General features: G+C 47.4%; 1 protein-coding gene across 2 annotated transcripts; it reads right to left on the bottom strand.

Moving 5' to 3' along the window:
* Positions 1-49,553: 49,553 nt before the first annotated feature.
* On the bottom strand, positions 49,554-111,896 carry CARHSP1 (calcium regulated heat stable protein 1). 2 transcript variants are annotated; one of them, XM_040356978.1, is made up of 4 exons: positions 111,771-111,896; positions 71,584-71,778; positions 62,902-63,024; positions 49,554-50,001 (listed from the first exon to the last, which is right to left on the bottom strand). In XM_040356978.1, exons 2-4 carry the CDS (start codon positions 71,763-71,765, stop codon positions 49,839-49,841), a joined length of 468 nt encoding a protein of 155 aa, XP_040212912.1. In that variant the 5' UTR covers positions 71,766-71,778; positions 111,771-111,896; the 3' UTR covers positions 49,554-49,838. The 2 variants fall into 2 exon arrangements, with proteins under 2 accessions (XP_040212912.1, XP_040212911.1); XM_040356977.1 differs by lacking the exon at positions 111,771-111,896 and adding an exon at positions 89,165-89,365.
* Positions 111,897-144,179: the final 32,283 nt, after the last annotated feature.

Below are 144,179 nucleotides of genomic sequence, written 5' to 3'. Positions count from 1 at the left end.
GTGGCGTCACTAGGGTTGGTGTCACCCGGTGCGGTAAAACATGGTGTCACCCCCCCCTCTACCTAGGCTGCCCAGCATAAAGCAGGCAGCACACGGGCGCACCCCAAACCAGCCCCTGTAAATTATAGTATAGGGCAGTGTAGTGGCAGGTTAGGGTAGTATAGAGTGGTATAGTGGCAGGTTGGTGTAGTGGGGTGGTATAGGACAGGTTAAGGTAGTATAGGGCATATTGGGGTGATATAGGGTAGTTTGGGGTGGTATAGGGCAAGTTAGGGTTGCATAGGGCAAGTTAGGGTGGCACATGGCAGGTTGGGGTGGTATAGTGCAAGTTAGGGTGGCATAGGGCAAGTTAGGGTGGCATGGGAAAGGTTGGGGTGGCATAGGGCAAGTTATGGTGGCATAGGGCAGGCTGGAGTGGTACAGGGCAGGCTGGGGTGGTATAGGGCTGTTTGGGGTGGTACAGGGCAGGCTGGGATTGCACAGGGCAGGCTGGGTGGTACAGGGTAGGCTGGCATTGCACAAGGCTGGGTGGTACAGAGTACGCTGGCATTGCACAAGGCAGGCTGGGGTGGTACAGGGTAGGCTGGCATTGCACAAGGCAGGCTGGGTGGCACAGAGTACGCTGGCATTGCACAAGGCAGGCTGGGGTGGTACAGGATAGGCTGGGATTGCATAGGGCAGGCTGGGTGGTACAAGGTAGGCTGTAGTGGCACAGTGCATCTCGGAACTCTATGTAGTGACACTGCTTTTTTTTTTTTGAGCGGACATGCCCAGCAGGTGACACCCGCCAAAGGGGTGACACCGGTGCCGCTGCGCCGCTAAACACCGTACTGTATTGATTGGAGCGGTGCGAGCAGGGCATCCAGCCATGCGGGGAGGCTGCCGGTAACTTACATAGCATGAATGCAGATGAAGACCCGGGCTTGTGGGCGGGGCTGCTGTGTCCTCACCTCTAGCTGCTTGAGCTGCAGCATCATCGATGGTGAAGGAGTCTGTGCCCTGCTCGCACCGCTCCAATCAATACAGTACGGTGTTTAGCGGCGCGGCGGCACCGGTGTCACCCCTCTGGCGGGTGTCACCTGCTGGGCATGTCCGCTAAAAAAAAAAAAAAACGGAATGGTGTCACCCCTCTACCGGGTGTCACCCGGGTGCGGGCCGCACCCCCTTAGCAACGCCTCTGGGGTGAACTAATCCCATAAATCACCATTGAGAATTGATTCTGGAAGAAAAGGGCAAATCTGGCCCTTTTTCCAGAATCCAAGATGGCCGCAGTGATGTCGAGTGATATACAAAAGAAAAAAAAAACTAGCCCACCGCTGATTTCGGGGGAAACAAACAACTGCAAGCCTGTCAGAATAAGAGGCACCTGCCCCATCAAACTGACCGGACTTAAAGGGAGCATCACAAAGTAAGACAACAAGCACACTTTTTTTTTTTTTTTTTTTAAAGGAGACCTAACAGGCAAGTTAAAGGAAGGGATGGGAGAGGGGAGAGACAAAAAACAATATATGCCTAAAAATAAAATGGAAACCACCAGCCTGGAAGTATGTGAGCTGATCCTTTTACGACTGCACTGCATTCATCATGGATGCGATAGCAGACTTTGTTCCTGTGAGGATACTCTGTGAAAAGACCCCAACAGATCCACAGAGGGGTTCCCAGTCTTATCAGCGCTGTGAGCGGCCCAAGAACAGGGACTGCGCACGGGAAAGGCTAAAACCGGCGGACGCTGCCGACTGCAGAGGTATGGACATACTGCTACTCTTCACCAGCACAAGAAGGTATGAGGAAAAAAAGGAGAATGTTGGGGGAGGGACTATGCCTTTAATTTATGCTATTCACTAGTCCTGAAGGAGGAGTCGAGGCGGAGCTCTATCACAGGTATGCTGCCATGGAGGCACCAGGAAAAGGCTGTTTTAAAAGGAAAAAGACCCAACAAGAACCTGAAATGCAACCCAGCAGTCAAAAGCAAAACTTGTTCACTCTCCACTCAAGGTCTCCACTGTCTCGCCTCCAACCAACAAGACTGGCAATTTCACATGTGCTCTACAGGACTTTATATAGGCCTCAAGCACCTGTGACCAATTAACCACTCCCCTTAATTAGTAGACTGAAGGGGAAAAAAAGTCTGTTTTAAAAAGTGCCAGAAAAAAAAGGTGTTTAAAAAGCTGCAAGGAAAAAGACCCAACAAGAACCTAAAATTCAACCCAGCAATCAAAAGCAAAACTTGTTCACTCTCCACTCAAGGTCTCCACTGTCTAGCCTCCAACCAACAAGACTGGCCCTTAGGCCGGCACCAAGCTTTTTCAGCCGTGTATGCTGGGTAAAAAAGTGTTGGTGTGTATGCCCCTGTAATCTCCTCTATCGGCCTATAGAGGAGATTACAGGGGCATACACGCCATCGGCCTATAGAGGAGATTACAGGGGCATACACGCCGACACTTTTTTACTCCACATGGTGCCTTGTGCTAAGGGCACACCTAAATGTGAGTGCGATAGTCTTTTATCTTTGACATGTGTCTTTGGCACATCTGATCCATATGGTTATTGCATTATTTGTTTAGATATATTTATATGTTCACACATTTCACCTATGTCTTTCCATAAGAGTATATACTGTGGGGATCGAAAGTTTGGGCACCCCAGGTAAAAATTTGTATTAATGTGCATAACGAAGCCAAGAAAAGCTGGAAAAATCTCAAAGGCTTTTTTCAAATTACAGAAAACAAAAAAATGGCGTCTGCAAAAGTTTGGGCATGTACTGCCTGAGACCTGCCAGTGTCATGAATTGTTCTCAATCATCGTCTGGAAAGACCAGGTGATGTCAATCTCAAAGGTTTTAAATGCCCAGACTCATCTGACCTTGCCCCAACAATCGGCACCATGGGTTCTTCTAAGCAGTTGTCTAGAAAACTGAAAATAGTTGACGCTCACAAAGCTGGAGAAGGCCATAAGAAGATAGCAAAGCGTTTTCAGATGTCAATATCCTCTGTTCGGAATGTAATTAAGAAATAGCAGTCATCAGGAACAGTAGAAGTTAAAGCAAGATCTGGAAGACCAAGAAAAATATCAGACAGAACAGCTCGCAGGATTGTAAGAAAAGCAATTCAAAACCCACGTTTGACTGCACGATCCCTCCAGAAAGATCTGGCAGACACTGGAGTTGTGGTACACTATTCCACTATAAAGAGATACTTGTACAAATATGGTCTTCATGGAAGAGTCATCAGAAGAAAACCTCTTCTACGTCCTCACCACAAAAATCTGCGTTTGAACTTTGCAAATGAACATATAGACAAGCCTAATGCATTTTGGAAACAAGTTCTGTGGACCGATAAGGTTAAAATAGAACTTTTTGGCCCGGAATGAGCATAGGTACGTTTTGGAGAAGAAAGGGCACATAATTTAATAAAAAAGAACCTCTGTCCAACTGTTAAGCATGGGGTGGATCAATCATGCTTTGGGGTTGTATTGCAGCCAGTGGCACAGGGAACATTTCACGAGTAGAAGGAAAAATGGATTCAATAAAATTTCAGCAAATTTTGGATGGTAACTTGATGCCATCTGTAAAAAAGCTGAAGTTAAAGAGAGGATGGCTTCAACAAATAGATAATGATCCTAAACACACCTCAAAATCCACGGGGATTACATCAAGAGGCGTAAACTGAAGGTTTTGCCATGGCCTTCACAATCTCCTGACCTCAACATAATTGAAAATCTATGGATAGACCTTAAAAGAGCAGTGCGTGACAGACAGCCCAGAGATCTCAAAGAACTGGAAGACTTTTGTAAGGAACAATGGGCAAAGATACCTTAAACAAGAATTGAAAGACTCTTGAATGGCTACAAAAAGCGTTTACAAGCTGGGATACTTGCCAAAGGGGGCAGTACAAGATATTAACTCTGAAGGGTGCCCAAACTTTTGCAGACGCTATCTTTTTGTTTTCTGTAATTTTGAAAGTGTAAATGATGGAAATAAAATCTAACTTTTTTTGACATATAAGAATGTCTAATCTGTAATTTGATGCCTTTTGGAGATTCTTCCATCTTTCCTTGGCACATTAATACAATTTTTTTCCTGGGGTGCCCAAACTTTCGATCCCCACTGTATATATATTATTGGAGTGGACCAATCTGGGATAACAAATAATACATTTAAACACCTAATAAGGGTTGGGAGTAGTATTTATAAGGACCCCTCACTATAATATTCATTTTTCACGGTAGTGATAAAACTGGCTAGACACAAATTTATTTATTCAGAGGTTAGCGCAATCCACTTATTATTTTTAAGACGTATACAAACTCTATTCTGTGTCATCTTTTGAATGCAGCAAGATCCTGTATCCCGCTTAGATGGAAAAAGACACAACCACTTTCGGTGGGCATGTGGCTTAGGAAGGTGGAAGAGCTGAACCGATTAGAGAACCTGGTGTGGACAGGTAGGCAGAAACAAGAGAAATATAGGGAGACATGGTCTGTCTGGAAACCTCTTTATCAACTCAGAGAAGGGAGAACCCAAAGGGTTGAGGGAACTATGCCCTTTGGCTGTCAGGATCCTGGGATGGGGATTGATGCATGTAACTGTATGTGAGCCATGGGTGGGGGGGCGAGGGGGAGGAGGAGAGACATTATTATCATAATTAATAGTAGGAGAGGTATTGTACTTCCTTTTTTTTTTTTTGTGGGGAGGGGGCGTTGGTGAAGAACATTTGTATAAAGGGGTTTCCAAATACAGGCTGTATGAGGGAGCCCAATATGGGAGCAGAGTACGGGAAATATAAGACCAGACTGAAAGAGTCAAGATGACTAAGAAAAGAATAGGCGGTAAATAGTTTTATAATAACCCCCCTGGTCACCTGTGATTATTTAAAACATTTTGTCGACTGTGATATTATGGAATGTTGTTTCCTAAATAAAATACAAAATTTAAATTAAGGGGGAAAAATGTACAAGTGACATGTCTCCAGGGCCTCCACTTGTCTCTAAATTGTTCTTCCATATTATGAAGTGTAGCTGTCAGTTCCTCCATACAGAGAATGTAATTCATTTCAGAGTACCACAGGACCTTGGTTAGTGGTTGAGACTGCCACAACAACGCAGGGACACAGGCCCCCTGTTGCATTGAGGAGCTCCACCTTCCATTTGAAGATGCCCATCAATGCTCAATAGGGTTTAGGTCTGGAGACATGCTTGGCCAGTCCATCACTTTTACCCTCAGCTTCTTTAGCAGGGCAGTGGTGATCTTGGAGGTGTGTTTGGGATTGTTATCTTGTTGGAATACTGCCCAGTCTCCGAAGGGAGGGGGATCATGCTCTGCTTCAGTATATCACAGTACATGTTGACATTCATGGTTCCCTCAATTAACTGTAGCTCCCCAGTGTCAGCAGCCCTCATGCAGCCCCAGACCATGACACTCCCACCACCATGCTTGACTGTAGGCAAGACACACTTGTCTTTGTACTCCTCACCTGGTTGCCGCCACACACGCTTGACACCATCTGAACCAAATACGTGTATCAGAAGGACATTGTTCCAGTAATTCATGACCTTAGTCTGCTTGTATTCAGCAAACTGTTTGCGGGCATTCTTGTGCACCATCATTAAGAGGCTTCCTTCTGGGACACCAGCCATGCAGTACAATTTGATGCAGTATGCAATGTATGGTCTGAGCACTGACAGGCTGACTCCCCACCTCTTCAACCTCTGCAGCAATTCTGGCAGCACTCATACGTCTATTTCCCAAAGACAACCTCTGGATATGACGCTGAGAACATGCAATCAACTTCTTTAGTCGACAATGGTGAGGCCTGTTCTGAGTGGAACCTGTCCTGTTAAACTGCTGTATGGTCTTGGCCACCGTGCTGCAGCTCAGTTTCAGGGTCTTGGCAATCTTCTTAAAGCCTATGCCATCTTAATGTAGAGCAACAATTCTTTTTTTTTTTTCTTCAGATCCTTAGAGAGTTCTTTGCCATGAGGTGCCATGTTAAACGTCCAGTGAACAGTATGAGAGAGTGAGAGCGATAACACAACATTTAACACACCTGCTCCCCATTCACACTTGCGACCTTGTTACACTAACGAGTCACATAATACCAGGAAGGGAAAATGGCTAATTGGGCCCAATTTGGACATTTTCACTTAGGTGTGTAATCACTTTTGTTGCCAGCGGTTTAGACATTAATGGCTGTGTGTTGAGTTATTTTGAGGGGACAGCAAATTTAAACTGTTATACAAGCTGTACACTCACTACTTTACATTGTAGCAAAGTGTCATTTCTTCAGTGTTGTCACATTAAGGCTTCATTTCCATAGACGTTTTTACAGCCACTTTCTTTAGCCTTTTTTACAGCTTAAAAACGCCTGTCCATGTTTGTTTGTTTTTGTTTTTCTTGAGCTGGAGCTCAAAAATGCTGCAGTAGCGTTTTTGAGCGTTTTTTAACGTCTGGCGTTTTTACAGCTCTACTCTGGAGCTTCAGAACGCACTGGTCCTGTTTTTTTTTTTTTTGCAGCTTAAAAACGGCTGAGCTATCTACAGCTCAAAAACGTCATGGTGGGCATGAGGCCATAGACTAAAATGGAGAGCTGTTTTTAAGCTGCAAAAAACGCTCAGAAAGGTGTCTGTAAAAACGTCCATGGAAATGAAGCCTAAGGCTTCATTTCCACTGGTGTTTTTACAGCCACTTTTCTGAGCGTTTTTTACAGCTTAAAAACGCCTGTCCATGTTATTCTATGGCATCATGCCCACATAGGCATTTTTGAGCTGCAAATGGCATAGGCGTTTTTGAGCTGTAAAAAAAACGCGGGACCAGGGCGTTCTGTGGCTCCAGCAATAGAGCTGTAAAAATGCCAGACATTAAAAAACGTGCAAAAACGCTCAAAAACGCTGCCGCAGCGTTTTTGAGCTCCAGCTCACAAAAAAAATAAATAAACATGGACATCTAATTATTTTTACTACTATTCTAATAGAGGCAATACTCTCCCCTTTTCGAAAACATGGACAGGCGTTTTTAAGCTGTAAAAAAGGCTAACAAAAGTGGCTGTAAAAACGCCAGTGGAAATGAAGCCTTAAGTTATCATAAAATATAAAGAAAAAATCGAGATACTGTATGTATTCTGTTGCAGAATACTGGGCCACTCCCATTCTGGCTTTGGGCATAGTCTTTCAGACTGTCATTGATTGGTATCAAAAGTCTGGCAATCCACTGGTTGCTACAAATGTGGGGAACAGCCATCAGCTGAAATTGCCCCCTTCCTTTGTTTTGCAAGTCTATAGGAAGTAGTATACCCAGTGGTCTATCTACCATGCTATTTCTTCCACAGAAAATTAGGAAAACAAATATTTTATGCCCTACATTCTCTCACTACGCTTATTGCATACTGTTTGTAAACTATCCACACTTAAATCTTTACACACTCATGCAGCCCCACTTTTTAATCAGCCCACATTTACACCAGGCCTCAATTTCAAACAGTTCAGGAGGTGGGTGGATACAGGATAGAAAATGTTCTAGATCACAAAGGGATTCAAACTTCAGAATATTTTTCCCAAACACTCTTGGAAACTTGCCATATTTGAGAACAGATGCCTGCAGAACGCGGAAAGATGGAAGAAATCCCAGTGTTATACCAACGATTCTCCACAATATCTAATAAATACCCTCACAACCTTGCAGCTGAAGGCATCCGATGTGTAACTACACCAAATTAAATCAGCGATATAGCTATACAAAAAGATGGCAACTACCCCAATTTATAACTAGCCTTTGCTGTAAGGTGCACATGGAAGGACAATACACATCACCAAGAGACAAAAATGTCTCAGGACACTTGTCAGCTAGCATGCAAAAAAAAAACACATCAAGGTGTACGTTTAATAAACCATGATAAGCCGAGATCATGATGATCACAGAGCATTGCTGGTTTAATAAACGGACATAAGGAGCAGAGAACATGTTCTTCACTTCTCATCACAGCACATGGCTGTTTTGTCACAAACGACCAGTTTAATAAATGGAGATCTGAAGATTTCACAGCTCTTCCAGATTCACCAGCTCAGAGGTGGAAAATCTGGGAGAGAAGCTGGTGTGATAAGAGGAAGAGGGCTTATTTCTTCCTAATATCAGCACCAGAGGGTTAAAAATGAATATTAACAACATAAAATATTTATATATATATATATATATATATATATATACACACATACGTGTGTATATAGATACTGTATATATGTGTGTATGTGTGTATATATATATATATATATATATATATCCCACGTCACTCCAATCCCCCATGTTAGTAATCCCCAGGTCTCAGCAACAAGCTCACAGGGCGGATGGCTCTCAATTAAACAAATAATAAAGGCTCCATAGCGTAAAACTGATTGGCAAATGTTATAATTAAAAGCAAATACACTTACAGCAGACTTGTATAATGACAGCATGCAGCGTGTAATCAAGATGTCTCCGCTCTCGGCCGCCAGCGTAGATGACGTCACCACCGGCTCTCCTCCTTACGCGTTATGTGGCTGCACACGCCACTTACTCATAGGATAGGGAGCCGCTGGTGTAAAGGTGACTTTTTTCTGCCGCGCCGTCATGGCAACAAGTGTCAACACGACAGCGGGCATAACTGGTACTGAGAATTTAAAATTTCCACAATTAATTATCGCCAACGGGCAGATGACAATAATTTATGAACGAATACATTTTCAATAGTTAAATATTAACATTAAAAACAGTGTGGCCACCGAATGCCCCCTCTGGCGGTGGAATAGAATAAATATATATTGACCCAGTTAAAACTCCTTCGGGCATATACTCCCCTCTAGTGGTTAAGATTATAACAGAGAGTAATTAAAGGAATAATAAACCACGGTGGCCCAATCATGTCAAAATTCCTAACCAACTAGGTAATTGTGCATCTGATAAACCATATTACATACAATATTGGCACAATAATAATACAATTTAAAAACCTTATAAGGAGTGAGGAACATTTTGAAACCTCAAAGATCTTATCAACAGAGAGCTAACCAATTTAAAATAATTATATATAAAACGAATCTAATAGTAAATATGATGATAAGGGTATTAAAACCAGGTGGACAAGAATAAATAGATAGTAACGAGGAAGGAAAAATTTATAATCAATAAAATAGACGTAAAATGTATTTACTTCGGGACATAACTCCTGCTAATAATTTGAAATAAAGCAATTAAGATAAAATAGCTGGATTCACGTAGGGCGGCGTATGTTTCAGGCAGCGTATCGTATTTACGCTATGACGCTGTAAGTCAGAGAGGCAAGTGCTGTATTCACAAAGCATAAATGGGCCGGCATAAGCGTGCCAAATTCAAATTGTAAAGAGGTGGGCGTGTTTTATGTAAATAAACCATGACCCGACCGTGGACATATCCCAGTGTGCATTGCTCCAAAGTACGCCGCAAGGACTTACTGGTTTTGACGTGAACATAAATTACGTGCAGCCCCATTCACGGATGACTTACGCAAACAACGTAAAATTTTCAAAATTAGACGCGGGAACGACGTCCATACTTAACATTGGCTAGGCCAGCTATTTGTTCGACTAACTGTATGCCTGAAAACGCCTTACGTAAACGGCGTATCTTTACTGCGACGGGCAAGCGTACGTTTGTGAATAGGCGTAACTCGCTGATTTACGCATTCTAGGCGTAAATCAGTGTTCACGCCCCTAGCAGGCCGGCGGAACTAGACAGCTAAGATACGACGGCGCAGGCCGTCGTATCTTAGCTACATTTAAGTGTATCTCAATTTGAGAATACACTTAAATGTACGACGGCTTAGATTCAGAGTTAGGACGGCGTATCTACTGATACGCCGGCGTAAAGCTCTCTGAATCTGGCCAAAAATCTACGTTGTGCCCATGGGGTAATAAAGTACAGAGTTCATGTATCCAACGAGATTCAGGCTGGCTCATCTTTTTCACCATATTATCCCCCCTCCAATGGGGTTTATATTTCTTTATACCCCATACCTTTAAGGAAGAGGGGTCTCTGTTATGACAGTGGTCATAATGACGGGATAAACTGTGCTTTGGAAACCCATTTTTTATATTCTGTGTATGCTCACAAAGTCTTTTCCAAAGCTCCCTTTTGGTTCTCCTACATACTGAATTTTACAAGGACACTCTAACAAATAGACCACCCTTCAGTCTTGCAGGATATAAAGAGCTAGATTCACATAGATCAGCGAATCTTTAGATCCGCGTGATCTATGTGATTAAAGATCCGCTGGCGCAAGTTTGAGAGGCAAGTGGCTAATTCACTAAACACTTACCTCCAAACTTGCGGCGGCGTATCGTAAATCCCCCGGCGGAATTCAAATTCCGCGGCTAGGAGGAGTGTACTATTTAAATCAGGCACGTTCCCGCGACGATTTAAATGCGCATGCGCCGTCCGCGAATTTTCCCGGCGTGCATTGCTCCCAATGACGTCGCTAGGACGTCAGTGGTTTCGACGCTTACGTAAATGACGTCCATCCGTATTCAAGAACGACTTACGCAAACGACGTAAAAAAAACAAAAATCGACGCGGGAACGGCGGCTATACTTAACATTGGTTGCGCCTCATAGAAGCAGGGGTAAGTATACGCCGGGAAAACCGCTACGGAAACGTCGTAACAACACTGCGTCGGGGTCCGCGTACGTTCGTGAATTGCCGTATCTTGCTGATTTACATATTTCTCAGTGTAAATCAGCGAGAACTCCCCCCGCGGCCATTTTTAAATTGCAGTTTAGATCCGACGGTGTAACACAGTTACACCTGTCGGATCTTAGGCATATCTATGCGTAACTGATTCTATGAATCAGGCGCATAGATACGACCAGCCTAAGTCAGAGATACAACGGCGTATCAGGAGATACACCGTCGTATCTCTCTGTGAATCTGGCCCAACGTCTTTTAGGTAGATTCAGAAAGAGTTAGGCCGGCTTATCAGTAGATAAGCCGACCTAACTCAGAATCTACGCCGACCTATGTTTAAGCGTATGCTCAAACAGAGATACGCTTAAACATATCTGTTTGTAAAAAAAAAAACATATCTAAGATACGACGGCTTGCGCCGTCGTATCTTAGATTGCAATATTTCGGATGGCCGCTAGGTGGCGCTTCCATTGCGGTCGGTGTAGAATATGTAAATGAGTTGATACGCCGATTCACGAACGTACGCCCGGCCTGCCGCAGTAGTTTTACGCCGTTTCCGTAAGGCATTAGCAGGCCTAAAGTTATTCCATCTATTAGGTGAAATAACAATGTTAAAGTATGGCCGCCGTTCCCGCCGCGAGATTCAAATTTTTTATGTCGTTTGCGTAAGTCGTCCGCGAATCGGGATTTACGTTGTTTACGTCCACGTCAAAATCAATAGGCCCGTGCGGCGTACTTAGCCGCAATGCACACTGGGAAATGTAGGCGCCCGGCGCATGCGCAGTAACAAGAAAACGTCAAAAACGTAAGGTCAAGCCTGATTAGCATTAAACACGCCCCCCTTCCACACATTTGAATTTGGCGCCCTTACGCCCGCCCGCTTTAGGCTACGCCACCGTATATAAGCAGGCAAGTACATTGAGAATCATGTACTTGCCTAGCTAACTTACAGCGGCGTAGCCTAAACAGGCTAAGCTACGCTGCCGCAAGTTTGCACCCATGTACCTGAAGGTAGATTTAAAAGTTTATTTTTTATTTATTTTGTGTGTCTACATGTAAAGCATGTCTTACATGGATAATAACCTTTTCCATTAAAGAATGAAAAGGTTTTCTTCTCCGAGGGTCCAGAACATTTTTAGCAATCATGTCCCTTAGGGTGGGAGCCCTCCGATATGTGAACAATGTTTTTTCTGGTAGTATGGATCCTAAATGACGATCAGCTTTCACAATGTTCCAATACTTCCTACAAATTTTATCGATTTGTTTATGTTGCACACTATAGTCCATTATGAAGGGCACTCCACCAGCAAAAGTATTATTTTTTGTTGAATCTTGGATTAGAGTGTCAGGCCCAGATTCTCAAAAGAGATACGACGGCGCATCTCCAGATATGCCGTCGTATCTCTGCCTAGCGCCGTTGTATCTATGCGACTGATTCTTAGAATCAGTTACGCATAGATATCCATTAGATCCGACAGGCGTAAGTCTCTTACACCGTCGGATCGTAACTGCAATTTTTTTTCCCCGCTAGGTGGCGCTTCCATCGTTTTCCGCGTCGAGTATGCAAATTAGCTAGATATGCGAATTCCTGAACGTACGCGCGGCCGACGCAGTAAAGTTACGACGTTTACATTAGGCTTTTCCCGGCGTAAAGTTGCCCCTGGGTCTATGAGGCGCAGTCAATGTTAAGTATGGCCATCGTTCCCGCGTCGAAAATTTATAAAATGACGTCGTTTGCGTAAGATGTCCGTGAATGGTGCTGGACGTTATTTACATCCACGTCAAAACCAATGACGTCCTTGCGACGTCATTTAGAGCAATGCATTCCGGGAAATTTTAGGGACAGCGCATGCACAGTTCGTTCGGCGTGGGGACGCGCTTCATTTAAATGAAACACGCCCCCTACCCGCCGAATTTGAATTCCGCCAGGTGATTTACGCTACGCCGCCGCAACTTTACAGGCAAGTGCTTTGTGAATAAAGCACTTGCCTGAAAAACTTGCGGCGGCGTAACGTAAATGAGATACGTTACGCTCGCCCAAAATTACGCCCATCTACGTGAATCTGCCCCTCTCTTTCCAAAGCAGAAACAGCTTCTATTTTCTTCTTAATAAAGTCCTGTTTATAGCCTTTTTCCACAAACCTCTTGCCGATAAAGTTCGCCTGTTTCAGGAATACATCAGTCTTAGTGCAATTTCTTCTAAATCTTAAAAGCTGTCCTTTTGGTGTATTATCCAACCAAGGGGTGTGATGGCAACTGTCCAAAGGTAGATAGCTATTCCTATCTACTGTTTTAAAATGCGTCTGTGTTATCAAATTTTCCTCTTCTTTGATAATCTCTAGGTCAAGGAAATTGATTTTTTCATCACTTATCTCCCATGTATGTTTAATATTTTTTTAGTTCGTATTAAGATAAAAAACAAAATCAATCAAACTCTCCCTGTCTCCTGCCCAAATAATTAAAATATCATCAATAAAACGTTTGTATAAAAGTAGTTGCTGTGGTTTTCTGTTATATAAGACATCTTCTTCCCATTCTGCCATATATAATTTGGCCACACTTGGTGCATATTTTGCGCCCATTGCTATGCCACAGATCTGTTTATAATATTTGTTTTCATACCAGAAATAGTTATGGTCTAGGCTAAATTCCAGGCAATTGGCAATGAACTTTTTTTGTGCAGTTTTAAGGTCACTAAAACCATTCAGTGCCCAATTTGTTGCTTGTATGGCTTCCTTATGATTTATAATTGTATACAGTGATGATACATCAGCTGTAGCCAAATATATCGAGCTCCCATCAAATTTAATGGTGTCCAATAGTTGTATCCGATGCTTCGTATCCCTGAGATATGATTCGGTTTTTTTTTCACTAAGGGCTGAAGGAACCAGTCAATATACTCTCCTATTCTCCCCTACTGAGTTGATTCCATTCAGAATCGGGCCTCCCCGGTGGGTCTTCTCTGGATTTATGAATTTTCAGGAGGGTATAAATGACAGGGATCTTACATCCCATTGGTTGTAAGTATTTTCCTTCTTTCTTATTTAAAAGGCCTTTTTTGATTTCTCTTTTTATAAGGCTTGCCAGGTCATCCTTGTAACAAACTATGGGGTTCCCAGGTAATTTCAAATATGTGACGTGATCATTCAGTTGGCGTTCAATTTCCTTCTTATATGCCACTTTAGATTGAATGACAATAGCCCCCCCCCCTTATCTGCCTGTCTCACTACTATATCCTTCCTCTCTTTGCTATGGAGCCTTTATTATTCGTTTAATTGAGAGCCATCCACCCTGTGAGCTTGTTGCTGGGACCTGGGGATTACTAACCTGGGGGATTGGAGTGATGTGGGCCAACAGGCTGGCCGGGAGTCGTCCATCACAAGCAAAATCTACTGTGCTAATAAGCCAGCAGTATTGGAGATCTATAGGCTATTGTGGAGTCAAGCACTTTATTGGAGCACATATGCACTTTGGAAAATAATGTTGATTGAAGCACCTTGTTGTGATCTATGTTGGACACTTGATTATATTATATTTCATGCACATATTTTGGAGTGTGCACAGAGACTCACTTCTTAATTCCTTTTTTTTATTTATTAATCATATTTTTATGCATGCTTTGATACTTGCATTTTATATTTAGTGCACCTTAATTATTTATTTTGGTAGTGGTTCATGGTTGCCACTTAATGCTCTACATATCCATCATTATTTTGTAGTTGTTATCCCATTTATCATCAATTTTCACTTAATTATTTTTTAACCACTTCCTGTCCGGTCAATATACAATTGACGTCCGGGAAGTGGTTGTGAAATCCTGACTGGACGTCTATTGAAGTCCTGCAGGATTAACTGCAGGGGCACGCATCGCGGCGATCGGTGATGCGGGGTGTCAGTCTGACACCCTGCATCTCCGATTTCGATAAAGAGCCTCCGGCGGAGGCTCTTAACCACGTGATCAGCCATGTCCAATCACGGCTGATCACGATGTAAACAGGAAGAGCCTTTGATGGCTCTTCCTCTTTCGCGTCTGACAGACGCGAGTAGAGGAGAGCCGATCGGCGGCTTTCCTGACAGGGGGGGGGTTCGCGCTGATTGTTTATCAGCGCAGCCCCTCCTCGGATGCCCACACTGGACCACCAGGGAAGCCCACACTGGACCACCAGGGAAGGGGGGAAATAAAAATTAATGAGAGATGCCAATCAGGGCGTGGTCTGGAGCTGCATGTAGCAGGACGTGCAGAGTGAGAGCTCCGCCGGAGACCTATCCTTTTGACCGATCCTGGGAGAATCTCTTCCCCACTACAACTTGCCTGCACTCCCCAGACGACCTACCTGCTGGTACGCACCCATGTCCCCTCCTAAGAGATCCGGGGGCCCTGGCCAAACTTGCTCACCTCCGTCAGGACGGGCACGACACGGACGGGGAAGATGGCGCCGACTCGCCACGTGCGGAGGAGTCCCAGACCTCGGGAGACACAGCCAGAGTCCTGGAGGCAATTGCCCTGTGCCAAACGACCCTCACGTCCAGAATTGAGGAGGTGAAGATCGATGTCTCCTTGATCCGCCAGGACATCCAGAAGCTCCGTGACCAGGTGTCTGAAACGGAGCGCCGGGTCGACCAGGTGGAGGAAGGCCTACACCCCCTCCAGGTCACTACAGAACAGCTGCAATACCAGCTCAATGCCGTCTTATCCAAGCAAGACGATATGGAGAACCGTCTTAGGAGGTGTAACCTCCGCTTTGTGGGCATCCCTGAACGATCGGAGGGTGCTGACCCCCCCACATTCCTCGAGAACCTACTGGTCAAGACCTTTGGACGAGAGGCCTTCTCCTCGACATTCGTCGTGGAACGTGCCCACCGCCTTGCCGCAAAACCTCCTCCAGCCGGAGCCCCGCCGCGGACCTTCATCGCAAAATTTCTAAACTATCGCGACCGAGATGCGATCCTCCGGCTCACCCGCGAGAAGGGCAACATCCCCATTGGCAACGTGCAGGTGGCGGTGTATCCGGACTTCTCAGCCGAGGTCCAGAAAAAGAGAGCACGCTTCATCGAGGCCAAGCGACAACTCCGCGCCCGGCACCTTCCCTATGCGATGCTCTTTCCCGCGAGGCTTCGCGTGGTATGCGAGGGTAAGGTCCAGTTCTTCGAGGACCCGCAAGCATTCCTGACCTGGCTCGACCAGCATGGAGCCCCCGGCTGGGCTCCGGCCTAGCACCCGCCTCCCTTGTCGGCCTCCGCCGCGCAGCAACAGACGACCCCCGTCCCCTGGCTGTCCTGCATCCCAGGCACACCTCCGGAACCGTAAGTCACCTGCTCTGGCATCAGGGTCTCCTTTGATCCCCGCCATAGACAGTCAGAGGGGCCTTGTCCCATCCTGTACCCGCGGAATTGAGTGATGTTCATCTCTCCCTTTCTCCTCCCCTTGCTTCATTTCCCGGCTGTCCTCCCTCACCTCTACTTTGCATCATGACTCGAACCGCAGATCCCGGCCGGGATCCCCGCCATTTTGCTGACAGTGCCCGCTGATCCGTCATTTCCGTGGTCCTTTCTCCCGTGGACATCCTCCGCCCCTATGGCCCCCTGCAGAATCGTGAGTTGACCCTGGTGCAAGGTTACCCCCTTTGTTTGCACGCCCTCCGTTGTGCCCAGGTGGAGGATACACCCCAGCTCCGGGGCTGCCTGGTACTGTTGATCCCCCTCCTTGTGTTTGAATCCCCCCCCTTCTCCCCCTTTGCTTGTACTGGTCTCTGGCGGCTCACCTGTACCCACAACCAGAGTTGCTGGGTTACAACAACCCCCCCTGCTTAACTGTGCGCTTTTCAGCTTGGTCGCCCCCCCCCCGGCCCCACTTACGATATGGCTTCCCCGCCATATCGTATATGTATACACTGTTACCCACTTCAGGTTTCCCTGGCCAGTCTCTGCCCACCCATGTTTGGTGATCGGCAGTGTGATGGAGCTGCACCGCTGGTCCAGTGTTTATGCAGACTGCTCAGCTTCGGCTCCTATGTATATATGTTTTATGGTTTTTATTATTTTCTTTACTTTATTTGACTCCATTTTGACATGTCTCCTGTGCCCAGGCCTTCCACGTGCTTATTCGGCACTGGGAACAGCCTGGCTCCTCCATGATATGATACACTGTGTGCTGTATTCGTTTAGATGTTTCTACAATATTATGCTGCCCCCTGGGTGTCCGACTGCTCACCGCGCTCCCCCTTGCTTGTCATGGCTTCTCTTAAGATTTTAACGTGGAATGTTCGGGGTCTCGGAGGTAGGGTGAAGCGAACTGCTGTCCTTTCCCATCTTAAAACCCTCCGACCTGATGTGTCCATCTTGGTCGAGACCCACCTAGCAGGCCAGACACAACTATGCCTTAAGAAGCCCTGGGTTGGCTGGCTCTACCAGGCTCCATACACCTCCAACTCCCGGGGGATTGCTATCCTCGTAGCCAAGTCGGTGCAGTTTTGCCTACATTCCTTGCAGTCGGACCCCCAGGGCAGATCATTGTTTTTGCATGCAACTGTGGGGGGCCTTGAGCTTCTTCTCCTTGCCTTCTACATCCCTCCCCCATTCCAATTTACTATTCTTCAGGAGGGGGTGGCCTACATGGCCTGTCACCCCACGGTGCCGGCCATCTGGGCCGGCGATTTCAACATGGTGATCTCCCTGTCCCTTGACAGACTGAGTCCTACTGCTCCTCCCCTCCCAGCCCCTGACATTACCAGATTTGGGAAATTCCTTGCTGACTTCACCCTTACGGACACATGGCGCCACATGCACAAGACGCAAACGCACTTTTCTTGCTTCACCCCCTCGCGCTCCGCCATGTCCCGTATTGACCTCATTCTTTCTACCCCCCCCCATCCTCCCCCTTCTCCTTGAGGCAGAAATTGGCACTAGGGTCCTCTCTGACCACTCCCCATGCTGGATCAAGCTTCGGCTCCCAGCCCCCCCCCACCGCACGAATTTGGAAGTTGAACCCGTTCTGGCTTACTGTCCTGCCCGACTTGGACTCGATCCGACTCGAATGGGACCATTTTTTCCGCACAAACGCCAACTCCGCCTCCTTTGGCTCCGTTTGGGAAGCCTTCAAATCGCATGCCCGCCTGATACTATCTACGCGCATTAATAGACACAAGGCCACCTCCAAGGCGCTGCTCCGCCAGGCGGAGGAGCGCCTTGATGCCCTAGAACATGATTTCCGGAGCAACCCATCAGCGGCTAACGCCGCCCGTGTTCGGGTACAAACTAGACTTACGGATCAGCTACACTCTGAAAAAGCTAAACAAGGCATCTTTTTCTGTAAGCAGCGTGTATACGAATTTGGAGAGCGTGCTGGCAAGCTCCTTGCATACCTAGCCCACTTAGAATACAGGCCCCCGGTGGTGGTTACACTCCAGTTGGCCTCTGGTGTCAGGGTAACTGACCCTGACCAGGTGGCCACGGAGTTTCGATCCTTTTACTCCGAACTATACTCATCCACCGCCCACCGCACTCGTGATGAGCTGCTGACCTTCCTTAACAGCATTACCTTCCCTAAGCTCTCGCCCCCCCAGATAGCCCAACTCGAGGCTCCAGTTACCGAGAAATGCATCACGGAGGCCCTGTCGGCGCTACCCATGTCTAAAACGCCCGGTTCCGACGGTCTGCCCCTCGCGTTTTATAAACAATACGGTGAGACCCTCGTCCCACGGCTTTGCCAGTTGTACAAACACATATTCGACACGGGCTCCCTCCCACCGTCCATGAGCGAGGCTCTGATCGTCCTTATACCCAAACCGGGTAAGGACCCTCTATTCCCTGAATCCTATAGGCCCATCTCCCTCCTTCAGCTCGATATCAAAATTCTAGCCAAGATTCTAGCCCTGCGTCTCAACAAAGTTATCCTCAGCCTCGTGCACCCGGATCAATCCGGGTTTATGCCAGGCAAAAACACGGCCTTCAACCTCAGGCGGTTACACATGAACCTTCAGGCGCACCACTCGGACACCGGGTCCAGGGTGGTCGTCAGTTTGGACGCGGCCAAAGCTTTTGACTCCGTCGAATGGGCATACCTGTGGGAATGCCTGAATAATTTCGGGTTCGGCCCCAACTTCGTTAAGTGGCTCCAACTCCTCTACCACTCTCCCTCGGCGCGTATCCAGGTCAACGGTCGAACCTCAGCCCCCTTCTCTCTCTCCCGCGGTACGCGGCAGGGGTGCCCTATTTCTCCCCTCCTATATGCATTGGCCGTAGAACCCCTTGCTATTGCCCTAAGAGCCCACACTGACATCAAGGGCCTCCGCTGCGGTCGGCTGACCGAGGTTGTCAGCCTTTATGCAGACGACATGCTCCTATACCTTGCTGACGCGGGGCCCTCGCTTCGGACAGCCCTCCAGGTTATCACGGAGTTCGGCTTATATTCCGGACTCCGGATAAACTGGTCTAAATCTCAAATCCTTCCCCTGGATCTCGGTGCTCCCACCGCCGATCAGGCCTCCCTTCCCCTTGTTAGAGCTAGCACTATCAAATATTTAGGTGTCACGATCTCCAGGTCCCTCTCTGACTACATCACCCTTAATGTTGAACCCCTATTTTCTCTGCTTAAACTCAAAACACAAGTCTGGTCCCGTCTCCCTTTAGGGGTGACGGGCCGCATCAACCTTATTAAGATGATCCTTCTCCCCAAACTGCTCTACGTTTTCTGGCAAGCCCCACTGTATCTCCCCCCACGCATCTTTAAGGCTATGGAAACTATCCTCAACTCCTTCATTTGGGGCTCCTCCCGTCACAAGCTGTCCTGGCAGGTCCTGAAGTGCCCTACCGAACTAGGCGGAGCTGCGCTCCCAGACCTCCTTCTTTACTACCTAGCCTCCCAGCTGTCGCATTTCTTTCATTTCAATCGATCCGACAGAAACCGCTACTCCACCCTGGTCTGCTCTCATGCCCCGGGCCCCCTGTTTCACCCCTTCCAACTTTTATTCCATGCCCCACGTGCCCTTCCCCCCCGCTCAGATGCAGCCGGACATATGCTCTTCCATCACTGCAAGGTCTGGCAGCTGGCTCTGCGCATCGGTGCAGCCCCCTCCCCTCACTCCCACACACCTCTTTGGGACAATCCCCTCCTACCTGAGCTTGCCTCTATCCCTGACCGTGGCCTGTGGATCAACAGGGGAGTAATTTACCTGTCACAGGTGGTGGCTCGGGGTTCAGTCAAGTCGTTTCAGTCCCTTAAAACTAAATTTACACTGCCCAATCATATGTTTTTTCGATTCCTTCAACTTCGACACGGACTCAATACACAGTTTGAAAGCCCCATACCGGCCCTTGAGATTCCCCTCCCTGTGGATATAGTATCGGGGTCGGACGGCCAAAAACTAATCTCCCAACTATATGCATACCTGCCTTCAGACGGCTGCGGCTGCTACGGCCCACCGCCTGAAGGCACGCTGGGAACCCGACCTGGGCACGCTGACCGACGAGAACTGGGGAGAGGCCCTAACTAACTGCAGGACAGTCTCTCCCAAGCTCTCTGACCGCCTCACTCACCTATTCATTCTCCACAGATCATACCTGACCCCACACCGCCTTTTCAAGTTCCGACGAGACCATGACCCTAACTGCCCCAGCTGCGGCCACCCCGACGCGTCCTTCCATCTACTCTGGACCTGTCCACCCATACAGGGATACTGGACCCAGGTTGTCCGGTTCCTCCACGACCGCATGGGCTCCCCCGTATCGCTCTGCCCACGTCAATGTGTGCTGGGGCTCCTCTCGCTCCCCGAAAGCCGAAAATACCTTAATACATTTTTGCAGGAAACATTATTCCTCGCCAGGATGCAGATTGCTAGGAGATGGATGAGAGGGGCACCACCCACCCTGCAACAGTGGATTAGGGCTGTCAACATTACCCTCCCCTACAAAAAAGTAATGTACTCCCGTCGGGGATGCCCGAAGAAGTATAACAAAATCTGGGACAAGTGGCTGGAAGAACCTTCCACTTGGTCCTCTGGGAATTAGACGCTACCCCCACTCACTATTTGTCCTCTCCCCCCCTCTCCTCCCTAACCCCCTACCCCTCTTGGTCCCCTTCAAAATGCAACGACTTCCCTCTGTCTGTGTGCCTGGCGCTACCGCGCTCTGGCCGTGTTGTGTCTTCTTCTCCTGTTTGAAACCATCTATTCCCCATGTCCCCCTATCTCAATGTGTATCAACTATGCATGTCCTTATGAATGTCGACTGGATAAAATCTGCACCTGTAGTGCATGTTGCACTTCTCACCCAATTGTTTACCTACTTTTATTTTATGCTCAATAAAAGTCGTTTTGATAAAAAAAAAAAAAGAAAGATGCCTATCAGTGCCCACAAATGGGCACTGACTGGCAACATGGGCACTGGGATAAACAAGTGATGCCCAGCAATGCCCTCAGTGTCCATCAGTGCCACCCCTCAGTGTCCATCAGTGCCACCTCTCAGTGCCCATCCATGCCCAGTGCCCACCCATGAGTGCCCATCTGTGCCATCCATGAGTGCCCATCAGTGTCGCCTATGAATGCCCAGTGCCGCCTATGAGTGCCCATCAGTGCCGCCTGAGTGCCCATCAGTACCGCCCATGAGTGCCCATCAGTGCCACCTCGCAGTGCCCATCCATGCCCAGTGCCCACCCATGAGTGCCCATCTGTGCCACCCATGAGTGCCCATCAGTGTCGCCTATGAATGCCCAGTGCCGCCTATGAGTGCCCATCAGTGCCGCCTGAGTGCCCATCAGTACCGCCTATGAGTGCCCATCAGTGCCACCTGTGAGTGCCCATCAGTGCTGCATACCAGTGCCGCCTATCAGTGTCCATCAGTGCCGCCTCACCGGTGCCCGTAATCGAAGAAGAAAACTAACTTTTTCACAGAAAAAAAATAACAAAAAAATAAAAACTTTATTTTTTTTTTTAAATGTCAGTCTTATTTTAGTTGTTGCGCAAAAAATAAAAATCAAAGAGGTGATAAAATACCACCAAAAGAAAGCTCTATTTGTGGGAACAAAATGATAAAAAAATTGTTTGGGTACAGTGTAGCATGACTGCGCAATTGTCATTCAAAGTGCGACAGCGCTGAAAGCTGAAAATTGGGTTGGGCAGGAAGGTGCCTGGTATGGAAGTGGTTAAATATTGTTATTTTGCACTAATAAGTTGGTGGTACCCTTTATACCACCAATTGGTTCAAGTTTACAAAAACATCACTCAGTGTACCCCCCTCATCATCCCGTTGATCTATGGTGGGTGATATTGATTAGGAGTGAAACATCCTTTCTGGCTCATCAGATATAGATTTGGATTGCGATTTGAAGCACTATTTTAGATTATTTATTTATTATTTAATGTAACATTCTGTCTTTTGTTCATTAGCAAGCACAATTACCCCCCCCCCCCTTTATACTAATTCCTCACAAGGAAGGTCCACATCCTCTGACAACCCAGAACCAGGGTCCTGCGTCCTAGCCGGGTACCCCCCTTACGCCAGCATGTCGCTTCCACCCTGGCAACAAATGTTTCCAGGACTGCCAACAGTGTCCATGGGAACTGCAGGTGCACCGGTACCGGTTGCCACCTCTGGCTTGTTTGGGGGAAGAAGGACCAGACACTGACTCCATAACATAGACAGCTCTCAGGGACCTATCCAAGACCTGAAAGTCCACCCTCTTTGCGCTGACCAGGGGGTTACCCAGGGGACTCATCAACCCAGCAAGAGACTACTCAGCACTGCTGCCCGCCCTCTGTACACAGCGTAAAACTGTGAGGAACAGATCTGTGAGAATTGTGCTGCACGCCGTTCAGAAGCCAGCACTAGAGGCCAAAACCCCCACACAAAATGGCCGTCAGATGCCTCAGCGATAACAGGGCACGACCACAATAAAATGGCCGACCGCAATAGCAGCTGCGTCATAGCACGACCACAACAAAATGGCCGCCAATGGGAAATCCCATTGTAAACCGCAGACTGCAAAAAAAAGGCGCCGGCAAAATGGCGGTGAAACGTCGCAATGTGGATGATAAGGCAGAATGGAGCTTCCCTGAGGCAAAGCACACCCCCACAGATAAACACGGGCCCAGACACCCCACAGTCCCCCGTGGGAAACTGAGCCCTCCCCCAACAGGTCCACCCCGGTAGCAGTGAGTAGAGCAGCCGAGGGAAATGTGACAGAGAGCAGGGAAAGCGAGGATAGGAGAACCCACAAACCCCAGCCGTTCTGACCCGCCGAGGCAGGAAGGACTGTACTTACCCATCCATACGTGGACCCACTGGCGCATTCCTGACAGGCATACAACTGCATTGGGGTAGCTGTCTGCCCGGTACACTGTGAGTGAAACAACACAACAGTCCAGTCATGGAGTCATGGGGTATGTCGTGGCAGACCCAGCCCTTTTTTTTTTAATTTCTGTTTATTGAAAGTTTTAGACATAACAAAACATACATTTCTTGGCACAACACCAAGCTTACCTAACGGCCAACATGACCAGGTACATAAAAACCATGCCATCACAGATAGCAGATAGACCAACTGAACACCCCCCCCCCTCTACTTAGTTCCCTTCCCCCGTCAAACCATATCGTAGGTCACATTATAGAAAAGCCTCCACTTCTCCAATGCGAGTCACGAGTTGCTGTCCCCGATGCACCTGGACTGATGAATATGATAACTAAATACAGGGATCTTCAGGTTTCAGATATCATTCCCCACTACCAAACCGTCAGGTCAGATTCATACCAGACCCTCCATACTTTTTCAAATTTCCCCACACACCCCCTAGACAAGTACGTAGCCTTATAATATGGAAGCATAGCATTTACCAGTCCTTTCCAGAAAGCAACCTCTGGGGCCCCCGGACTCCTCCACTTGAGCAAAATAGCTTTCTTCCCATAAAACAGTAAGATACTGATTAACGTTCTGTGAGCCCTAGACGGGACCACCTCCTCCACCAAGCCAAGCAAACACACTTATTTCCTGCGGGACAGGTACCCCCAGAACCCCCGCTATGCAGGACGTGACCCCAGTCCAAAACTGTTGGATCTGGGGGCAGCCCCAAAACACATGATGCACGTCCGCCGGAGCAAACGTACACCTCCAACATTCAGAGGGCACTGACGGATAGATCGAAGCCAACCTGGCAGGGGTATAATACACCCTGTGTAGGAACTTGAACTGAATCAGCCGGTCCCTAGCCGCCACCAGATATTTAAATGGACGGTCCCACATGTTGTCCCACTCCTCCCCCTGTATACCTGGAACTTCTGCCTCCCACCGCTCCTTGCACTTAAGTAATGCCTTAGGACTGACTTTAAATAACTCTTTATAAGTCACTGACAATGTCTTGGGCAAATCTTCTGTCATAAGTAGGTCCTCTAATCTAGAAGGGAAGTATTCAACCGTCTGAGTCCCAAACTGCGTCTGAAATGCATGTCTCAATCTCAAATATCGGAAAAATTGCGACTTGGGAAGATCATGTTTGGCCTTTAATTGATCAAACATCAAAAGTACCCCATCTCGAGTAACGTCTTTAAGCAGTTTAACCCCCTTAGATGCCCACCCGACAGCGTCATCAAATTTATAAAATTGTAGTTTCGGGTTCATCCACAGGGGTGTTGAGGGGGAAAACCCTTTGTAACTTGGACAAGCCAACTTCTCTACCTCCTCCCATGCCTTAATAGTAGCCTTCATAGAATCCGTAAGAGGGAGATGTCTACCCGTACCCCTATGGATAGCCAGACGGAGGGACTCATAAGATCCCAAATGAGCTGCCTCCAGTATAGTAGCCGAGTCTCCTGCATCCAAGCTCAGCCATCTATGTACAAAAACCAACTGTCCAGCCAAGTGGTACTTGCGCCAGTCAGGTAGTGCCAACCTGCCCTGGCCCCATGGTTCCTGCAGGACCTTCAGCCCCACCCTGGGCATTTTAGGTGGCCAGAGAAACGAACTGGTGATACTATCTAGTTTCCGAAAGAAGGACTTCGGTATCCAGACCGGAGCATTCCTCAGAAAATATAAAATAACCGGGAGAATCTTCATCTTTAGGAGGTTAATCCTGCCAATCAAAGACAAGGGAAGCTTTTGCCAAGCCTGCGCTTTTTGTTTGAAAAATGTCAAAAGGGCCAGCAAGTTGAGAGACATGTAGTCCAGTGCGTTCGCCGTTACCTTCACCCCCAGATAAGTTATCTGCGTAACCCATTTAAGTGGCAAGTCTGAATTCGCTTTTGCCCTAGCCCCTTCATCCAAAGGTAGTATGGACGATTTGCCCCAGTTAACTTTCAACCCGGAGTAAGTAGTAAACGTGTTCATAATACCCAGAGCAGTGACTAATGACTCCCCCGGGTCCCTCAAAAACAGCAGAAGATCATCCGCATACAATGCCAAGCCCTCATCTATGCTGCCCACCCTAATTGCCTTGACATCCTCCGACGCCCTTAGTGCCACCGCCAGAGGCTCCATCATGAGGGCAAACAGAAAGGGTGATAGAGGGCACCCCTGCCTAGTGCCCCTCCCAATCGAAAAATACTCAGAGGTAGAACCCCCCCATACGGATGGCTGTTCTAGGCGTACTGTATAATAATGAAATCCACTGCCGGAATGACTGCCCAAAGCCCATGGACTCAAGAACTGTATGCATAAAATGCCAGTCCACTTAGTCAAATGCCTTTTCTATATCAATAGAAACAATTATCCTGCAGGACGAATCCAAGTTAGGAAGTTGTAAGTGTGTAAAAAGTCTTCTCAGGTTAGTATCAGTTGACTTACCCGGCATGAATCCCATCTGGTCAACATCTACCAGGGAGGAAATAACCTGTGCCAGTCTCCTCGCTAAAACTTTCGTCAGAATCTCAAGGTCCATATTTAGTAAGGCAATGGGTCTATACGATGAGCATTCTAGCGGATCCTTACCTGGCTTAAGCAATAGGATAATATAGGCATCAAGCATTGACGCTGGAAGCTCCTTATTCTGTAGGCAGCACTGAAATAAGGTCCTGAGCCTGGGGGCCAATTGGTCTACATATGACTTGTAGAAGTCCGCCGGGAATCCATCCGGACCCGTCGCTTTGTTAGGCGGGAAGGCAAAAATCGCCGACACCACCTCCTTATTTTTAATTTTGGCATCCAAGGCCACACAATCTTCCTCGGACAACTTGGGAAGGGACAAACTACCCAGCAGATCACACGTCGGGATCGGGGCGTACAGGGCCAAAAAAAGGGATTTTTATTAACAGCTTACCTGTAAAATCCTTTTCTTGTAGTACATCACGGGACACAGAGCAGCATAGCCATTACATATGGGTTATATAGTGTACCTTCAGGTGATGGACACTGGCACTCTCCGACAGGAAGTTCCCTCCCTATATAACCCCCACCCATAGTGGGAGTACCTCAGTTTTGTAGCAAGCAATATGCATCCCAAAATTCCCCATAAGAGGGGTGGGAGCTCTGTGTCCCGTGATGTACTACAAGAAAAGGATTTTACAGGTAAGCTGTTAATAAAAATCCCTTTTTCTTTATCGTACATCACGGGACACAGAGCAGCATAGCCATTACATATGGGATGTCCTCAAGCAATGCTCCATGAGGGGAGGGAGACAACCAGAAAAAAACAAACAGGAGGTGCCACCGGACAAGAGGAGATTAAACTGCGGCCTGGAGTACCGCCTGCCCAAAAGCTGAATCAGCGTTCCTCCTAACGTCCATTTGATAAAATTTTGCAAATGTTTGGACAGATGACCAGGTTGCTGCCCTGCAGACCTGAGCCATAGAGACCTGGTGATACGCTGCCCAAGAGGCACTTATAGCTCTAGTGGAATGAGCCTTAACTGACAAGGGTGGAGTCTTCCCCTTCAGGCCATAAGCCTGTATAATTATTTGCCTGATCCACTTAGAAATAGTGGCTTTAGATGCTGCCTGGCCCCTCTTAGGCCCTTCTGGCAGAATGAATAAGACGTCAGTCTTACGAATCTGAGCTGTAGCTTTCAAGTAAATCTTTACAGCTCTAACCACATCCAAGGAATGTAGTAATCTCTCTTCCTTAGAGGACGGTTTTGGAAAAAAAGATGGAAGAATCAAATCTTGATTGAGGTGGAAATTAGACACCACTTTGGGCAGAAAGGACGGAAGCGGCCGTAAAACGACCCTGTCCTTATGCAGTAACAAATAAGGTGCCTTACATGACAAGGCTGCCAACTCCGACACTCTTCTGGCCGATGCCATGGCCACCAGAAACACTAGTTTCCTAGTCAACAGGACCAAAGGGATCTCAGACAAGGGCTCAAAGGGCTGCCTTTGCAAGGCAGACAGAACCAAATTTAAATCCCAAGGATACAGGGGAGCTTTAATCGGGGGATTAACCCGAATAACCCCCTGTAAAAAAGACTTCATTAGAGAATAGGTAGCCAAAGGTCTCTGGAAAAAAACAGACAAGGCAGATGAAATGGCTACCCACTGGTAGTGAGGGGTATCGGCCGTTGGAGACGTCCTTTTTGCTGACAAGTTATGATATGCAGGTACCGCTGGTATATCCCATCGAACGCCCTTCCAAGAAACGAGACGTGTTACGTTTGAAGGGTCAAGCAGACTGACTTTATTTGGCATATTTCACCTGCTTATATCTGGTTACAACTGTTACAAGAACAATGACATCTCCTTGAATTAATCACTTGGCCAGTTTCTAGCCGCTTCGGCACCTCACCCCACTTAACATTTCCTGGCCAGGCACATAGAATTCAATTAACCTTTAAAACAATTATCACTCACACATAATCCCCATCAGCATACACCTCACAGGGGGGCTGTTTACCTGCACACAAAAGAGAGTTCATTATCTATGCGAAGGGAACATTAGCATTCAACAATGAAAAGAAACTTGTCCAATTAACCCTTTGAGCTCAGAATACACTGTGGTACATCCACTTGTGACAAGCCATGCAGTTCCTTGTAGTCCCCCTGCACGAAGATTATAACTGTCTCGGCAGCATGCATGTGTCCGTTACACTACTCCCCCTTTGTGGAACACTCCGGCAGACCCGGATTGATCTTTTTCGGATCAACTTGGGGATGTCCGGTCTGCTGTTAGGGTAAAAGTTCAGTTTGCCTGGACAGGCCGTCGGCATTCCCATTGAATCTGCCAGGGCGGTATTGGATAGAAAAATTGTAGGGTTGTAGGGCCAAGCTCCATCTTAGCAAGCGCCCATTATCTCCGGCTACTCGGTTCAGCCATACTAGTGGGTTATGGTCCGTGATCAGGGTGAATTCCTGACCATACAGGTAGGATGTGAGCTTCTTTAAGGCCCAAACCAGGGCTAAACATTCCTTTTCCACGGCCGCGTAGCTCACTTCCCTGGGTAATAGTTTTCTACTCAGGTACGCGACAGGGTGTTCTCCTCCATCCTCCCCGATCTGGCTTAGAACTGCCCCCAGTCCGTACATGGACGCATCTGTATGAACGACAAATCTTTTGTTAGGGACGGGGGCAGATAGAACAGGTGCGTTGATCAATGCTTGTTTCAAGGTTTGGAATGCTGTTTCACAGGCGGGAGACCACAGGACTACTCTAGGCAAATTCTTCTTGGTCAAATCCGTCAGGGGTTTGGCAATGGTACTATAGTCAGGGACAAATTTTCTGTAATACCCCGCTGTCCCTAGAAATGCCAGTACCTGGGTCTTAGTGTGGGGAGTTGGCCAATTGGCTACAGCCTCAACCTTAGCGGGTTCTGGTCATTGTTTCCCACACCCCACTCTGTGTCCCAAGTACTGGACTTCTGCCATCCCGAAATTACATTTTTCTGGCTTCAGGGTTAGGCCGGCGGCCCTAATCTGATCCAGTACAGCCTCAACATGCCTCAAGTGTTCCCCCCAAGTCTCACTATAGATCGCAATGTCATCCAGGTACGCGCAAGCGCTGAAATGTGGCTGGGGCGTTCTTCATCCCAAATGGCATGACCTTGAACTGGAATAAGCCAAATGGGGTGACAAATGCCGACTTAGGGATAGCCTCCTTGGACAGGGGAATCTGCCAATACCCTTTGCACAGATCGATTGTGGTCAGATAACGTCCCCTGGCAATACGATCTAATAGCTCGTCTACTCGGGGCATGGGGTAGGCATCTGTCACGGTTTTGTCATTGAGGCGTCGGTAATCGACACAGAATCGGGTTGTTCCGTCCTTTTTGGGTACTAGGACAACGGGCGAGGCCCAGGGGCTGTCAGATGGTTCTATAATCCCCAGTCTTAACATTTCTTGTATTTCCTTCCTCATCTCCTCTTTTACTGCCTCAGGGATTCTGTAGGGAGTCTGTCTGAGCGGGTTTTGTCCTGGGGTCTCTACGTAGTGAGTCGCTAAGAGAGTGTACCCGGGCTCCTGGGAAAATGTCAGTCCTTTCTCAGTTATCAATTGTCGCATCTGTCCCTTTTCTGCGGGAGGTAACCGCTCCCCTAGCTGTATCGTATTGAGCAGAGTCTTAGGTTCCGAATCTGCTAATAGATCTGGGATGGGTAAGCTGTCGGGGTCTTCAGTGGCTGGGATACATATGGCTGCTACATCCTCTGGTCTTTCCTGATACTCTTTTAATAAGTTTACATGAAAGGATTTCTGGACCCTTTCATCTTGGCTGCTGGCGATTACATATGTAGTATCGCAGACTTGCGCTACCACTTTGTAAGGGCCCTGCCATGAGGTCTGGAGCTTATTCCCTTTGACAGGCCTAAGCACCAGCACCTTCTGGCCCACTTGAAACGTTCTCTGACGGGCGCCCCGGTCGTACCAGTGTTTCTGTCGTCCCTGGGCCGCTTGGAGATGGTCCCGTGCCATCCGAGCTAAATGTTCCATGCGGTCCCGCATTTCCAGCACATATGGCACAATGGGGACACCTTCATGTTCTGTCTCGCCCTCCCAGTGCTCCCGGATGAGGTCGAGGGGGCCTCGCACTCTCCGTCCATAGAGCAGCTCGAAGGGAGAGAACCCTGTGGATTCCTGCGGTACCTCTCGATAGGCAAACAAGAGGTGCGACAAAAATCGCTCCCAGTCTCTGTATTCCGCCGTAAAGGTCCGCAGCAATTGCTTGAGGGTACCATTAAAGCGTTCACAGAGACCGTTGGTCTGAGGGTGGTACGGTGAACTAAGCAGGGTCTTAATACCGCAGACCTTCCATAACTGTTGGGTTAGATCTGCAGTAAACTGGGTCCCTCGGTCGGACAGGATTTCCTGAGGGAACCCCACTCGGGTGAATATCCCGACGAGCGCACTGGCAACAGTGTCCGCCTGAATATTCGTCAGAGCGACGGCCTCCGGGTAGCGGGTAGCATAGTCTACTACGGTAAGAATGTATTTCTTACCTGAGGGACTGGGGTTAGGTAGAGGTCCCACTAGGTCGACTGCTACCCTGCTAAACGGTTCCTCGATCACGGGCATAGGTGACAGTCGAGCCTTAGGGTGGTCCCCTCTTTTTCCTACCCGTTGACATACGTCACAGGTGCTGCAGTAACGTCGCACATCCTTCGAGATCCCTGGCCAAAAGAAAGTCTGGGTGATCCTGTAGGTGGTGCGGTTACCCCCTAGGTGCCCTGCCAACGGAATGTCGTGGCCGATTCGGAGAAGTTCCAACCGGTACTTTCTGGGTACCACTAGTTGGCGCTTTTGCGAAGGGACACCGCCTCTCTTTCTGCCTTTAGTCAATCTGTATAACCTGTCACCCTCCCATATAAAACGTTCCCGCTCATCCCCTCTACTGTCTGCTAATTCTCGATACTTTTGAAGGGTGGAGTCCTCCCTAGTTTCCTTCCCAAATTCCTCTGGGGTGTCCCAAGCTATGGGTCTCTCTACCGTAGTGGGGTTACATGTCAGTTCTTGGCTTACCTGGGTCTCCTGGCCTGTTGTAGGATCATCTGTGATACGGGTCTGTGAGCGGGTGGTCACGGGGCAAGCTGCATCAGGTGTAGGTAGATACGCCGAAGTCCGAGGGCCAATGTCGTTGCCCAGCACAACCTCGGCCGGTAGGTTGTCCATGATACCAACGGTGGTCTTTCCTGACCCGACTCCCCAGTCTAAGTGCACCCGGGCGGTGGGTAAGCGGAATACAGCGCCCCCTGCGACCCGGACGGCAATTGTACGAGTGGAGACGTTCTCTGGCTTTACCAGATGTTTTTGAACCAGAGTGATAGTGGCCCCGGTATCTCTTAAGCCTTGTGCTACTTGTCCATTCACCCGTACCTCCTGACGGTGATGCTGACGGTTATCTGGGGAGGCAGCTTGTATTGGGTCTGCCTCATACAAAATTCCCAGACATTCCTCCGGGCCCCCCTCGGTCTCCAGGCAGTGGGCCGCAGAGGGACGTGATGGAGTGACTTCTGTGTTGGGTGTTGTACGTCTCCAATTGTTATTTGTAGCTCTTAGATGGCAATAACGAGCAATATGTCCCGTGTTGCTGCAGTGATGGCACGTCACCCTAGACGAATCCCGGGGGTAGTTGTTAGGCCCCTGAGGACGTGGTGGTCCTGGTGGGACTGGAGCCCGAAACTCTGGGCGTGGGGTGACGGTTGGAGTACGCGGTACCACCTTCTGAGCCAGCCGCATAGTACCCTGGCTTACTTTCCTTGTCTCCGCGTACTCATCTGCTAGCCGCCTCGTTTAAGTTAGCGGGACGGCGATCTCGTACCCAGTCTTGTATGTCTGCGGCCAGGTCTTGGAAGAAATGTTCCATTAGGAACAGCTGTAATACTTCCTCCCCGGTGTTGGCCTTGCACCCTTGGACCCAATGGGATGCCACCCTTTGTAACTGGTTGGCCCATTCCATGTGGGAGTCCACAGCCATCTTCTTGGACTCCCGGAAGCGCCGGCGGTAGGCTTCTGGCATTACAGCATATCGGGTTAGCAGCGCCTTTTTAACTTGCTGGTATTGTAAAATATCCTCTGGGGCGAGAGCCCGAAAGGCTTCATTGACTTTGCCCGACAATTTCCCCGACAAAATAGTGACCCATTGGTCTGGTGGTACCTGGTGTAGTGAGCACTGCCTCTCAAAGTCCGCCAAATATCCATCGATTTCCTCCTCACTTTCTACAAAAGCTTTAAATGCAGTGAACGGTATTTTCTTTCCTGTAGCAGCAGGTGGGGGGGTAGGAATTGCAGGTGTAATGGGCTGTCTCGCTCTTACCAGTTCCAGTTCTTGTCCACTCTTCGTTTGTATCTCTTCCCTTGCTTCCCGGAACAGCTGGTTGATTAGTTCCACGGACGTTTCTGGATACAAGGATAATCTCCGCTGTACAATCCCAGTAATTACATCTTCCTCGCTGACCGGTGCAAGGGGCTCCGTTCCTTCCATGGATCCATCCATTTCGTCCAGCTCCAGCAGGTCAGCTATCAGCTCCCTCCGTGGTCTGTTGCTGGCGCTCCTACCACGACTCTCCAATAGATCTTTCAGTGTGGATCTTTTCAGCCTGGCGTACTGCGACTCCATTCAGAACTTGCTCTTTGGATAAAAGGACCATCCCACTGCTGCCACCAATGAAACGGCTACCCACTGGTAGTGAGGGGTATCGGCCGTTGGAGACGTCCTTTTTGCTGACAAGTTATGATATGCAGGTACCGCCGGTATATCCCATCGAACGCCCTTCCAAGAAACGAGACGTGCTACGTTTGAAGGGTCAAGCAGACTGACTTTATTTGGCATATTTCACCTGCTTATATCTGGTTACAACTGTTACAAGAACAATGACATCTCCTTGAATTAATCACTTGGCCAGTTTCTAGCCGCTTCGGCACCTCACCCCACTTAACATTTCCTGGCCAGGCACATAGAATTCAATTAACCTTTAAAACAATTATCACTCACACATAATCCCCATCAGCATACACCTCACAGGGGGGCTGTTTACCTGCACACAAAAGAGAGTTCATTATCTATGCGAAGGGAACATTAGCATTCAACAATGAAAAGAAACTTGTCCAATTAACCCTTTGAGCTCAGAATACACTGTGGTACATCCACTTGTGACAAGCCATGCAGTTCCTTGTAGTCCCCCTGCACGAAGATTATAACTGTCTCGGCAGCATGCATGTGTCCGTTACACTACTCCCCCTTTGTGGAACACTCCGGCAGACCCGGATTGATCTTTTTCGGATCAACTTGGGGATGTCCGGTCTGCTGTTAGGGTAAAAGTTCAGTTTGCCTGGACAGGCCGTCGGCATTCCCATTGAATCTGCCAGGGCGGTATTGGATAGAAAAATTGTAGGGTTGTAGGGCCAAGCTCCATCTTAGCAAGCGCCCATTATCTCCGGCTACTCGGTTCAGCCATACTAGTGGGTTATGGTCCGTGATCAGGGTGAATTCCTGACCATACAGGTAGGATGTGAGCTTCTTTAAGGCCCAAACCAGGGCTAAACATTCCTTTTCCACGGCCGCGTAGCTCACTTCCCTGGGTAATAGTTTTCTACTCAGGTACGCGACAGGGTGTTCTCCTCCATCCTCCCCGATCTGGCTTAGAACTGCCCCCAGTCCGTACATGGACGCATCTGTATGAACGACAAATCTTTTGTTAGGGACGGGGGCAGATAGAACAGGTGCGTTGATCAATGCTTGTTTCAAGGTTTGGAATGCTGTTTCACAGGCGGGAGACCACAGGACTACTCTAGGCAAATTCTTCTTGGTCAAATCCGTCAGGGGTTTGGCAATGGTACTATAGTCAGGGACAAATTTTCTGTAATACCCCGCTGTCCCTAGAAATGCCAGTACCTGGGTCTTAGTGTGGGGAGTTGGCCAATTGGCTACAGCCTCAACCTTAGCGGGTTCTGGTCATTGTTTCCCACACCCCACTCTGTGTCCCAAGTACTGGACTTCTGCCATCCCGAAATTACATTTTTCTGGCTTCAGGGTTAGGCCGGCGGCCCTAATCTGATCCAGTACAGCCTCAACATGCCTCAAGTGTTCCCCCCAAGTCTCACTATAGATCGCAATGTCATCCAGGTACGCGCAAGCGCTGAAATGTGGCTGGGGCGTTCTTCATCCCAAATGGCATGACCTTGAACTGGAATAAGCCAAATGGGGTGACAAATGCCGACTTAGGGATAGCCTCCTTGGACAGGGGAATCTGCCAATACCCTTTGCACAGATCGATTGTGGTCAGATAACGTCCCCTGGCAATACGATCTAATAGCTCGTCTACTCGGGGCATGGGGTAGGCATCTGTCACGGTTTTGTCATTGAGGCGTCGGTAATCGACACAGAATCGGGTTGTTCCGTCCTTTTTGGGTACTAGGACAACGGGCGAGGCCCAGGGGCTGTCAGATGGTTCTATAATCCCCAGTCTTAACATTTCTTGTATTTCCTTCCTCATCTCCTCTTTTACTGCCTCAGGGATTCTGTAGGGAGTCTGTCTGAGCGGGTTTTGTCCTGGGGTCTCTACGTAGTGAGTCGCTAAGAGAGTGTACCCGGGCTCCTGGGAAAATGTCAGTCCTTTCTCAGTTATCAATTGTCGCATCTGTCCCTTTTCTGCGGGAGGTAACCGCTCCCCTAGCTGTATCGTATTGAGCAGAGTCTTAGGTTCCGAATCTGCTAATAGATCTGGGATGGGTAAGCTGTCGGGGTCTTCAGTGGCTGGGATACATATGGCTGCTACATCCTCTGGTCTTTCCTGATACTCTTTTAATAAGTTTACATGAAAGGATTTCTGGACCCTTTCATCTTGGCTGCTGGCGATTACATATGTAGTATCGCAGACTTGCGCTACCACTTTGTAAGGGCCCTGCCATGAGGTCTGGAGCTTATTCCCTTTGACAGGCCTAAGCACCAGCACCTTCTGGCCCACTTGAAACGTTCTCTGACGGGCGCCCCGGTCGTACCAGTGTTTCTGTCGTCCCTGGGCCGCTTGGAGATGGTCCCGTGCCATCCGAGCTAAATGTTCCATGCGGTCCCGCATTTCCAGCACATATGGCACAATGGGGACACCTTCATGTTCTGTCTCGCCCTCCCAGTGCTCCCGGATGAGGTCGAGGGGGCCTCGCACTCTCCGTCCATAGAGCAGCTCGAAGGGAGAGAACCCTGTGGATTCCTGCGGTACCTCTCGATAGGCAAACAAGAGGTGCGACAAAAATCGCTCCCAGTCTCTGTATTCCGCCGTAAAGGTCCGCAGCAATTGCTTGAGGGTACCATTAAAGCGTTCACAGAGACCGTTGGTCTGAGGGTGGTACGGTGAACTAAGCAGGGTCTTAATACCGCAGACCTTCCATAACTGTTGGGTTAGATCTGCAGTAAACTGGGTCCCTCGGTCGGACAGGATTTCCTGAGGGAACCCCACTCGGGTGAATATCCCGACGAGCGCACTGGCAACAGTGTCCGCCTGAATATTCGTCAGAGCGACGGCCTCCGGGTAGCGGGTAGCATAGTCTACTACGGTAAGAATGTATTTCTTACCTGAGGGACTGGGGTTAGGTAGAGGTCCCACTAGGTCGACTGCTACCCTGCTAAACGGTTCCTCGATCACGGGCATAGGTGACAGTCGAGCCTTAGGGTGGTCCCCTCTTTTTCCTACCCGTTGACATACGTCACAGGTGCTGCAGTAACGTCGCACATCCTTCGAGATCCCTGGCCAAAAGAAAGTCTGGGTGATCCTGTAGGTGGTGCGGTTACCCCCTAGGTGCCCTGCCAACGGAATGTCGTGGCCGATTCGGAGAAGTTCCAACCGGTACTTTCTGGGTACCACTAGTTGGCGCTTTTGCGAAGGGACACCGCCTCTCTTTCTGCCTTTAGTCAATCTGTATAACCTGTCACCCTCCCATATAAAACGTTCCCGCTCATCCCCTCTACTGTCTGCTAATTCTCGATACTTTTGAAGGGTGGAGTCCTCCCTAGTTTCCTTCCCAAATTCCTCTGGGGTGTCCCAAGCTATGGGTCTCTCTACCGTAGTGGGGTTACATGTCAGTTCTTGGCTTACCTGGGTCTCCTGGCCTGTTGTAGGATCATCTGTGATACGGGTCTGTGAGCGGGTGGTCACGGGGCAAGCTGCATCAGGTGTAGGTAGATACGCCGAAGTCCGAGGGCCAATGTCGTTGCCCAGCACAACCTCGGCCGGTAGGTTGTCCATGATACCAACGGTGGTCTTTCCTGACCCGACTCCCCAGTCTAAGTGCACCCGGGCGGTGGGTAAGCGGAATACAGCGCCCCCTGCGACCCGGACGGCAATTGTACGAGTGGAGACGTTCTCTGGCTTTACCAGATGTTTTTGAACCAGAGTGATAGTGGCCCCGGTATCTCTTAAGCCTTGTGCTACTTGTCCATTCACCCGTACCTCCTGACGGTGATGCTGACGGTTATCTGGGGAGGCAGCTTGTATTGGGTCTGCCTCATACAAAATTCCCAGACATTCCTCCGGGCCCCCCTCGGTCTCCAGGCAGTGGGCCGCAGAGGGACGTGATGGAGTGACTTCTGTGTTGGGTGTTGTACGTCTCCAATTGTTATTTGTAGCTCTTAGATGGCAATAACGAGCAATATGTCCCGTGTTGCTGCAGTGATGGCACGTCACCCTAGACGAATCCCGGGGGTAGTTGTTAGGCCCCTGAGGACGTGGTGGTCCTGGTGGGACTGGAGCCCGAAACTCTGGGCGTGGGGTGACGGTTGGAGTACGCGGTACCACCTTCTGAGCCAGCCGCATAGTACCCTGGCTTACTTTCCTTGTCTCCGCGTACTCATCTGCTAGCCGCCTCGTTTAAGTTAGCGGGACGGCGATCTCGTACCCAGTCTTGTATGTCTGCGGCCAGGTCTTGGAAGAAATGTTCCATTAGGAACAGCTGTAATACTTCCTCCCCGGTGTTGGCCTTGCACCCTTGGACCCAATGGGATGCCACCCTTTGTAACTGGTTGGCCCATTCCATGTGGGAGTCCACAGCCATCTTCTTGGACTCCCGGAAGCGCCGGCGGTAGGCTTCTGGCATTACAGCATATCGGGTTAGCAGCGCCTTTTTAACTTGCTGGTATTGTAAAATATCCTCTGGGGCGAGAGCCCGAAAGGCTTCATTGACTTTGCCCGACAATTTCCCCGACAAAATAGTGACCCATTGGTCTGGTGGTACCTGGTGTAGTGAGCACTGCCTCTCAAAGTCCGCCAAATATCCATCGATTTCCTCCTCACTTTCTACAAAAGCTTTAAATGCAGTGAACGGTATTTTCTTTCCTGTAGCAGCAGGTGGGGGGGTAGGAATTGCAGGTGTAATGGGCTGTCTCGCTCTTACCAGTTCCAGTTCTTGTCCACTCTTCGTTTGTATCTCTTCCCTTGCTTCCCGGAACAGCTGGTTGATTAGTTCCACGGACGTTTCTGGATACAAGGATAATCTCCGCTGTACAATCCCAGTAATTACATCTTCCTCGCTGACCGGTGCAAGGGGCTCCGTTCCTTCCATGGATCCATCCATTTCGTCCAGCTCCAGCAGGTCAGCTATCAGCTCCCTCCGTGGTCTGTTGCTGGCGCTCCTACCACGACTCTCCAATAGATCTTTCAGTGTGGATCTTTTCAGCCTGGCGTACTGCGACTCCATTCAGAACTTGCTCTTTGGATAAAAGGACCATCCCACTGCTGCCACCAATGAAACGGCTACCCACTGGTAGTGAGGGGTATCGGCCGTTGGAGACGTCCTTTTTGCTGACAAGTTATGATATGCAGGTACCGCCGGTATATCCCATCGAACGCCCTTCCAAGAAACGAGACGTGCTACGTTTGAAGGGTCAAGCAGACTGACTTTATTTGGCATATTTCACCTGCTTATATCTGGTTACAACTGTTACAAGAACAATGACATCTCCTTGAATTAATCACTTGGCCAGTTTCTAGCCGCTTCGGCACCTCACCCCACTTAACATTTCCTGGCCAGGCACATAGAATTCAATTAACCTTTAAAACAATTATCACTCACACATAATCCCCATCAGCATACACCTCACAGGGGGGCTGTTTACCTGCACACAAAAGAGAGTTCATTATCTATGCGAAGGGAACATTAGCATTCAACAATGAAAAGAAACTTGTCCAATTAACCCTTTGAGCTCAGAATACACTGTGGTACATCCACTTGTGACAAGCCATGCAGTTCCTTGTAGTCCCCCTGCACGAAGATTATAACTGTCTCGGCAGCATGCATGTGTCCGTTACAGCAGACACTTGCCCTTTGATTGTGCTAACTGCCAAACCTTTTTCCACGCCCAACTGTAAAAACTCCAGGATTCTACCAATGGCATATTTGCGGGGGTGCCATTTCTTGGTCTCACACCAGGCAATATATGCCTTCCACACCCTATAGTATATTAACCTGGAAACTGGCTTTCTTGCGTTTATAAGAGTGGAAATGACCTGACCTGAAAGGCCTCTGTTTCTGAGAATCAGGGATTCAGCCGCCAAGCCGTTAAATTTAAGGCCTGTAAGGCAGGATGGGAGAACGGTCCTTGTGAGAGGAGGTCCGGACGTAGAGGAAGAACCCAGGGCTCCTCTACCGCCATCCTTTTTATCAAGGAGTACCAGGGCCTCCGGGGCCACGCCGGGGCCACTAGAATTGTTGGCTTGCGCTTCCTTTGAATTCTGTGAAGAAGACGGCATAGATTAGCGCAAACTGATGCCAAGGGCATACCAAGGCATCCGTCCCGTAGGCCAATGGATCCCTTGTTCGAGAGACAAACCTTGGTACCTTTGCATTGAACCTGGAGGCCATCACATCCACCTCCGGAGTTCCCCACCTCTGGCAGATGTTCTGGAACACCTCGGGATGGAGGGACCATTCCCCTGGGGACATCTGTTGGCGGCTGAGGAAATCCGCCTGCCAATTGTCCACCCCGGGGATAAAGATCGCTGAGATGCAGGGGACATGGGTCTCTGCCCAAGAAAAAATCCGATCTACCTCCCTTTGGGCTGCCCGACTCCTGGTGCCGCCCTGATGATTTATATAAGCCACGGCAGTGGCATTGTCGGATTGCACCCTTACTGGGGAGCCCTGCAAAATCTCCGTCCAGCCCAAAAGAGCCAACCGAGCCGCCCGGATCTCCAAGACATTTATGGATAGGGCTGATTCTGCCCTTGACCACTTCCCCTGTTGGGTTAACCCGTCTAGGACTGCACCCCAGCCCGATAGGCTGGCATCCGTGGTTAGTACCCTCCATGAGGGGGGACAGAACGACCTTCCCTTCAGAAGATTTTTTGGGACCAACCACCAGCACAGACTCTGCCTTACCGCATAGGAAAGAGAAATGGGAAGATCCAAGGCCTGGAGCCTTTTGTCCCAGGCCGTGAGAATCGCTCTCTGTAATACTCGAGAATGGATCTGGGCATAGGGCACTGCTTCGAAGGTGGCCACTAGTTTTCCCAATAGCCGCATGCAGAGGCGTATGGACGGCCTTGTGCTGCTTAGAATTATTTGGATCAACTCCTTTATCGAATCTACCCTGGATTGGGGCAGGAAGACCCTTTGTTGGCTCGTATCCAAAATTAAACCTAGATATTCCAACCTTCTTGTGGGCTGGAAGGCTGATTTGTCCCGGTTTAGGATCCAACCCAGGGACTCTAGGCAGTTACTACTAGTAATACCGCCTGACTTAAGTCGGCCGCTGAGTGGTCGACTACCAACAGGTCGTCTAAGTAAGCCATGACCAGAATGCCCTGTTCCCTTAGGAGGGCTAATACCGGAGCCAGGATCTTCGTGAAAACCCGAGGGGCCGTGGCTAGCCCGAACGGAAGGGCCACGAATTGATAATGCCGATGGTTTAGGGCAAACCGCAGGAACCTGTAATGACCGGGGAAAATCGGAATGTGCAGGTACGCATCCTTGATATCGATGGAGGCCAAGAACTCCCTTCCTTGAAGGGCGGACACCACCGAGCGAATAGACTCCATTCGAAAGGAACGGACTCTTAAAAAGCGGTTTAATAACTTTAGGTCCAGTATAGGCCTGACGTCGCCGTTTGGCTTCGGGACAACGAAGAGGTTTGAGTAAAACCCTTGTCCCTGTTCCCCTGCTGGTACCTCCATAATCACTCCTTGAGATAGGAGATGATCTAGGGCGGATAGAAGCGATGCTTGCTTTTGAGGATCGCCTGGGAGTCTTGACACCTGAAAGTGAGGAGGGGGGAACTCCCGAAACTCTAGTTTGTATCCCTGAGCCACTGAGGACAGCACCCACTGGTCGGAGATTCTGGTCCCCCACAACTCCGAGAAGTACCGGAGCCTTCCCCCCACCCGAGAGAGTGGGGGCGCCCCTTCACAAGGCCGACTTAGGGGCAGCCTTAACCGGCTTGCGATTCCATGGTCTTTTGTTCCCTGCCGCTTGCCCCTGTTGCCTGTTTGCAGGTGCGCGTCCAGGGGGCCGTCGATACTGCCTAGAGGATGAAGGCCCTGGGACTGGAGAGGTTGGGCGCTTAAAAGAGGGACCCCGGAACCTTTTCTTAACCGGCAAGAGGGTGCTCTTACCACTAGAGATCTTTTGAATATATTTGTCAAGATCTTCTCCAAACAATCTCTCTCCCTGAAAGGAGAATCCTGTAAGGAGCTTCTTGCAGGGGGTTTCTGCAGACCAGTTTTTTAACCAAAGTAATCTCATGTGAACCAGAAACAGGGATAGGCGGGACGCCTGTTGGATTGAATCCTTGATAGCGTCTACCGCGAAACATAAAGCTCTGGGTAGGTCAGCCAAGTCCTGAGCCTGTTGAGCCGGGAGGTCCTTTAGGGCCTGCTTTGCCTGGTCCTTTAAAGCCTGGCAGACGCCAATGGCAGCTACGGCTGGCTGGACCACTGCCCCCGCTGTGGCAAAGGATGCCTTCAGTAAGGTCTCAAGTCTTTTATCCACAGGATCTTTGAACATGTGAATATTGTCCACTGGACACGTTAAAGCTTTATTGACACATGATATGGCTGCGTCAACAGTGGGGACAGCCCATTTTTTCGAAAACTCCTCCTCTAAGGGGTACATAACTGCAAACCTTTTAGGAGGCAAAAAAATCCTGTCTGGCCTAACCCAGTCCTGAAATATCAGGTCCTTTAACAAAGGATGAACCGGGAACACCAAGTTGGCTTGGGGCGCCTTTGAAAAAGGTTCTACTATAGTAGAATCCTCAGAACCTAAATGGTCCAGGTGATCCTCGGCCTGGTCTCCTGTATCTTCCAATTCCTCAGTGGAAAGGACATCTTCCTCAGGAGATTCAAACCTGGGAGACGGGGACCTAGCCCGCTTCTTCCCGGATAAAGAGGCCGTAATAAAAGCGGCCATCCTTTTTTCAAATCCACCCAAGGTGGAGGCTAACATCTCTTCCGTGACATAGGAAGGAGTTGGTTGAATAGGGCCAGCCGTAGCACCTAGCAACCCCGATGGCTCACCCAGGGCAGCAACCTCCGGATCCTCTGGGGAGGTAGGGGCAGCTGGATTTTGGGGAATATCCTCAGAGCCCGATGGGGAACCCTTTGGCTTTTTAACACCTTTAGCATTTTTAGCGTTCCCTGCACCCTTAGGAGCCATAATAAACAAATCTGAGATACTCCGCTAATATACAACCAACTGTAATAGCTGGAGAAAAACACACATTTAAATAAATGAGGAAAAAATTAGGCTAGGGTAATGTTAGACAGAAACTAAACTTCCCAAAACCTAACAAGAGATAACAATATTGTGCCCCAAGGGCTTAATCACATCCTAATATTGCTTCCCTTAATGCTGGGCTAGGAGAGCACCTAATAATAAAAGTACTCTGACTGCTACTTAGTACACCGGCTTTCTAGAGAAAATATGAGCTTAAACAGCTCTTTAGTAAGGTGTGTACAAAAAAACGGCCACTAGGTGTCACTGTGTCAGCATAACATAGGCAAACCTATCCTGCTCAGCTCAGCATCGCTGCTCCGTGTCCCTTCACAGCCTACAGCAGACTGACAGGCTAAATAGAGTTTTCCCCTCTGATGTACAGAGGGGAGGGGACTCCCCGGGCGTCCCCCACCCCCTCCACGCAGCGTCGGCGCGCCCCGCCGTCTATAACAGTGCGCGTGCGCGCTCCCGACGCCGCTCTGAGGAAGCAGGAAGCCATGTGGGGAGAGGAGCCCAGGAGCTGCTGGAAGACACACACAGACAACCAGGAAGTAAGTTTTTTAATCCTGACATGCCCCTTTACAATCTCATGGAGCAAAACCACCTTGTAGCAGCAGCAGCAGTCTACTAGCCCAGCCAGAGGAACAGTATACCTGGGTGTCTGAGCCATCCAGTCATGCAGACTTTGTGGTTTCTCTTTTAGCCCATGCACAGAGGCATAAAAAAGGCTTACCCCAGAGTCCCCTGTGGGGGGCCTACTGACAAACCAAGTTCCGTAGGCCCCCCGCTTACCTTTTCCATGACGCAGGGTATTGCTCATGCAAGAGGCCCAATCTTCCCCCTTCACCGTGGGTATGGTCATAGACCTTCAGGGACCGGGGTCCAAGTCAGGAACACCACACACCTGGACCTATACAGCACTACTGGCAGCAGGTATCCATAGGTTAAAAACCCAGTCCTGGAACCCAGAGTCCAGCCCTCCAAGGAGAGGCATTATAGGCAAAACCCCATCCACGAATTGGGGCCCGGGTACCGTCCACTTTGACTATGAAGCACCTTGGACGGGTCCGGTCGGCTGGCCCTGGTCCCAAGGACCAACTGCAGGCACAACCTTCAACGTGCACCAACACCTAAGACACTGGCGAAAAAACTGAGGTACTCCCACTATGGGTGGGGGTTATATAGGGAGGGAACTTCCTGTCGGAGAGTGCCAGTGTCCATCACCTGAAGGTACACTATATAACCCATATGTAATGGCTATGCTGCTCTGTGTCCTGTGATGTACGATAAAGAAAATATGACTGGAACTCAGCTAAAACTGCTGTCGGGTCCCCAACCAGGTCACCACTTAGCCCCCTAACAACTGAAATATGTTCAATGTGGTTCTGGTCCGCCACCAACCTAGCCAGCAATTTTCCATTCTTGTCCCCCTCAGAAAACAATGAATTTGCTCTATGTTTAGCTTCCGTATGTGCCAGGTCATTACAATGCATAGAAAGTCTACGTCTAGCCTCCAACAAGGCAGCATAAGAGGCGTCGGTTCTATCAGCAGCATGCACAGTCGCACACTCCCTCTCCTTATCCTGCAGCCCCCGAATGTCAGCATTTTGATCTACTCTCACCCTCTTAATAGCCGTGATAGATTCCCCCCGAATCACTGCCTTAAAAGCATCCCATACAACCGTCGGGTCTGCCGAATCCACGTTCAAGGCCCAATAGTTATTAACTGCCTCAAGCAGATGTGTAGAGACCTGTTCCTCCTGTAACCAACCGGGGACAGTCTCCAACTTCTCGCCCCCCCAACTGCCGGGAAGAGCAAGGAGACGGAGAGCGGATTATGATCTTATAGACCTCCTGCCAAGTAATCCGCCCCTCACATAGGACAGTATGGCCTGATTCCCAAATGCCAGGTCTATCCTAGCCGAGGAACGATGTGTCTGAGAAAGGTGAGAATAGCATGTGGTGGTAGGATCCTTAGCACGCCATATTTCAGTTAAACCAGCCATAGATGCCCAGGACAACAGGTCCTGTGACCCCCCTCTTCCAGGATTGGACGAATCCAGCCCCCCTAACGTGGCATTGAAATCCCCCATCATCAGAAGCGGCAGGTGTGCATGCGGTGTCAACTTTACAAAAAATCATACAATAATTGTACAGTAAAAGGAGGTGGCACATATACATTTACCAGCAATATTTTACGGTTTCCTATATCCAGAACCACCGCCACATATCGCCCCCTGGGGTCAGTTATCACCTGATGGATCGTGCAGGGAAGCGTCTTACTAATAAGTATAGACACACCCCTGGCAAATGTGGAATAAGTGGCATGAAATGCCTTTTGAATCCAATGTTTACGTAAGGCCAGCATTCTACTACCATCCAGGTGAGTCTCCTGCAAGAGAACCACATGCGGCTTAACCACCTTCAGATACTGGAACATTGAGGGCCTTTTAAATTTACTATTCAGACCCCCAACATTCCAAGATACAAATGTAATCACATTAGCCATATTCCCCCGTAAAAAAACATTTCCCAGGTGCATCTTAAATAAACCCAGAAGTCAAAATCAGAACACATTGTCAAGAACTGAAGCGAGGCCCACGCTAATCGAGGACCGGGAACTGAGTAGCAAGTGTGCAAAACTAAAACAAATCCCCCTCCCCCAACCACAACAACCCACCCCCCCCCCTGCCGTTATACCAGAACCAAAAAATAAAAATAAAAAAAAATAGCAAAAAGGCTTCAATAAACCCCATTGTCTGGTATGCAGCTTCAAAACCTATGCAAAACACCCAAAAAATCAGATGTTTCTGGAAGTTCCTCCGAACGATCACTTGTCCAACAGTGGAAACCAATAGTCTTCCTTGGCCCCAGGGAGCTCCACATAAACAGATTCCAACTTGGAGCCACAAAATCAGGACCCGATATAAAATAAAGGAAAGTACAGTATACTACTGCCATCTAGTGGCGTCAGGGCTAATAGTTCAAATAGGGCACTTATAATATCTGAAATGTAAAAATATTCAAACTGTCTTGCCACCCAGCCCATCGGAGCAATTCAGTGAAAAAGCCCAAAAAACAAAATACAAAAGGGGGCAAAAGATGTGTCATTGAAGCTTCAGCCAACAGGAAAACTTACTGTGTTGCAAAAAACATAATAAAACAAAGCAGAAAGGACCCTTAGCTCTGCCACCGAACTCAGAGTGCCAACTCAAAGTGCTGCCATCTAGGACTTCAGAAAATTGGGAAATAGAAACCAATACTCAACTTGTGACGGAGCCTCTTCAGGGATTCCTGTCCAACCAGTCGCAGGCATCACGCGGGTTGTCAAAAATTCTTCACAGTACCCTGATGTTGAACTCGCAGTTTGCTGGGATAAAGCATGCTGTACTGTATGTTTTTCTCATGCAATCTTCTCCTGACATCATTAAAAGAGCGCCGTCTTCTCTGTTTCCGCCGAGAAGTCAGGAAAAAGCATTACCTTGGCATTTTCGTATTTCAGCTCTTGGGCCCTTCTGGATGCAGTTAGGATCATGTCCCTATCCCTGTAGTTCAGGAACCTCACCAGGAAGGGACGTGGGTAGTCACCCGGGGGTCTCCTGCCCATGGGCACCCTGTGTGCCTGTTCCACCACATACGTCAGGGGTCGCTCACCCAAGTTCAGCAGCTGTTTGAAAAAGGCCTCAGCAAAGGTGGTGGACTGTGGGCAGTCTCCACCCCTCCGGCAGTCCCACCACACGGACATTATTTCTCCTTTGCCTGTCCTCAGCATCATCTGCACGGTCCTGCAGTAGTTTCACCACGGCCTGCAACTCGGATAACTGATTGCCCTGCGCCCGAGTCTCATCCTCCACATTGGAGATCCTCTCCTCTGCCTCCGTTAGCCTCCCCCTAATCTTGTCAAGATCATGTCTAATCAGGGTGCATTCAGTAGCCAGGTGATCTATGCTCACCATAACCGCGGCCTTGCTGGCGTTGATCGCCTCCAGGATTGGGCGGGTGATCGCCTCCTGCGCTGCATCCTGGACCGGAGGGACAGGCGGGGGATCCTCCGCAAGGATGTCCTGTGCGACTCCCTCTACATGGGCCATCTTCCTAGCTAGTTTCCTAGCGCTTTTGGAGGAAGGAGGCAAGATGGCGGCTAGGCCCGCGTCAGAGCCTCGTGTGGAGCGGGTCTGGCGCTGGTACTTCGGGGTCTGGTGGCCGTGTTTAGTCGCCCCCTTCGCATGTCCAGATGTTCCCCCACCAGAATCAGGGCTGCAATCTCCAAAATCCGGCATATACGCTCCTAAAAACGGATGTTAAGACAGGAGTGTTGCGGAGCTCCCTTAGAGAACGTCCTGCCTCGATCACATCCGGACACGCCCCCGTCAGACCCAGCCCTTAGCATAGGTGTGCTCACGCTCGCTGGCCGGACTGAGGAGACTACAAGGACCTATATATCCAGCCTGTCACCCAGTCCGCAGTTGATAGAAGAAACTCAAATAAAATTTAAAATTTCTTCAGGGCACTGGGCCCAAAAGGGAGCCACGTCCTTCTCTGCTAGGTAGAAAAAAAACTGAGGCTGCATGCTGCAGGGAGGAGGGTTATGTCCGGACTCTGTTCAACTCTGTTAAAGTAACATGTATTTAAATATCCAACATGTTCTGCCTAGTACTCTCCTATGAACCGGAACATAACCCATATGTCAAAACTTGTGAAGGCCGTGTCTGTCCATGGGCGAAAAGAGAAAACTCTTTGGTTGCTTTCACAGTATGTTTCGGGTCATGGTCCCTCTGCACTGTGAAGTGCCGTCCAATGAGTTCTGAAGCACTTGGCTGAATTTGAGCAGATAATATTGCCCTAAACACTTCAGAATTCATCCTGCTGCTTGAGTCAGCAGTCACATCATCAATAAATACAAGAGAACCAGTTCCATTGGCAGCCATACATGCCCATGCCATGACACTACCACCACCATGCTTCACTGATGAGGTGGTATGCTTTGGATCATGAGCAGTTCCTTTCCTTCTCCATTCTCTTCTCATCACTCTGGTACAAGTTAATTTTGGTCTCATCTGTCCATAGGATGTTGTTCCAGAACTATGAATGCTTTTTTAGATGTTTGGCAAACTCTAATCTGACCTTCCTGTTTTTTGAGGCTCATCAATGGCTTGCACCTTTTGTATTCACTCTGGTAAAAGTCTTGTCTTGATTGTTGACTTTGACACACATACACCTACCTCCAGGAGAGTGTTCTTGATCTGGCCAACTGTTGTGAAGGGTGTTTTCTTCAGGGAAAGATTTCTTCAGTCATCCACCACAGTTGGATCTGTGGTCTTCTGGTGTTGCTGAGCTCATCGGTGCGTTTTCTTTTTAAGGATGTTCCAAACAGTTGATGTAATGGAACTATGCATGCTGCCTGGACATCGATAATCTTCATGCTGGGAGGACTACAAGGAACTGCATGGCTTGTCACAATTGGATGTACCACATTGTATTCTGAGCTCAAAGGGTTAATTGGACAAGGGTCTCTTTCACTGCTGAATGCTAATGTTCCCTTTGCAAAGCTAATGAACGCTCTTTTGTGTAGGTAACAGCCTCCTGTGAGGTGTATGCTGATGGGGATTATGTGTGAGTGATAATTGTTTTAAAGGTTAATTGAATTCTATTGTCTGATCAAGCTAAGTTTAGGAGCCAAAATGTCTAGCGACTGATTGGCTCAAGGGAATGTCATTATTTCAAAGTATGTGTATTGAAGCCCCCCCTGGGTGGGGGGGGGAGTGTCATTTGTTTCTGTACAGTTTGTAACCAGATATAAGGAGGTAAAATGTGGCATTAAAAGTCAGTCCTGCTTGACTCTGCAAACGTAGCCCGTCTTGTTTCTTGGAAGGGCGTTCAATGGGATATACCGGCGGTACCTGCATATCGCAGCTTGCCAGGGAAAAGGACTTCTCCAACGGCTGAGACCCTCTCACTATCTGGGTAGCCGTTACAGTTGATTTGGCCACACCTAATGTTTTTGCCATCTCTCTGATGGGTTTGTTTTTTCAGCCTAATGATGGCTTGCTTCACTGATAGCGACAGCTCTTTGGATTTCATATTGAGAGTTGACAGAAACAGATTCCAAATGCAAATAGCACACTTGAAATTAACTCTGGACCCTTTATCTGCTCCTTGTAAATGGAATAATGAGGGAATAACATACACACCTGGCCATGGAACAGCTGAGCAGCCAATTGCTTTTGGTCCCTTAAAAAGTGGGAGGCACATATACAAACTGTTGTAATTCCTACACCGTTCACCTCATTTGGATGTAAACACTAGGGTTGTCCAGATACCGATACCAGTATCGGTATCGATACCGAGTATTTGCGGGAGTACTCGTACTCGTGCAAATACCCCCGATACCTAAATAGAATACTTCCCCCCCCGCCGCATCGAGGGACATGGCTAGAGGGACATTGCTGCATATGTGAGGGACATGGCTAGAGGGACATTGCTGCATATGTGAGGGACATTGCTGCATATGTGAGGGACATGGCTAGAGGGACATGGCTGCATATGTGGGGGACATGGCTGCATATGGGGGGGATATGGCTGCATTTGGGGACACATTTAAAAAAAAGTATCGGTATTCGGTATCGGCGACTACTTGAAAAAAAGTATCGGTACTTGTACTCGGTCCTAAAAAAGTGGTATCGGGACAACCCTAGTAAACACCCTCAAATTACAGCTGAAAGTCTGCAGTTAAAGCACATCTTGTTCATTGTGGTGGTGTATAGAGCCAAAAAGATTAGAATTATGTCGATGTCCCAATAATTATGGACCTGACTGTATGTTGCTGGACCTGCTTAAAGAGTTGGCTTCACTGGCAGGAGCTCAAACTAACCAAATCATAATACAATGCAGAATCAGAAAATCTACAGTGTTATAGGACTGTAAAAGATGGATTTTTAAAAAATCATGCTTTGGAGCCATTTTTCTTCAGCTGGAAAAGGGTCCTTAGTCAGTCAAGGTAGAGAGAATTATAAACCGTTCCAACTACCAATCAATCTTGGCACAAATCTTCAGGCTTCTGTTAGAAAGCTGAACATGAAGAGCAACGTCCCCCTCCCGCCGGTGCTTCTACCGGCTCACTGCTGCACTCGGAGACAGGATCCACCAGCCCCGGGTGTTTACCACAGAGCTGTCTGGCGGACCAGATGGTCGCTGGAGTCTCTGATCGTTCAGAGGCCAGGGGCGATGTTATGCCGTCACGCCTGGCCTCTGCATTTAAACAAGTGGCGCTGTAAAGTGTGTGTGTGTGTGTATATATATATATATATATATATATAAAAAATCATGCAACGAAAAAATTTAAAGCATCGTCTATGGAAATTTTGACAGTACCGACGTTTGGCGCCATGTTAGGTATCTATTTACTCGGCATGACTTCATCTTTCACATTATGCAAAAGAATTTGACTAACTTCACCGTATTTATTTTAAGCATAAAACCTTTTTTCCCCCCAAAAAACAAAACACGTTTGAATAATTGCTGCATGATTACCATGACAAGATAAAGACCGCCATTGTAGTCTCTAGGGTCTCCTCTTCTTCTTCAAAAAAAAAACAACAACAACGTTTGGGGTTTCTATGTAATTGTCTAGCAAAATTATGATTACATGTAGGAGAGAAATGCCAGAATTGGCATTTTAGGGGGGGGTGCACACTTGTGCAACCACATTATTTTTGCTTCCCTTCTTCATTTGTTGTTCAATTGAGTAGTACAGTTTATAGGTCACATTAAAAAAGGTGGAAAAAGTTCTTAAAATTGTTATCGTTGTTTCATTTTTGGTAGATCACAGATACCCGACATTTTAACAGGGGTGTTAGACTTTTTATATCCACTGTAGGTGTTGCCCCCAGGTACTGGCATATAAGAGTTGGGCAAAATCAATGTAGAATAAGGCACAGAAGTGCAGAGAAAGAGGAAGAAAAAAATATCCCCACAGCCAGTTGATGAGAGGTCACCGCAATACTGAACTGATAACTACTGTGTATGCAGGATTTTTAAACTCAGCTTTTGTTTACTGCTTGGTGAGCAAAGTCTTCTCTAGGGTTTTGCCGTCTTTGAAGACACATGAAGTAAAGTGTAATAAATTTGTACTTTTTCATCAGCCAACAAAAGCCAATTTTTATATACATTTAATTTAAACATAACCATTATGTTTTTATTGAAGACAAACATGGTTGATAGATATTTCTAGAACATTCACTGAAAACAAGTCCACAGTACTAAAATATATTTTAGTCCCCTGCAAAGATGCCAGTACATATCAAGTAAAGAAGAGGTATGTAACCAAATATGGTGCCCAGATAAAAATATTTAATTAGATAAGCCCCTGGCAAACAACAAGCAATAAGGTTCATTGTAACCAAGGCAAAATTCAGTAGTAGTTCCTTATGTGGTTTTACAAATCAGATATAAAAGGAATGACATTAAAGATATTGTTTAAGACCAATAGAAAGCTCCACTATATCCCTTTTATTTACCAGTGGCCACTTTATGCAGTAACCTATGATGTTAAACAATAGTAACACAATAAAAAATACAAGGCATGTCAATAGCAGTTGATGTTGGTGAAATATTTAGGAATCGATGATATGTCCAGACCACGTCTCATGCTTTGTTCCTGGAGCTAAATGGATGATTACAACTTCTACAGCTTGATGTTTCTCATTTTTTGGTGGAATGGAGCAAATCTTGAATGTGACTTCATCGCCTTCTACAGGAACATATTCTCCTTCAATACTATTGAGGGGAAAAAAAAAAACACACACATTAGAATAACCCTAGATCTTTAGATTTGTTCAGCATCAGTACCAAGCAAAGAAAAGGGATTTGGAGTGGTTGAAAAGATGGTCTACGTAGTACAGGAATGAGAAACCTGAAACTCATTTCAGGAACATGTACAAGTTTGATCAGCCCCGCAGTCAGCATATACTGGAACATGGGTTAATTGTTAGAGATAATTAATTATATGCAATGCATTTTTGTTTTTATATCAATGTAACCTGGTAAAAATATCCAAATAAACCTGTAAACTTTAGGAAAAAAAAAAAAATACTGACCTCAAACTAGTAAAGGTGTTTCTTGATCACAAGGACACTTTCAAACTGGTTTGCTTCAAAACTGGCAGTAAAAACACCTATGCATTAATGGAGAGTTTTTGCTGTGCTGCGGTTTTTGCCATTGTGCTGTGCTGCCATTGTGCCGACATATATTGTCGTGCGCTGGTTGGCAAGGGGCCAACCAGCGCACGACGATATATGTCGGCACAACTGGGCAAATGGACTTACCTGTACGTCCCCTTTAATCACTTCAATACAGGGCTTTTATACACCCTTCCTTACCAGACCAATTTTTAGCTTTCAGCACTCTCACACTTTGAATGACAATTACTCAGTCATGCTACACTGTACCCAAACACAATTTTTATCATTTTTTTCCCCTCACAAACAGAGCTTTCTTTCGGTATTTAATCATTGCTGGGTTTTCTATTTTTTGCAATATAAGCGAAAAGGAGAAATAAAAAAAATAAAAAAATAAAAAAAACTTTAGTTTGTATTGTAACATTTTGCAAATAAGTCATTTTTCTTCATAAAATTGGGCCAAAATGTATACTGCTACTTATCTTTAGTAAAAACAACCAAAAAAAAAGTATATATTATTTGGTCTCTGAAAGTTAGAGATTACAAGCTATGGTGCAAATTAACCACTTAAGGACCGCCTCATGTACATATACGTCAGCAGAATGGCACAGGCAGGCACATCCACGTATATATACATGCCCTGCTTGACGTGGGTCGGGGGTCCGATCGGGACCCCCCCCGTACATGCGGCGGTCCCCGTGGCTTCAGGAGCGATCCGGGACGACGGCGCGGCTATTTGTTTATAGCCGCTCCGTCGCGATCGCTCCCCGGAGCTGAAGAACGGGGAGAGCCGTGTGTAAACACGGCTTCCCCGTGCTTCACTGTGTCGGCGCATCGATCGCGTCATCCTATTTATAGGGAAGACACGATCGATGACGTCATTCCTACAGCCACACCCCCCTACACTAGTAAACACATACACAGTGAACCCTAACTCCTACAGCGCCCCCTGTGTTTAACTCCCAAACTGCAACTGTCATTTTCACAATAAACAATGCAATTTAAATGCATTTTTTGCTGTGAAAATGACAATTGTCCCAAAAATGTGTAAAAATTGTCCGAAGTGTCCGCCATAATGTCGGTCACGAAAAAAAATCGCTGATCGCCGCCATTAGTAGTAAAAAAAAAATAAAATAAATAAAAATGCAAAAAAACTATCCCCTATTTTGTAAACACTATAAATTTTGCGCAAACCAACCGATAAACGATTATTGCGATTTTTTTTACCAAACATAGGTAGAAGAATACGTATCGGCCTAAACTGAGGAAAAAAATTATTTTATATATGTTTTTGGGGGATATTTATTATAGCAAAAAGTAAAAAATATTGCATTTTTTTCAAAATTGTCGCTCTATTTTTGTTTATAGCGCAAAAAATAAAAACCGCAGAGGTGATCAAATACCACCAAAAGAAAGCTCTATTTGTGGGGAAAAAAAGACGCCAATTTTGTTTGGGAGCCACGTCGCACGACCGCGCAATTGTCTGTTAAAGCGACGCAGTCCCGAACTGTAAAAACCCCTTGGGTCTTTAGGCAGCATTTTGGTCCGGGGCATAAGTAGTTATTGAAAAAATGATCACATCTGATCACGCCTGATGTACTGACATCCTCTCTCATTTCTTGAGACCCTAACAAGCCAGAAAAATACAATTACCCCCCCAAATTACCCCTTTTGGCAAGCAGACATTCCAGTAAGAGGCATGGTGAGTTTTTTTGAAGTTGTATTTTTTCCCATAATTTTTGGGGGAAAACAATTGTTTTTGTACAAAATTGTCATAACAAGTTATTTCTCTCACACAGCACATGCATACTTGCAAGGACACCCCAAAATACATTCTGCTACTCCTCCTGAGTATAGTGTTACCACATGTGTGAGACTTTTACACAGCCTGGCCACATAGAGGCCCAACATTGAAGTAGCACCATCAGGCGTTCTACAAGCCTAAATGATTGGACACAGCCGGTCATTGGCTCTTTACCCTGATCGGGGCTGGGCTGTATCCAGGTGAACAGCCTCAGCCCAGATGGCAACACTGAGCACCCCCAGGGGAGCAGGCTGATGCTGCTGCGCTGCATATCCGTTAAGTTGCACCGGAAACTCCGCCGCCCACCGCTACATTACCCCCATCGGGGGATCGGCTGTGTTCCGAGGGACACACCGGATGCCAGCGCTGGTGCTGTCCACGCCGCTGCTGCAGATCTGCATTAGAAATCCAGTATGCTACACTGGAAGCTCCGTCGCCACTCTATTACCCCCATCGCAGAACGGCTGTGTCCCGAGGGACACACCGGATCCTTGATCGCCACTCTGCAGGCCCCTGGGGGCCCGCAGTAGCGGCGGAAAGTAGAGGACGTCATATGACGTCCACCCAGGATGGGAGATCCCATCTGTGGACGTCATTTGAATATGGCTGGGTAATGAAGTGGTTAAAATCGCAGCATAGTGGGAGAGCACCCGCTGGGGGCCCATGATCGTGTCATGGAGCGGCAGAACGGGGAGATGCCCATGTAAACAAGCCATTTCCCTATTCTGCCTAGCAACATGACAGGGATACGTCCCCTTTAAACACTTTCGCGTGCGGGGCGGCTTGCGGAACCCAAAAGGTACCAGCATCTGATGTCTCCGCCGAATCCTCATGTTTTTGAGTATCCCGCACCGCAGTGATAAGAGCTCCAACAAACGCCTTATCATGCACTGACCCTGAGGCAGAGTCATCCTCACTGTCCGTGTGGGCTAGGCCTGCATCTTCTGACATAACGGAACCAGGGCCAGACGCAGTAGCAGGGCCTGATTCCGTGTCAGAGACATCCCCAGAAGGCGGCGTAGGGAGGGGGTGCTTTTTACCCCCCTTCTGGCCACTCGCCGCTTCAATCCTGGCAACAAACGCCTCAAGGACTGCCGTTATTGCATCCACTGAGGCCGCAGGGGCACTAAGGGTTAACTCTGGCATGCTTGGGGTAGAAACCTCCGGTTTGGATGCCATGCTGACCCACCGTAAATGCCACCCTTGTACTGCAAGGCAAGACCCACAGGCCACCCTCCCGGCAGCAACAGAGAGCAGGGGACCCCCCAGAGTACTCACCACCCGACCAGGCTGTAGTGCTGCTGAGAGGCTAGAAACGCTGCCCGTGCTGTGCCGTCCCTCAGGAAGTGTGCTGGGAGCTTTCGCACCGTTATTCTGGTCACTAGAGGCCGAAAAACCTTCCAAGATGGCCGCCGACATGCAAACAACAGCATGCGGGCTACAAGAAAATGGGCGCCGATCGTCAATAAGAGCGCCCGTCACCGGCAAAATGGCGGCCAAACACCGTGACATAAAGCAGCAAAAACACGGCAAACGTACCAGACCCTGCAGGCCCCCCCCCCCCCCCCCGCGCACACACACGGCATCACAAAAAAAATTGGATTTTTGTACTCACCGTAAAATCCATTTCTCTGAGTTCATAGATGGACACAGCCTTCATTGACATTAGGGTTATGCTTCTTCCTACCAGGAGAGTTTAGGCAGAATTTAACAGCACTTAAAGTGTTAAAACCTTTCCTTCGTGCCGCTCCTCCCAGGGGGCGTGGCTCCCCCAGGCATAACCCACACCCTGCTCTAGGAGCCTCAGTCCGTAACAAGCAGTACAAACCAAGGAGGGGTGGGTGCTGTGTCCGTCTATGAACTCAGAGAAACGGTGAGTACAAAAATCCTATTTTCTCTTCCGTTCATGGACGGACACAGCCTTCATTGACATTAGGGACGTCCCCAAGCAGTGTCAAAAAATCGAGGGGTGGGAAAGTAACACAGCAAACCAGGTTACACCCCAAACAAAAACCGGAGTTGCTCAACGGAGAAACTCCAAACATAAACTGCCGCCCGTAACACCTGCGGCTGAGGAAGGCATCAAAAGATGCACACACATCCACCTCGTAAAACTTTGAAACAGGGTGGATTTTCGACCAGGATGCATCCTAACACCGCTGTAACAGAGGCATGATGCCGGAAAGCCCAAGAGGCCCCGATCGTCCTGGTCAAATGCGCCATTAACCCGAAAGGGGGCGCACGCCCCTTCAGGGCATAGGCCTGAAGCACAATCCGTCGGAACTACCCAGGAACGGTGGCCGACGAGACTGCCAGGCCCTCTCGTAGGGCCAGCCACCGTCACGAACAGTGAGCCCGACTTCCGGAACGGAACCGTAACATACAAGTACACTCGTAGGGCCCGAACCACATCCAGAGGATGCAAAGTCGCCTCCTCTTGGCATTTCGGCCGAGGAAATAAGGATGGAAGAACAATGTCCACATCCAAGTGAAAATCCGAAACGACCTTAGGGAGAAAAAAAACCGTCTGCGGCCGCAGCACCACCTCATCCTTACGGATGACCAAGCAGGGAGCCTTGCAAGACAAGGCCGCCAGAACAGACAGACACCCGTCTGATCGAGGTAATTGCTACCAGAAATAAAATCACCTTTTGTGTCAAACAAAAAACCTCCCGAATGTCCTCAAAGGGAGCATCCCGAAGCACTGAAAGGACTAAATTCAAGTCCCATGGGGGTAATGGAGGGCGCACCGGAGGGGCCACCTGCCAGACCCCCTGACCCAACGTACGCACCCAGGAGTGCGTTTGCCAAGGGTCGCTGCAAGTAAAAACAGCCAGAGCAGAAATCTGGCTCCTAACCGTACATAAGGCGAGAGCCTGAACCACTCCCTGCTGCAAAGACAGCAGAATCCTGTACACAACGCATGTACGAGAGTGCCAGTTCATCTCCCCACACACAGAGAAGTAGGCCTTCCATGTATGAGGATAAAACCTACCAGCACGGTAGAGACCACCGAGCCCAATAGGCCTCGGTCCTTAAGCCCCTGGCTCTCAACAGCCACGCCGCTAAGGCCGGTGGCTGTGAAACAGGGTGGAAGATCGGACCCTGTAACAGAAAATCAATTCCCAGGGGAAGACGCTAGGAGGCGTCTGCCACCAGACGCATCACGTCCGCGTACCAGAAGCGATGCGGCCAATCTGGGGTAATCAGGACTGATAGAATCCCTACAGCTTCCACCCTGCGCAGCAGGCGAGGAAGAAGCTTCTGAGGAGGGAAGGTGTAAAGTAGGCGACAGTGACCCCAAGGAGCCACCAATGCGCCTGACGCGTCCGCCCACGGGTCCTTAAACCTGGCCACGAACCGCGGCACCTATAGATAGAGACGGGATGCTAGAAGGTCCACGTCCGGAGTGCCCCACTTTCGGCACAGACCCCGAAACACCTGCGGGTGGAGAGACCACTCTCCTTGGCCCAGTGCAGTGCGACTTAGGTAGTCGGCTAGCCAATTCCCTATTCCCGGAATGTACCCGGCCGATAGAGCCGGAAAGGACCCTTCGGCCCACCGAAAGGATGTGCGTGACACCCGTCGCTGCAACAGAACTCCGTGTGCCTCCCTGATGATCAACCTACGCCACGGCCGTGGTGTTATCGGACCACGGCCTCCACTCTATCAGCGGAACCTGAAATGCAGGAGCACCTTCCACAGGCAACGTGGTGGTCCTGCACAGTCTGGACATAGGGGGTCTACTGGCGGAGGAGATATCTACTTTTTTTTTTTTTTTTTTTAAATCCCCCTCAAGGGGGTAACGGGTTGCAAAGCTATTTGACAAACTTTTTTCGGTGCATCCCATTCCTTGCACAACATATTGTCCAATAAGGAACACAAGGAACACTTCAGCGGTGCGTGGCATCCTGCGGATACTAACACGGAGGTGTCTCCGCCACATCCTCAATTTTTAGAGTCTCACGCACCGCAGAAAAAAACAAGAGCTCCAACAATTCTTGCTGACACTGCAGCAGACATCCTCACTATCCATGTGGGACAAGCCCTCTGACATACCAGAACCAGATTCCATGACAGAGACATCCCCAGAAGCAGGCTCAGGGAGGGGGCGCTTTTTTACCCCCCATCCGGGCACTAGCTGCTTCAAACCTGGCAAGAAAAAACAGGATAGCCAACATAAACAGATGTGGCAGGGGAAGGGGCGCTAAGGGTTAACTCAGGCCTAGTGTAGAGGGAGACCTGGCTCAGGTTCTATAGCGCCAGCGCTGAGACACCCACCCTGCAAGGCAGGACAAAAAAATCCCCACTAGTCACCTCCCTGCAGCTAATGGAGAGCATGGGGGCCTCTGGTACTCACCACCCCACCCGGTTGCAGCGCGGTCCGAGAAGGACAAGGTGTGCCGAGAGCCTGCAGCGCTGTGTCTGTTTTCTCCTCAGACACATCCACGGTGTTTGCAGCGCCAAAAGCCGCCACACGAGGCAGACGAAAAAAGCAAAATGGCCGCCGAATGCTGAAAAAACAGCATAGGACCACAAGAAAATGGCCGCCGGGTTATATAAGGCTAGGCTCTGGCAAAATGGCCGCCAATGATGCAGATTTAAAAAGACAGTGACACAGCAACTGTCACACAGAAAAAAACACCTCACAGCACACTGCAAAGGCCCAGAAGTGAACACCACAGCCCCCTGCAGTGACACACACACAGCCCCTGCAACACCCGGGCCCAGTGACATGAGCCCCAGAAAAAAAAACCCTCACAGCCGTCACCCAAAAGGGAAGGAGGGAGAGGAATAAGGGAGAGAGGAAAGCAGGGAAAAAACCCTCAGTCGACCTCCCAAGGGAAACATTCCAGCCAGACCACTTACCTGAGTAAGAGGCCACTACTTACCCGTCCTGCGACTACCCGGCTGGAGGTATCCCAGACAGAACCAACGTCCGTGAACGGCATGGCTGTCGGCCAGACACACTGTGACAAAGCCATAGAGACCGGTCAAATGTGTGCCCTAGAACCGAAGTTCCCCGGCCGCCCCTGGAGCAACGGGGCCCGTCGAGGACGTCCCAAAGCGGAGCTAAGGGCCGGCACACGCTCGAAGGCCGAACCTGGGGGGACTACAAGGGTCGAGGACCCAGCCTGTCACCCAGTCGGCTGTTGTTAGAAGAATCACAGGATTAAAAAAATGCAGGAACAAAAATAAAAGCGAGAAAAATCCCAAGAAAAAAACTCCAGAGTACAGGAACTCCAGAGAGAGCCTGACTCTCCTGTCGCTAGGCAGAAAAAGACCGAGGCTGAGGCTCCTAGAGCAGGGTGTGGGTTATGCCTGGGGGAGCCACGCCCCCTGGGAGGAGTGGCACAAAGGAAAGGTTTTAACACTTTAAGTGCTGTTAAATTCTGCCTAAACTCTCCTGGTAGGAAGAAGCATAACCCCAATGTCAATGAAGGCTGTGTCCGTCTATGAACGGAAGAGAAAAACATACAGCACTCCACAGCAGCCGCAGCCCCAGGTAGGACGGAGCCCCCCAGGCGGACCCCCCACCTCACGGCCACCCCCCAGAATGCGGGGAAGGAGGGAGAGGAAGGGAGAGAGGAAAGCAGGGCGGACCCTCGATCGACCTCCCCGGGAATGCACCAGCCGAACCACCATGCCAAGGCAAGGGGAAACTACTTACCCATCCTGCGACCACCGACTGGAAGCATTCCAGACAGATCCAACGTCCGCAGTAGTTACGGCATGACTGTCGGCCCGGCACACTGCGACTCGGCCATAGAGACCGGTCATATGTGTGCCTTGGAGCATATAGCTCACCGGCCACCCCTGGAGCAACAGGGAATGTCGTGGACGGCCCAGCGCGTAGCTAAAGGCCGGCACACGCTCGATGGCCGAACATGGGGGGGGGGGACTACAAGGATCGAGGATCCGGCCTGTCAACCAGTCGGCAGTTGATTGAAGATCCTAGGATCCAAAAAAAAGTGAAAGAAAAAAAAAAAAAAAAAAAAAAAAAAAAAAAAAAAATCGCAGAAAAACTCTAGAGCACATGGGCCCAGAGGAGCCATGTCTTCTCCTCGTGCTAGGCAGAAAAAAAAACTGGGGCTGCATGATGCAGAGAGGGATGTACCCGGGGGACCCGCCCCCTGGGAGGTGCTATACCGAGAGAAGTGTTTTAACACTTGAAGTGCTGTTTTTTCTGCCTAGTTATCTCCTAAAAGGAAGGTAGATAACCCCAAGGTCAATTGCTGCTGTGTCCGTCCATGAACGGAAGAGAAAATGGAACAGTCTGCATTACATAGAATTTTCCATGGAGAGTATCGCACCAAAAATGCAATTTTGGTTGTAGGGGGCATGCCAAAAATCGGACTTGTATCTTTGTGCAGAAAATCAGTAAGCCAATTACACAAGCAGGAAATTCCATTTCTGAGGGGGAGTTCTGTACACCAGTGTTTCTCAACCTTTTATGGCGAAGTAACCCTGCTAGTCTAAAAAAAACAAACAAAAATAAATAAATCCTAAAGTAACCATCTCGAGAACGTGATGGGCACTAATAGGAGCCTCATCTGATGGGAGGCACTGATGGCTGGGCATGCTGACATGTGGAGTTCCTGAGCAGGCAGAACTCACTTTTTTCTGGTCTGCAATAGCTGGCTATATATGCAGGATTGCAGAGTGGAGTATAGATCAGGGAGCCGCAGTAGGCATCTTCACACATGGCAGGCAGGAGATCCGAGGTTGCACTGAGAAGGGGAGTCGTCAAGAATCCCTAATCACCTCTATTCACTCTGTCGTTCTAAAAGCCCCGGCATCCTTCAGTGGCACTGTGCTCACAGAGCGAGGCGAGAACAGGGAACAGTAAATGTATCCAGGAGAGGGGCTTTAAAAACAAGCCTCTACTATACAATGACTTAAAGAGTGTTTACACATTTTTGTTTTTATTGGAATAGACTTACAACAGTATAGATTTGTGTCGATCAGTGTTTAGAAAAAAAAAAAATTCGTTAATGTTCTGAGTAACATGTTTCAACTAGGATGTGGGGCGTGACCAGATGAGGACGCGAGTGCAGCGTCCTCTCACCTCCTATCCATCCTGCAGAGCTGTATTGCTGTGCACTAGCCGAGGAGACCAAGGGAGCGACAGGCTGAGCTGCAGGCTGTTAGTGAGAGCAACGATAGCAGGCAGACACAGACAAGCGGATCAGTGGCGGTGGTGTGCGAGACTACCGCGACCCGACTCCCCTGGAAGGAGACACAGCCGGCCGGCAGAGCAGTGGTGAAGGGGGTAGGAGAGGCTACCCCCCTCTGATAACGGCGGTGGCCTGAGAGGCTTCCACTGCATTTTCCCCCTGGAGAGATCTCTGGGAGGTGTTGAACCTGGGACGGCGGGGGGGAGAAGGAGGAACATCTGTTTAAAATAAGGGAGACAGCGGCGGTGTGAGTGGCTATTGCCCCCCCCCCCCCCCTTAGATGGCAGACAGCTTCTTAACATTTGTGGAGACGCTGGGGGGACGATTGTATTGCTGCCCAGAAGCCTCCCCTCCTACCTCTCTACACCTAAATTATTGGACGACAGGAGCCAAACATCTCTATCCCCAAGAGCTGCTGGATAGCCATATCGTGGATGGGTGAGAATGGATCGTGGATGGGTGTATTTTTTTTTTTTTTTTTTAAATAAGGTCCTTAACCACTGGGAGACAGAGTAAAGGGCTAGGGTTTTGGACTGTGTCTGAAAAAAAAAAAATTTGGGACTTTATTTGCCCTGTTTTCCCTTTTCTTTTTCTCCCACCTCCCCCTGGGAGTCAGAATAGATCCAGTTCCTCCGTATATTCCTATCCAGAGGGATAGAATAGATAAGCAGTGGTACAGAATAGTTACATCTCTCGGTATTAATCCCCCTGCTCACAACATCATGCCTTCGCAGCGTCTCACAAAGGCAAGTCAAGAAGCCGCAAAAATCGAAAAATATGCCAGACCAGACCCCCCCCCCCCCCCAAAAGATACCCTACAGAGTCAACAGGTACAACCCAAACCACAGGCTGGGGCTTCTGGGGTAAGAAAAAGCCAAGGACATAACCAAGTACCCATGCCAACTGGGGTGAGCAGCTTAGGGGGGAGACCTTAGGGGCAGGAGGCTAAAGAGACCCCAGGGTTACCATCTGGGGGTAGGAGTCTTAGGGGAACCAGAGCCGTCACTGAAAGAGGTCTTGTGGGCAATTAATTCTTGTAAGACCTGCCTGAATGAAAATGTCTGACCAACTCCAAACTATTCAGGAAGAGCTTTCTTTTGTTAGACATGACCTGCAAAAAGTTTGAAAGATGACTACTGCCCTGGAGGGGAGAGTGGGCCTAGTGGAGGATGATCTAACCCCCTCCCCCCCTCAAACAGGGGAGATGAGAGCTAGAAGAGCAAATGATCAATCAGGAGATAAAAATGGATGAAATGGAAAACAGGATGAGAAGAACGGATGTACGGATTGTTGGGCTTCCTGAGCATAGTGAGGGTGCAGACCCTGTTGCTTTCTTGGAAAAATGGTTTAGAGGCACACTTGAACAGGAGTCCTTCACACTATTCTTTGCAATAGAGAGCACACAGGGTCCCCACTAGCCCCCCCCCCTCAACCTGGAGATCCCCTGAAGTCTCTGTCCTTTATAATAGAACAGTTTTACCAACAAAGTGACTATAATGTGCAGAGCCAGAGAAATGGGCAATATTCTCTATAATGGTACTAGGGCGTCTATATACGCAGATTTTTTACCTGACCTCCAAAAGCGGAGAGCCAAGTTTGGGGAAATAAAACATAAATTACATCAACTGAAAGTAATATACACAACTGGTACCCCCCTTGAGTGTTCTCTTATACTGTATGTTGCATTTGTTCCCCCCCCCCCATTTGTTTAAGGAGTCGGGGGTTTAGGGAAGGAGGCGGGTTAAAATAAAAAATAACGACAATGACAATATTTAAAATGATGGGCGTATGGGTAGGTCACAATAGAATGTCCCAATCTAGTAAGGTGGTGAGAGAGGAATGTGGGGGGAAGTAGATGGTATGATTGGAAGGATGGTTAGGGGTGGGTAGTGGGGTCCCCCAGGGTTCTGTGCTGGGACCAATCCTGCTTAATTTGTTCATAAACGACCTGGAGGATGGGGTATACAGTGCAATCTCTGCATTTGTGGACGATACCAAGCTAAGCAGGGCAATAACCTCTCCGCAGGATGTGGAAACCTTGCAAAAAGATCTGAACAAATTAATGGGGTGGGCAACTACATGGCAAATGAGGTTCAATATAGAAAAATGTTAAATAATGCATTTGGGTGGCAAAAATACGAATGCAATTTATACACTGCAGGGGAGGGGGATAGAACCTCTGGGGGAATCTAGGATGAAAAAGGTCCTGGGTGTCCTAGTGGATGATAGGCTAAGCAATGGCATGCAATGCCAAGCTGCTGCTAACAAAGCAAACAGAATATTGGCATGCATTAAAAAGGGGATTAACTCCAGAGACAAAAACAAATTCTTCTGCTCTACAATACTCTAGTCTGGCCGCACCTAGAGTATGCTGTCCAGTTCTGGGCACCAGTCCTCAGGAAGTATGTACTGAAAATGGAGAAAGTACAAAGAAGGGCAACAAAGCTAATAAAGGGTGTGGAGGATATTAGTTATGAGGAAAGGTTGTGAGCACTGAACTACTACCCTCTAGAGAAGAGACGCTTGAGAGGGGATATGATTTAAAATTTTACAAATACTGTACTGGTGACCCCACAATAGGGATAAAACTTTTTTGCGGAAGGGAATTTAACAAGACATGTGGCCACTCATTAAAATAGAATAAAAAAGGAGGTTTAACCTTAAAACTACATAGGACGGGCAAGGATGTGGAATTTCCTTCCACAGGCAGTTGTCTCGGGGGGAGGGACATCGATGGTTTCAAGAAATTATTAGATAAGCACCTGAACGACCACAACATAGAGGGATATACAAGGCAATACTGACATAATCACACGCATATAGGTTGGACTTGATGGACTGGTGTCACCTGCTATGTAACTATGCAGCTATGTATATAGAATAATATATAGTATTAATAGTCTTTACTGAACCAAGCCAACATCCAGTTTTTCATTGTAAACATGGGATATCGTGTTTCTCCGAAAATAAGCCCGGGTCTTATATATATTTTGGCAACAAAAGACACAGTAGGGCTTATTTTCGGGGTAGGTCTTACTATTTAAAGTGCCGTCTTCTCTCCCCCTCTCTCTCCAGTGTGAACCAAGTTAAAATACTTGTAAAATCCCATAATCCACTTTATTACAGTATTATATAATGTACAATGTGTGTGTTTCTGTAATATAATTGTGCCAAATACCTTTGTTATAGCAACGCTCTGCGCTTCTGTGACCCCCCCGGAGCTCTCCTCCCCGCATTTATATTACAGAAACACACAGATTGTACATTATATACTACTGTAATAGAGTGGATTATAGGATTTTACAAGAATTTTAAACTAGGGCTTATTTTTGGGGTAGGGCTTATATTGCAGCCGTCCTGGAAAGCAACACTAGGTCTTATTTTTGGGGTAGGGCTTACTTTCGGGGGAAACACGGTAGTAAATAGGGGCCATAATATTGCCAGATTGAGATCACCACATTTCATTATTGTGCATACAGATTAACATTACACAAGTATATCATGTCATAGCACTTACTCTGAGATATGTAAAAATACATCAGGCCCTCCATCTTCAGGTATAATAAAACCATGTCCCTTAGAGCGGGAGAAGCATTTGCAAACTCCTTTGTAGACTTGTCCTTCAGATGCTCTTGCCGCGCTGTGACACACAAAGTAATCATGCATATTAAAATTTAGCTGCAAAGAAAAATCACACTTATATTCACAGGTTATGAAAAACATGATGCAGGTAATGGACCTGGCCCCTTTACGGCACTGTGTCGCTTTAACTGACAATTGCGCGGTCGTGCGACATGGCTTTCCCACAAATAGAGCTTTCTTTTGGTGGTATTTGATCACCTCTGCATTTTTTCCCCTCAGTTTAGGCCAATACGTATTCTACATATTTTTGGTTTAAAAAAAAAAATCAAAATAAAATCGCAATAAGCGTTTATTGATTGGAGGTTATAGCATTCACAAAATAGGGGATAGTTTTATGGCATTTTTTTTAATATATATTTTTTTGTTACTAGTAATGGCAGCGATCAGCATTTTTTCCCGTGACTGCGACATTATGGCGGACTAATCAGACACTTTTGACACATTTTTGGGACCATTGTCATTTTCACAGTGAAAAGTGCTATAAAAATGCACTGATTACTGTGAAAATGGCAGTGAAGGGGTTAACCACTAGGGGGCTCTAAAGAGGTTAAGTGTGTCCTATTGTGTGTTTCAGTAGGGGGGGCGTGGCTGGACGTGTGGCGTCACTGATCGTCGTTCCCTATGACAGGGAACAGACGATCAGTGACAAGCCAGAGAAGAACGGGGAAGGTTTGTTTACACTCACCTCCCCCAGTTGTTCAGCTGGTGTGAACCGAGTGACGGAGTGTCGGACCGGGTCGCTAGCGCGGCGCGTAACCCACGGCTGGGCACTTAAAGGGCAACGTACCTGTACGTGCTTGCGCCCAGCCGTGCCATTCTGCCGACGTATATCGGCATTAGGCGGTCCTCAAGTGGTAAAAAAAAAAAAAAAAAGGGTGTGTTCATCTATGGTTTCCCCAGGGCTGGCCCAAGACATTGTGCTGCATGGGCCCAGGAATGAAATGCTGCTCCCCACATCCATTACTTTATATCATGATAATTAAAACTAAAAAATGTTTTTATAATACATACATACATATATATATATATATTTTAGTCAGTCAGATTTTCATGCAACACCTTGTCTATATGCAAGATTATAGCACATACTATTATGTTTAATTTCAAGAGGCAGGCAGGAGCAGTACAGGGACAGGAGGCTAGGGGTATCTATTTCACGCCCCCCAGTACCTAACCGAATCCCATCTCGATTCAGTGATGTGCACAAGATCACTCTCTCTCCCTCTCCTAGACCAACTTTACCAAATTGGCACACAGCAGTGGTGCAGGAGCAAACCTGCGTGGGTGCCCATATAGCAAGCTGTTGGCTGTGCAGGCACTTGGCAGAAGGGAGGGGCCAGGGGCACCCGAGAAGACATAGGATTTTACGTACTCACCGTTAAATCCTTTTCTCTGAAGTCCATGGACAGACACAGCACCCACCCCTCCTTTCGTCCATGGACAGACACAGCTTTCTTATACTCTTGACTATAGGGACGTCCCCAAGCAGTGTCAGAAAACGAGGGGTGGGAACAGCAATCAAAACCCAAACTTCAACATACAAGAGCTCCTCAATGGATGAGAGCTCCTCAATGGATGAGATTTAACTTTAAACCACCGCCTGCAAAACTTTGCGGCCAAAGCAAGCATTCGAAGATGCACTTACATCAACCTTATAAAATGTATTGAAAGTGTGAACGGATGACCAATTTGCCGCCTTACACACCTGTGAGACAGATGCTTGATGTCGGAAAGCCCATTACGGAAGCACCAATTGCCCTGGTCAAATGCGCTGTGAAAGGAAAGGGAGGTGCCCGCCCTTTCAGGGCATAAGCCTGAATCACGATCTGTCTGATCCACTGGGACATGGTGGACGACGAGACTGCCAGGCCTTTCTTTGGACCAGACACCAATACAAACAGTGAGTCTGACCAAAAGGATGGAAGTAAAATGTCCTCATTCAGATGAAAAGCTGAAACCACTTTCGGAAGAAAAGAAGGCTGTGGGCGTAGCACCACTTTATCCCTATGTAGGACCAAGTAGGGGGACTTACGAGACAAGGCCGCCAACTCAGAAGCCCATCTAACAGACGTAATGGCCACCAAAAGGCCACTTTCTGAGAGTGTCAGCAGAGGAATTTCTGATGTTCTCAAAGGGAAGCACCGAAAGCAACAGGTTCAAATCCCACGGAGGTGGCAGTGGTTGAACTGAAAGGCTGAAATCTGTCCCTTAATGGTGCCCAAGGCAAGCTTCTGATCCACACCACGCTGCAGAAACCGCAGGATCCTAGAAACCGAACGCGTACGAGGATTACACTTCATCTCTTCACACAGAGATGTAGGCCTTCAATGTGCGATGTTAAATCTTCCTAGAAGAAGATTTCCGTGCTCTCAACATGGTGGAAATGACCGAATCCGACAGGCCTCGGTCTCTCAGTACCTGGCTTTCAAACAGCCATGCCGATAAAGCCATCGACTGTAAAGCAGGAAGAAGAATGGGACCTTGTGACAAAAGGACCTCCCGCAACGGCAGTTGCCAGGGAGCATCCGCCACCAGTTTCACCAGATCGGCAAACCAGAGACGCCAAGGCCAATCTGGGGCAATTAGGATCTTCGGGATCCCCTCGGACTCCGCTCTGTGGAGCATTTTCAGTGGGGGAAAAGCATAAATCAGCCGATACTGTCCTCATGGGGCCACCAACGCGTCTGTTGTGTGCGCCCAAGGATCCTTGGACCCGGCCACAGATTTTGACACCTTTCAATTGAGTCGAGAGGCCAGGAGATCCATGTCTGGCTCGCCCCACCTTAGGCAAAGTTGGTCAAAAATGTCCGGGTGAAGCGACCATTCTCCTTGGTCCAGCGTCTGATGACTTAGATAGTCCGCTTGCCAGTTGTCTACGCCCGGAATGTATATGGCTGAGAGCCGGAACGCTCCTCTCTTCCCACCTCAAGATGCGAGCAACTTCCGATGCTGTCCACACGCTTCATGTTCCTCCTTGATGATTGACATACGCCACCGCCGATCCTGACTGGACGCCCCTGTAGGCTCTGACCATGTGGAGAAGCACAGCATGATTGCCTGTAGTTACAGTACATTGATCGGCAGGCCAGATTTTTCCTGTGTTCAATGACCTTGTGTCAACTGAACACCCCAGTCCCCCCCCCCCCCAACCGGTCAGGCTGGCGTCTGTCGTGATCACTGTCCAGTGGAGGGGGAAGGAACAACTTTCTGGCATGGAGTGCTGGAGATCTCAGCCACCAAACCAGGGAAGTCCTGACTAGTTGGCTTACCCAATTTGACAATCCAGAGACAACTGAGACTTGTCCCATTTGGACAGGATCTCCTTCTGCAAGACTCAAGTGTGAAATTGAGCGTACGGTACTGCCTCGAAGGAGACTACATGAGACCCAGGACTCGCATGCAAAAGCGCAGCGACTACCACCTGCGGGAGACCAACAGCTTCATCGCCGTCTGCAATTTTTCCAAGGGAAGAAAAACCTTTGCCTCTGAGGAGTCTAGAATCAGATCCAGATGCTCGAGGCGGTACCAACACCGACTTCTGGAAATTCAGCACCCAACCAAATTTTCGGAGGGTTTGGCTGGCTATAGCCACATCCTCCTCAAATTCTGAGCTTGAAGCAGCTCTCAGAAGCAGATCATTCAAGTAGCCCACGATAGCGATTCCTGTCTCAGCAGGGCCAAGATTGGAGCAAGCACCTTGGTAGCACTTTTGGAGCACGAATTGGTAGTGGTCTTCCGACCGCAAAAGTGCAAGAACCTCTGATGTAAATGGGGACATACAAGTATGCGTCCTTGATGTCCAGAGACACCAGACAATCCCCCCGGATGGAGTGCGACCACAGAGCGAACTGATTTCATCCTGAACTTCCGAACCTTTACAAAAGCATTGAGAGCCTTGAGGTCCAGGATCGGACGGACCCTGTCCTCCTTTGGGACCACAAACAGGTTCGAGTAGAAACCCAAATACCTCTCCCTCAGTGGCACGGGTATGATTACCCCGCACCTTAACAAGTCCTGCACTGCCCCAAATAGGGCGTCCAGACGAGCTGGAAGGAGGGGAACGTTTGAGGGAAAAAGAATCTGTTTTGTGAACGAGAGAGAAACTCTTGTACCCTGATGAAACCACTTCGCAGACCCACTGGTCGGAAAATCAGGGAGGTCCACCGGGCCGCAAACTCGCACAGACGTTTCCCCCCCCCCCCCCCCCCCCGAGAGTTGGGGGGGCAAACCTTCATGCAGGTCGACGGTTTGTCCGCAGGCTTGTTAAGCTTGCGAACCCAGGGACGCTTCTGACCCCCAGCAGGCCCTTTGTCGGTCTGAGGGCACCTTCCTGTGGGACCCGACTGACGAAAATACCGCTTTTGCACAGAAAAAGATCCAGGGGGAAAAAAAAAAGTCTCCCGCCCTGAAAAGGCAAATCCGCCAGAGCTTTCTTGGAAGGCCTGGTCTGCAGACCAGACTTTAAGCCAAATCAGGTGCCGCAGAACCACCGCAGATACTAAAGCTCTCGAGATCAAGGGAGCTGCATTCGGTGCAGCATCGCAGACATACTTGAGTCCATGCACCAACTGGTCAGCCAGTTCCACGCAGCCTGGAGGAGCATGATGCTCCATCAGCTCCTGGTGCAATAATTTTGCCCATTCAGTAAGTTTCCGAGACACCAATGTCGTAGCCAAAATAGGCCGCAATACTGAATGCAGCATAGAGAACAGGGACCGACCCACCGCTTCGGACCTCCTGTCAGCAGGGTCCTTAAATGCAGAGGTTCCCTCAAACGGAATCATGGTTGATTTGTTCAATCTAGACACCGGGGGGGGGGGGGGGGGGGGGGGGTCTACAGCCGGAGAAGCCTACTTTTTCAAAAGGCTCTCCTCAAAAGGGTAACGGACCGCCAAGCGCTTAGGGACCGCAAAAGGTCCTCTGCGGTCGTTCCCATTCCTTGCGAGTAACTTATATAGTGCTAACAAATGCAAACTAAATCGCCTCAAGCCGCTTGTATACGAGTCGTCCTTGTCCTTCAGAAGAGGCGGGTCTTCAGTTTTTTCCTGAAGGCGCAATAGTTATCTTCCATGCGGATGATGGTTGGTAGCGCGTTCCATAGCCGTGGCCCCTGGACTGCAAATCTTCGTTCTCCTTTCGATTTTGTAGCGGGTCTTGGGGATGCATAGCAGCTTTTGATTTGTCGACCGTAGGGCCCGTCCAGGGTTGTAGTGTTGCATTTTCTCGCATAGGTATTGTGGGGCTTTATCTTGTGTGCATTTGTGAGCGAGGCAGAGTGTCTTGAATGTCACCCGATCCTTTACGGTTAGCCACTGGAGGGACTTCAGGGATGGGGTGATGGAATTCTGGATGTGTTCTGGATGACTTGTAGACGCGAGATCTGGTATTTGTGTAGTCCTAGGTATAGGGAGTTGGCGTAATCCAGTCAAGCATTGATTGTTCTGACTACTACCGCTTTGTCCTTATCCGGGGTGAAGGGGATGAGTCTACATAGTAAGCGTAGGAGATGGTGGGCTCCGCTGACTACTGATTCTATTTGTGCGTCCATGGTCATGTCTGAATCAAAGATGACTCCAAAGGTTTTGATGCTTGGGTGATGGTTTGTCCAAGGATGGTGGGAGATGTGCCTGTTGTCCTGAAGTTTTTCCTTTTGATTTGCGTGGAGAAAGAAGTTCTGTCTATGAACTTATCAAAAAAGGTCACATAAGGAAATACTTTAGCAGTGCGGCCTTGCTTGTGGGACCCAAAAGCAACCAACCCATCAGCAGAAGTACCAGCAGTATCCTCTAATTTAAGAGTATCCCGTACTGCAGTGATAAGAGCTCCAACTAGTGCCTTGTCTTGCGCTGACCCGGAGTCTTCCTCACTGTCCGAAAGGTCTCGGTCCGCATCCGCCGATGCCTCAGAACATCCCCTGTACAAATCATTAGTAAGACCTCATCTGGAATATGCAGTCCAATTTTGGGCACCAGTTCTCAAAAAGGATATTGAGGTACTGGAGAAAGTGTAGAGAAGGGCAACCAAACTGATAAGAGGCATGGAGGAGCTCAGCTATGAGAAAAGATTAGAAGAACTACATTTATTCACTCTTGAGAAGAGGAGAATTAGGGGGGGATATGATCCACATGTACAAATATATAATGGGTCCATATAGTGAACTTGGTGTTGAGTTATTCACTTTACGGTCAACACTGAGGACAAGGGGGCACTCTTTACGTCTAGAGGAAAAGAGATTTCATCTCCAAATACGGAAAGGTTTCTTGGAACAGACTCCCTCCAGAGGCAGTTCTGGCCAGCTCAGTAGATTGCTTTAAGAAAGGTCTGGATACTTTCCTAAATGTACAGAATAAAACTGAGTACTAAGATTTGTAGGTAAAGTTGATCCAGGGTAAATCCGATTGCCTCTCGGGGGGGGGGATCAGGAAGGATTTTTTCCCCTGCTGTAGCAAATTGGATCATTCTCTGCTGGGTTTTTTGCCTTCCTCTGGATCAACTGTGGGTATGGAGTTGGGTGTATGGGATTGTACTGTGTTTATTTGGTTTGTTTATTTATTTTTTGTGGATGGACTTGTGTCTTTTTTCAACCTGACTAACTATGTAACTAGGGCCCAAGTCAGAGCTATCCCCTGGAAATGGAGGTGGGTGGGGGCATTTTTTACCCCCCTTGCGCCCACACACCGCTTCCACCCTGGCAACAAAAGATTCCAGGACTGCCGACCAAGTGTCCACAGGGACCGCAGGAGCAGGGGCACCGTTTGTTACCACTGGAATGTCTGGAGAAGAAGCGCCAGCTTCCGATTCCATGCTGACCCGCTCACCTGACCACCCTAGGGACTATAGTCAAGGTACACAAATAAGAGAGGCCCACCCTCCTAGCTGTACTGACCAAGAGGGGTATCCCAGGGAACTCACCACCCTGCCCAAGAGAGCTGCACAGTGCCGCAGTCCGCCATCCAGTAGTATACAGTGAGAGTCAGTCTGTGAGGTAAACTGCGCCGTTCTTAAAGGGGTTGTAAAGGTTCATCTTTTATTTTCTAAATAGGTTCCTTAAAGCTAGTGCATTGTTGGTTCACTTACCTTTTCCTTTGATTTCCCTTCTAAATTTCTTCTTTGTTTGAATTTCTCACTTCCTGTTTCTCCTCAGTAAGCTTTCCCCCCATCATCCGAGCGGTGGAAAGTCATTTATAACAGCTTACCGAACACCTTACTGAGGAGGAACAGGAAGTGAGAAATTCAGACAAAGAAAACAAAGAAAAAAAACATTTAGAAGGGAAATTGAAGGAAAGGGTAAGTGAACCAACAATGCACTAGCTTAAAGTAACCTATTTAGAAAATAAAAAACAAACCTTTACAACCCCTTTAAGGGCACTGTAGCACTAGAGGCCAAGGTCTGTAGAACAAAACCACTCCAAAATGGCCGCCTCAGACAAAAAGAGCGTGAGCTCCTGGAAAATGGCCGCCCCGCAGTAGCTGCCTGGGTCACGGCAACAAGAAAATGGCCGCCAGCCGCTTCTAGAGAAGCAGCGCGGCCACAAGAAAATGGCGCAGAATTATGAAAAAAAAAAATAGCGCAGAGGAACCCCGGGGAGGACAAGAAGGTATGAAAACCTAGTGGCCCAGCGCGGAGAATCCCCCCCCACGACAGCGGACCCAGAACACCCGACAGGATAGTGAAAACAACTCCCAGGTCAGTCACAGCAGGCCCATGCAAGGGAAGGAGGGGAGGCACAGGAAGGGAAGAACCAGAAACCCCCAGATCGACCCCACTCAGAAGGGCCAGCTGTTCCATCCTGCCAAGACATGAGGAAAGGTCCTCTCCCTGCGAGGACTGCTAGCGCTTTCCTGACAGACCTACACCTGAGCAGTACGGAGTAGCTGCCGGCCACGGCTCACTGTGACGCAGACAGCAAGCAGCCTGGTCATATGTGAGCCCCGGAGCAAAAAACGCACACCGGCCACCCATGGAGCAATGGGGTATGTCGTGGCCAACCCAGCGTGTAGCTAAGGCCTGCTCGCGCTCAATGGCCGGACTGGGGGGACTACAAGGATCTATATTATCCAGCCTGTCGCCAAGCCAGCAGTTGATAGAAGATCTCAGGATCAAAAATAAATAAAAGGTAAATAAAAAATAAAAGGTTTAAAATAAAAAATTTCTGTAGGACCACGGGCCCAAAAGGGAACCAGAAAAAAAAAACTGAGCTGCTTAGTGCAAGGTGAGGGGCCATTTCAGCTGTGTTAAAGATTACATGTTTTAACCATTAACATGTCTGCCTAGTCCTCTCCTAGTAGAGGAAACATAACCCTACAGTCAAGAGTATAAAGGAAGCTGTGTCCGTCCATGGACGAAAGAGAAAAAAAGCCTTTACAATCACTTTAAACTCCATAACACAAAATCACTAATCAAATCTAACCTGTACTGTTTTAATTTCACCATCGTGACTTCCAATTCATATCTATAGGTTGAATATAAGAATTAGAAGCCACCTGTAAATGCTGTAAACACGCATTGTTACTTTGCTATTCTAAGCCAAGTACAAAACAAATGACTATTACTTACGCAGAATATGTTCTTGTACGTCTAGTTGGAAGTGGACTGGGAATGAAGTGGCCTCTCATTGGAGATGAAGAGCGATCTTTAGTATGGCGAGAATCTGGTAAATTGAGGGTCCTTGGAGACTGAGGAGATACCAGTGAATCATTGGATGGGGCACCAACAGGTGAGTTAGATGGAGAGGACATTTCTGTTGCTTATCTGAAACAGAAAACAAAACAGATCATTTGATATAACATTTGTCAGATGCCATACTGAGAGGTTACATGCATATTAGAGTTGAACACCATGCATAGACAGAAATGAAGTCATAATAAACTAATTGACACTTAAAATGGAATTATACGGGGGGGGGGGGGGGTTGTAAGCCAAGGAGGAAACATTTGCAAGGAGCGCTGAATGGATGCTGAACACCCTGGTGAGCCTGTACATCTGCCCTACCTAATCTCTGGGATCCCCTGCTTCAGATCCAGTTATTATTTCTGTAGGTAAACTGATATAAATGCCCGGAGGTATGCGACAGAAAATGAATGGTGTGTGATACCAATAGATACCACCAGGGTGCTCACAATCAAGTGATAGTAGATTAAACCCACTAGGTGAATAAATATAAATACCTAGAAGGTATGTGACAAAACTACTAATAAAAGCAATATCAATAAATGTCACAAAAGAAATACAAATAATAAAAAAAAAAAAAGAGTCCAGTAATAATACAAAAAGGAACTAATCATGTTGCAGAAAATCCAAGTACAAAACGAGAGGACCAGCATTGAGGTAGACCAAGTTAAAAAAAAAAAAACGTGTGAGGAGAGTCTTCTCAAGGCAGGAATCAAATATATGATCCGTAGTATACTCCAATATTCAGGCAGAAGATAAAGGCCACATCAAGATATCAATCTCGTGAGAGAGTTGCCGCTCCAGGTGAGCTCACTAGGGTAATTGATGTCCACTCAGAAGTAGATGGGTGCTGGCAATGCACAGGATGTGCAAAAACAATAAGGATATGGACAGCCGCACTCCAGTAACTTGAAAAAGACGTGCCCTTTATTAGGTACAGGACAAAATGCACTACAGGTATCAGCACACAGTGGGATAAACACCTGACGCGTTTCGCATTGAGTGTCAATGCTTAATCATAGCTTCTACGCCGGATCCTTCTCTCGTAGGGAGATTGCAGGCCCTGCTGGCTGAACTAGCTATGGAGTCTGAGACTTCCCCAGGTGTGGCTCTACCTGCCCCCTCCTACCAGGATAGCACTGCAGTGATCCTGGCCACCATTGAACAGAGCAAAACCTCCATGCTGGTGAGAATCGATTGCCTTGCAGAAGAATGTAATCTCATTAGAAATGACCTAGATAAGATCAGAGGTAGGCTGACTGAATCGGAATCCAGAATTTCTGCCACTGAAGACCTTATGGCTACTCATACTAACACTATAGCGGACTTGCAACCCACAGTACAACTGCTTGTCGCCAAATCCAATGACGCAGAAAACAGGGCAAGACGCAACAATGTCCGAGTCCTGGGTCTCCCGGAGGGAGATCACCCGGCCGAGTTCGCGGAAGAGTTCAAGGAAACTGCACTATCCCTGGTGCGAAACCCGGGCCCTTCTTTAACTTCAGGGACCGGGACAGGATCCTTTCCGAAGCCCGCAAACATCCCTCACTTCCATACGTCAACTCCTCGGTCCTACTGTTCCTCTTACGCTGCAGCTCAGCTGAGAAATCCGGGAAGTCCTTTAATGAGGTCCGTAGGCGTCTACGTGAAAAAGACATTAAATACAGCCTGTTGTACCCCAGACGTCTCCGGGTCCCTCACAATGGCTTGGTCAGGTTCTTCGACTCCCCGGCCGATGCGGATAACTGGCTGGACACCCTGCGTTAGGCACAGTAAGCTGTTCCTCACTACAAGTTTCTTTAAGAAAGTTGCCTTAAAGATGCCATTTTTCCTCCAGATACACGCATTAAGGAGTTGTTTATTCAGTCATCAGTCTTTGGTTGTCTAGCCCTCTGGTCTCACAACCTACTTTGCTGCAGGTTGACTCCTAAGTTTCTCACACAAGCCATACCTGCCTTTTCGGATGGGCTACTGGATGTATGTTTTCTTCTAGATCAGGGATATGCAATTAGCGGACCTCCAGCTGTTGCAAAACTACAAGTCCCATCATGCTTCTGCCTCTGGGTGTTATGCTTGTGGCTGTCAGAGTCTTGCTATGGCTCATCTGGAGGTCCGCTATTTGCATATCCCCGTTCTAAATCCTTCTACTCCGGAGCTACCTTGTTGGACTCACTGAAGTATCTAACCCCCCCCCCCCCTCAGTTTTTTCGGCCTTTTGAAGAGGCGTCAGCAGTGCTGAATTGCCGCATTCTAGAACTCTTCAAAGAAGTCTGAATATCCATCTGTTAAGGGTTTTAAACTGACTGGCATTGTTGTTGGGGTTGCTGGTCAGTAGGGAGTTCAACAGGTTTTGTGTATTAAACTGGCCATAGTTTGTGTTTTTTTTTTTAATGGTACCTTATGGTCAGTAGGGAATTCATAGGTTACCGTTTTACCTTTTCTTTTTTTGTACGCTCTATATCCACTGAATGATGCTTTTATATCACGTATTTTGTCAATACTCATCATGCTCAGAACCAATTTTTTTTGCATTCCCCCCTGGGTCCCAGGGGGCTGAGTCTCCCCGCACAGGTATTATTACGATGTATCATACTATGTCAATGCCTTCATGGTGTTAAAACTGGTGTCATGGAACATACGGGGTCTCAATGACAAGGTAAAAAGGGCTTTGATGTTTAAATACTTGAATGGTCATAGACCCCATATCTTGTTCCTACAGGAGACCCATCTTCTGGGGAATAGGATTCTAGTGCTGCGTAGACCCTGGGTATAGCATTCTTTTCATGCAACGTACTGCAGTTATGCAGGGGATGTGGCCATCTTATTGAACAAATCCCTTGCATCTAAGGTTCTACATCTAAACACTCATCAGGAGGGCCTATTCATAATCCTCCTACTTGAGATCAGAGAGGTAGTATATGCTCTAGTGAATGTATATGTTTCTCCTCCCTTTAACCAGCGGATCCTCTACACGATATACGAACATTTAGCTACATTGAAATTCTCCAGACTATACATAGCTGGAGACTTTAATTCTACGTTGGATCCGTCTCTTGAATCGTCCAATCCAAATAGGGTGTATTCACCAGAATTGCTTCAATGGGCACAAGCCTTTAATTACAGAGATCTGGAGATGGAAGCACCAAACCTCTAGGGCTTATACCTTTCACTCCACTACTCACAAATCAGGCTCCAGGATCGATCGTGTCTTTTGGAACACCTGTGCCCTGGCAGCGGTGAGGGGGGTCTCGTACTTGCCTGCGGGCCTCTCTGACCATGCCCCTCTAGAGGTCACCTTGGGGTTGTCGGACACCAGAGGTCGAGACTGTTGGCGCTTAGCAGCCAAATGGTTGCAGGACCCTAGGGTGGGGGAGGCGGTCTCATAAACTACAACAATACTGGGAGACGAATGAGGATTCAGCCTCAGCGCAGGTAGTCTGGGAAGCCTTTAAGGCCAACACCAGGGTAGAATACATTTCGGCTATCAAAGCAGTTTGTTTCCTGGATGACCCATCAGGTCCAGTTACTTGAGGGCGAGGCTAAGGCCGGAGGCTTTTTCTGGCTCCCCGTCTTTAGATCACTTCAGCCAGCTAGCTGAGGCAAGAAGAGCATTGTCTCTACACCTTGCCTCGGCCACACATTTAGATCTAAATTCACTGGCAGGGAGGATCTTTGAGTCTGGGGACAAAAACAGCAAACGCCTGGCAAATCTAGTTGCGGACTCTAAAATGCAGACAATAGTGTCAGAAATCTGTGGTTTGGATGGTCAGGTAATCTCTGCTCCTGAGCCAATTCTAAACTAATTCAGATCCTTCTATGAAAATGTATACAGGGCAACCCCTGGCTGGCCTGAAGACCGGCATAGTGAATTTTTTACAGTCCTTGCATCTACCCACCCACTCTTTCGCAGGAGGATCTTGAGTTTTTGGACAAAGATTTTACCGCAGAGGAGGCGATCTGCTCATTTCTCAGCGGTAAAACACCGGGACCAGACGACCTACCTGGTGAATGGTACAGAATGTATGCCTCAATTGCACCAAAACTGTTGAAGGTCTTTTCTGAATGTAAAGGAAAAATGTCCCTGTGTCCTATGTATCAGGCACGTATAGTCCTCATCCGTAAGCCCGTCTCTGGTTAATATAGACCAGACTGGTTTCATGCCAGGGAAATCAACAGATATAAATTTACGTAGGAGTGTTTACACATATTCAGCTTCCTTCCACTGAGTCCTCCACTAGAGTAATGGTTACACAACATTGAAAAGGTGTTTGATTCAGTGGCGTGGCCTTTTAGGTCTTCGGTTCTAGAGGTCATGGGTTTCGGAGATGGATTTCGTAGGTGGATTGACACTTTATACAAAGACCCGACAGCACAGATAAAACTTAATGGTACTCTATCAGCACCCTTTCGTGTTGGAAGAGGTACAAGGCAAGGTTGCCCTCCGTCGCCAGCTCTTTGCTCTGGTGATGGAGCCACTTGCCTCGGCCCTCAGACAAGCAGACAGGGTAAGGGGCATACAAGTGGGTTCCATACACGAGAAAGTTGCCTTATACGCAGATGACCTTATTCTTTTCTTAAATGACCCTGCCCAGTCCCTTCAGGAGATGCTGGACATTCTATCCAATTTCACTAGCTGCTCAGGACTCAAGATAAACTGGGACAAATCCCAAATTTTACTGAAAGATAATGCCACGAAGGATGTAGCAGATCCCAACCTCCCTTTACTATGGACAGACAAGATCTCCACATCTACCTCTGACTACCATACCCTTAACTTAGAGCCACTAATACAACTGACGAGAGCAAGACTGAAGGCGTGGGCACATCTCCCCCTCTCTCTAATCGGGAGAATTTATCTATTCAAGATATAGCTTCTACCTGCTTTTCTCTATGTTCTCAGACAAGCCCCGCCTGGATCCCCAAAAAAGTATTTCGCCTGATAAACACCATTTTACTGTCTTTTCTTTGGGGCACCGATCACCCCAAGATTTAGGCTGACAGTGCTACAGAGACCTTGGGGAGAGGGAGGTCTGGCTTGTTCTGACCTCCATTCCTATTTTGTTGCTGCCCTGTTATCCCATGCCCACAACTGGATGACTCCAACGCAGCGGTGGTCCTGGAAGCAGCAAGTCTGGGGTCTTATGAGGCACTATGGAACCTACTTTACCGGGGTCCTAGAGCTCCCTTCCCCCTTACAACGGCAATGAGAGCGGTCCTGAAGGCATGGTTGGTGGAAAATTCTATGCGCCCCATGCCTGGACATATCTCCCCACATAACCCCCTTTGGTTTAACCCGCAACTGTCAGAATTTGGGTCCATACCGATTCCAGTGTGTGGGCATGCAAGGGCATCAAATATGTGAGTCAGATCTGTACTGAGGGCGGACTACAGACATTTGATAGATTGAAACAATATAACCTACCTAATTCACATTTGTTTAGGTTTTTACAGCTTAGAAACGCCTTTAACACTCAGTTTGAAAATGCACAGGTGGCCTTTTACATCTCAAACCTGGAGACTCTGCTCAGGGATGAAGCTCTACTTTAAATCTTTATCCACCATATATAAAACATCACTTCCTTACATTCACACGGGCCTTGAAAACCTTAAGGCAAAGTGGGTGGTCGATTTCCCTACACTAGATACAGAAGATTGGGAGGAAATGTGGGACTGTCCCTTTTCACAGCTAATATCGGCTAGAGCAGGGTTTGACAAATTTGCTTGGAATCTAGGAGCCAGCCAAAAAAGTTAGAAGCCAGAAAAGGTGCCCCGTCGAGCTCACGCGCAGAAGCATACGCGAGTAGCGCCCGCATATGTAAACGGTATTTAAACCACACATGTGCGATATCGCTGCGATCGTTAAGAGCGAGAGCAATAATTCTAGCCCTATACCTCCTGTAACTCAAAACATGCAACCTGTAGATTTTTTTTAAACATCGCCTATGGAGAATTTAAAGGGTAAAAGTTTGTCGGCATTCCACGAGCGGACGCAATTTTGAAGCGTGACATGTTGGGTATCAATTTACTAGGCGTAACATTGTCTTTCACAATATTAAAAAAAATTGGGATAACTTTACTGTTGTCTTGTTTTTTTTTTTTTTATTAAAAAAAAAAAGTGTAATTTTTTCCCCAAAGAAGTGCGCTTGCAAGACCACTGCGCAAATACGGCGTAACAGAAAGTATCGCAACGATCGCCATTTTATTCTCTATATATATATATATATATATATATATATATATATATATATATATATAAATATATTGTTTGGGGGTTCTAATTAGAGGGAAGAGCTTGGGACTTTACAAGGCCCGCCGCGAGGTGGGGGCGCACGGAGACACAGGATCCTGTGCCTTGTAGGCCGCAAAGCCGCAGCCTCAATTACCGGCGGGGGTCAGGTCACAATTTGTCGCAATTGTGACCTGGCGCCCGGATAGTGTCAACCCCTGGGCTAGAGATTGATTAGTGCAATTCAAAATACTACATCAAGCGTATTACACGCCCATGCGCCTACACAAAATATATCCATCAATCCCAGCTTCTTGTTGGAGATGCGACTCGCCCTCAGTGGATTTCATTCATATTTTTTGGAACTGTCCTCAGATTAAAGTCTTTTGGGCGGAGGTTACCACTTTTATTTTGACTGTCACCACCATTCCTGTGCCATTGTCAGTGGAGGTATGTCTGTTGGGACTTGTAGAACTGCTGGCCTCTCGCCGGGCAAGCAGAACCCTACTAGGATTATTACTTTATTTTGCACATAAGTCTGTAGTACTCCGATGGAAGGCTTCGTCCGCACCCTCAACAAATTTTTGAAAGAGGTTAGTGAACTCGGCTTTGCCACTATACAAGGCTACTTACCGGTCACGTGGCTGTGCTAAGAAATTCCATAAAATACGGGACATCTGGACAGAATCCCTGTCTACTAATGCAGACTCTATGGACGATTAGTAATGCTCTATTAATTACCTGTAACGGCTCAAGTGGCATCTCTGAACTTATAGGCTTCCTTGGTCAATAGTTATGGGGAGAGGGGGGGGAAATGTGTATATGTGATGTGTATTTCATTTCGTAAATAATTACAATAAACGATGTGGAGTGAGTATCTGTGGACATAGAATACTCTAGATAATCTTCACAGGTGGTTGAGTGTACAGTAGTTTAGTTTATTATTTTAGTTGTGTGTGACTGAGCCTGGGTATGCCCAATAGGCTCTGTATTGTATTGTTTTGTTTTACCTTGAAAACTTAAAAAAAATAAAATGGAATTATACTTGCCTCCCTCCAGTGATAGGACATCCCTAAGCAACATCTTCACCTGGTCTTTCACTAAGTTCCAGACATTCAGGTGTAATGCCCATGCACACATAGGAGTGCATTCATCCTGGCAGATGTTAAAAGTGTACACTGAGCTGTGCAGCTCTATGTACACTATGAAGAGGATTGTGGAAAAGAACGTGAAAAGCCTTCATTTCAGAAGAGGTTAACCTCTTGACCACCGCCCCATGTCAAAAAGACGTCCTCTTTTTAAAGTTGAATATCTCGATAACGGCAGCAGCTGCTGCCACAACCGAGATATTCATCTTTTCAGGGGGCGGTGGTGTACACGATAACGGCGGTCTCCGCGGTGGATTTGCCGCGAGATCGCCGTTATCGGTGGCGGGAGAGGGGGGCCCCCCCCTCCCGCCGCTCTCCCGCGCCCTCCGCCGCTTACCGGAGCCATCGGTATTACAAGGGATGTTTACATTCCTTGTAATAGGAATAAAAGTGATCAATTTTTTTTTTTTTTTTTTTTATTTCAGTGTAAAAAAATTATAAAACGAAATAAAAATAAATAAGAAAACCCCCAAAAAAATTTTTAAAGCGCCTCGTCCCGACGAGCTCGCGCGCAGAAGCATACGCGAGTAGCGCCCGCATATGAAAACGGTATTCAAACCACACAAGTGAGGTATCGCCGCGATCGTTAGAGTGAGAGCAATAATTCTAGCCCTAGACCTACTCTGCAACTCAAAAAATGCAACCTGTAGAATTTTTTAAACGTCGCCTATCGAGATTTTTAAGGCTAAAAGTTTGACGCCATGCCACGAGCGGGCGCAATTTTTAAGCGTGACATGTTGGGTATCATTTTACTCGGCGTAACATTATCTTTCACAATATATAAAAAAATTGGGCAAAATGTATTGTTGTCTTATTTAATTAAAAAAACAGATTTTTATCCAAAAAAAGTGCGCTTGTAAGACCGCTGCGCAAATACGGTGTGACAAAAAGTATTGCAATGACTGCCATTTTATTCCCTAGGATGTCTGCTAAAAAAAAAAATATATAATGTTTGGGGGTTCTGATTAATTTTCTAGCAACAAAAATTGTGATTTTCACATGAAGGAGAGAAGTGCCAGAATTAACCCGGTGGGCAAGTGGTTAAAAAAAAAAAAAAAAAAAAAAAAACATTTTCTATTGCATTTACTTCCTTGCATCCTGCGATACGTATTCACTGCCGTGTCACAGATTACCAGAGCCTGCCTTCTAAATTACATAGTTGCTGGGGGAGGGAGGTGGGGGGTGTTTAAGGAGGCATGGTCATTACAGGAATAATTGCTTGCCAGCTTCCTCCTGGTAATAAGTACATGTATCCAGGGTGTTCACACATATAGAAATGATAACTTGGTTCAATCTGGTAAGAAACGTGTTAAATGTTAGCACAGAAGTAAACTTTTTTTTGCAATACAGATGAGAATTGTGAAATGTATAAATGCATTGTGGGACGTTTGGCGGGCCAAACAAACGGTCGAATGCCCCGATAATTCAGGTCTTTACTGAACACCCAATGTGAGGGTCGAATTTAGGCATGGCCAAAACTGTTTGCCCAACCCTAGCTATAATGTTCAAGCCCTTCTTCAGGTAGGAACAAGCATACGTCTTTTACATTTATATAGAAAACACTGTACTTAAATATATGGCAAAACAAGTCCTAAATAAAATGGTAGAGCACAGAACATTTCATAAATTGAACACAAAAAATAATAAAAGTGTGTGGTGAAAACAGACGATCCACTACAAATGATAGCTTAATAATCCCCTTTCCTACTGCAGCCCAATCCAAAAAAAAAAAAAAGCCACGGGAAACAAATGCCGACTGGCAAATTCCATAAAAATGCCCATGAACTCTGGTCAACTAATGACTGGATTACACAACAAAAAGTTAAAATGCAGATTCATGGGATTACATTGTATCAGCTAGAATGTGCTATTGTAGGAAAACTACATCAACACAAACAGACTTGTCCAAAAAATAACCCTCTTTGTTCTGCATAATGTTTGCCAATAATAATGCTACTAATATTTATAGCAGCCAATTTTTTTTTTTAAATCAAATAAAAAAATAAAATAAAAAAATATAATAATAATAATAAAAAAAAGTGTTTTTTCAAGCATTTTTAACCACTTTAATACCACCTTCCTGCCCAAGCCAATTTTTAGCTTTGAGCGCTGTCACAATTTGAATTTTGTTCCCACAAATGAGCTTTTTTTGGTGGCATTCAATTATCTCTGCGTTTTTTTTTTTTTTTGCACAAAAAATAAATAAAAAAAAAAAAAAAGCGAAAATTTGGAAAAAAAAACCCCCCGAAGTTTCTTTATTTCTTTTAATTTTTTTTTTGTAAATAAGTACCTTTTCTTCTGCACTGACGGGCACCGATGACACTGGTGGGTGGCATTGCTTGGCATCACAAATTTTGTTTGTGCCATGATGGAGCCAGTCAGTGCCCAGATTGGCATATGTTATCCATACATTTGTACAGGTGGATGGCCATGGGGGACTTACCTGGCCATCCGCATGTTAGGTGCTTCCCTGGTGGTCCTGGGTGGCATCCTGGTGGTCCAGTGTGGGCATCCAAGGGGGGCTGTGCTGATATAGTCAGCGCAACCCCCCCCCCCCCCCCCATCAGGAGAGCCGCTAATCAGCTCTCCTCGCGTCTGTCAGACGCGAGTGAGGAAAAGCTGATCAACGACTCTTCCTGTTTACATCATGATTGGACACGGCTGATCACTGGGTAAAGAGCCGGAGGATCTTTACCGAGATCGGTGGTGAGGGGTGTCAGACTAACATACCGCACCACTGCGATGCGCGCCCCCACGGGGGCGCGGCAGCTGTTATCCTGCTGGACGTCCAGTCAGAATAACTGAACCACTTCCCGGACGTCAATCTGCTATTGACTATACACTTATTGCAATTTTTTTTTTACCAAAGAGATGTAGAAAAATACATATTGGCCTAATCTGAGGAACATTTTTTTTTATTGGGATATTTACTATAGCAAAAGATAGTCTTTTCAAAATTGTTGCTTGTCATGGATCTTGAGATATTAAAGTGTTTCTACTTGACATCTGTTACACAGGAGAGGGACATTCAATGCAAGGACACCGGTTATTGAAATGCTAAGTGGAACCAGCTAGAGAAATACCTTTTATTGTGTTCTGCAGGTTAAGAGCGGGTGTCGGAGACGCTCCGTCTGGCTAAAAACTATGGATTGAAGGTTAATTGAATCTAGATGTATGTGTTTATTGTTCTAAAGGTCAGAAGCCTCCTGTCAGCTGTATTGAATTAGCATTCTATTGTCTAAAGCAATGTAACCTCTCAGAGGTAGTAATTAAGTAGACCGGGTTATTGTGTACATTGATTACCCCCTGGGGCTTCTGTCTCAATACACAAGTGTTTCTATCCAAGCTATTGGACCAATCCCTGTTGACAATTTCAAGTCCTCATTTGCATGGTCAAGGAGGACTTGAGTGAAGACTGGATATACTTTACAATTGACCAATAGGAAAGCGGTTGTTGGGAGTGGGATGTTCCAAATTCTGTATAAAAGTGTGCTGTGTACTTGAAAATAAAGAGTCCTGCTTGAACTTACATACAGCCTGCCTGGTGTTTGTTCTTAATGGGTCTGAATGGCACATAGCTGTAGTTCGGACCCCGGAACCTTGGATGACTGGACCATCAGACGCTGCAATCTGCAAGCTGACTCACTGGTAGCAGAGGAGTGTCGGGAGAGCAGGACCTGGGCGAGGAAGGATCTCGTCACATTGGTTGGCAGCGGTGGGATTTGCTCTCCAGTTACTGGGACAACTCCAAACCACCACCATGAATGACCAGCTATGCAGCCTGGAGGAGAACCATGCTAAAAGACTTGCTTGAGAGCCGTGGAGGGACCGGTGGGAAGAACAAGGCCACCCTGATCAGTGCGCTAGCCGAGATGGATCAGAGGGATGGTGATGCAGGACCCCGGTCAGTTGAAGACTTGTTCCAGCAGCGAGTTCAACAGCGGTTGGCATTATATGGTGCGAACCCATCAGAGACCGCCATACAGAATACCATTAGAGACCTCCAGCGGCAGGATGAGAGAGAACGAGAGCGACAACAGAGAGAACGAGAGCGGCAACAGGAGCTGAGAATTGCAGAAATACGGCGATCGGTGACAACACCTAAAGAAGCAGCACCAAATGAAAGAAGAGGAGAGGTACAGATATCAGTAACCATTGAAGAGGAATTCAGAAGGAGGTTGCGAGAGAAGCAGATACAGCGCAGAGGACCAGTATCAGAGGAGGTCCTGCTTGGATGGTCTGATTCGATCCGCTGCGAACTCTGGAAAGAAGCGCTAGCCCGCGAGCAGCGACACCAGGGAAAAGCTCTCCCCTCCATCCATGTAAGGTACTGGTCACAGTATGAAGTACGGATGCTGTTATTGGGGGAACAACCAAAGCAGGAGTGGACAGCAGAGTTAAGCAGGCTGATCCGGGAAGAGATGCGGTTGGACGAGAGCTACAGAGCCCTCCGGTGGTATGTAGTCCAAGAGTGCCCGTGGTCAGCGGATGACAGCCCCACGGAAGGCTTTGACTATGATGGCCTGGGATTGTTGTATTGGAGGATGTCCAGGGATCCCAACTTTGGGAGCGATCGGGAGTGGCGTTGGGAGGAAATAATGGAGCACAGAGAGCGAAGACTGAATGTCCCGGAAGTGCACTGGTTACAGGAAGATTTGGAATTCCTGGCCGCTCAGGAATGGGAACTGGAAATCGCCTACAAACAGCTGCTAGACTCCGCTCAGCAGCAGGGTGAGGTTCCCTTTACCTGGGACTATGAGGAAATATCAGCTGACAGTGATGAAATCCTGGCTGATGAATCAGCAGTGGAAAATCGGGAGCTTGCCATTCCCAAAGCTGAAGTGCTGACCGCAGGGCCGAGCTCTGCTAACCTCTGCTCAGTACCCATAGCATCTTCTGGGTTCCATGGACAGGAGATGGTGAACCTCTATCCCCAGACACCAGTTGTAGAGACAGGGGATTTGATAGACTTTTCTGCTGAGGAAGAACAACCTGGGGAGCCTCCAACAGAAGAGCTGGTATCAGGGCCAAACTTCACTGTGCTCTGCCCAGCACCAAGGACAGTATTTGTGGAGTTACAAGGAACTTCCCCAGCTGAAGCGCTGGTCACAGGACAGAGGGATCAAGACCTCTGCCCCACCCCCGTGGCAGTTCCGGAGGCTCAGGGTGAGAAGATGGTAATCACTCCCCAGCCACAGATTACAGAGTGTATGGACTGTTCAGAGGATGTTATGGATTATGCACCCCCAGCAGAAGTGCTGGCAACAGGGCAGAATGCTAGCCATCTCTGCCCAGCACTGGGACCAACTGTGGAGTTCCAGGGAGCCGGGGCGGTTGGCCCCCCTCCCCAGCAACAAGCTGAGGTGGTAAAGCTCGTACTCCCAGCTGAATCACTGGCAGCAGGACAGGATGCTACTGGCGGCTGCACCCCACTACAGCTTGAGCGGATATCGGTGGATGGGACTGTGGTCTCCACTCACAGCAACCCAGCGGAAGAGCTGGCAACAGAGCAGAGTGCCCCAGGCCTCTGCTCTCAACTAACAGGAGAGGGGGTTCCTGTGGTAGTGGATGGGACTCCGATCTCCACGGACACAACCCCAGAACATGGTGCGGCACTGAGACAGGAGGATGTCGGCTTTGCTTTGCAAGCACCGGGGGATTTTTACCTAGCATCAGTGGATGGGACTGCAGTCTCCACTGGTATACCCCAGGAATGGTGGCCAGTTGGCCCAGATTCCCAACGGCATGATGAACTGAGCCCAGCCACCCTGTCTTCTCTCCAGCGGCTGAAAGGACTCCAGGGAGAAGGGCCAGTCCAGGCCTCTCCCCAGCGGCAGGCGTGTTCTCTGAGAGAGGCAGAGATTGGCTGGGTGAGTAATCCTCTGTTTGGGACAAGTTATCTGGGGTACTGGGTGGGTACCGGAATTGGGGTCTCTCCCAGTGTTCGTCTCCTGCCAAAGGGGGAGATGTGTGACAGACCTAGCCGGGACAGGGGCTTTTGGAGAGGACTGAATGCAAGCCTCTTGCCGTCCGATTATGGGCCAGGACCTCAAAACAGGAAGGCAGATGGGTCATCCCAGCAGACAGTCCTGGAACTTTAAGACTATTTTTCCAACATCCTCGAGTTGACCCGTTTGGGTCCCACTGCGGCTGTTGGACTGTTTCCCAGGGGAAGTAATGTCATGGATCTTGAGATATTAAAGTGTTTCTACTTGACATCTGTTACACAGGAGAGGGACATTCAATGCAAGGACACCGGTTATTGAAATGCTAAGTGGAACCAGCTAGAGAAATACCTTTTATTGTGTTCTGCAGGTTAAGAGCGGGTGTCGGAGACGCTCCGTCTGGCTAAAAACTATGGATTGAAGGTTAATTGAATCTAGATGTATGTGTTTATTGTTCTAAAGGTCAGAAGCCTCCTGTCAGCTGTATTGAATTAGCATTCTATTGTCTAAAGCAATGTAACCTCTCAGAGGTAGTAATTAAGTAGACCGGGTTATTGTGTACATTGATTACCCCCTGGGGCTTCTGTCTCAATACACAAGTGTTTCTATCCAAGCTATTGGACCAATCCCTGTTGACAATTTCAAGTCCTCATTTGCATGGTCAAGGAGGACTTGAGTGAAGACTGGATATACTTTACAATTGACCAATAGGAAAGCGGTTGTTGGGAGTGGGATGTTCCAAATTCTGTATAAAAGTGTGCTGTGCATTTGAAAATAAAGAGTCCTGTTGGAACTTACATACAGCCTGCCTGGTGTTTGTTCTCAATGGGTCCGAATGGCACATAGCTGTAATTCGGATCCCGGAACCTTGGATGACTGGACCATCAGACGTTGCAATCTGCAAGCTGACTCACTGGTAGCAGAGGAGTGTCGGGAGAGCAGGACCTGGGCGAGAAAGGATCTCGTCACATTGCTCTTTATGTTTATAGCACAAAAAAAAAAAAAACGCAGAGGTGATCAAATACCACCAAAAGAAAGCTTCATTTGTGGGGGTGGGAGGGGGGCTAAAAAGTAAAAAGAAAGGATGTCAATTTTGTTTGGGTACATCGCATGACAATGTGCAATTGTCAGTTAAAGCGACGCAGTGCCGTATCGCAAAAAATGGCCCAGTCATTGAACAGCCAAATCTTCTGGTTAAATCAATATGCACCAGAGTTTATATTCCAGATTACCAATTCTTAGATGTGATGGCTGTACAAGTTTACTTTAAGGTTTTTCTTCCATTTTCATCTCACTTCCACTTCCTATGGGGGCATTAGTGAGGGTTCGCTCCTGAGCTGGGCGGTTTGCACCTATTCAGACACACGGCCCGGTCTGTGAAAATCGGGAGAGGAGCTGCTGCAAATGAGCACAGCGCAAAAACCTTTTACATTTACGCAGATAAAAGACAGGCAAAGGAGGGCACACCCATCTAAATGTAGGCTGTTTAATAAAGGAAATAAAAACAATGCACTCACTGCCTGTAGTAAAAAAAAAAAAAAAAAAACACAAGCATGTCTAATGTAGAAAAAAGTCTCCAGGTTGCAGACACCCCTTTGCAGAGTTCGACAGGCAAGTGACCAGACTGGTGTGCAGAGGTCAGCAGGTAACTGCAGAGTTTGGCCAACAAACCGCTGGAGAGCTATACCAGAAGACTATCAGGCTGCAGCATGGAACACAAGCCATGGTAGGGAGGCTTCCAGAATCACTCCCTAGCCTCTGTGACCTTGTTCACTGACATCCCAGCTGTTACTGCACAGATAAGGAAAAAATCATTGGAGTAACGCATCGTTTTCCTTATAGATTGGTTCTCCTCCCCCCACTAAGTTACTTGTCAGCAAAAAAGGATCTCACTTTGTTGCATAAAAACGGGAATGGAAATAAATGCTATATAAATGGTGGAGTATGGTGACCATGAATAACCTCCCCTCACAACTACATCTTGCCAATGACTGGTCATGACATAAACTCATCGGCCACTTTATTAGGTACACCTGTTCAATTGCTTGGTAATACAAATTGCTAATCAGTCAATCATATGGCAACAACTAAAAGGCATTTAGGCATCTAGGAGTGGTGAAGACGACATGCTGAAGTTCAAACCGAGCATCAGAATGGGGAATAAAGAGTATTTAACCACTTCCCGACGGCCGTACGACTATATACGGCCACAGGGTGGCTCTACTTCTCTGGGACGCCGTCTTTTTACGGCCACCCCTTTCCTCGTTCCCTGCGCGCACTCCCGAGCGAGCAGCGTGGAACTTCTGTGCTGGCCATGTCCATTGGACACAGCCAATCACAGATCGCCGTGAACGGCCAATCGGAGTGGCCGTTTGGTAGGCGATCTGTGCGGCCAATGAGAGATGATCTCATATGTAAACATATATAAAACAAAGTTTTATTAATTTTTTTTTATTAATCAAATCAAGTGGCTGGATAGTAGCAGCAGGCATAAACATCAGGAACAGGATCTTTACCAGTTCAAAAATACAAACCACATTATTTGGTTGTTTTAGAACAAAAACAAAGCTTATCTATAATGAACCAAAAACTGCTTTCTCCTTTGTGTGCTTATCTGCTGCTGAAGATAGGGCAGTGGGAGGATCCAGGAAGGGGCATTTATTCTAAAACATGATTTTCCTAGGAGAATCCCATAGTCAAGTTTAAGCTAACAATCGGAGTTTACAAGTTTTTATAGCCTTAGCTAAATGACAGCAGTTTTTCCAATGGTTTACAGCTTCAGTCTTGAACTATTGGCCCTCCATTCCCTTCACTTATACAAGTGTCTCACTCTCTAGTCCTGCAAAAAACATATTTATTTAATCCCTTATCAGTGAGAGGCTAGGTTACCCATGGGTGCTGCGTTCCCTGTAAAAGCAGAACACAACACTATGGAAAGTATAAGTATTGCAGCTCCTAATTGTGCGTTGCGTGCCATATAGTGAAGCACATGAAAAGCATGCTTCTTCACGGTCACTTAACGTGTTCGTTTTGCGGTTACGTGAGGCACTGCATGCATTGGTCTTTATTCTTACAGTAGAGAAGTCATTAATTATAACTTTTTGTGAATTGGGACATTTAAACTTGCTTTTTTTTTTTTTTTATTCCAATCTAAATTTAGTAGGAGTCGGTGCATTGTTTGCCGACTCCAGGTACCCAAAATTTCCCTTGACTACGACTCCACAGCCCTGGTTCACATCCATGATTTTTTCAGCTGCTGCGTACTTGTAAAGGGCGAGGACTTTTTTTAACGCAAAACGGTGCTATTTTTTTTTTTTTTTTTGTTCAATATACTTCAATGGAAAAGCTGCAGAAAAGCATGTAATGTGTTTTTGCGGCAAAATTGTGTTTTGTAATCTGCCCAACAAATTAAAAAAAAAAAAAAAAGCATTTTTTTGGGCCAAAGGCCATTATCCGATTAATCGAAACAATAATCGGCCAACTAATAGATTATGAAAATAATCGTTAGTTGCAGCCCTATAAGCAACCCAATTTGTGGAATGGTTGTTGGTGCCAGACAGGCTGGTCCGAGTATTTAAAAAAACTGCTGATCTACTGTGATACACACACACACACACACCTCGGGTTTACAGAGAATTTTCTGAAAGAGAGAAAATATCCAATGAGTGGCAGTTGTGTGGACGAAAATGCCTTGTTGATGTCAGTGGAAAATAGGCAGACTGGTTGGAGATGAGAGAAAGGCAAACAGGAACTCAAATAACCACTAGTTACAACCAAGGTATGCAGAATACCATCTCTGAAGGCACAACAGTTTGAATTTGAAGCAGATGGGCTACAGCAGCAGAAGACCACATTGGGTGCCACCCCTACTCGCTTAGAATAGAAAACTGAGGCTACAATTGGCACAGGCTCCCCAAAATTGGACAATAGAAGGATTGGAAAAGGGTTGCCTGGTCTGAGGAGTCTTGATTTCAGCTGCGACATTCAGATGTTAGGGTCAGGATTTGGTGTAAACATGAAAGCATGGATTCATCCTGCCTTGTATCAACGGTTCAGGCGGGTGGTGTAATGGAGCGGGGGGGATATTTTCTTGACACACTTTGGGCTCCTTCGTTCCAATTGAGCATCATTTAAACACTACGACCTACCTGAGTATTGTTGCTGACCATATCCATCCCTTTACGACTACAGTGTACCCATCTTCGGAACATGGGTAGTTCATTGAATCTTCCTGTCAACAAGTATCAGCTTGGCCCTACGGGGTGCAAGGGTAAGCCGGTACCCCCAACCATGTGCAGGAGACCTGCATGGCATCGCCGATCGCTGGTGCAATACTTTACAGGCTCCTACTACAATTTTTTTTTATAAATGCCCATTTTTTTACCTGCAAAAAGATGTGCATTTATTATTGTTTTTGTAAAAAGGCAGTTCTGAAGGTAAAACAGGGGTCAACCCGGTACTAGCAAGATGTACCTAATAAAGTGGCCGGTGAGTATTTGTGTATACAGGGAGTGCAGAATTATTAGGCAAGTTGTATTTTTGAGGATTAATTGTATTATTGAACAACCACCATGTTCTCAATGAACCCAAAAAACTCATTAATATCAAAGCTGAATATTTTTGGAAGTAGTTTTTAGTTTGTTTTTAGTTTTAGCTATTTTAGGGGGATATCTGTGTGTGCAGGTGACTATTACTGTGCATAATTATTAGGCAACTTAACAAAAAAAAAATATATACCCATTTCAATTATTTATTTTTACCAGTGAAACCAATATAACATCTCAACATTCACAAATATACATTTCTGACATTCAAAAACAAAACAAAAACAAATAAGTGACCAATATAACCACCTTTCTTTGCAAGGACACTCAAAAGCCTGCCATCCATGGATTCTGTCAGTGTTTTGATCTGTTCACCATCAACATTGCGTGCAGCAGCAACCACAGCCTCCCAGACACTGTTCAGAGAGGTGTACTGTTTTCCCTCCTTGTAAATCTCACATTTGATGATGGACCACAGGTTCTCAATGGGGTTCAGATCAGGTGAACAAGGAGGCCATGTCATTAGTTTTTCTTCTTTTATACCCTTTCTTGCCAGCCACACTGTGGAGTACTTGGACGCGTGTGATGGAGCATTGTCCTGCATGAAAAATCATGTTTTTCTTGAAGGATGCAGACTTCTTCCTGTACCACTGCTTGAAGAAGGTGTCTTCCAGAAACTGGCAGTAGGACTGGGAGTTGAGCTTGACTCCATCCTCAACCCGAAAAGGCCCCACAAGCTCATCTTTGATGATACCAGCCCAAACCAGTACTCCACCTCCACCTTGCTGGCGTCTGAGTCGGACTGGAGCTCTCTGCCCTTTACCAATCCAGCCACGGGCCCATCCATCTGGCCCATCAAGACTCACTCTCATTTCAGCAGTCCATAAAACCTTAGAAAAATCAGTCTTGAGATATTTCTTGGCCCAGTCTTGACGTTTCAGCTTGTGTGTCTTGTTCAGTGGTGGTCGTCTTTCAGCCTTTCTTACCTTGGCCATGTCTCTGAGTATTGCACACCTTGTGCTTTTGGGCACTCCAGTGATGTTGCAGCTCTGAAATATGGCCAAACTGGTGGCAAGTGGCATCTTGGCAGCTGCACGCTTGACTTTTCTCAGTTCATGGGCAGTTATTTTGCGCCTTGGTTTTTCCACACGCTTCTTGCGACCCTGTTGACTATTTTGAATGAAACGCTTGATTGTTCGATGATCACGCTTCAGAAGCTTTGCAATTTTAAGAGTGCTGCATCCCTCTGCAAGATATCTCACTATTTTTGACTTTTCTGAGCCTGTCAAGTCCTTCTTTTGACCCATTTTGCCAAAGGAAAGGAAGTTGACTAATAATTATGCACACCTGATATAGGGTGTTGATGTCATTAGACCACACACCTTCTCATTACAGAGATGCACATCACCTAATATGCCTAATTGGTAGTAGGCTTTCAAGCCTATACAGCTTGGAGTAAGACAACATGCATAAATAGGATGATGTGGTCAAAATACTAATTTGCCTAATAATTCTGCACTCCCTGTATACACATCGCGTAAAATAAGTATTGAACACATCAGCATTTTTCTAGGTAAATATATTTCTACAGGTGCTTTTGACATGAAAATTTCACCACACCCATGCAATCTATACATACAAAGAAACCAAAGCAAATAAAGTTCAGAAATGAAGTGATGTGTAATAAAATGGAATGACATAGGGAAAAAGTATTGGACCCATGCAAAAAGAGGTGGGGGGGGTTCAAAAAGGCATTGAAAGCCAAGACACCAGCTAAAATCCATTGGTAATTGGAAAGAAAACCTGCCCCTTGTCAGTGCAAATTAATATCAGCTTGTTCCATCTAAACTGATTGTATACATCTCATTATCAAGGTGTCACACAAGAGACATCTCATGATGGGTAAAGGAAATAAGCTCCCTCAAGACCGTTGCAACCCTATTGTTGCAAAACATACTGATGGCATTGGTTACAGAAGGATTTCTAAACTGGAAAGAATATCATTTCACCATAAACCGGCCACAACCAGGTGCTCCTCACAAGATTTCTGACAGAGGAGTGAAAAGAATCAAAAGAGTTTTCCGAGAGCTACAGAAAGACCCATCATTAGCAGGTACAATTGTTTAAAACAAAACAAGCAATGCACTCAACTGCCATGGCCTGTATGTACGGTCACCATGCAAGACTCAATTGCTGAAGGAAAAGCATGTTGAAGCTCAATTAAAGTTTGCAGCAAAACATTTAGGCTGGGTTCACACCGTCCCCACATGCAGCTCACAGCGGGGGTCCGGTGCCGCTTCACCAGTTCAGGTCAGATTTCAGCCCCAATTTTGAGCTGGAATCAAACCTGAAACACACCAAAAAAAAAAAAAAAAGGCACACGTTTTTTCCGAGATATGTGAACCAACTCAATAGAGAGTCAGTCACATTCTTCTGCTATGCGAACTGAATGTGGGGAAACGCGCATTCATTTCGCATGGGTGTGAACCCGGCCTTAGACAAGCCTGTGAAATACTGGAATATAGTCTGGTCCATGGGTCTTCAAACTACGGCCCTTCAGTTGTTCAGGAACTACAATTCCCATCATGCCTAGTCATGTCTGTGAATGTCAGTGTGTTACAATGTCTCATGGGATGTGTAGTTCTACAACAGCTGGAGGGCTTTAGTTTGAGGATCCCTGGTCTGGTCATATGAGACCAAAATTTAACTCTTTGGATGCCATAATACACACCATGTTTGAAGGTCAAATGACACTGCACATCACCTCAAAAACACCAACAGTGAAGTCATGGTGTTCATCATGGTGTTCTGGCAAACTTCAGGTCATTGAAAGAGGGTTGAATATAAAAATGTACCAAGATGTTCTTGATAATAAACTGCTGCCATCTACCAGGATGATGAAGATGAAATAAGGGTGGACATTTCAGCAACACAATAATCCCCAAAGCCAAGGAAACTCTCAATTGGTTTCAAAGAAAGAAAATAAAAGCTGGCTGACTTGAATTCAATAGAAAATCTATAGAAAGAACTAAAGATCAGAGTTCATAAAAGAGGCCCATGGAACCTTCAAGATTTGAAGACAATGTGTGGACGAATGGGCCAAAATCACACCTGAGCAATGCATGCGACTAGTTTCTCCATACAGGAGGCATCTTGAAGAGGTCCTTACCGACAAAGGATTTTTTACAAAGTATTAAATACATTTCAGTTAGAGTGTTCAATACTTTTTCCCTGTGTCATTCCATTTTATTATACAACTTCATTTCTGAACTTATTTGTATGTATGCATTGCATGGGTTACCCTCATGTGGTGAAAAGTTCATGTCAATAGCACCTTTAGGCTGGGTTCACAGTGGCTCAGAGAGGGTCCAGTGCGTTTTCCATTCACTGTTTGTCAGATTTTTGGGCTAAATTTGGACTCGAAACAGTCCAAAAGACACACAGGACTCCAGGTGCAATTTGCATCGAGTCGCTGCGGAGGTGTGAATTTTTTATCCCCCCCACCCCCCCCCCCCCCGCTGTCAGCCGGGAATGCTTTGCCGACAGCAGGGTTGAGTCACTGGTTGTTAGGATGCCAGTGGCTGACGGTTTCTAACAACCAGTGACCAGACATGAAAACACTTGTAAAACCACATAAAAAAATTACATAAGTGTTAAGTTTAACGCAACGCAACACATTTAAAATTGCATATTGTGTTTTTGTGCGCACCCGTTTGACAGGGCCCCAAGTATGCCCATGCTGCGTATGCGAGAAGTATATTGTCAACTTTGTGTGGCAAAAAGGCTTCCAAACACTCACCATGCCTCTTAAAAAATACATTTGGGTGTTTTTACCATCCTGGCACTCCAAATAAAAAAAGGTAGTTAAGAAATTAGATGTGTAATTTTTGGGTGCATAATTGAGTGCAGCAAAATGCTATTTATCCTTTAATTAAATACATTTTTTCCCCTACCTTCAAGAAAGTATTTTAACATTCTAAAAGCATTTCCCACCCAGCTCTTCCTCCTCCACCCTACACTTCCTGTCTGTCCAATCAGTACTTTGTGACATTTTAAGGCCGTGTCCCAAAAAAGACTGCTGCCTTTTCTGAAGGAAAAAATTAAATAAAAATCTAGCTTTACGATCTGTCTTGCCGACACCTCTGGGAACAAATGGTACCAGTTTACAAAACAGGAACAAGATTTATACCAGTCAGCAAAACACTAAGGGCTTTGAGGAAATGGTAATGGACTCAGAAATTTGTCTCCAATAAAAAAATAAATTAAAAAAGTATCATAAGTGACAACCAGCATTGATTTATGAAAAACCGTTCTAGTCAGACCAACCCATTATGTTTCTATGAGGAAGTAAGCAATAAATTGGATGGTGGAAAGTGCAGTGGATGTAGTCCATCTAGATTTTGCTAAGGCATGATATTTTACCTCAAACTTCATAAATGACTCATCTTTTATAAAGCTTACCTTTATGAAACACCTGGGTAAAGTGGTTCTAAACCCTGATGGTACTGCAACATCTAAATAGGGCACGACAGCAGCCAGGGTCACATGGGTTTTACTTTAATCTTTTTCCTGCAGCAGGGCCCACGTGGTGGACGGGCCAAGCTGGATTGGGTCTTATGTCCTATGACGTTGCCTCAGCTTTTCCAGGCCTTACAAAGTAAAACTGAGCTGTCAGTCAAGGATATGATCCACCCACCAATGCCTTCATGCAGATTAGATCCTTGACCGACGGCTCCAATCCATTTTGCCCAGCCTGGGGACCCTTAAAAAAGCTGAGCCGACGCCAGAGGTCAAGTGACCCGCTCCCACTTAGTCCCGCTCCATACCCAGGCCTTAGTGACAACCACTTACTGGATTTCCTCCACATTAAGCCGTGTATAGAAATGGCTTAATTAACCACTTCCTGACAGCCGTACGACTATATACGGCCGCGGGGGGCTTCAAATTCAGTATAAGTCTGAATTTCCCAGAGGGTTTGCGGACCACAAAGATGTGGGAGTAGAAGCCCCTGCCTGTCTCCTCTGTTGGGACTCGAACCACCACCTCTTGTTCCTCCAACTCCTGAAGGGAGGAAAGAAGAGCCGAAGATCTTTCTTTGCATTTTGGCAACTCGGTGACCAGAAGTCTGAATGGGGGGGGGGGGGATTTGAGAATTCCAACCTGTATCCTCGCCTTATGATCCCCAGCACAAACTGATTGCTGGTGATCATTTCCCATTGTGGAAGAAAGGCCCTTCCTCCCACTTTGACCCCCTTCCCTGAGGCTTTTGGGGCTGCTCAGGAGCACGAAAAAGCGCTCCTCCACAACATTTGCCCTTCTGCCCCCCAAATTTTCTTTCCTCACTTCTGGTTTTGTGGCTTCCCCTTTCTTTTGAAAGCGAGATTTCCTTTTGGTCTGCTCCCCAAACTTTCTTTATGGGGGGGGGGGGGGGAAGGCCTTTTTCTTGTCGGCTGTTCGATCTAGAACAGCCTCCAACCCTGGCGCCCAAACAGCAGATCTCCTGTAAGGGGGATTCTGCACAACTTAACTTGTCCCCTTGCCACGTCTTGAGCCATAAGGCCCTTGTAACGGTCAACACCGTTTACGACCTTCCATCAACCCACGACAGCTTATCTGACACTCCAACCAACAGGACCCGATCCATCCCATTTCCCAGAATAACCGAGACACACAGGTCTGGGTTCTGGTTTCAAATGAATGACATCTTTAATGGTATGCTCTCAGGGTTTTATACAGTTCAAGCATGAAAGGAACAAAGACTCTCCACCCCCCTCATCACACACTGGGGCTTCAATACACCTGAGAAGTCAAATTCCACATCTTAGACAGACGTTCTGTCTCCGCATACAGCTTGACAAGTTCCATTCCACATCTTATGTCAATAGAATTCACACAAAGCAGCATCACACAATGAGAGGTCTTTCAGAAGCAGACTCAATTAGCATGTCAACAGTCTACACAGAGAAATGAGTCACTATTGACCGGTTGGGTCAACATTAACCAACAACTTGCAATATCTCAAGATCCTGTAATATGAACTATCAGTAATGTCCCATCTCATGTAATTTCTAATTAATATTTCTCAGTCACCCTATGCCCAAAAGGGACACAGGGTGACCCTAGACACAAGAGTTATTAGTGACGCTGGCACAGGAGTACCCCTCATCCTTCCAAAGTCTGTTTGTCACGGGTCATTCCGTTACAGCCCTCCTTGCCGAATTGGCCAAGGCTGCGGAACGTGCTGACATACATACAGACTCTGCATCCGCTAAATACGCCACCCCATTTAGTTGCGTTGGAAAAGAAGCCAAAATAGTTTCTTTGGGTGCCCCGGCTCAATGTGTGCTTTAAATTTGTGTGAGCCAATGCTCCATGTTGCGAGCTACCACTGTAGCTGCCATGGCAGGCTTTAGGTTCCCTTGTGAAGAATCCCAAGACTTCTTCAGAAGTGAATCCATCCTTCTGTCCATGGGGTCTGAAAGTACCCCCATGTCCTCAAACGCCAAGTCAGTGTGTCTGGACACCTGAGAGAAGGCAGCATCCAGCTTGGGAGTTTTATTCCAAACCAGAGTTTCCTCCTCAGAAAAAGGAAACCTTTGCTTCAACGCATTTGAAAAGAAGGGTTTCCTTTCTGGATCTTGCCATTCCTTTTTGATGGCACTGATCAATACCTTATGGACCGGGAACACTCTTCTCTTTTATTCCCCTAAGCCCATGTATATTCGATCATGGAGCGACAGTGCCTTTTTCTCTTCAGATATCCCCAAAGTAGTGTGGATTGCACCCAAAAGATCCTCCACCTCTTCAAGGGAAAGTTTATAGCGGGAGGTTCTGGAAGGTCCCCCCTCCATCCCTTCGCCCTCTGACTCCCCCTGGGAGTCAGAAGCGGCACTGTCTGTTCCTTCCTCAGCGTCCTCTCCAAAGTCCCCTGGATTCTCTCTGCTTACCGAGGGAATTACCACTGGACTAGGTGGAACCGTCAGTTGCGCTGGAGAAGGGCTGCTCTGTGGCAAATGAAAGGTAGTAAAGATGTCTTTGAATGACTGAAAGGTGCTAGAAAGCTCTTTCATAGATGCTGCCAAATCAGGCCCCTGCTCTGTTTCCCTCTCTTTAATTAGGCCATCTATGCACCGTTTACAGAGAGCCTTATTCCAATGTTCCCCTAAGGAAGTTCTACAGCAGTGAAACTACCAAATAATAGTAAAGAACACCCCCCTAGGGTTCCTTACCTTAGAGTGACTGGTGCTGACGTCTTCCGGAGGTGCACGTGAAGTCTCTACTTCAGACATCCCCGCTGAGGAAACGTGGTCACAACGCCCAGTACCGTCGTCCGTACGACTAAATCAGAGGGCCGCACCAGCCCTGCGTCTGGTCCTATTTCTAATGCTGCGTCTGGGACCGAGAGACGGGCATCCAGCGGAAGTGCCCGCCCCTACCGGAACCGACGTCATCCGGTCCAGCTCCTAGCCGACTGTACTATACAGAGGGCCCGACACGCCGCCTGCAGTGCCACCCCTGGGCAAACAAATAAATGGACCTCCTCGGCTGTACTCTTTCCCCAAGAGACGCCGAGGAACGCACAAACGCAGCCTACCTCGGTATTCAGCTCCCTAGCTGACCGAACTGCTCCTACTGACCTGAGATCCAGAAATGACCAGTTACACTTACCGGTAGCTGGATTTCTACGATGTCTTACAGGACGGCACGCTGAGAGTAGACTGGCCACCTGACAGGAAACACAATCAAAAAAGAGGTTAAAAGGCCCCACCCTTCCCATGTGCCTCAGTTTGTAGATAAGTAACCGCTATTAGAACACGGTCCTAGGACCTAATAAAAAAATAACTCCGAATAGCAGTAAATAACAGGGAGGGAAGTAGGCCTGCCGTCCTGTAAGACATCGTAGAAATCCAGCTACCGGTAAGTGTAACTGGTCATTTCTCCCTCGTCTTCCAGGACGGCACGCTGAGAGAAAAGCAAGCAATCTTTGGGCCTACCTTAGGGCGGGACCACCGTCTGTAGGACCTTCCTACCAAACATCAGATCTTGCGGTGACAGCAGTTCGACTCTGTAATGTCTGACGAACGTATTCTGGCTTGACCAGGTCGCCGCTTTACATATTTGTTCTATGGAAGCTCCTGCTCTTTCTGCCCAGGAGGCTGCCAGTGATCGGGTGGAATGGGCCTTGATAACAGGAACTGGTCTACCCGCTAAGGTGTAGGATAAAGAAATAGCCTGCCTGATCCATCTGGATATAGAAGCTTTTGTTGCCTGCTGACCCTTTTTCTGACCAGAAAAATTAACCAAAAGATGAGGGGAATTCCTAAACTCACTTACCCTCTCTAAATAAATCAAAAGACAACGTCTTACGTCCAAGCAATGAAAAGTAGCCTCCTTCTCATTCTTGGGATCTGCGCAAAACGAAGGGAGGACTACCTCCTGGGATCTGTGGAACTTAGTTGCCACTTTGGGCAGGTACAGAGGATCCTGACTCAGTACCACCCTGTCTTCAAAAACCCGAAGAAAGGGTTCCTTAATGGAAAAAGCATGCATGTCTCCAACTCTTTTGGCAGACGTGATAGCCAACAAAAAAGTAAATTTAAAGGAAAGTAATTTAATTGGAATACTATCTATAGGTTCGAATGGTGCCTTAGATAGCTGATTCAAGACTAGGGAGAGGTCCCAAGGGGGAACTCTAGAGACTTTTATAGGGGAAAGTCTGTCCCTGGCTGTCAGAAACCTCCTAATAAGAGGATCCCCAGAAAGGCTTCTGTCCAAAAAATAGGACAAGGCCGTAACTTGGACTCTCAAGGTCTTAGTGGCTAAGCCTAGTTCCACCCCATCCTGGAGGAAATCCAGGATGACGGGGATGTCAGGGTAGGAGATCCGTTTCGCGGAGCACCAGCGCGAAAAGACCCCCCAGATTCTTGCATAGATGAGTCTGGTGACTTTCTTGCGACTAGCCAACAGGGTTCCTATCACCTTTTCCGAACAGCCTCTCTGCTGCAGGTTCCACCTCTCAAGAGCCATGCCGTCAGGCTGAAGAATTCTGGGTTCGGATGAGAGACCGGCCCCTGCCGCAGAAGACCCGCCCGGGGAGGGAGAGGAAGCGGGGGAGCTAGAGCCCAATGTTTCAGGGTGGGGAACCAGGACCTCTTGGGCCACCAAGGAGCGATTAAAATCAGGTTGGTGTCTGAGGCGTTCCAATTTTTGCAGAACCCTTGGGATGAGATTCAAGGGAGGAAAGGCGTAGGCCAACCGGAATCTCCAGGGTTGAGCCAACGCATCCACCCCCAGTGAACCCTGCTCTCGGGAGAGGGAAAAGAACCTGCTCACCTTTTTGTTCCCCTTGCACGCAAAGAGGTCTACTTCTGGGCGACCGAGCTGTTGGCAAATCCAGCTGAAGGTCTCCGGGCATAATTCCCATTCCCCCTGAAGGATGGGCTGGCGGCTCAGAAAATCGGCCTCCAGATTGAGGGTCCCTCTTATATGGACCGCTAGAAGAGAGGGCACCCTCTGTTCTACCCAACTTAGGATCCTCAGGGAGAGGGCTAGGAGAGAGTGTGACCTGGTGCCCCCCTGCCGGTTGAGAAAGGCGATCGTAGTCGCGTTGTCGGAGAGGACTAGGACCTCTCGGCCCTGAATTCTCTCCTCGAAGGCTTCCAGAGCCTCCCCAACCGCCAATAACTCCCGGTAGTTGGAAGAAGCCCGCCTTTGCTGAGGATTCCAAGAACCCTGGGCTCGAAGTTCCTCCGTATGGGCTCCCCACCCCCAGCTGCTGGCATCTGTAGTGACTTTGATCGGGTTGACCTGACTCCACAGACGACCCTTTAAAAGGTTCTGGGGCCATAGCCACCATTGTAAGGTGTCTTTTACTGGAACCGGGATACTGACCCTGGTATCCAACGTCTCTTCCGTTCCCCCCCAAGATGAGAGAAGGAAGGCCTGCAGGGGCCTTGAGTGGAGTTGTGCCCAAGGAACTGCCGGGATGCACGAAGTCATCCGTCCCAACAACCTCATGATTTCTCTGAAAGAGGAATCTACAGCCGCCACTAGGGACCTGACCGCTGTCATAAGACCCTGTGCTTTGTCTTGGGATAAGACAAGCTTCCTTTCTAGGGAGTCTATAAGAAAACCTAGGTACATCTTCCTTTGTTCTGGAAGGAGAGAAGACTTCTCCCTGTTCACGATCCAACCAAGGGATTCCAGGGTGGTTATGACAGTGGCCAGGTCCAGAAGGAGCTGATCCCGACTCAGGTTGAAGAGCAAAAGGTCGTCCAAGTAAGGGACGAGGGAGATCCCCTTTAAATGTAGAAAAGCCATCACCTCTGCCAGGACCTTCGTAAACACCCTCGGACTGGAAGCCAGTCCGAAGGGGAGGGCCGAGAACTGCCAGTGCTGAACTCCTTGGGCAGAGGTGAGGGCGAATCTGAGGAATCTCTGGTGATCCGGACAAATAGGAACATGAAGGTAAGCATCCCTCAAGTCTATTGTCACCATGAACACGCCTTCTAACAAGAGGCCCCTGAGACTGTACACATTCTCCATACGAAATTTTTTGTATTGAAGATGAACATTTAGGGGTCTGAGATTGATGATCAATCTGAATTTCCCGAGTGGTTTGGGAACGACAAAAATATGGGAGTATACTCCCTGGCCCTCTTGATTTGGAGGGACTGGGACTATGACTCCCTGTTCGGCCAGGCTGGCAACGTTCTGGGAAAGTCCAGCGGCTTTGCGAGGATCGCTTGGTAGGTGTGTGAGGAGAAAAATGGGGGGAGGAAACTGGCGGAATTCTAGCCTGTAACCTTCCCTGATGATCTGAAGGACGTGAGGACTCCTGGTTATCTCCTCCCAAGCGGGAAGGAACCTGGAGAGCCTGCCCCCTACCCTCTCGTCACTTGGGATCCTTTTCACCAGGCTTGGGGCTGGAAAAAAGGATCCCACTCTTTGGCTTATCCTTTCCAAACCCCCAGCGCCTGCCGGGTGCCGATTTCTTCCCTGGGGGGGGGTTTTTCCTCTGGTTGGGACGAAAAAACTTCCCCCTATTTGCTCTAGGTTTGGAGGGAAATTTATTTCCTTTTTCAGAGGATCTCGCTAGGGCCTGATCTAATGCGGTGCCGAACAGGAGGGAACCCTCAAACGGAATCGCACACAAGCGGTTTTTTGACGCAAGGTCGCCCCTCCAAGTTTTCAGCCAGACAGCTCTCCTAGAAGCATTAATAAGTGCTCCAGTCTTGGCTGAAGCGCGAACCGTCTCAATAGCTGCGTCAGCCAAATAGGCTACCGCACTGCCGATCACCTGGAGGGACTCTTGAGTTTCTCTAGACTTGGAAGAACTTGCTAGATGATCTAACAGCCTGGAAGTCCAAGCGGCGGTGTTCCTTGCGACGCATGCTGAAGCTAACGCAGGACCCAAAGCGGCTGCATTGGCTTCCCAGGCTCTACGGAGGGAGGTATCAGCACGCCTATCCATGGCATCCCTTAAACTCCCTGCATCCTCAAAAGAGAGATCGGATTGTCTAGAGACCTGAGCTAAAGATGCGTCAAGACGAGGAACTTTAAAAAAGGTATCCTCCACCTCATCTTTAAAGGGGCAGCGGCGTTTCCAGGTCTTAAACTTGGGAAGTTTCTTTTCTGGCTCAGCCCATTCCCTCCGGATAATATCCTTGAGGGATTGATGCACTGGGATAGTCTTAGACTGAGGCTTAATTAAACCCAAATACATCCTGTCCTGGGCTGAAACCTGCTCCGCTGGATGTTGGATCTGCTCAGAGGCGTAAATGGCTGCGAGAAGACCCTCCATATCATCTGCGGAAAATATATATTTCCCAGACCTGGCATCCTCGTCCTCTTCCTCCGCCTGGCTTTCCACCAGGCCCTCGTCCTGAAGAGTGACCTCAGAATCCTCGGAGTCAGAGGAAGGAGCCTTCCTAGTTCGCTGGCGGGCCAGCCGCGCAGAAGTGGATCCCTCCTGGGACGAAGGACCAGGCACAGGGGGATCAGACTCCCTACTTTTCAAGGAAGATTTAAAATCCTTGAGAGTGGCGAGCATTTCTGACTGCACAGAGAGAAAATCCTTCATGATTTGCGAGGTCTCTTTCCCAGCTAGTTTAAGGATACACTTGGAGCAAAAGGGTTTGCTATAGTCTGTCGGGAGCTTATCATTACAATTCCCACATTTCTTAATTTTTTTAAGGGGTTTAGTAGATCTACTGGCTTCCCCCTGGGCAGAAGGGTCCTCTCCTAAAACATAATGTAAAATAGAAAGGCCCATTAGCAACATACTCTCACAGCTGAGGTTCTTCAACAAGAGGGGGGGGGGGGGGAAGCCCCCCACCCCCGAACACAAGGAGGACTCACCCCGGGTGGACTCCTCAGCAGCCAGGTCTGTCAGACGGTCCTCCATGATGAGGGCGCCCGGCCCTTCTCTCTCCCCGGCTGCGTGTTGCTCTGCCTCTGCTGTGCTCTGCAGCGAAATGTGGCATCCGTCGGTGGAGGCCGCCATCTTGTAGGGGCGGAGTGACGTCACGCCGTCGGACGGCGTGCGCGTCATCAATACGCGCCCAGCAAGTGACGGCGCCGCTCGGAGCGGCGCCCAGCCCAGCCGACACCACGCTGCAGAGGGGAAGTCTCCCTGTAAGGTAGGAGGGAAGACGGGGGGGGGGGGGGAGAGAGGTACGGCCGCCTCAGAGCACTAGGGAAGCCCTGCTAGCTAGGAGGCTCTGGCGTCCAGGGAGGCACTCTTCTTAGTTAGCACTTTCAGCCTCCCTAGACCATAAAGAAGGGATACCCCCCCGGGAAGGTGCAAGCACCTTGACCGGACCCAAAAGCACCCAGTACCTGTGGTCTAGACTCCGGGGGGGGGACCACCAGCCCCAGGCCTTAGGTCAGCTTGAAAATAAAAAACTGTTTCGCTGTAGGGGAAACACAATCAGAAACTGAGGCACATGGGAAGGGTGGGGCCTTTTAACCTCTTTTTTGATTGTGTTTCCTGTCAGGTGGCCAGTCTACTCTCAGCGTGCCGTCCTGGAAGACGAGGGAGAAAGACCAGCTTCCTTTCTCAGGTATGTCCAGCCTCAGCCTCCAAAGCTGTTTGGCTCCTGGTCCCTCAGCGGTGTCTCCCTGCTGGAGGAAACACCATAAACTGAGGAGCTGGAGGGTGGATAAGGTTTAAATCTCTAATTGGAAGGCGGTGTTTCCTAAGAGGGGAGGAGCCTGTGTCTCTACAGTACCTGTCCCGAAAGACAAACAGGGAAAATATGGCAAAAATAAATAACACACGACACGTTTTTAAAGTAATTTATTAGACAGCTCTGGGGGTCTCTAACTTCTCTGCGTCCTCCTGCTATCCGGTTGTTTTCTGCCAGGCTCCTCCGCTAGCACTTGCCCGGTCTTCTCCGACGTCTTCTTCCCTCTGCTCTTCTTCCGATGTTGACGCAACACTCTATCCTGCTGTAATGCTGCGTCCAACAACTTATATTGGCATGGGGCGTGGTCACCGGGTGATGTCATCTGGTGACCCCCACCCTTTATGACGTCACTGTCCCATCATACCCCCGGGTGGTGCAGTCATGAGATGTGGGGGTCACTGGAGGACATCACCCAGTGACCATGCCAGATGCCAATATAAGTCGTTGTGCTATACAGCATTGCGTCAACATCGGAAGAAGAGTGGAGGGAAGAAGACGACAGAGAAGACCAGGCAACCGCTAGCAAAAGAGCAGAACATAGAAGAGGAGCTCGGCAGAAGACACTGGGAAAGAGCCGCAGAGCACGGAGAAGAGGCCGGAGAGAGTGGAGAAGTCGGAAGAGACCCCTGGAGCTGCCTAATAAATTACTTTAAAAACCTGTGTAGTGTGTTTTATTTTTGTTGCTTCCCCCCCCCCCCCCCGGTGAATGGGTAGGGGTACGATGTATCCCATACTTATTCACATAAGGGGGCCCCCAGATCCCCACCCTATCAAAGGGGGCTCCCAGATTCCGATAAGCCCCCCCGACAACCAATGGCCAGGGTTGTCGAGAAGAGGCCTTTGTCCTCAACATGGGGACCACATGCTTTGGGGTGGGTGGGCGCAGGGTCCCCCCGCCCCAAAGCACCCACCCCCCATGTTGAGGGCATGCAGTCTGGTACGGTTCAGGAGGGGGGCGCTTGTTTGTCCCCACCCCCTTTCTTGACTGCGAGCTTGGATAAGGGTCTGGTATGGATCTTGGGGGGGGGGGGGGCGACCCCTGTTTTGCCTAGTGACAGGACAGTGATCTACTGCTCCCTTTCATCAGTAGCAGTGATCACTGTCATGTCACTTGTAGCCCAGCCCCCCTCACAGTTAGAATCACTCCCTAGGACACTTAACCCCTTCCCTGCCAGTGTCATTTACACAGTAATCAGTGCATTTTTATAGCTGCCATTACTAGTATAAAAAAGCAACACTATCCCGCTATAACTTTTGTGAAAACCAATCAATATACGCTTATTGCGATTTTTTACCAAAGATGCGTAGAAAAAAAAAAAAACATAAAATCGGCCTAAACTGAGGAGAAATTATATTTTTTTTATATATTTTTTGGGGGATATTTTAGAAAAATTGTCCCTCTTTTTTGTTTATAGCGCAAAAAACAAAACCCGCAGAGATGATCGAATACCACCAAAGGAAAGCTCCATTTGTTTGGGTGCAATGTCGCACGACCGCGCAATCATCAGTTAAAGCGATGCAGTGCCGAATTGAAAAAAAATGACCCAGTCGGCCAATTCTTCCGGGGCTGAAGTGGCTAAAATCCCATTTTAACTACTGACTTTCCAACTCAGGTGCAATTGCCCACACAGGGGATACGACCGTCTGTAAAGATTTCATGAACAATACACATTTAAAAATAAAAAAAAAGTTACTTACCTGCTGTGAGCAAAAATATTGCACAGAGCAGTCCCTTACCTCCTCTTCTGCTGCTGTCAGTCAGATCCTATGGGGAGGGAGTGGGGGCGTGGCCAAGCTGCATTGTGTGTATATGGATGCACAAAGCCCAGCTCGGGAGCACACTTGCATGAGTGCCCTCTCAGCAGCTTGGCCGCGCCCCCCCCCACAGGATGTGACTCACAGCAACAGAAGCCTATGGCTCGTGCTGCTCTGCGTCTCCTTTGAGAAGAGTAAGAGCGGCAATGTACAGATGGAACAGTGCTGGATCGTGGAGGATCAGATAAGTGTTTAGGGACAGAGAAAAACTAGTATTGGAAATTTGTTTACCTTAATGCAGGCAACGCTTACACTTTAGCTCCACTTTAACCACTTAAGGACAGAGCCTCGTTTTGAGATTTGGGGTTTACAAGTTAAAAATCAGGGTTTGGCTAGAAAAATTACTTAGAACTCCCAAACACATACATACTAATATATATTTTTTTATAAAACCCTAGAGAATAAAATGGCGGTTGTTGCAATACCTTGTCACACCGTATTTGCGCAGCAGTCTTACAAGAGCACTTGTTTCGGAAAAAAATTAAGAGTTACTTACTGGCAACGTCTTTTCTGGGAGTCTTTCAGGACAGCAACCTATGAGAGACCTTGGCTCCTCCCTTTTTAGGAAACACCACCCAGCCTAGATTTATAAGGCATGCTTTCCCGCCAGCTCCTCGGTTCTTCAAGAGCAACTCCGGCCAGCTGGGTAGACAACATATCATACACCATAAATTTTTTTTATGGTTTCCGAGTCAGGAACCCAAAAAGGAAAAACCCAACAAGGGTGGGTACACGGTGCTGTCCTGAAAGACTCCCAGAAAAGACGTTACCAGTAAGTAATTTTCCCATATCGTCTTTCAGGACAGCAACCTATGAGAGGATAAGCGAGCACTTACCCTTAGGGTGGGACTACAGCTTACAGGACTGTGTCTCCAAAGAGCCTGATCCCTTTGCCGACAACAAGATCAGCCTCTAGTGTCAGGTAAAAGGTAGGAGAACTGAATCACATTGCCGATGCACAGATCTGGCACGGAGTAGCCTCAGCTTCTGAGATCTCCCTACATATAGGCTTGTCTGATTGTTAGCCAATGTCATCTTGCCTAGGTACTGCTAGAGATTTTAATCCTTATTTTTAGGAAGAAAACCCCTTGACACATGAACCAAAAGTTCAAAGAAAGATCCCTCGAGGGCCTACAATGAGTAAAGTTTGGTCCTACTTGGGAAACTGCAGACCTTACACTGGTCCAGCTGCCGTAATGCCGCCAAATCTGAGGTAAGTGGAGCATAAAATATAATCTTAAGGGATCCCCCCTTAGTAGCCAGACCACCCAGTTCCCAGAGCCTTCAGGACAGAGAACCATGGTCCTTTAAGCCAGTGTGATACAATGAGTAAGACCAAAGTGTTCTATGCCCACCAGTAAGAATGTGGGTGGGAGAGATGGCATAGCACCTGGGGAATGCCAGCTCTAAGCAACAGCATCAAATCAAGAGCGCCAACCCTTTACTGGTTTAGGCCCAAAGAGGAGGTTTTTATGGGAGGAAACCAAAGTTCCTGGAGGAAACTAGAGATTCCAGGGTTAACCACCCTATAGATGGTTCCTATGGAAGTGCCTGCAATCACAAGAGGACTCCACTAAGTTTAGTCATAACTTCCGTCATCAGATGAGATCAGGTGCATTCTGGGTGCTGTGGCCATAGCCCAGCCTTCCTACCTGGGTCACCCTTTAATTTCACAGAAAGGGCTCTGTTCCTGTTCTGGGATTCAAGAATCACCTCCCAGGACATAGAACAGGTACCCTGTGGGATAGATATTGCACAGTCTTGGACATGCTGTTCACCACCCACCACCTGGGGGCTGCCCGTCCTCTTACTGACCGTGCATCAATGTGTGTCTGCAATTGTGTCAGACCATATTCTGAGATGCGACACCCCTTTCAGAAGAGAGTTCATTCTCTTGAGCATGGAATCCAACAATACCCCTCCATCTCCCAGGACTAGGCTGGCAAGTCTGGATCTGTGGGGGAAAAACAAAAATGCATCTGGAGGGAGCAGAGGGTACTGAACCTGAGTCTTCCAAGAAGCTGGACCCTAGACTTCCATCGGACCTAATGAACAGGAACGCCCTTTTCCACTGCTCTATCCCTGGTTGTGGAGCAGGAGTGTTTTTCTTGTCCTCCTGCAACCACCTCCTCCAGAGACATTTTGTAACAAGGTAGTCTACTGGATTCACCATCCAGGCCTTCTCGAACTTCTTAGCAAGTGTTCTAGAAACCTATGCATCTTACTAGGGTCTGGTCATCTGAAGGCCTTTAACCCTGTGATGCCATACAGGGGGCAACCCCCTGATATCGGGCCTAGTCAGCAGAGAGCCCCTGTTTAATTTCCTATATAAAGTGCATACAGGTGATGTGGCCATCAGGCACCATCTGGCCAGCAACCCTGTAACATCAAAACACTAGTGAAACATACAGGGTGCTAGCTCGGTTAGGATTCAAACTGATGACCTCAGTATTTAAAGCGGGGGTTCACCCTTAGAGGGCACTTTTCCCCCTTAGATTCCTGCTCGTTATTACTAGGGGAATCGGCTATTTATTTTAAAATATGTGCAGTACTTACCCGTTTACGAGACGCATCCTCTCCGTCGCTTCCGGGTATGGGCTTCGGGAATGGGCGTTCCTTCTTGATTGACAGGTTTCCGAGAGGCTTCCGACGGTCGCATCCATCGCGTCACGATTTTCCGAAAGAAGCCGAACGTCGGTGCGCAGGCGCAGTATAGAGCTGCACCGACGTTCGGCTTCTTTCGGCTACGAGTGACGCGATGGATGCGACCGTCGGAAGCCTCTCGGAAGAATGTCAATCAAGAAGGAACGCCCGCTCCCGAAGACCCATACCCGGAAGCGACGGAAGAAGATGCAGCTCGAAAACGGGTAAGTACTGCACATATTTTAATATAAATAGCCGATTCCCCTAGACCGAACGAGCAGGAAGCTAAGGGGAGATTTTTTTTTTTTTTTTAAATGGGTGAACTCCCGCTTTAAGGCACAGTTTAGGTGCAACACCTTCAATGCAAGATCTTTTTCTTCACTGTTTGTAAGTCGACCAGGAGAACCTGAAGACCCCTGCCTGAAATTTTTAGGCGAGCGGGTTTGCTGGTCCTACACAGGCAAAGTTTTTACTACAGTGTCTATAGTGCAGACTGTGTGAGCTGACCCCTCCTCTTGCCACGAGTGCACTCTACCCAGCCAATATGTCAGGTATATCAAACACCAGTCTGAGTTTGGGGCATGCAAGATACCTCACACAAACACATACAGGGAGAACCCACAACTTGATGCAAGTACTAGAATGATGGGGGGGGGGGGGCATCTGAACTAACCACCCCAGTGTTGCCAAGTAGAAGTGTCAGCCACACAGGCCTTCGCCCCTGGCTAGACGCGCCAGGGTCACCGGGAGAACGTTCAGGGAACTGACTCTCAGCCTCATCAAATCAGTGACCCAGAGCTGAAGTGTTACCAGCTGAGCCACTTCATAAAGTGACTTGTCAAAGGTCAGGTCAGAAGGAGCTGACACGAAGACAAGATCCTATGTCTCCAGGCAGACTCCCATGGCTGCACCGATTGTGAGCCATGACTTTCCTTTCAGCGACCAGCCTTGTGTTTTACCACACAGTGCGATTTCAGCCATACCCACTACATACACCTCATGCAGGAAGGAGTGAAAGATTCCCCTTCATCCAGTCCCTACTGGTTACAAGAAAAAAAAAAAAAAAACACTCAAAAGGATGTGCATGGAAAGTACAAACACTTCAGGCTTAACCCGTGAGGTGCTGGGGTCTGCTTCCACTGCCTGTGCAGGTGTCGCACAAGAGTCCATCCCGCCCCTTTGGTGGTCTGTAGTCGCTGCTGGGTTTTCACCTTTAGAAAACCAGACCAACAGGGATGCCAAGCCAAAGTTCTCACCTCTAGGCCACAGAGCTGCCACATGTCCAGCAGAAGGTGCAGGTGCTGTGCAGTACCTAGTATACGAACGACTTTCCCTCATTGGGATATGAACTCAGGTCCCAGCAAACCAAAACTAAAAATGTCTACTGCCGCTTTACCGTCAAATTTGCGGGAGTATTCCCCGCTAGTGTCCGAAAAAGGGTTAAAACCACCAGCTAAGCGCCGCTGCAGCAGTGCTTTTCTGTCGGTATAGTCGTGGTGCCCATTAATTTCAATGAGCAGGAGCGGTATACACACTGCTCCTTCACCGCTCCAAAGATGCTGCTAGCAGGACTTTACCATCCTGTTAGTGCACCACTCCAGTGTAAGGCTGCATTCACACCTAGGCGTAGGCGATTTGCGGCGTTTTTTGCCGCGACAAATTGCGGCTTTTTTACCGCGATTTGCCGTGACAAAACGCAGCGTTTTTTACCGCGATTTTCGCTGGAGGGGTGATTACACATTGTGTAATATGGCCGAACGCCGAAGACGCCTGAAAAAAAGGGTCAGGGACTTGTTTTGAGCTTCAGGCGTTCAGCGTGGAGATGTGAACCATCTCCATAGCCGACAATGTTAAATCACCCCTCCAGCGTATTGCAGGCTGCAATAGCGGCGGGCGTGAAAACGCCTAGGTGTGAATGGAGCCCGAAAGCCCTCAAGCTTTCACATTGGAGACAGCAGGGGCTCCTTCAGGGCGCTATTTTTAGCGTTATAGCACCTCAGTGTAAAAGAGGTCTTACCAATTTGGAATTAGAGGAGGTCTAGGGCTAGAATTATTGCTCCAACGATACCTCACGTGTGTTTTAACACTGTTTTTCTTGAGAGATAGAATATATATATATATATATAGTCACTTTTATTCCTATTACAAGTAATGTAAACATCTCTTGTAATAGAAAACAAAACATGACAGGACCTCTTAAATACAAGATCTGGAGTAAAAAATCTCAAATTTACACCAAAATGCAATAAAAACATTTCCCCTTTAAGAGCATTGGGCGGAAGTGATGTTTGACGGCACTTTTGCCAGTCAATGCTATAGAGCCGAGTGGGGGGCCCCCCATCCCCATCTTCCCCTCACTCGGGAGCCAGCCAAGCAGGAGAAAGGACCCACCGATACTGACGGCTCCGGTAAGCAGCAAAGACCAACGAAGCGCTGCAGGTAAAAATGACCGTGCCCGCATTCTCCCCGTTCTGCCTAATGACACTGTCACTGATTGTCTGTTCCCTATGATCGGGAACAGCGATCAGTGATGTGTCACATGTAGCCACGCCCCCTAACAGTAAGAATCACTCCCTAGGGCACAATTAACCCCTTCAGCGCTACCTAGTGGTTAACGCCTTCACTGCCAGTGTCATTTTCACAGTAATCAGTGCATATATATAGCAATGGTCTCAAAAATGTGTCAAAAGTGTCCGCCATAATGTCGCAGTCACGATAAAAAAAAAGCAGATCGCCATCATTACAAGTTGAAAAAAATAAAATAAAAATGCCATAAAACTATACCCTATTTTGTAGACGCTATAACTTTTGTGCAAACCAATCAATTTTACCAAAAATATGTAGAATACGTATCGGCATAAACTGAGCAAACAAAAAATTTTTTTTTTTTTTTATATATATTTTTTGGAGGATATTTATTATAGCAAAAAGGTAAAAGTTTTTTTTCAAAATTATTGCTCTATTTTTGTTTATAGCGCAAAAAATAAAAACCACAGCGATGATCAAACATCATCATCAAAAGAAAGCTCTATTTGTGGGGAAAAAATTACGTGATTTTTGTCTGGGAGCCACGACCGTGCAATTGTTAGTTAAAGCGACGCAGTGCCGAATCGCAAAAAATGCTCTGGTCTTTGGCCAGCAAAATGGTCCGGGGCTTTTTGGAGTCTGTAAAGCATTGCACCAGCAATCAGCAGATCTCTGGTGCAATGCAAGTCTCCTGCAGATCTGTCAGCGTATCTGTGTGTCCTTACATCCAGTATAGGCAAGCAGGTACACTGGAAGAATCAATGAACTACCACGATGCTCCACTGTGCTGTGGTAGTTTGAGAACTTCAAGCCGACAGCCGCAACGGATGTTGGGACTTTCACAGATCTGTGTGAATGAAGCGCCCGTGTGGGCAGAGCCCCAAAAGTTGAACTTATCCTTTAAGGTGTAGGGAATGGGAGAAGCAATTTCACTTACACGATCCTCCCCTCTTCTCCATGCCTTGGTGGTGTCCCCCCCCCCCCCCCTATGGCATCCTATAGGCCAGGCATATTCAATTAGCAGACCTCCAGCTGTTACAGAACTACAAGTCCCATGAGGCATAGCAAAACTCTGACAGCCACAAGCATAACACCCAGAGGCATGATGGGACTTAATACAGGCTCTACATTAAAGTGATTGTAAAGTCTTGTTTTTGCCTTTAAAAATGACAAACATGCTAGACTGTGTAGTTTGTTTTGCACAGACCCTCTTCTCGGGTCCCTCTTCTGTGCTCCTGTCCAGTGTCCCTACAGCAAGCAGCTTGATATCGGGGCCCTGCACATCTGATGTGTCTCAGCCAATCAGGAGGAGAGTCCTGGATGGCCGAGGGACTCGTGGACATTGCTGGATAAAGATGGGGCACAGGGAAGTATTGGGGGGCCCGACACACACAGAATGCTTTTTATCTTCATGCACGAGATGAAAACCCTTCTGCCCTTACAATCACTTTACTTGGTGATGTCAGAGGGCATCCAACCTCTGGAGTATGGGGGGGGGGGGGGGGGGGCTTCTCTACACATGGAAAACATGCTGAGGAAGATCCGTTACCATTGCGTCATTTACTCTGTATGAAGACGCATTTTGTGGGGTTCTATGAGGAAAGAATGGACCAGCAAGCACACCACACATTTCTTGTGTTCACAGAACATGCAGCCCACAATGGAGGCTTTACTGTCATTTTCACTCTTGTAAATAAACAAAACCAACAGGATGAGGCACCCATCCCCCTCTTCTAATGGGCACACAGACAGCAATAAACATCTGACAGGGGCTCGAATCCCTCTCCATTCTGTCCTAAACTACACCAAGCTTCCCCTCCAGTTATACTGGAACAGCATGGTACTTTATCCAGGACGATCTCCTCCTCACAATCACTGGGAGGGACATACACAGGAGAGAGGGGGCAGCTGGGAGCTCTGCTAGGCCAGCCAGATATAGGTAAAGTCACAGAGAACTGCCAAGTCTTCCTCGGACTGACTTTATAGGAGAGAAGCGGACAATGTTCCTCATTAGAAGCAGAGACATAGTTACTCACCTTCAGCCGCTGAATGCGCACACCGACTAATGATACCTCCAACTTCTACCGTCCGGGAATTTCCTCTCCCCCTCCCCCTCTGACGCCACTACAGGGATCCAGGGTCCCTCCACTGAGCATGCGCACTGCTCCCTACACACCCCTGCTCTCTGCCAGCTGCTCACTCACACCAAGCTGATGGAAGGGAAGCCGACTCTACCTGGTGATCACGTGCTGGAGTTTACTTATCTACTGGGGGAGGACACAGCACCAAACACATTAACCACTTAAGTACCAAGCCTCTTTTTGAGATTTTTTGTTTACAAGTTAAAAACGTTTCTTTTTTTTGGTAGAAAATTACTTAGAACCCCCAAACTTTTTACATTGTTTTTCCTAACACCCTAGAGCAGGGGTGGGGAACCTTTTTTCTGCCAAGGGCCATTTGGATTTTTGTAACATCATTCGGGGGCCGTACAAAATGATCAACTTAAAGCGGGGGTTCACCCTATAAACCCCCAAAAAAAAAAAAATGTTTTGTTCTACCATAAAATCAGGCATTGTAGCGCGAGCTACAGTATGCCTGTCCCGATTTTTTTTTCCCCGTACTCACCTTGTACTCGTACATCGAAGATACCGACTCCCCTCGGTGAATGGGCGTGCCTATGGAGACGGAGGATGATTGACGGCCGGCTCTGGCGCGTCACGCTTCTCCGGAAATAGCCGAAATAGGCTTGGCTCTTCACGGCGCCTGCGCATAGCCTGTGCGCAGGCGCCGTGAAGAGCCGAGACCTACTCCGGCTGTCTTCGGGGAGAGTGACGTGCCAGGGCCGGCCGTCAATCATCCTCCCTCTCCATAGGCACGCCCATTCCCCACGGGAGCCGAAATCTATAATGTACGATTACAAGGTGAGTCCGGGGTTAAAAAAATCGGGACAGGCATACTGTAGCTCGCGCTACAATGCCTGTCTCGATGGTAAAATCATGTGAGTGAGGGTGAACTACCGCTTTAAAAATTAGCCTGTTATAGTGGGGGATTAAACGTGTTCCCCCCTGCATCACTGGACCCCTTTACATTACACAGCACCTTGCACCCCTTTACATTACACAGCACCCTGCATCACTGGCACCCCTTTACATTACACAGCACCCTGCATCACTGGACCGCTTTACATTACACAGCACCCTGCATCACTGGACCCCTTTACATTACACAGCACCCTGCATTACTGGACCCCTTTACATTACACAGCACCCTGCATCACTGGCACCCCTTTACATTACACAGCACCCTGCATCACTGGACCGCTTTACATTACACAGCACCCTGCATCACTGGACCCCTTTACATTACACAGCACCCTGCATTACTGGACCCCTTTACATTACACAGCACCCTGCATCACTGGACCCCTTTACATTACACAGCACCCTGCATTACTGGACCCCTTTACATTACACAGCACCCTGCATCACTGGACCCCTTTACATTACATAGCGCCCTGCATCACTGGACCCCTTTACATTACACAGCACCTTGCACCTCTGGACCCCTTTACATTACACAGCACCCTGCATCACTGGACCCCTTTACATTATACAGCACCTTGCACCTCTGGACCCCTTTACATTACACAGCACCCTGCATCATTGGACCCCTTTACATTACACAGCACCCTGCATCACTGGACCCCTTTACATCACATAGCCCCCTGCACCACTGGACCCCTTTACATTATACAGCACCTTGCACCTCTGGACCCCTTTACATTACACAACACCCTGCATCATTGGACCCCTTTACATTACACAGCACCCTGCATCACTGGACCCCTTTACATTACACAGCACCCTGCATCACTGGACCCCTTTACATTACACAGCACCTTGCACCTCTGGACCCCTTTACATTACATAGCGCCCTGCATCACTGGACCCCTTTACATTATACAGCACCTTGCACCTCTGGACCCCTTTACATTACACAGCACCCTGCATCACTGGACCCTTTACATTACACAGCACCCTGCATCACTGGACCCCTTTACATTACACAGCACCCTGCATCACTGGACCCCTTTACATTACACAGCACCCTGCATCACTGGACCCCTTTATATTACACAGCACCCTGCACTGTGCAGGACATTAATACATGAGTTACCATGACCATTGACCAGTGCAGGACATTTACCTAGGGTTGCCACCTGTACGGGATTGACCCGGACAGTATGGGGTTTGAATCATGTGTCCGGGTCTCCTTCCGCCTTCTACCCGGACACATGATTCAAACTGTACTGTGGCTTAGCTGGTGGAAGAACACTAGTAGTTAAAGTTGGTAGGGGACTGTTCTTATCCTTATACAGCAGTTCGGACAATTTAATCTGAGCCCCAATGTCCTCTTCTATACAGATACACTGAGTAATGTAATTGCCGGGATCAGCAGCACAAGGATTACTCTGCAGGGACTATTTGATGGTTTTCGAGCTCAGGCGGAGTAATCCTTGTGCAGAGGTTCTCGGCAATTACATTACTCAGCCAGGGTATCTGTATAGAAGAGGACATGGGGAGATTAGATTGTCGGGACTCAGAACAGCTGGATAAAGATAAGAACTTTCCCCTAATGACATTGTGATTTTTTTTTTTTAATATGCCGTTATGCTGCATATTAAAAAAAATACGCCGTATTTCATGATGCTGTCAGCATATTTATGGCTGCCTTACTTGCTTCTGGAAATGGTTCCTCGTCGGTGGCGCTGGCTAGTGCCATCCCAGCCAGCCATGAATGTAATCCCCGCCCGCCGTGAGTGACGTCACGCCGCCGCCGCCGCCGGGCGGGGCTGTAAGCCTAGGGGAGCAGCTCATCAGCTGCAGTGCAATGGCTGGAGGCTGGCGCCGGCTAACAGGGGCGGGCCGCAGGAGCGGAATAAATGCTATTGGCTGGAGGCTGGCACCGGCTAACAGGGGCAGGCCGCAGGAGCGGAATAAATGTATTGCTAAACACACGGACAATGAATGAATGATCGCCATGATCATTCATTCATTGTCAGTGTGTTTAGCAATACATTTACTCCGCTCCATAGTGACAATCGGCGGCGCTTTTTTTCTGATCGCATGGGGGGCCGCATGGAATGATTTCGGCCCGCGGGCCGCAGGTTCCCCACCCCTGCCCTAGAGAATAAATTGTTGGTCATTGCAATACTTTATGTCACACCGTATTTGCGCAGCGGTCTTACAAGTGCACTTTTTTGGGAAAAAATACACTTTTTTTAAATAAAAAAATAAGACAACAGTAAAGTTAGACCAATTTTTTTTTTATTGTGTGAAAGATAATGTTACGCCGAGTAAATTGATACCCAACATGTCACGCTTCAAAATTGCACCCGCTCGTGGAATGCCGACAAACTTTTACCCTTAAAGGGGTTGTAAAGGTACATGTTTTTTCACCTTAATGCATTCTATGCATTAAGGTGAAAAAACATCCGACAATACCGTCCCCCCCAGCCTCCCCGTTTACGTACCTGACCCCTCGAAAGTCCTGCGCCGTGAACACGCAGGCTTCTCGTTCAGCTTCTCGGCTCATTCATTGGTTTATTGAAATCAGTGCAACCATTGGCTCAACCATTGCTTACATGCAGATTCGTGTGTCTTACATGCAGATTGTGTCTTACATGCAGATTCCGGCGTCTTACATGCAGATTCCTACATCTTACATGCAGATTCCTACGTCTTACATGCAGATTCCTACGTCTTACATGCAGATTCCTGCGTCTTACATGCAGATTCCTGCGTCTTACATTCAGATTCCTGCGTCTTACCTGCAGATTCCTGCGTCTTACATGCAGATTCCTACGTCTTACATGCAGATTCCTGCATCTTACATGCAGATTCCGGCGTCTTACATGCAGATTCCTACGTCTTACATGCAGATTCCTGCGTCTTACATGCAGATTCCTGCGTCTTACATTCAGATTCCGGCGTCTTACATGCAGATTCCTACGTCTTACATGCAGATTCCTGCATCTTACATGCAGATTCCGGCGTCTTACATGCAGATTCCTACGTCTTACATGCAGATTCCTGCGTCTTACATGCAGATTCCTGCGTCTTACATTCAGATTCCGGCGTCTTACATGCAGATTCCTACGTCTTACATGCAGATTCCTACGTCTTACATGCAGATTCCTACGTCTTACATGCAGATTCCTGCATATTACATTCAGATTCCTGCGTCTTACCTGCAGATTCCTGCGTCTTACATGCAGATTCCTACGTCTTACATGCAGATTCCTGCGTCTTACATGCAGATTTCTACGTCTTACATGCAGATTCCTACGTCTTACATGCAGATTCCTACGTCTTACATGCAGATTCCGGCGTCTTACATGCAGATTTCTACGTCTTACATGCAGATTCCTACGTCTTACATGCAGATTCCTACGTCTTACATGCAGATTCCTACGTCTTACATGCAGATTCTTACGTCTTACATGCAGATTTCTACATCTTACATACAGATTCCTGCATATTACATTCAGATTCCTGCGTCTTACCTGCAGATTCCTGCGTCTTACATGCAGATTCCTGCGTCTTACGTGCAGATTTCTAAGTTTTACATGAAGATTTCCGTGTCTTACGTCCAGATTCCTACATCTTATATGCAGATTCCAATTTTGAAGCGTGACATGTTGGGTATCAATTTACTTGCTGTAACATTATCTTTCACAATATAACTTTACTGTTGTCTTATTTTTTTATTAAAAAAGTGTAATTTTTCCACACAAAAAATGCGCTTGTAAGACCGCTGCACAAATACGGTGTGACAGAAAGTATTGCAATGACCGCAATTTTATTCTCTAGGGTGTTAGAATAAAAAATATATATAATGTTTGGGGGTTCTAAGTAAAGGGAAGGAGATGGGCGGGCAGTGAATACAGGGGAAGTCCCATTAGCATTGCTGGTTGTCTTGTCATGCCAACGGCCACCACAAGAGGGCGCCAGATTCCAGAAGCAAGCATAGGACTGCAGAAGGCCGCAAAGCCGTGATCGCACCGTGGGGGAGATGTGTGCACAGAGACAGGATACCCCTGCTGTGCTGCCCCAGGTCGCCAATTCTAGTCGCAAATGCGACCTGACGCCTGGGGTTTGTCGAGCCCTGGCCTAGCTGCACTAAACTACTGCTAACATGCCAAAACAAGAAATTATTCTATAACGGAATGCCTGTTCCCCTCCCTCTGTGGGTTAATGGGAAAAAAACTATTAATGCTGCCCTTCTTTATAAGTTAATCTACATTAGCAGGAATTGCCCCCAAAAATTTGGCAAGGTGTGGCGGCCATGGACAGAGTAAGCTCGGCACCTTTACCCTTACTCCCCCTCCCCCTTCGTTGTCTTTTCGGTTGCCTTGTCTTGGGGCAGGGGGTAGCTTTGCCTGCACACTGTCTTTGCTGGGTCCTAAGTGGGCAATCAGTTCAGTAATTCCACAACTCTGTCTGTTTGTTTTTGGGGATTATCCTCCACTTAAAGTATACCCATGATGTTAGAACTATTGGTTCTGTCAGTGTACCTGTTGTATTCTTTGCTCTCCTTCGAACTGTCAACGCATAATATGTTTTTTTCTTTGATGCTGTCAATAACCTGTATTCTGTACCATACCTTTGTTCAATAAAGGAACATTCTGATTGTTAAAAAAAAAAAAAAAGACACAAGAATCTGCATGTAAGACGCAGGAATCTGCACGCAAGATGCAGGAATCTGCATGTAAGACGCAGAAATCTGCACGCAAGATGCAGGAATCTGCATGTAAGGCGTAGGAATCTGCATATAAGATGCAGGAATCTGCATGTAAGGCCCCATACACACGATAGAATCCATCCGCTGAAAAATCCCAGCGAATGGGTTTCAGCGGATAGATCCTATGGTGTGTACACTCCAGCGGATCTGTTTCCGTGGATATTTATCCCCTGGGATGGATTCCAGCAGATAAATATTTGCTGACATGCTAAACAAATCTATCCGCTGGAATCCATCCCAACGGATGGATCCGCTGGTCTGTATAGACTCACCGGATCCATCCGTCCGAAGGGATCCCCCGCATGCGTCGTAATGATTCGACACATGCGTGGAATTCCTTATATGACAGCGTCGCGCACGTCGCCCAGTCATCGCCAGAGGATTTCGGCGCGGATTTCAATGCGATGGTGAGTACACTCCATCGCATGGAAATCCGCACAAATCCTCGAGAGGATTTATCCGCGGAAACGGTCCGCTGGACCGTATTCACGGATAAATCCTCTCGTGTGTATGGGGCCTAAGACGTAGAAATCTGCACGTAAGACACAAGAATCTGCATGTAAGAAGTAGGAATCTGAATGCAAGATGCAGGAATCTGCAGAATCTGCACGCAAGACACAGGAATCCGCATGTAAGACGTAGGAATCTGCATGGAAGATGTAGGAATCTGCACGTAAGACGCAGGAATGTGTATGTAAGACACAAGAATCTGCATGGAAGATGTAGGAATCTGCACGTAAGAAGCAGGAATCTGCATGCAAGACATTAGAATCTGCATGTAAGGCGTAGGAATCTGCATATAAGATGCAGGAATCTGCATGTAAGACGTAGAAATCTGCACGTAAGACACAAGAATCTGCATGTAAGACACAAGAATCTGCATGTTAGGCCGGGTACTCACGAGCAAACATGTACGGTGAAACCGGTCCGTCGGACCGTTTTCACCGTACATGCCTGCCAGAGGGCTTCTGTACGATGGTTGTACTAACCATCGTACAGAAGTCCGCGCGTAAACACTACGCGGGGCGTGTCCGCGTCGTCGCCGCGGCGATGACGCGGCGACGTGGGCGGGCCTGCCATTTAAAGGCTTCCACGCATGCGTCGAAGTCATTCGACGCATGCGAGGGACGGCGGGCGCTCGGACATGTACGGTAGGTCTGTACTGACGACCGTACATGTCCGAGCGGGCAGGATTCCAGCGGACGGTTTTAAAACACGTCCAGGAATATTTGCCCGCTGGGAAAAGGCCCGGCGGGCAAATGTTTGCTGGAATTCGGCCCGCTCGCGCCTACACACGACCGAACATGTATGCTGAAACTGGCCCGCGGACCAGTTTCAGCATACATGTTTGGTCGTGTGTACGGGGCCTAAGAAGTAGGAATCTGAATGCAAGACACAGGAATCTGCATGTAAGGCCCCATACACACGAGAGGATTTATCCGCGGATACGGTCCAGCGGACCGTATCCGCGGATAAATCCTCTCGAGGATTTCAGCAGATTTCTATGCGATGGCGTGTACACACCATCGCATTGAAATCCGCGCCGAAATCCTCTGGCGATGACGTGTCGCGCCGTCGCCGCGATTATGACGCGGCGACGGGCGCGATGCTGTCATATAAGGAATTCCACGCATGCGTCAAATCATTACGACGCGTGCGGGGAATCCCATTGGACAGATGGATCCGGTGAGTCTGTACAGACGAGCGGATCCATCCGTGGGATCCGATTCCAGCAGATAGATATTCTGTGCATGTCGACAAATATTTATCTGCTGGAATTCGGAAATATCCGCGGATAAATATCCGCCGGAGTGTACACACCATAGAATCTATCCGCTGAAACCCATTTGATGGGATTTATCTGCGGATAGATTCTATGGTGTGTACGGGGCCTAAGACGTAGGAATCTGCAGGTAAGACGCAGAAACCTGCATGTAAGTCAGAAGAATCTGCATGTAAGACGCAGAAATCTGCATGCAAGACGCAGAAATCTGCATGCAAGACATAGACATCTGCACGTAAGAAGTAGGAATCTGCATGTAAGACACAGGAATCTGCATGTAAGACACAGGAATCTGCATGTAAGATGCAGGAATCTGAATGTAATATGCAGCAATATGAATGTAAAACGCAGGAATCTGCATGGAAGACGTAGAAATCTGCATGAGAGACATAGGAAGCTGCATGTAAGACAAAGGAATCTGTATGTAAGACGTAGAAATCTGCATGAGAGACATAGGAAGCTGCATGTAAGACAAAGGAATCTGTATGTAAGACGCAAAAAAGACAAAGGAATCTGTATGTAAGACGCAGGAATCTGAATGATGTACACACCATCACTTTATGTGATGAAAAAAAACGACGTTTTGAAAAACATCAATTAAAATGACCATGTGTGGGGGAAAACGTTGTTTTATGTCTTGTGAAAAACAACAAAAAAAAATTGAAGCACGCTTCAATTTTTTGTGTTGTTTTTCAAAACGTCATTTTTTGTGTCAATTAAAATGATAGTGTGTGGGCAAAACTATGTTTTTAAACCCGCGCATGCTCAGAAGCAAGTTATGAAGCTAGCTTCAATGGAAAAGAGTGCTGAACGTAACCGCGCTTTGCTAGAGCATTTTGAAAAAACGATGGTGTGTAGGCAACGTCGTTTTTGAAAATGAAGTTTCAAAAACGTTGTTTTATTTCATGATTTAAAACGTCGTTTTTTTTCATCACATAAAGTGATGGTGTGTACGCGGCATAAGATGCAGGAATCTGAATGTAAAGCCTTGTACACACGGTCGGACATCCAACAAACTTTCCCTTGGATTTTTGTCCAATGGGAGTTGTCCGGTCACACGGTCTGACTTTTTTCCAACAAACTTCAAAATCTGCAAGTTTTCAAATTTGTCCGACCGTGTGTACGCTCCATTAGACCAACTTTTCCGGGTTTCATCGGACAAAAAGTTTGGTCTGCAAACAGACAAACTTTAGTCAACAAAAGTCCGATGGTGCCTAGTCCGACCGTGTGTACAGCAAGCAATCGGACTTTTGTACAAAGTACAAACGCACATGCTCAGAAGCAAAGACCAGCCGGAAGCATTCTGTCTGGTAAAACTAGCCTTCGTATTTGAAAGAGCACATTCGTGACGCGAAATCAAGAAAAGCAGCGCACATTCTCTTCTTCTCTATAATGTGATAATACTAAAAGCTGCTTTGCTGGTGATACTGACGGAGTAAAAACAAATGTCTTTACTTTGGATTAGTGTATTTTGGTTATATGAATCAAACATATTTTTATTTATTTTTTTGTGGGTCAAGTTAGCACAACCCCATTGCGCAACATGTCTGCTTGACGAACGGACGTTCAGAAACAAACAAAATTGCACAAAACTGAAAATCGCGAATGCACACAGACGAAACTTCTACTAACTCTCGATTAGCAGAAGGAGCTCAAAGGTTGACGCCAGAGAATTGAACTTCCTCTTTTAAACTCTCGTCAGTACGTTGAAACGTCACTACGTTCGTGTTTTTACCAAAAAAGTCAGAGTGTGTGTATGCTATGGGTGTGACCGGACAACTCCCTTCGGACAAAAATCCAAGGGAAAGTTTGTTGGATGTCCGACCGTGTGTACGAGGCTTTAGATGCATGAATCTGTATGTAAGATGCAGGAATCTGGACGTAAGACACAGAAATCTGCACGTTAAGCCCTGTACACACGATCAGTCCATCCGATGAGAACGGTCCCTCGGACCGTTCTCATCGGTTAACCGATGAAGCTGACTGATGGTCTGATGTGCCAACACACCATAGGTTAAATAACCAATCGGGTCAGAACGCGGTGACGTAAAACACAACGACGTGCTGAAAAAAAAAAACGAATTTCAATGCTTCCAAGCATGCGTCGACTTGATTCTGAGAATGCGCAGATTTTTAACCAATGCTTTTGCATACTAACCATCGGTTTTGACCTATCGGTTAGGCGTCCATCGGTTAAATTTTAAAGCAAGTTCTACATTTTTTGACCGAAGGTTAACTGACCGATGGGGCCCAGACACGATCGGTTTGGACCGATGAAAAGGTCCTTCAGTCCGTTTTCATCGGTTTTGACCGACCGTGTGTACGCGGCCTAAGATGCAGAAATCTGCATGCAAGACCCAGAAATCTGCACGTAAGACGCAGGAATCTGCACGTAAGACATAAGAATCTGTATGTAAGGCTCGTACACACGAGAGGATCCATCCGCTGGAATTGATCCGCGGACCGGCTCCAGCGGATAGATCCCCTGGTGTGTACAATCCAGCGGATCTGTTTCCGCGGATTTTTATCCCCTGGGATGGATTTCAAGCGGATAAAATTTTTAAGACATGCTTTAAAATCTATCCGCTTGAATCCATCCCAACGGATTGATCCGCTGGTCTGTACAGACTCACTCCGTCCGAATGAATCCCCCACATGCGTCGTAATGATTCAACGCATGCGTGGAATTCCTTATATGACAGCGTTGCGCACGTCGCCGCGTCATCATCGCGGCGACGGCGCGACACGTCATCGCGATGGGATTTTGGCGCGGATTTCGATCCGATGGTGAGTACACTCCATCGGATCAAAATCCGCGGAAATCCTCGAGAGGATTTATCCGCGGATACGGTCCGGCGGACCGTATACGCGGATAAATCCTCTCGTGTGTACTAGGCCTAAGACACAAGAATCTGTATGTAAGACGTAGGAGTCTGCATGTAAGTCACAAGAATCTGCATGTAAAACGCAGAAATCTGCATGTGAGGCCCTGTACACACGATCGAACATGTCTGCTGAAACTGGTCCGCGGACCAGTTTCAGCGGACTGATCCGACCGTGTGTACAGCCTAGCAGACAGGTTTTTCCAGCAGACAAGTTTTAAAGCATGCTTTAAAACTTGTTGGCTGGAAACCCGTCCGTCCGACATGTCCGCTGGTTAGTACACCTAACCAGCGGACAGATATCTCCCGCATGCGTCGAATGGATGTGTGGAAGTATTTTACTTCCAGGTTTAGTGACGTGGCGGCGTCAACGTCACCGCCACGTCACCGCGCTGTCTGTCCGCTGGGATTTCGGTTTGATGGTGTGTACAGCCATCAGACCGAAATCTCCGAGCGGACATGTCTGATGAAAATGGTCCGTGGACCGTTTTCATCGGACATGTTCGATGGTGTGTACGAGGCCTTAGACGTAGAAATCTTCACATAAGACGCAGGAATCTGAATGTAATATGCAGGAATCTGTATGTAAGATGTAGGAATCTGCATGTAAGACGTAGGAATCTGCATGTAAGACGTAGGAATCTGCATGTAAGACGTAGGAATCTGCATGTAAGACGCAGAAATCTGCATGTAAGATGCAGGAATCTGCATGAAAGACACAGGAATCTGCACGCAAGACGTAGAAATCCGCACATAAGGCCTCGTACACACGACCGGACATGTCCGCTGAAACTGGTCCGCCGACCAGTGTCAGCGGACAGATCCGATCGTGTTTACAGGCTAGCGGACAGATTTCCAGCGGACAAATGTTTCTTAGCATGCTAAGAAACATGTCCGCTGGGAAGCTGTCCGGCGGACATGTCGGCTGGTTAGTACGTCTAACCAGCGGACAGAAATCCCACGCATGCGTCGAATTGATTCTCCCAGCGGACATGTCCGATGAAAACGGTCCGGCGGACCGTTTTCATCGGACTGTCCGCTCGTCTGTACGGGGCCTTAGACATAGGAATCTGCATGTAAGACATTGGAATCTGCACGTTAAGACGCAGAAATCTGCACATAAGACACAGGAATCTTCATGTAAGACACAGGAATCTGCACGTAAGACACAAGATTCTGAATGTAAGACGCATGAATCTGCATGTAAGATGCAGGAATCTTCATGTAAGACATAGGAATCTGCATGTAAGCTATAGGAATCTGCATATAAGCTGCAGGAATCTGCATGTAAGCTGCAGGAATCTGCATGTAAGCTGCAGGTAAGATGCAGGAATCTGCAAGTAAGACGCAGAAATCTGCACGTAAGACATAGGAATCTGCATGTTAGGCCTCGTACAGACGACCCAACATGTCCGATGAAAACGGTCCGCGGACCGTTTTCATCGGACATGTCCGCTGGGATCATTTGGTCTGATGGCTGTACACACCATCAGACCAAATTTCCCACGGACAGACGACGCGGTTACGACGCGGTGACGTGGCGGCGACAATGACTCGGCGACGTGCGCGAACCCGGAAGTTCAATGCTTCCACGCATGCGTCGAATCACTTTGATGTCATGCGCGGGTTCTCGGGCCAGCGGACATGTCCGATGAGTCATACTGACCATCGGACATGTCTGGCGGACATGGTTCCAGCGGACATGTTTCTTAGCATGCTAAGAAACAGTTGTCCGCTGGAAACCTGTCCGGTCGGCCGGAAAATTGTCCGGTCGGCCCTACACACGACCAAACATGTCTGCTAAAACTGGTCCGACAGACCAGTTTCAGCGGACATGTTCGGTCGTGTGTACGAGGCCTTAGACATAAAAATCTGCACGTAAGACGCAAGAATCTGCACGTAAGGTGCAGGAATCTGTACGCAAGATGCAGGAATCTTCATGTAAGATGTAGAAATCTGCACATAAGATGCAGGAATCTTCATGTAAGGCCGGGTACTCACGAGCAAACATGTACGGTGAAACCGGTCCGTCGGACCGTTTTCACCGTACATGCCTGCCAGAGGGCTTCTGTACGATGGTTGTACTAACCATCGTACAGAAGTCTGCGCGTAAACACTACGCGGGGCGACGTGGGCGGGCCTGCCATTTAAAGGCTTCCACGCATGCGTCGAAGTCATTCGACGCATGCGAGGGACGGCGGGCGCTCGGACATGTACGGTAGGTCTGTACTGACGACCGTACATGTCCGAGCGGGCAGGATTCCAGCGGACGGTTTTAAAACACGTCCAGGAATATTTGCCCGCTGGGAAAAGGCCCGGCGGGCAAATGTTTGCTGGAATTCGGCCCGCTCGCGCCTACACACGACCGAACATGTATGCTGAAACTGGCCCGCGGACCAGTTTCAGCATACATGTTTGGTCGTGTGTACGGGGCCTCAGACATAGGAATCTGCATGTAAGCTATAGGAATCTGCACGTAAGATGCATGAATCTGCATGTAAGGCGCAGGAATCTGCTTGTATAATGCAGGAATCTGCATGTAAGGCCCCGTACACACGACCTGATCTATCCGCTGGTATTTATCCGCAGATCAGTTCCAGCGGATAGATCCGGTCGTGTGTAGGCCCAAGCGGACAATTTTCGGCGGACATTTGTCCAGCCGACGGATTCCCAGCGGATAAAAATTTTGTAGCATGCTACAAAATCTATCCGCTGGAATCCTGTCCTTTGGACTTATCCGGTCGTCTGTACAGACTCACCGGATAAGTCCGTCCGCTCCTCATACCTCGCATGCGTCGGAATGATTTGACGAATGCGTGGAAGTATTTATCCTCTAGCGTCGCGCACGTCGATGTTTTCCACGCGGATTTTGATCTGATGGTGTGTACAAGCCATCAGATCAAAATCCGGAGGAGGAATGTCCGCTGGAAAGATAAGAATCTGCACGTAAGACGCAAGAATCTGCACGTAAGGTGCAGGAATTTGTACGCAAGATGCAGGAATCTTCCTGTAAGACGCAGGAATCTACAGGTAAGACACAGGAATCTACAGGTAAGACACAGGAATCTGCACGTAAGACGCAGGAATCTGCACGCAATATGTAGGAATCTGCACGTAAGGCCTCGTACAGACAGACGGACTGTCCGATGAAAACGGTCCGCCGGACCGTTTTCATCGGACATGTCCGCTCGGAGATTTCTGTCTGATGGTTGTACACACCATCAAACAGAAATCCGCGCGGACACGATACGCGGTGACGTGGCCGCGACGATGTGTACGGCCCTGGAAGGTCAATGCTTCCACGCATGCGTCGAATCACTTGGACGCATGCGAGGGCTTTCGGCCGAGCGGACATGTCCGGTGAGTCTGTACAGAAGACCGAACATGTCCGACGGACAGGCTTCCAGCGGACATGTTTCTTAGCATGCTCAGAAACATTTGTCCGCTGGAAACCTGTCCGATCCGCCGGAAAATTGTCCGGTCGGACGTACAGACGACCGAACATGTCCGCTGAAACTGGTCTTCGGACCAGTTTCAGCAGACATGTTCGGTCGTGTGTACGGGGCCTAAGGCACAGGAATCTGCATGTAAGGCACAGGAATCTGTATGTAAGATACAAGAATCTGCACGTAAGATGCAGGAATCTGCATGTTAAGCCTCGTACACAATCCGTGGATTTTTGTCTGAAGGGCGTTGTCCATGAACTTGTTCTGCATACAGTCAGCAGGAAAATTTTCAGCCAACATACACCAAACCACATGGTTTTTCAGCTCCTTACCGCCACCCTTTAAGCAACTTCTGCTATTGTTTTCTGATGTTTAGCATTGGTTCGGAGCATGCATGTTTGTACTTTGGATTTTAGTCCAATGGATTTGTATACACACGATCGGATAATCCGACGGAACACATTTGTTGTCAGACAATTTGAGAGCATGCACAGCCAACATTTGCTGTCGGAAATTCTGACAACAATTGTCCGATGGAGCATACAGACGGTTGGATTACCCAACAAAACAAGTCCGTTGGACAATTGTTGTCGGGATATCCGATCGTGTGTACGGGCCTTAAGACACAAGAATTTGCATGTTAAGGCCCGTACACACGATCAGATATTCCGACAACAATTGTCAGATGGACATGTTTTGTCAGATAATGCATCCCGTCTGTATGCTCTATCGGACAATTGTTGTCGGTATTTCCAACAACAAATGTTGGATGGTCATGCTCTTAAATTAATAATAAAATAATATTGCGCAAACCACTAGGTGTCGTGAGTCAGGCTGCCAACATAACAAAGTGGATACTAAGTGAAAATATTGTAAAAAAATGTAGCGCCCAAAATGAATAAATAAGCCTTTAAAAGGATGTAAATATAGTAAACCTGATAGTCAAATGATCTGCATCACCGACTACTTTAATCCCAAAATATGTGAACCTGTGAGGTAAAAACAACCACATAGACCAAAAATACCTCAGATATAGGTCTATATGATGGTGCCAAAAATTGGTGCCAATATATATAATGCTGCAATCAATTATATGTGAAGATGATGTCTGTATGAGTTCAGAGCACCTGTTCCCTCTCAGACAATCGCTGAGAAAAAGTGGATAGTGAACAAAAATGACGTTCAAGTGATCTAAAAACAAAGACCCTTAATATATAAATGAACCAAACGTGATAGTATGTTTCAAAAAAAGGTAAAAACACCTTAAATATATAAATGACTGAATACGTCAGTGAACGTGACACCATAACAGTGTACAGAAAAAGTCTTTGAAAGCACACATATGATCTTCAATTGTTGGAGTGGAGCCAAAATCTTCAAAACACATAACACTCTTCACACATGGGCATTGATTAAAGGGTGGGTACTCTTACCAGAAAAGGTGGACCCTCAACCTCACCATACGGTGGGAGGGTCGTTAGAGCTTGTACAGACTGGCGTCTGGATCTGGGAGTCTCCCCTTAAGATGGTCAGAACCAAAGATAGCCTCAGGTGGTCTCGAGAGGGGGGCGGCGAGCCCGGACGAAAAAAGAGAAAGGTTTGAGGGGAACAGGCATTTTTAATTTGAGCAATGTGGTCCTTACTGACACTGAGAAAGCAGTGTTAGATAAGGGCCTCAAATATGTCCCTCCCAAAACTTTAAACAAATTCCACACGTTTATTGATGTACAAAAATACATCAGGAAATTGAATATACAACGCTATTTTATTAGCAATCCATGTAGGTCCAACCTTCCAGATATATCCTCTCGGATTGTTCATACAGGACTTTCCAATCCTTCTGTTTTCAACCCCTTTTGCCCCATGGCCCCTAACGTCCGGATATTTAGAGATATGGTCCTTAAAGACTTAGATGTTTTGCCCTTGAAGAAAACTTTTGTTGATCCACATATCAAACTGGGTTTAAAAAGTCTGTGTGAACATAAGGATCTGGTTATCCGTCCGGCGGATAAGGGGGGAGGGATTGTAGTATTGGACAAGTCGGCCTATCATGCGGAAATGTTACGCATTCTTGGAGATAGTAACACATATATGAAACTACCCTCAAATCCCACCTCCAGAATTAAAACCTCGTCGAGCAAAATACTCACTAGAGGAGCTCAAAGTAGGATTTTGGACAAGAAGGAACATGCATATCTCATGACGAAGGTCCCTCGTATCCCCACCATGTATTTTTTACCAAAAATACACAAGGATAATGTTAACCCTCCCGGGAGACCCATCATAAGTGGGATTAATTCTATAACTTCTCGAATAGGGAAGTATATAGATCATCACCTGCAACCCATGGTTAAGGACATTCCGTCGTACTTGAAGGACACCAGGCACACTATAGCTCGCCTGGAAGAGGTTGTGTACAGTGGAGACATTTTGCTAGTTACAGCGGACGTGTCCTCCCTGTACACGAGCATTGCCCACCATTTAGGGTTCCAGGCAGTGGAGACTTTTCTCCACCGTAACACCAGCATCCCTACTGTACAGAAGTATTTTGTTATGGACCTACTTAGGTTTGCTACCAGTAATAATTACTTCTGGTACGATGGAGATTTCTTTTTACAACTAAAGGGAGTGGCTATGGGGGCCAAGTTTGCCCCCAGCCTTGCCAACATTTTCATGGCCAAATGGGAGGAGGATGTCGTCTATGCCTTCAACAGGCCGGAGATCCTTCTCTGGGCCAGGTATATAGACGACATCCTCCTCCTATGGAAAGGCGACTTACAGTCGCTGGATCTCTTCATGGCTACCTTAAATAGAAATGAGGTGGGGATCATTCTTACTTATGAGGCAAGTTTTAGCAACATCAATTTTCTTGATCTTGAAATTTTTGTCCAGAATAACCGTCTAGCCACCAAAACGTTTTTCAAAAACACGGACCGCAACAGCTATATTCCCACCGATAGCTGCCACAATCCGGCCTGGCTCAATTCTATTCCTAAGAGTCAGTTGTTGCGTATTCGACGCAACTGCTCAGATGTTAGGGATTTTTTTGTCCAGGCAGACGTTTTGAAACAGAAGTTTTTGGACAAGGGATATTCAAGAGCTAAAATAGATACAGAAATAGAACAGATTGGGAAGGTTGGCCGCACTTTACTTACAGTGGAAAAAACTAAAACAGCTCAAAATCCAAAATTTAAGAATGCTTTTTTTACCACATTCTCTGGACAGTACAAACAAATTAAGAACATTATTCACAAACATTGGGGGATTCTTAAGGAGGACCAATTATTGGGACCGACCTTACCCACCAATGCTATGGTGATTTATAGGGGGGCCACCTCTTTAAAACATCACGTCACTCCGAATGTGATTGATCCACCAGTGAAGTCGTCCTTTTTTCCTCTATCCAAAGGCTTTCATCCCTGCAGGAAATGTAGGGTATGCCTGAATAACACACAGGGACGCAAGAAAGTAGTTTCTTTTAGGTCCACTGTTACAGGGTTGACATATCCTATGAAACAGTTTTTTACATGTGCATCCACGCACATAGTGTATTTGATCACCTGTCCTTGTGGAAAACAGTACGTTGGTCGGACCATACGGAGCTTTTCCACAAGGGCAGGTGAGCATGTTGCGAAGATCCTTAAGGGATGCGACAAACATACAGTACCAAGACATTACCTTGAGGTACACAATAAAAATTGGAGGGTACCACCTTTGCCATCATTGATAAATTTGTTCCCCACTGGAGAGGCAAGCCTTCTACCAGAGGGGTCTCTAAATTAGAGGTCTTCTGGATCTATACGCTCAAAAGTTACGCGCCATTCGGACTTAACGTCGAATGGGACGTAAATGCGTTTATAAACCAGTCCTGATTAGGACAATCATTTAAGGCACTCATTTATACATCAGAAATTGTTCTATCTATTTTAATTGATGTTTTGTCCTTACAGTTGATGTATATACATTATGTGTAGTTCCAACTCATGTATTTACCTTTTTGGACTACTCTACCTATATGTACATGTGTGTTTTTTCTGTTTATAGATGTATATGCATGGAAAAGACTGCTAGATGTTGTGTTTAATCCATCTCCGTGTTAGCCAATTCCAACCCTTATGGCGTTATATTTATTCAAATTGATTTATGGATTCATTTCTCTTTTTGGCCTGTGAGGATGACCTGGAATGATCTGTTTTTTTCCCCCTTATGGAGTAAATGTCCTCCGTTAGCACACAAATGATTCGTTATATTTTCTGCAGGTTACACTGTTTGAACAATGACTTCCTGGAACGCATATTGAAGCGCAGCGCTGACGTGCTTAACGCTTCTCACAGCATGGGAAATCTGATGATTGTTGCTGATGGTTGGACACACCTCCATCTCCGTACCATTCTTATTGGTGGAGAGGGGAGAGACCTGGAAATCCACACAGTCTGTGAATGACCCTGGAACGCAGCGCTGACGTTCTGACGTCATTGCGCTTTGCGCATACAGATACCAATTGGTTAACCCAGTTAGGAACGTCTTCCTATCCGCTGGCAGGATAGTGAAAGACATCCTCTCAGTCCTATCAGTGTTTGCCTATGACCACTTCCGGTCTCTGCAACGCACAATGAGATTTTGTTAATGTGTCTGAAACGCACGCCATCGCAGCGAGGGGGACCAGGTGTTGGCTGTCACGGATCTGGATTAACAGGTATTTATTGCAGTGGAGTTGATAGGCTGTCAGAACCCCAGTTGAAGTCCTATAGTGACGAAACCGGTAGGGTGATAGTTCTATTGTAACTCCACTGCTGACTTATTGGAAACTCTCCCATATTTATCCAAGGTGGGAGTACCTGCTGCTATTTTTCAGCTTGCTGTGGTTTTTTATTTTGATTTTTTTAGCTTGCTGTTTGTTTTTTACCTTTAGTGTGGCTTTGCAAGCCTTTTCACTATTTTACTTTTGAATTTTGCCATATGAGTGCAATAAAAAAACTTTTTTACACTATGAGGAGCACCTCTATACTTTTTTCCTTTGCATAACAATTGGGATGTTTGGAGCACTTCTGATGAGCTGATTCCTGCCACAACACTCTATCCTGGACAATCGAGACCACCTGAGGCTATCTTTGGTTCTGACCATCTTAAGGGGAGACTCCCAGATCCAGACGCCAGTCTGTACAAGCTCTAACGACCCTCCCACCGTATGGTGAGGTTGAGGGTCCACCTTTTCTGGTAAGAGTACCCACCCTTTAATCAATGCCCATGTGTGAAGAGTGTTATGTGTTTTGAAGATTTTGGCTCCACTCCAACAATTGAAGATCATATGTGTGCTTTCAAAGACTTTTTCTGTACACTGTTATGGTGTCACGTTCACTGACGTATTCAGTCATTTATATATTTAAGATGTTTTTACCTTTTTTTGAAACATACTATCACGTTTGGTTCATTTATATATTAAGGGTCTTTGTTTTTAGATCACTTGAACGTCATTTTTGTTCACTATCCACTTTTTCTCAGCGATTGTCTGAGAGGGAACAGGTGCTCTGAACTCATACAGACATCATCTTCACATATAATTGATTGCAGCATTATATATATTGGCACCAATTTTTGGCACCATCATATAGACCTATATCTGAGGTATTTTTGGTCTATGTGGTTGTTTTTACCTCACAGGTTCACATATTTTGGGATTAAAGTAGTCGGTGATGCACATGCTCTTAAATTGTTCTGACAACAAATGTGTTCCGTTGGATTATCCGATCGTGTGTACACAAGTCCGTCGGACTAAAATCCAAAGTACAAACACGCATGCTCCGAACCAATGCTAACCATCCGACAACATTAGCAGAAGTTGCCCAAAGGGAGCAGAAAAACAATGTAGTTTCATATATGCTGGCTGAGAAAGTTCTGCCGTCTGTATGGAGAACAAGTTCACGGCCAACGCTGTTTGGACAAACATCCACAGGTTTGTCTGATGGAAGTCCGATCGTGTGTATGAGGCTTAAGACACAAGAATCTGCACGTAAAGGCACATACACACGATCGGATATTCCAACAACAACTGTTGGCTGTGCATGCTCTCAAATTGTCTGACAACAAATGTGTTCCATCCGATTATCCGATCGTGTGTACACAAATCCGTCGGACTAAAATCCAAAGTACAAACACGCATGCTCCGAACAATGCTAAACATCAGACAATAGCAGAAGTTGCCCAAAGGGTGGCGGTAAAGAGCTGAAAAAACACATGGTTTGGTGTATGTTGGCTGAAAATGTTCTGCCTTCTGTATGCAAAACAAGTTCACAGACAACGCCCTTCGGACAAAAATCCACAGATTTGTCCGCTGGAAGTCCGATTGTGTGTACGAGGCTTTAAGCCTCATACACATGATCGTTTTTTTGGAAGGGAATTGTGTGTTGACCGGCTGTTGGCGGAAAATCTGACCGTTTGTACAATCCATCGGACAATTGTTGTCGGATTTTCCGTGGACAAATGTTGGCTGGGAGGCTTTTAAATTTTCCGCGGACAACGATCTGTTGTTGGATTTTCCAAGCATGTGTACACAAGTCCGTCGGACAAAAGTCCAAAGTACAAACACGCATGCTCGGATTCAATGCCCACCAAACACAACATTAGCAGAAGGTGTCCAAAGGGTGGCGCTAAAGAGCTAAAACGTAGTACGTCACTGCGTTCCTGTTTGTTGACCGACAATTGTGTGCCGTTTGTATGCAAGACCAGTTCCTGGCCAACGCCCTTCAGACAAAAGTCGAGGCTTTGTCTGCAGAAAATCCGATCTCGTGTATGAGGCTTAATAGCGAGAGTGGCCTAAAAGAGGATGATTAAACAGAACCACTCCCTGACCACCTACCTCTAAATGAACATAGAAGCTGCTTGTGTGAGTACACATTGTCATGGACTCAATGCTTAGCTAAATAGTGTGGCAATTTTCACTCAACATGTCAAGTTTCATAGGCAGCATTGCATGTCAAACTTATCATTGAGCTTACCATGAAAAATTTAGTCAGCAGCTACAAATACTTTTTTTTTTTTCACAATCAAAGGTTTTTATTTAGAGATAATAAACATAGCAAGTAAAGGGACAGTTCCATTACATGGATTATGCAGGGTACAAAACAAGTACTGATAACAATAAATGTCTGCGAACAGTAAAATTTAGCCAAAGTTGGTAAATTACATTCAGATAATTTAATACATATAATAATAGTTTGTAAGTGGGAGGGGGGGTAGGTGGGTAAAGGGTGAGGGGGAAGAAAGGAGGGGGGGGATGGGGAGAGGTGTGGGTAGGGGTTGCAAAATTGAAGGCATTGGTAAGTCTATCGACGGGTGAGTATAGGGTGTGTCCAGGGCAGTACGGGTGGTACTTATTTCAGCTTCTTAGTACAGGATTGGATGTGTGTTCGTCGGAGTGAGCATGTCAGTCAAGACATACAAGTAGGGAGGGTGCAAGATAATTAATTGCATAGGGACTGGTATTCAGCAGAGTAGGTAAACAAGAACCATGGTTGCCAAAGCTCGTTGAATTTCGTGCTATTTTCAGTTTTCATGGCCAGAATTTCCTCCATTTTGTAAATGTAAGTGATTCTATCCAACCATTCTTTGATCTTAGGTATCTGGGTTGACTTCCAATATACAGGGATGAGGGTTTTAGCGGCATTCAGTAGGTGTCTGGTAAGGGACCTTTTGTATTTGCTAATGGGTAGGTGGTTGATGTGAATCAGGCATGCGGCTGCGTCTAATGTGATTTTTGTTTCCGTGATGTGCCTGATCCAGTCAGTCACCTGTTTCCAGTAGGCTGAAATTACGGGACAATCCCACCAAATGTGCAAGAAGGTGCCTGTGCCCTTACCGCAGCGCCAGCATGTGTCTGATGCCGTCTCAAACCATTTTTTGGCCCTTTGAGGTGTGATATACCACTGTGTTAGTATTTTGTAGGAAATCTCTTGATATCTTGTGCTCAAAGAACACTTGTGTGACCATATGCATGCTTTTTCCCATTGTTTGTCATCTATGCTAATACCGAGATCCTTCTCCCATTTAATTTTGTGTTTGCTCGTACCTTCTTGCGTTGGTTGGATGAGCCAGGAATAAGCCAGAGATGTAGCGTGTGGGACTGGTCGCCTTTTATAGCAGATGTCTTCTAGGGTAGTTAGGGGTCGGCTATAAGAGGGAATAGATCTGGTGTTAACTAGGAAGTTTTTCAGTTGTAGATATAGCCAAGGGCCTGGGCACATATCACCAAATTCCTCCCTCATTGTGTCTAGGGATTTGACTGTGGTGCCGGAGAAGCAATTTAGGGCTAGTAAGTCTGGAATTTTTTTGCCTTGGAGACCTGGGGGGAAATCCGGGTTATCGAAGATCGGGGTGAGGGGGCCCGGTGTCGTGGACATTCCATGTTTTGCCGTTACCGTATGCCAAATTTTGAGTGTGTTTGCTATTATTGGGTTTTTAATTGATTTGCTTATCTTTGAGTGGGAGGCCCATGGGGAGAATAGTGTGTGGTGTGGGGCTATGTACCTCTCTAGTTGGACCCAATCTTTTTCTTTGCTGTGGCAGTGCCAGTCTATTATCCTAGTGATATGCGATGCTTGGTGATATTTCTTGTAATCAGGGAGTCCTATTCCACCTCTGCATTTATGTAGTGTTAGTAATGAGAGGCTAATCCTTGGGTTTTTGTCAGCCCATAGAAACCTTCTTTGTATTCTAAGTAATTTGGTAAAAAATAAGTTCGGTACGTGTATAGGTAAGGCATTAAAAATGTACAGAAGTCTAGGGAGGATTGTCATCTTCAGAATTGAAGCTCTTCCGAACCATGAAAATAATTTTGGTGTCCATTTATTGAGATCATTGGAGACTTGTTTAAGTAGTGGGGAATAATTGGCCTGGAAAAGTGTATCTAAACTGTTGGTCAAGTTTATTCCTAAATATTTTAGGGATGAGGGGACCCAGTGGAAAGCATGGTTAGATTTCAGGTGGGTAATTTGGTCATGTGGTAGTGTCAGGTTAAGGGCTTCAGATTTAGATTTATTAATTTTGAAATTAGAGATATATCCGAATGTTTCAAATAGTTTCTGTAGATTGGGGATTGAAAAGAAGGGACTAGTAAGAAAAAACAGCAAATCGTCTGCGTAAGCCGCAACTTTGTACTCTTTCTTGCCTACCTTTAGTCCTTTTACGCCTGTAGCCAGGTTGACTGCTCTGATCAGCGGTTCCAGGGAGATAATAAAGAGAATGGGGGAAAGGGGGCATCCCTGACGGGTCCCATTTTGTATCTCTATAGGGTCAGATAGGGTGTTATTTACTTTTATTCTGGCTTGAGGATGCTGGTATAAGGCCGACAACCATGACAACATGCTTTCTCCTAGGCCTATGTGCGTACAAGTGGAGAACATATATTCCCAGGATATTCTATCGAAGGCCTTTTCGGCGTCAGTCGATAGTAACATTCCATTGGTCTTGGATATTCGTGCGTGATGTATTAAGTTGAGTGCCTTTGTAATATTGTCTCGTGCCTCTCTGCCCGGCATGAAGCCGACTTGTTCGGGACCAATTATTTTGTTAAGTATGGGTTTCAATCTGTTAGCTAGGATTTTTGTTAAAAGCTTTAAATCAACGTTTAATAACGATATGGGTCTGAAATTGGCACAGTCAGAATGGTCTTTGTCGGGTTTAGGTATCACTGCAATATGGGCCATGAGAATGGAGGTAGAGTTATGTTTATTTTTTGCTAAATAGTTAAAGGATGAGAGGAGGGGTTTACAAAGGGTATTCATGTATGTCTTATAATATTGGGACGTAAAGCCGTCCGGGCCTGGGCTTTTTCCTGTTTTTAAATCTTTAATTGCTACTTGTAGCTCCATGAGATTGATTGGTTCATCTAATTTGGAGGTGTCATCTTGTTTGAGCGTCGGGAGTTTGCTATCTTTTAGGAATTCTGATATCGCTTCCTTTTTGGAGTTTGTGATGTGATGTGGTTTGTGTTGATCGGGGAGGTTATATAGTTTTTTATAGAATTTTGAAAAAAGGTTGGCAATCTTTTCTGTGTCATGACTTAGTACCCCCTGGTTATCTTTAATAGCGTGAACGAGGTTCGTTGATTGTGCGTCTTTAAGAGCTTTCGCAAGAAGTTTCCCGCTTTTATCCCCTTGCTCATAGAAAATGTTTTTCCGGAAAAAGAGGGCCTTTCTAATTTTAATGTCAAGGATCTGTTTCAGTGAAGACCTACAAGTTTGCAGTTCTTCTTCTACGGATTTCGAGAGGGACTGTTTGTGTTGAGTCTCTAATTTGGATATTTGGTGTGAAAGACGTGCAATTTCCCCCTCTCTATCCTTCTTTCTTCTGGAGCCCCATTTGATTAGTTCACCCCTTATTACCGCTTTGTGCGCTTCCCAGTTATTTAGGGGGTTTGTGTCATTGTCAAGATTGGTCTGGAAGTAAGTCGTGATTTTTTGGTGTATGTCGTCTCTGATTTCTTGGTCAGTGAGTAATGTTGCATTAAGTCTCCAGTTAAAAGTGGAGCGTTTAGGTGGGCCGAGTTGTAGTGTGATGGCAGTGGGGGCATGGTCGGATAGTGAGATTATGCCAATATCAGCTCTTAGTAACCTGCACAGGTCTCTTTGGGAGATGAAAATCATATCGATGCGGGAATATCTTTTGTGGGGTGGTGAAAAGAAGGTGTAGTCTTTTTCTGAGGGATTTATCGATCTCCATGAGTCGACGAGTGTCAGAGATTGCAGCAGTATTTTAATACGTTTCAGTGTCCTGTAAGATACGTGCGTGTGGCCATTCGATGTGTCTTTAAGTGGGGAGAGGGGAATGTTGAAGTCGCCCCCTAGAACAATACATCCCTCTGCAAACCATTTAAGTTCGTCAATGATTTTACGGCAAAATGTGATGTGTGCTGCATTGGGGAAATACACGTTTGCTAGAGTGATCGGGGAGCCTCCCCATGTGCCTTTTAAGAAAATATAACGTCCCTCTGGGTCTGAAATTTGGTGTTGAAGAACAAAAGGTGCGTCTTTATTAAGCAAGATAGATACCCCTTTAGTCTTGGCCAGGCGGTTAGTGGCGTGATATGCTTTTGTAAAGATGTTGTTCGTGATTTTGGGGATGTTCTGCCCTTTGAAGTGGGTCTCTTGTAGGAAGACCACAGAGGGACGGATTTTTTTGAGTTCCCTCAGTAGTTTTGTTCTTTTTTCGGGGATGTTCAAGCCGTTAATGTTATGTGAAATGAGCATGGGGGACTTACCTAGAAATGAGTATGCCATTTTGTGGACTTAGTGCCTTCTATGTGGTGGTGATCTGGGGGAGGGGGAGCTGTGATGTGTGTGGTGAGGGGAGGGAGGATGGGGGGGGGGTACAGGGTAGGGGGATAGGAGGGGTGTTAGGATCAAAGGGTTAGGGGGGGGAGAAAGTAAGTATGGATGAGTTGTACTCAATTCACACCTTAAGGGTGATGAGTTAATTAGTATCTTAAATATTAAGATCTAGTAAATACTCCTGGGGGTGAGTGGGAGTCACGCGCACGAATCGCCTCAGGGCAAAATCCTTCTCTGTTATATAGAGAATGGACAATGCCTGAAGTTGACTATGCGGTAATATAGAATTAGGTTTTGTATGTGTGGAGAGATGCCATGGGACCTGAGAAGTATGTGTGTGAGATAGTTGGAGTTCTAGTATACTTAAGCCGGTAGGGAGAAGGTGAGAGGAAGAGGGGTAGGCTTTAATTGAGGTGTTGAAGAAACAAGGTGTAAAGTAGTATTTACTTGTCTTAGGGATTAGGTTTAATCAGTGTGGAATGGTGTGGTATTCGAGTCAGTTATGGGGATACCTTCACTTATTCCTTCAGTGTCATTACTTATATCTATTACCATTGATGGTTTATTTTAGAGGCTGTTTCACCTCTAAGATGAAGGTTTTGGTTGAAAATCGGAACCATAAAACAAAGAAAAAGAAAGAAAACAACAAAGAGGAAGAACCAATGCTTTCATAGAACACTCAGGACTCTAACTGTATCAAATGTGAGTTCAGTCAGGGTAACATCTATGAAGTATAGTGCGCCAGCACTGTGGAGATTCATGACAACCTCTAGTATACAGTAGTGGTCAATTATGAGAGGCATTAATGCTAAGACCTGATTTTCTATCCTAACATAAAATAAAATAGGGCGGCAGGTCATATAGTTTGGTAGTTTGTCTTCTCAATTGGATTCCCACCCGGTATTTAAGTGTGTGCGGGTCATGTGTGTCCGTCATCCCCGTGCCTAAGGACTAACCTGGATATCTGGAGTGATCACCTCGAGGGTGCCTGATGTGGTCGTACTAGTCTACTAGGCCGCCTGTTTAGGATGTTAAATAGGGAATCATGCATGGTGGACATTGGAATTAGAGCCTGTTGTGTGATAGAGTTCAATTGTGACACGTTTCATTAATGCGTGAATTTTTGGGTGTGTTGTCAGAGCACAAAAAAGGGATCTCCACCCTGGTAGCTATGGTAAACTGTAACTAGGCACATAATGAAGAATCAAAACAACAATATATAGGGTGCTTAGGATAATGTCCTCCTTAAAACACCTGTGGCCCTTGCCACTGTAGGGTAAACAATGAAAGATCCACTTTTCCTGTGTAACAGTCAAACAGGATATTTGCTAGTATAGTTCAAGGTGCAGTCAGTTCTGGGTTAGATCTCATCAAGTAAACCCGATCATAAAGGGCAAAGGTACCCAGCCTACATCCTTTCCTTTTCAGGTATAACCGGGGTACGCGTAAACATGTAAAGAGTAAGTGAGCACCCGTTCAAATTAACTTCATAGTCTGTCCGAAGGGGTGCAGTGTGCCATGTGTGCGTCCAACAGGTTAGCAGGTTACTCACGATTAACATATCTATGGACATGTATGTTATCTGGGATGTTGGGTTGTATCGGTCCTTCTTTGAGTAGCTGCTGGGCAGGCTTGGTGTGGAAGTCCTCTTTTTTCCTTGCACGGCTGGTTTGTTCTCTGTAAAACAAGGTTAAAACCTGGAAGAGAAAGGCATTGAAACAAAGGTAAACCTGTAGGGGTGCAAAGGGTTAGTTGCCGGTTATAGCTCGATTTGTCCTTCTAGAGTGCTACTCTGTTCAGCATATTGTGCAGAGGTGGGCGGATGAGGTGAAGTGGGTTGGTGATTATCAGATGATCTGTCCCGTTCAAGAGTGTTCGTTGATGTATGGATCTTGGAGACGGGAGAGATAGTGCCATCTACTGGTTATTATCATGTTGAATCATCCCATGCATTCTGGCATTAATATTAAAAAAGAAGAAACTGCATAAGGTGATATGCTGAGTGGGGCACTAGGGACCCAAAAAAGAAAACTGTAATAAAAAAAAACCAGACGAAACATTTGAATAGGGAACGTAAGGATGGGAGTGAAAAACTGGACCCATAACTGCTGAGCTTGTGATTCAAAGTGATGAGTCAAGGATATTTTCGACTCGTTATTACCACATGTGAGCAAGTTTCTGTCTTGTTTGAGATGGTGGTCTGTTATCCGGGTTCTTTACAGACGTTGTGCTTCCTTCACTCTGGGGCTCCGTGAGCTTTTGGAAGTTGCTGGGGAGTCGTTGTATCTTCTGTAGGAGTTGCCACGTTGGCTTCTCTGTTGCATCGGGGAGAAGAGTGATGGCGGACCGGGTGAGTGCTGTGGGTTGTTGATGAGGGGTGGTAGAAGGAAGTCAGCATACCAGTCTGGTAGCTCTACAGGCGCAATCTGCAAAGCCTCGCAGAATTTCAGGAGATCCTCCGGGGTTCTCAGCAGGTGTTGTTTGCCCATGTATGCGGCCTGTAAAGCGAACGGGAACTTCCACCGGTAAGTTATTCCCTTTTCTTTTAGGATGGCAAGGAGAGGTTTCAGTGCTCTCCTGTTCCTAAGGGTGATTGGCGAGAGGTCCTGGAACAATTGTATTGCAGCATCGCCATGTTGGATCTGGTCTGCATTCCTCGCCTTGAGCAGTATTTCTTCCTTAAGGCCGAAGTTTGGGAGGCAGCATATGATATCCCTGGGAGGATTATCATCTGGGGCCCTGGGTCTTAGCGCTCTATGAGCGCGGTCGAATTCGATGGGGGATTGTTCTGGCCTTTCCAATAGGTTGTTGAAGATGGCGGATAGCGCCGGTCGTATGCCCTCGGGGACTACCGTTTCTGGGACCCCCCTTATCCTAATATTATGTCTGCGTCCCCTATTGTCCAAATCCTCAATTTGTCTGTTCATGTCAATCAGGTGTTGTGAGTGGGACGCCGAGATGTCATCAAGTCTAAGCAGGGCCCTGTCTCTCCTCTTGCCAGCGCGCTCCGTCACGGCCATCTGCTCTGAGAGCCTGAGTAATTCAGCCTTGATGTCTGTGATGGCTATGGTGAAGGAATTTTTTATATCCGCTGCAATGTCTGTCATTGCTGCGTAGGTCAGGGGTATGTCAGCCCGGTCCGTACCTTTAGATGAGTCCTCAGACGCTGGGAGGGAGACCTCATCATCCTCCAGGTCCTCCATCATGTTCAGCCTAAGCGGCGGCGCCATCTTGGAGGCCTTGCTTTTGCCGCTGAAGCAGAATTTGCTGAGGTTCGTTGGGGTAATTTTCCTCTTAGGGGTGTTCAAGGATCGCAGGGAGCGGTTGTGTGATCCTCTCTTGGGTTGGGAGGACATAATCCTTTAGAAATCCGGCCGATTTCAGCTCTCAGGCCCCACGGAATGTCGGAGCTCCTCTACACTGCTGCCATTCGCATCGCGCGCCAAGCCACGCCCCTCTACAAATACTATAGCTGCTGATTTTTTATATATGGACACTTACCTGTCCAGGGAGCCCGCAGCTCGGATTGGCTGTAGGGTGCTTTATCTGCCATTCCTGGTAAGGGAACCAGGCAGTGAAGCCTTTCAGTTCCCTACTGCGCATGCGCAACACACGCTGTGCTATTTAATTGGCACATAGGAAGGAGGAGGGGGGCCGAACTTCCAAGAGCTGGCGCCGTCTCCCAAAAGTGGGGAACGGTATCTGTCAAAAACAGGTACCCACGCCCCCTCCCCCCTGAAAGGTGCCAAATGTGACACTGGAGGGGGGGAGGAGACGGATAAGCGGAAGCCAAATACTTGGCTTGCAGTTGTGATGCAGTATTTTAAAGCAAAATTCACATTCAGCTAGAAAAAAAAAACATTCAGAAGGCAGCAGAATAACCTCCTGCACTAACAGTGGGATGATCTTAAAGGGGCATTACCGCACACTCAAGTGTTCAAGTGTGTGCTACATAAAGATTGCAGGTTTTAGGGATGCACTGGATACAGAGTGAAGGGTCAGGGGTGCCCTACATACACAGTGCAGACAGGGCCTGTACAAAGGGTGGTGGGAGGGGCGGCTGCCCTGGGTTTACTGGTGACGCCTTCCTTCTGTTGCGAGGCTGACAGGCGGTGGCAGTGTTTTTGACAAGCAAGTGACTGCTGGGTGTAGGATCCCCTAAGCTTGCACATCATGAGCGGGGAGGGGGGCGCAGTTTGGAATATTTTCCCTGGATGCTGGGTGACCCTGTCTGGGCACTGAGTGCAGAGTACAGTGCAGGGGCGGATCCAGGGGGAGGGGAAGCAATAGGTTAATTGCTCCCCCCCCCCCCGACTCAGAGAAAATATTACCTACTCTAAGGGCCCTTTCAGACGTGCGGACCGTATTTCCGCTTTTTCATCCATCCGTTTGCGGATGAAAAAGGGAAAAATTGGTCCCTATGTGATTGAAGGTGTCAGCGGATAAACATCCGCTGACACCCGTAATCACCCGCCTCTGCAAAGATCAGATTTTGCAGACGGAAGAATGTCCTATTTTTTCTTCCGTCTGCGGATCGGATGAACACGGACAGACGGTCCGTGTTCATCCGATCCCCCATAGGGGAGAGCGGAGAAAAGACAGGGCGGTCCCTGCACAGTGTGCGGGGACCGCCCTGTCAGCCGCCGGCTCAGCGGGTGTATACGGAGCGATCCCCGCTGAGCTTACGGACACACGGAGGGATCATTACTGATCTGCCCCGTGTGAAAGGGCCCTTAGTCTCACAGTCAGAATCAGCAGCAGTGGCAAATGAGACCCTCTTGTTGTTACACCACCGTTGGCCTCTACTGCCTGAAGCACTGGTTGCTATTGCCTGGCATCTAGCAACCAGTGATGTCACATCCAAGGAGGAGAACGAGGCCCCAGCATTCAGAGCGTAAGTTCTTCCTCCTTTGCGCCTAGTAATGGTTGGCTCCACCCACCTCCTCCCTCCATCTTCTCCAGTGCGGCGTGAGGAAAGGGAACTGTCTAAGCAGTTGCCTGCCGACCTGTCTGCACCTGCCTGAGGTGAGGCATTGTTAGCATATTCTCATTATTTTCTAAAAGGGCTCTAATCAAGCCCTCACTGACCTCCTTAGCTCTGGGTACTGTGTGCAGCGTCCCACTCAGGACATGTGGGAACTGCAAAAGTATTACTTCTTTGTCATTGCTATATTGCATGTCATTTTGCATTGTATACCTGTGGTATCCCTGTTCATAGGCTGGTCAGGTGTGCTTCTTACTTCCCACCACAAGATGGGGATAGCACCACTCTGGGAAATCTATCCCAGCTCAGGCTTATCCGTGGTCAGTTGGTCAGTACAGGAAGCAGTGTGGAGAGAGAAAGGAGAATGTGAAGGTCAGTCCAGAGAAGGGACACATTTAAACTGCTAAAATCAAAGGATAAAAGCCATTAATCGGCAGCAAAGACCTTTGAGTATAAAGGTGAAGGATTTATTAGCCTCCGGCAACCTCACCCATGTCACTGGATTCAAAAGGGACCAGACACAAGTAAGCATTATACTGAACCACAGCCTGAGTCCAGGCCTACTAAAGCCTATTAGCAGTGGATCAGCAGAACTCCTCTATTTACCCAGAGACTGTATTCTAACTGGATGTTTGTACTGCAACCAAAACCAGACACAGTAAAAGTTGTGAGTTGTATTCTACCACTGTCTACCTCATTCTTCAACATTGCTACTACAACTGGTTGTACCACCATTAACGGTACTGGCGTCACGACAAATATCATCAAGGGACCCAGCCGCCACAAGCACTCTAAACACCCCTGTCATCACGGGCACCTCAACCACCATCTTGGCTGGCGTTTCCCTATCGCAGAGCGTGCCCCGGAGGATCCTGTGCTGTCTTCCCTTTCACTGTGCGACCGGCCCAGGGAGGCTTTCTGCTAACCGTGAGTAAACCGATGAACTGTATTATTGCTGTCTCTCATCGGCCCACCGTGCACCTCACGTGTTCCCCTGCGGTTCTGGCTCGTCGCATAAGAAAAATTGGCGTCACGAACAGGATAATTACCCCTGTGCCTTATCTAAAAGACTGTCGCATCAGAATAAGCCCCTTTGCTTTATTGAGAGACTATTTACTTATTGCATGCTGTGTGGGGCCACAGAACTGTTTAAACTGTTTAAAAGTTGCATGGAAGCGTTATCCCAGTTATCAGCATAAAAATCGCAGCATCCAAAGTGAGAAAATCAGACATTTGTGTGTTAACAAAACTGCATGCAGTATTTGAATTGACTATTTCCATTCACGTAAAATGGCTGCCAGAGACCTTCTTGTTCAAAAATTCCTATGCCATCACTGTGGATAAGTTAGTGACACCCCCTGAAGAGCGGGAAAGTTTGGTGCCACCTATTTATGCAAAATTGTCCGGCCAGCCCGCCTTACCTTTGCTGTGTCAATCCTGGGAGGAAAGTGTGACAAACGCACGCCCCAGAAGTCGCGAGACTTTGCATGCGAGCAAAAGGAGAGAAAATAATCGCATTGCTTGCCGTCCGAGCAGTAATCGCAGCCTGTCAGGTGCCGCTACTAACTATAAGGAGCACTGATAGCTGGAACTCTGCTAGAGATCCAAAATCAACATTTCTGCAGCATTGTATTCAGCCGGCATTAAATTCTTAAAGGGCCATACACCCGCAAGACAGCGGTTGCCCATAGCAACAACGCACAAAAAGTGTCTAAAAACGCATTTGACTTACCCAACTAGAACTCACCTGCTGTTACCATGTCTGTGCAAGGAGATGACGTGCAGCCCGACCTCAGAGGACCCCCTGCATCAGCCGCAGTCGGTCCCAATGCAATACCAACTGCTGCAGCACCAAGTTTAATGCCTTTAACCATGCCTTATTATTTTGGGGCCCCCTGGTTCCCACGATATTCTGGGGAAATTCATACTTTAAGGGACTTTAAAGAAAAAATTCTGGCTATGTTCAGATTGTACCCTGTATCCTCAGAGCAACAGATGGAGATTCTTCTTGCGCAATTGGAAGGAGCTGCGCTCAGAGAAGTGAAATCTTGGCCGAGCTCAGAGAGAAAGACCATGGAGCAGATTTTTCAACGTCTCTACACCACCTTTGAACCCAGTACCGTGTCAGAGGTCAAGATGAGGTTCTTCAGCAAGAGACAGCAATCTGGTGAGTCACTCAGAGACTTTGCATTATCTTTGCAGGAAGCCCTTAGAGCTGTTGTC

This window comes from Rana temporaria, chromosome 6 (genome assembly GCF_905171775.1).
Source record: "Rana temporaria chromosome 6, aRanTem1.1, whole genome shotgun sequence".
In the NCBI taxonomy this organism is placed as follows: domain Eukaryota; kingdom Metazoa; phylum Chordata; class Amphibia; order Anura; family Ranidae; genus Rana; species Rana temporaria.
The sequence above is the reverse complement of the archived record's forward strand: the minus strand, read 5'-3'. Positions and strand labels throughout refer to the sequence as shown.

What these genes read in the sequence shown, in the direction of transcription:
- CARHSP1 (XM_040356978.1), bottom strand. Translation starts at nt 71,765, where the DNA reads ATGTCCTCTCCATCTAACTCACCTGTTGGTGCCCCATCCAATGATTCA. An exon ending in CGTACAAGAACATATTCTGC is followed by an intron (nt 63,025 to 71,583) that starts GTAAGTAATAGT and finishes TGTGTGTCACAG; the next exon opens with CGCGGCAAGAGCATCTGAAG. An exon ending in GTATTTTTACATATCTCAGA is followed by an intron (nt 50,002 to 62,901) that starts GTAAGTGCTATG and finishes TCCCCTCAATAG; the next exon opens with TATTGAAGGAGAATATGTTC.